Raw genomic sequence first — 142859 nt, forward strand, 5'->3', positions numbered from 1 at the left:
CTTGGCAAAAACATTCATGTGTCCAGTTTTCTGTGGGTTAGAACAATATTCCATGAACCATTCACAGACAATGGTTGCCATGTTCGCAGAACATAAGATATTAATGTTCTAGACATGTTTCATGGGAATGTTGCAAGAACATTTAGAAAAACGTATTGCACGTCAAGTCTTGTTGCCGAGCCACTGATTGGTGAACCACTAATCTATTCATAGCTCTTTGTCTGTTGGCAAGGTTAGGGATAAATCATACACACAGTGATTTTAACACAGTGTTTTCAATTTACATCTTTGACATACATGATTATATTGTGCATGTTAATTTCTACAGTAATCATTATTCAACATGTCCTCACCTGGGATTTGAACTCTCTTGGTTCACGGTACTCTGATCTTCCTGCAACGCCACCATGTCCGTGTCAGATATCCATTAATCTGACTATTCTCATCATTGATTTTATTTACTTATTTCAGCAATTAAAGTGCTTTCTGTATAGTTGTCGAATGTTGCTGGGGCATATTAATCTGTTTTAATGATATTCCTGAATCACTATGATCAATAAAATATTTTCTTGAATGTACTTTTAAAAGAGCTGAAATTTACTTCAAAGTGCATTCACCATATTGCTTACACCTATCAAGTTGTTTCAGACCTACACAAGTGCCTAGGGAGGATGGTTTAGGGTTTCTTCTGGACAGGGATTAACTACTGTATTCTGGCCAAATAAGCACAAACCCTATAGATATCCCTTATTTGGGCAGTGGTTAGGCTGTATGTCATTGGTGCTGATGGCCTGGGTTTGAGCCGCTGGGGAGTCACCCTACTCTATATATGTTGATGTCATTATTGCTGTTTAGAATTGCATTTATCAGACATTTTGATTGTTTATGGAAATGTCTCTACCAAAATGCATGAACACCCTCAAATACCTGTCAAAATAATATATATATAACTTTACTAAAACAGTATCATTTGTCATCGAATGAGGTAATCTCACCATTAATGACACAACAAATACTAACAATAACCATCTGTCATGACTTCTGCCGAAGTCGATGCCTCTCCTTGTTCGGGCGGTGTTCGGAGGTCGAAGTCGCCGGTCTTCTAGCCATCGCCGATCCATTTTCCATTTTCTATTTGTTTTGTCTTGTTTTCCCACACACCTGGTTTTCATTTCCCTCATTATGTGTTGTGTATTTAACCCTCTGTTCCCCCCATGTCTTTGTGTGGTATTGTTTATTGTAAGTGCATGTGCACATGTGTTTGACTGGTGCGTGTCGGGTTATGCTCTCCTGCCTCTGACTTCCCTGCCACCAGTTATGCACCCCTTACACCATCAATAGACCATGTTTTTCAATACAGTAAAAAATATTAAATAGTACAAGGTGGTAATTAAACATTTTATAGAAGTGAACTGTATTCTTGTTTTCTGAATAGTGATATATACTAAAGAATTTTACTAAAAGGTGTAAACATTTAATTTGCTACAGTTTGGAATTGCAGAAAGGTTCCATTTGTATTTTGTAATACTGTAAATGTTTACAATACAGTGAATAAACAAATGTAAATCAAGTCCAACAAAAGTATTCAAAACCAAGCTGGTAGTTACGGTACTACACAAACCAAACAGGTTACTGGTAGTTAGGCAGTTAGGCCTACTGCTGCAAGGCTAGACTTGGCTAACAAAACCTTCCACAACATGATGGGGCCTCTGAGAATGCAGCATGGAATGATATCAGTGGAGGCTCCTCAGAGGAGGAAGGGGAGGACCATCGTCCTCAGTGAATTTCACGAAAAATGTAAATTGTAAAACATTGAAAAAATTGTCCTTTTTAGATAAAACTATACTAAATATATTCACGTCAACAAATTATTTATTAAAACACACTGTTTTGTAATAAAGGTCTACAGAAGCCTCAACAGCACTCTGAAGGGCAGCACCATGATGTAGCCGGAGGACAGCTAGCTTCCGGACTCCTTTTGGTACATTGACTTCAATACAAAACCTAGAAGGCTCTTGGTTCTCGCCCCCTTCCATAGACTTACAGAGTAATTATGATAACTTCCAGAGGATGTCCTCCAACCTACCAGAGCTCTTGCAGCATGAACTGACATGTTGTCCACCCAATCAAAGGATGAGAGAATGAATCTAGTACTGGAAGCATAAGCTACAGCTTGGCGAGTAGTTGACTCAAAGAGAAAGACTAGTTGAACAGTTTTCAACAAATTCATTTCTTCAAAAATGAAGGAGAGGCGAGAGAGAGAGTGTAATTTTTTCACTTTCAGTTTCACTTACTTAGCTAGCAAATGCAGCTGGTTAGTTTAGTTACTCAAACAGAGGGATACTATGTTAGCTAGCTGGCTATGACTATCCAACACAACACTGGAACTCTTCCAAATCAAGTTAAGCTTTTGGTTTTATTAATTTATTGCCACTGGGGCCCGCTGGTTTAACTGCTTACTGACCATACACTGTAATGTTACTACAAGATTGTAGCAGGTTTACTAACACATTAGTTCTACTGGCTATGTTGACTAGGATGTTACTTTAGCTAATATGGGGACAATGATGTACGCTGTGTGTAGCGGTTATGACATGGTTTGGCTTGGAACGTTTTTTTTGCCTGGTCACATAAAGCTGAGGTGTTGTTCATTGAAGTCCACAAACGAAGGGAAAAGGTGAAAGGAGAAGAGTGCATAGAGGCTAGAATGAATACAACGTGGCTGCTATGAAAGTGAACTGTGTTTATGCGTGATCAGGGGTGTATTCATTCCGCCGATTCTGTTGAAAAACCTTTCTTAAACGGAAGCAAACTAAACGGGTATAAAAAATAGCTCCATTTGTCCAATAGAAATGCTCGTTTGCAACTGTTGGATTAATTATTACACCCTAGATAGGATTTGAGTATCATGTAGTAGCCTAAACCTATCGATGTTACATTGAACTGGGTGAATGGAATATGAATGACAGTCATCCAACATGCTGTACTAGAAATAAGGCCATGCTCATGAAAAAAAAAAGTGTCCTCCAACATCATAAACGGCACTGACCGCCACTGGTATACAACTATGCATTTTTCTGCCAAAGTATTTTGGAAAACGTGTTGGTTGGAAATTTCACATCACTGATATGAAAAAGCTAACTTTGAAATGAATCACCACATTTTTTTGTTGACTGGTTTTGATGATACTGTTTTGTATTTGTTTTTATTCTAACGTTGAATGTGGTGTTTGTTTCTTTATTTCTTTATTAATTCACTGTCAGGTGAACAGGTATTGTTGCCAAATTAACATTCTGTGTTTGTAGTGCTGATGACACACGTTGACCTTGAAAAGCATTTTTAGAAGCAAGGTGAACTGTGCTTGCTTGCTATCTACCAAGAAGAAACGCGGTTTGCTTTTCTATTATGTCCCTTGTGCTTACCGTAGTAATGTTGCCAGGGCAACAGGGAATGGGAACGAGGAAGACGCGTAATCTTTGGCTGGCCATCTTGTCTGGAGAAGATTAGTAATAGTGATTCAGCTACCTGTTGTTCTAATATCATGGCTTCAATGTTGGATGTTCTTTGGGAGGATAGAGATGTTAGATTCGATATAACCGCACAGTAAGTTATTTAATTGCTCACCAGTAATGTTAAGTTAGTATAAAGATATGCAGCAGCAGAGTGCAAAGAAAAGGGGGACCTAGCCGTAGCCGTTTGATAGCTGGCTAGATTGCTGCTTTTCAACGCGGGTGTATTTACATACGCTAGCGTTTATTTCTATTCTATTGGGCTGCACAAAAATAGTCCGCGGGAAGCCAGAAGTTAAACGAAATGTACATTTACTGTGCCGGTGGGCAGGACAGTTAGTTATGATGACGGGGGGATTTGAGACAAAATATCTAAAGGAAAATATTATCATATCGGAAGAGGCGAAGCAATAGTTTTTACTCTGCCCAAAATCTGTCCACGAAAATAAACCCACGAAATTAGGAATTTTTGGATGGGAGGTCATTGATAGACTGTCGAATTTGGTCAACAACAAAATGTAATTGATAATTTTCTACATGAGGCTTATTTGACCAATTAACGTTATACGTGTCATAATGGTTACGTTGTTAGGAATGGACTGATATAACTGGGTGCACGTGCCGTTTCGGCAAATTACCTCTAAATTACTTTATATCGGAGTTGTGCCTGTTGTCATATGTTAGTAGATGGAGGACTCATGGCTATAACACGTTTTAGCATGGACATCGCTATTGAGGGCATCCACCATTTTTTAAATAATCGACTGGGTGGGTATTCCTATGAGTTGGAAGCAATCAGCCAATGAGGAAGAAGAAAATGTACTACTTTAAAATGGAGATACAAAGATGAGTCCTCTTATCTATATTTATGGCCTGTTGTTCACACGTGTATCTGCTCTCATTGACTTCAATGGCCCCACCTGCCTGGCTTTCATCATTGAGGACATGTATTTCCATTGTTAGAGCAGTCATGCTAATATCTTAATATAAAAGAGAATCTTTAGTATTATTAAACATACTTCCCAAACGTGCTGTAGACCCACTTCCTCTCTGCTTACCTCATGTGAAAATAAGTCCCGTACAAGTTATTCCTTTTTTTGTCCACGTAGGGCACATGGGGCGGCAGGTAGCCTAGTGGTTAGAGTGTTGGGCCAGTGACTAGATCGAATCCCCAAGCTGACAAGGTAAAAATCTGTCGTTCTGCCCCTGAACAAGGCAGTTAACCCACTGTTCCTAGGCCGTCATTGTAAATAAGAATTTGTTCTTAACTGACTTGCCTAGTTAAATAAAGAAAATGTGCAGCAATAACCTATTTTGACGAGGGAAGCAGAGAGGAAGTGGATCTATAACAGACCCACGTTTGGGAAGTCTGCTTAATAATATGTTCCTTTAGATATTTTGTCTCGAATTACCCTCGTCATAATGACCAACTTATTGTGCCCACTGGCACAATAAGTTGAAATTGAAGGTTATTTAACTTCTGGCTTCCCGCTGAGTGTTTTTGTACAGCCAAATACAATGGGGAGCAACGCTAGTATATGTAAATACACTCACATTTTTACATTTTAGTCATTTAGCAGGCACTCTTATCCAGAGCAACTTACAGTAGTGAATGCATACATTTCATACATTTTTTCCCCCGTACTGGTCCCCCGTGGGTATCGAACCCACAACGCTGGTGTTGCAAACACCATGCTCTACCAACTGAGCCACAAGCCACATCATCTGACTGATCTTACTAAAAGCAGCTACTGGCTAGAATGAATCTAGCTGGCTAGCTAGTTACATAGGAAAACACTGACTAGCTACAACTGTTTTTATTTACAGGCAAATGAAAACGCGACCTGGCGAGGTCTTGATAGACTGCCTTGATTCCATTGAAGACACCAAAGGAAACAATGGGGATCGAGGTAAAGTAAATGTAGCAGGTCTATCCCACTACTGACCCCAATGTAGCAATTAAGGGGGAGAGGTAAACAGCCAGACTATGTGGGACTGGAACCAGCAACCATGTGGTTATGGGCATTTGCACTAATTATACAATACTTCCTCCTTACTTGCAGGGAGGCTTCTGGTAACAAATCTGAGGATCATCTGGCATTCTTTGGCTCTGCCAAGAGTCAATTTGTGTGAGTACACCTAGACCTAGCTAGCTATGTACATTTATTTATCTTTCCTTGACATTGCTAGAGGAGCAACCACTCTGCAAAGGGAAAACATTATTATTCTCATCTCAATTCATTTAGCCTGCTTTTGGATTATGATGGTACTACAGTGGGCCACAAAGATTCCGTGCCTTTTGAGAAGTATAACTTGGTCATCTCAAGAGGTTTTAAATACAATTACTTTAGTAAGTGCCAAATAAAGTAACAGGGTTGACCGTAACAGGGTTGAGGATTTCTTCTTAAATGAGACAAATCCCCTTCTGACAGGGGGAATGGAAGCTTGTAGGGTGCAACGGAGTGGCAATTTAATACAAGCTTAACAAAACATGTTTTATAGTTTAAACATTTCTAGCCTGTCTATCTATGGGTAACAGGGTTGACGTATTATGCCCGACCCACTCATATTCCACCAGAAAATAGCCAAAAAGAGTAGAACCAGCTTACCGCTTTTACAATATCATTTGACTATTACAGTTGAAGTCAGAAGTTTACATACACTTAGGATGGAGTCATTAAAACTAGTTTTTCAACCACTCCACAAATATCTTGTTAACAAACTATTGTTTTGGCAAGTCGGTTAGGACATCTACTTTGTGCATGACACAAGTAATTTTTCCAACAATTGTTTACAGACAGATTATTTCACTTATAATTCACTGTATCACAATTCCAGTGGGTCAGAAGTTTACATACACTAAATTGACTGTGCCTTTAAACAGCTGGGAAAATTCAAGAAAATGATGTCATGGCTTTAGAAGCTTCTGATAGGCTAATTGACATAATTTGAGTCAATTGGAAGTGTATTTGTTAATGTATTTTAAGGCCTACCTTCAAACTCAGTGCCTCTTTGCTTGACATCATGGAAAAATCTAAAGAAATCAGCTAAGACCTCAGAAAAACAATTGTTGACCTCCACAAGTCTGGTTCATCCTTGGGAGCAATTTCCAAACGCCTGAAGGTACCACGTTCATCTGTACAAACAATAGTACGCAAGTATAAACACCATGGGACCATGCAGCCCGTCATACCGCTCAGGAAGGAGACGAGTTCTGTCTCCTAGAGATTAACGTACTTTGGTGCGAAAGGTGCAAATCAATCCCAGAACAACAGCAAAGGACCTTGTGAAGATGCTGGAGGAAACGGGTACAAAGTATCTATATCCACAGTAAAACGAGCCCTATATCGACATAACTTGAAAGGCCGCTCAGCAAGAAAGAAGCCACTGCTCCAAAACTGACATAAAAAAGCCAGACTACGGTTTGCAACTGCACATGGGGACAAAGATCGTACTTTTCGGAGAAATGTCCTCTGGTCTGATGAAACAAAAATAGAACTGCCATAATGACCATCGTTATGTTTGGTGGAAAAGGGGGGATGCTTGCAAGCCAAAGAACACCTTCCCAACCGTGAAGCACGTGGGTGGCAGCAGCATCATATTGTGGGGGTGCTTTGCGGCACGAGGGACTGGTGCACTTCACAAAATAGATGGCATCATGAGGCAGGAAAATTATGTGGATATATTGAAGCAATCTCTCATGACATCACTCAGGAAGTTAAAGCTTGGTCGCAAATGGGTCTTCCAAATGGACAATAACCCCAAAATGGCTTAAGGACAACAAAGTCAAGGTATTGGAGTGGCCATCACAAAGCCCTGTCCTCAATCCTATAGAAAATGTGTGTGCAGAACTGAAAAAGCGTGTGCGAGCAAGAAGGCCTACAAACCTGACTCAGTTACACGAGCTCTGTCAGGAGGAATGGGCCAAAATTCACCCAACTTATTGTGGGAAGCTTGTGGAAGGCAACCCGAAACGTTTGACCCAAATTAAACAATTTAAAGGCAATGCTACCAAATACTCATTGAGTGTATGTAAACTTCTGACCCACTGGGAATGTGATGAAAGAAATAAAAGCTGAAATTAATCATTCGCTTTACTATTATTCTGACATTTCACATTCTTAAAATAAAGTGGTGATCCTAACTGACCTAAGACAGGGAATCTTTACTAGGATTAAATGTCAGGAATTGTGAAAAACTGAGTTTAAATGTATTTGGCTAAGGTGTATGTAAACTTCCGACTTTAACTGTAGCTGTCCAATGTTTCTTTAGGAAAACATTTTTTTTAGGGAATAGTTTCACCGTATTAAAACGAGAGTTCAGGTCATGTAGCAGGGTTGACCGTAATTAAAATGAGAGACCGATGTAAATTAATCACATTAAATCAGTAATAATCTTCAGAAATGACATTGTCAAGGCAACAAAAATAACTAGGGTATTACTGTGATGGTAGAAATGTTGAGGTTAAGTGGGCTAAAATCTTCCTAGAAGTCGCAGAGGGTGCACCGTGTACGGAGGGACATGTCAAAATGCTGAATTTTGGCACTTTAGCAAGTCTCCGATTTATTGAAATCTACATATGGTCTATATTAAAGGGCACTTCATTTAATATAACAGGCTTTTAAAATTCTATATTGGTGCACAATTTCAACTTAAAATATCAAAACATAAAAGGCACTCATTTTGTGGAACAACCCAGCTAGTATGGTTTCTCTAAAAAAAAAATGGAGTGACATTTATGTTCTTTGTTTCACAGCTGTTGGATACAATTCCATTATTAACATCACAACAAGGACAGCTAACTCTGTAAGTATACTGTATAGGACTGTCTATCAATTTACTTTATGGGTAGACTTGCCTAGATGTCACCACCATTTATACTAAGAATGTTCTTTTTCAGAAATTGAGAGGCCAGACTGAAGCACTGTATATCTTGACAAAGTCTAACAATACAAGATTTGAGTTCATTTTCACCAATGTGGTTCCAGGGAGTCCAAGACTATTTACATCTGTCATTGCTGTTCACAGGTATTTGTACCTAGAAAACAAGAAATTACCCTTGTGGAAGTTGTTACACTTTTCCAGATTATGTTATGTGATATGATTCAGTCAAGTCACTGCTGAGTTGAGTGTCTCGTCAACTAATTGTCCATATCCCTCTGCTATAGGGCTTATGAGACCTCTAAAATGTACCGTGACCTGAAGCTGAGAGGAGCTCTTATTCAAAATAAACAACTGAGGCTTTTGCCTCGAGAGGAAGTGTATGACAAAATCAACGGGGTGTGGAATTTATCCAGTGACCAGGTACACATCAACTAGCTAATCCTTCAGGAAGTATTTCAAATCAAAAGGTGTTTCATGCTCTTTCAATAAAACGTACTGATCTGAATTGTATATTGTAGGGTAATCTAGGGACCTTTTTCATCACTAATGTTCGGATCGTGTGGCATGCCAATATGAACGAGAGCTTCAACGTCAGCATTCCCTATCTTCAAATTGTAAGTGCCGTAAACAAAATAATAAAAAATCTGCTGTCATGTCCAGCCTAACAAATTTACAACACCTTTTAGGGTATTGAAAGTGATCATCTATTTTCCTTATTGTCACCTCTCTTCCCCGTAGCGTTCCATCAGAATAAGAGACTCAAAGTTTGGCCTAGCTTTGGTGATAGAAAGCTCTCAGCAGGTAATTGTGATCATTATTGTCACTTTCTTTCCCAAAGTGTTCCATCAGAGTAAGAGACTCAAAGTTTGGTCTGGCTTTGGTGATAGAAAGCTTTCATCAGGTAATTGTGATCATTTGAGATGTATCCAATGTAGTATTTGACGTATTGTGTACCATAGAATTACATATAGAACTAGTCGTTTAATAGGATATGTAGAATATCTGTGTTGTAGTATCAGCTTTAAAACATGACATAAAATACGGAGTGAAGAACTTGTCTCTTGCGTGCCATTGACATACTCCTGAGTACATACGTCTTTTTTGTTTGTAGACTGGAGGATATGTGCTTGGATTTAAGATCGACCCAATGGATAAGCTTCAAGATGCAGTTAAAGAGATCAACTCGCTGCACAAAGTCTACTCTGCCAACCCCATCTTTGGAGTGGACTATGAGATGGAGGAAAAGGTACTCCTACATTATACAAGTGACCACACATCGATGAAAATATCACAATGAATGCAGTTAGATGTGTAATGGCTTTGCCATGTTTCAACAATAAGTATTCTCTCTCCCAACAATGATTCCAGCCTCAGCCACTGGAGGAGCTGACAGTGGACCAGCCCCCTGATGATGTGGAAATTGAGCCCGATGAGCAGACTGATGCTTTCACTGTGAGTGTGCTTAGCCAAACTGTCAACTCCCCCTGGGAGTCTGATTTGTTTTCACAATCTGAAAATAACAGGTTGCTAAATTAATGTTACACAACGTACTGCAAACATGGCTTTGGTGTTGCCTAGTGCTATCATGTTTATACAGACTGAGGTATACTTTGTAAGATGGTTTAAACACTTAACCTCCTATTTAATGCCATTGTGATAACTGATTTCTATTTGTTTGCTTCTAAGGCATACTTTGCTGATGGCAATAAGCAACAAGACCGGGAACCTATGTTTTCTGAGGAGCTGGGAATTGCAGTTGAAAAGTTGAAGGAGGGGTTCACACTTCAAGGACTCTGGGAAGTCATGGGCTGAAGCATGATCACTGATAGGCGAGTTAGATGAACCTAGGTCCTGAAATCCTCCCTTTCAAATGGCACAATTGACACACTACTGTTTTTTAGAACCATTTGTAAATGTACAACGTATTTTGTCTATTGATAGGTCTTGATGTATATAATAAAGATGTAGACCTGGTCCGTGTATGAGTGACGTGAATTTTAAGAATGATTTGTAAATAAAAACAATTCTATATAACAGTGTAGTTTTGGTGTTAATGTTTATATGTACAATTTAAATAGATATTGCAAATGTTAATCATTGAATTTTGAATTGTATTTTTTAGATTGAAGAAATAAAGTATTTCAGTATATAATACATTTGGTCTGACCTTTCTTAGTTGTGACAGTCTTCTTAAATGTGTTTTTGAAATGAGTAATTTTGTTTTGTGTACAATGATCTGCAGTCTATTTACAAGTGTGCCAGAGGAGCTTTAGTATTTTACAAATGGTTCATGAGGACAGACTGTCCCGGTTGTACCTGCAGCTGCTCATTGACCCTTCCTACGAGGAAGGTCAGTCCCTTTGAAATTTACTCACATTTAAATATAAAACATGCTCAATGAGTCAGGACTAAAAGGGATCATATTCATTTCTATCGAAGATGTGATTACAGCGTCAGAGGACTTTAAAGTCCACTTCATCTTTATTTTCAGTCTTACATACTTTTAATGACATAACAACTGATTATACATCAAGGATTTGTAGTAAGTGATAAAAGGGCGAACCCTTGTGATCTAGGATGTTCTTTCCTAAAACGTGACTGAATATGAGGATGTTTTCTCATCACTACGCAAAACTGCACCAGTCACTGTTACAAATGTTGTGTGTAGTCCTATAACATTACTATAACAGCTAACTATCACAGTGACAAAAGTGCACAGTTGTTTCTTTCACTCTGTGACAGCTGTGTGAAGCAGACTGCTTTCCGATTTGGCCAACCTGAATGCTACCTGAAAGGGGTGGTTGGCTATATTTAGAGGGCCAAAGTTATATTGAAGGGTCTTCCGATCTGGGGCTCAATACTGCTTAGTCCAGCTGGTACAGTGTGCTGAGAGTTGCATCCACATCCTTTGTCAAGTCACGTTTCTTACAGCATGGATCCGAAAGCCGTGAGGGAAGATCTGCGCCTGTTTCAGAGCACCCTGCTCCAGGATGGCCTGAAAGAGCTTCTGAACGAGAACAAGCTTATTGACTGCATTCTGAAAGTAGGAGACAGAAGCTTGCCCCGTCATAGACTCATTTTGACAGCCTGTAGTCCTTATTTCCGAGAGCTTTACTTCTCAGGCGACGCTAAGGAAATGGATAAGGAGGTTGTTCTGGAGAATGTATTCAGCAGAGATTGACATCACAGACGACAATGTGCAGAATATCTTTGCTGTGGCAAACCGTTTCCAGATCCCCTTAGTGTTCACTGTGTGTGCAAATTTCCTACAGAAGAGACTGTCCCCGGGTAACTGTATAGCCATATTCAGAATGGCACTGGTGCTCAACTGTCCTAGACTGGCATTGGCAAGTCGAGACTACATTGCAGATGGTTTTGAAACCCTGGCCAATGAGTATGAATTCTTAGAGCTTGCCTCATGAACTTTTTGCTGTCATCGGAGCGGACTCTCTCAATGTAGAAAAGGAGGAGGTGGTGTTTGAATCCCTGATGAAATGGATTCGAAAAGACAAGGAGAACCGTGTCAAGACTCTGGATGAGGCCTTTGACTGCGTCCGTTTCCGTTTACTCCCAGAGAAGTACTTCAATGAGAAAGTGGAAATGGATGACATCATCAAGTCTGACCCTGAACTCCTAAAAAAAAATCTAAGTAATCAAAGGATGCAGTTAATGGTGAAGTAGAAGAGGATAACAGGTTACCTGGTTACCTGAATGATATCAAGAGAGTTGGTATGTATTCCAAGGATCTTGTGTTGATGATCAACTACACTGCTGCAGAGGCCTATGATGGTGTTGAGAACAAATGCTTCCTTGCTGCATTGACTGAGCAGATACCACACAACCATGTCAGCCTGACATCAGAGAAGAATGATCTCTTCATCCTGGGAGGATTGTTTGTCGATGAAGAGGATAAAGAAGCTCCATTACAGTGCTACTTTTATCAGGTAATAAGCCATGTTTTTTCACTTCCTAAGGACATTCACTACCAAATGAATGAATTAATATGAATGACATTTTATTTTCGTGTCAAATCGCCAACCCATCCCCTATGAGGTTAATTGACACATAAACAAACATTACAATAATTCACTGTGATAATTCAGTGATATTTCTTCCGTTCTGTGCAGTACACACCACATAAGGAGTGAAAAATAAATCAATACATAATAGTAAATAAGGTTATCAAAGCAATAACTATAACCCTAGAGCAGTAAAATAATACAAATATACAGATAAATAAATACAGAAAAATTAAACGGAAGGCATTTGAACCCAGTCAAGCACAAAGAGAAGATTCAAGTGGGAGACAGGCCTACACACAATCTATATACTGTACATGCGTGCCATTTGCTGTTTAGAAGCTAAATATTTTTATACCAATGATATACGTTTAAACTAGCACCATGTGTAATGCTATGAGCAAGGAACGTTCTCTGACCATCAGAAATTGAAAACCATCCATAGATGGCTTCATGACCGGAACATTCTAATATCAGGGTCTTTTTTCAGCTGGACATCCTTGCTGCTGATTGGATAGCTCTGCCCCCTATGCCCTCTCCCAGATGTCTGTTCAGTATGGGAGAATTTGGCAATAAAAAAAAATTCTGTAGCTGGTAAAGATCTACAGTCCAGCATGTCTCTTGACTATGTAATGCGCTATGATGTTGAGTAAGTATTAACCACTTGGCTGAGTTCATATATTCCCACACTTAAAACCTTAAGTGTACCAGGGGTCAGTGTGCTGCTAACAATTTAGCTTCCTCCCCTGTCCGACTGCCCCATACTGGGCTCGAACCAGTGATCCTCTGCTTCGCAACACAAGTGACCGCACTCCTTGACCACGTTCCAACGGGTTGTGCCACCCAAAAATGACCGATTGTATAGCTCCATCCACGACATTTCAAGCTGACTAGTGTAGCTAATGGCACGTTCTTAACTTCGTTACAAAAGGTTTAAAATAGTAGATGCTTGATGTAAAACAAATTAGTTTGTGTCGTTTTATAATCCTCATTGAGACGATGGTTTATCCCTGTGTTCCTAAATGTGATTTCCCATCCTTTTTTTTATAAAAGCAAAGCAACCAATAAGATGTTTGCATACAGAATGGAAGGAGCTGCCTGCTATGAAAATGGCAAGATCCATGTTTGGGGCAGTCATTCACAATGGGAAGATTGTGGTGACTGGAGGGGTCAATGAAGATGGTCTCACCGCTGCATCTGAAGCATATGACTTTGGAACCAACAAGTATGTGCCTTGACGTTGTAGTCTGTAGGCTATGATTAGCAACAATCTAACAACAGAGCCATTCAGTTAACAATGATCCCCTTTCCAGGTGGGTGCCCTTCACAGATTTCCCCCAGGAGAGGAGCTCAGTGAACCTGGTCAGTAGTGGAGGATTGCTGTATGCCGTTGGCGGCTTTACTATTGTGGCGACGGAGGACGACAAAGTTGCCCCTACGGAAATCATTGACTTCTGGCAGTAAGTGATTAACTAGTACCCAAATTTCATCCAATCCCATATACAGTATATTCAGAAAGTATTCAGACCCCTTGAATTTTTCACAATTTTGTTACATTACAACCTTATTCTAAAAGAAATTAAAACAAAAAATTCCCTGATCAATCTACACGCAATGCCCCATAATGACAAAGCAAAAACAGGTTTTTAGACATTTTTGCACATGTATAAAAAAAAAAACTGAAATATCACATTTACATACTATAAGTATTGAGACCCTTTACTAAGTACTTTGTTGAAGCACCTTTGGCAGTGATTACAGCCTCAACTCTTCTTGGGTATGATGCTACAAGCTTGCCACATCTGTATTTGGGCAGTTTCTCCCATTCTTCTCTGCAGATCCTCTCAGCCTCTGTCAGGTTGGATGGGAGCGTCGCTGCACAGCTATTTTCAGGTCTCCAGAGATGTAAGCTTGCAAAAAAACACTTCTTAAATATTTGATAATTTTACTAATACAGTATGCCGGTATAGGTGTAGCAGGGGTCAGTGTGCTGCTAACAATTTAGTTTCCTCCACTGTCCGACTGCCCCATACTGGGCTCGAACCTGTATCTGGTTCAAGTCCGGGCTCTGGCTGGGTCACAAGCACATTCAGAGACTTGTCCCGAAATCATGCCTGCGTTGTCTTGGCCGTGTGCTTAGGGTCATTGTCCTGTTGGAAGGTGAACCTTCGACCCAGTCTGAGATCCTGAGCACTCTGGAGCAGGTTTTCAAGGATCAAGGATCTCTCTGTACTTTGCTCCGTTCATCTTTCCCTCGATCCTGACTCGTCTCCCAGTCCCTGCTGCATGATGCTGCCACCATCATGCTTCACCGTAAGAATGGTGCCAGGTTTCCTCCAGATGTGACAGGCTGTCATGTGCCTTTTACTGAGGAGTGGCTTCTGTCTGGCCACTCTACCATAAAGGCCTGATTGGTGGAGTGCTGCAGAGATGGTTGTCCTTCTGGAAGGTTCTTCCATCTACATAAGACCATAAGGTTCTTGGTCACCTCCCTGACTAAGGCCCTTCTCCCCCGATTGGATCAGTTTGGCTGAGCGGCCAGCTTTAGGAAGAGTCTAGGTGGTTCCAAACTTCTTCCATTTAAGAATGATGGAGGCCACTGTGTTCTTGGGAACCTTCAATGCTTCAAAGCAATATGGGAAACCTTCCCCAGATCTGTGCCTCGACACAATCCTGTCTCAGAGCTCTCCGGACAATTTCTTCGACCTCATGGCTTTTCCTCTGACATGCACTTTCAACTGTGTGTGCCTTTCCAAAGTATGTCCAATCAATTGAATTTACCACAGGTGGACTCCAAGTTGTAGATACATCTCAAGGATGATCAATGGAAACAGGATGCACCTGAGCTCAATTTCGAGTCTCATAGAAAAGGGTCTGAATACTTATGTAAATAAGGTATTTGCTTTTTAATTGTAATACTTTTGCAAAAAAAAGTAAAACCTGTTTTCGCTTTGTCATTATGGGGTATTGTGTGTAGATTTAGAAAAAATATATATTTAATACGTTTTAGAATAAGGCTTTAATGTAACAAAATGTGGAAAAGGAAAGGGGTCTGAATACTTTCCGAATGCACTGTACTCTGCCATCTTTAGTGATGCTCTATATTAAAATATCCTCGATAAGTTGATCATTTCTGATGTTCAAATGGTTTCACTGCCACTTATTGTATGCTCGGTACCAAAGGTATAACCAGGGTTGCCAGGTCTACCTACTATTTCTAGACCAATGACCTCTGAAAACCCGCTCCCCCCAAAACATTTGCAGCGAGAGAGGACATTCCACATATAAACCAATTAACCCTTTTCCCATAACATTATTAAGCAAATTAAGAAAGAATATTGATGTCATTAACATAGGCTAAGAAGCAAAATTCGGTTTTCCATCAAAATTATAATTATTGCGAGGTTTAGAATATATGGCAAGAAAAAAGATAAATTGTCTTTATTAAACTCTCCAGATCATTTTCCATCAATGAATGTCGATTTAACTAGTTTTGAGTGCTATGATTAAGCAACAAGGCCCGAAGAGGTGTGGTATATGGCCAATATACCACGGCTAAGGGCTGTTCTTAGGACATAGCCCTTAGTCATGTAGAGCCACCTTATCAGCCATTACAGATGCAAGTCTCTTGGGGTATGTCTCTGTAAGCTTGGCACATCCAGCCACTGGGATTTTTGGCCATTCTTCAAGGCAAAACTGCTCCAGCTCCTTCAAGTTGGATGGGTTCCGCTGGTTTACAGCAATCTTTAAGTCATACCACAGATTCTCAATTGGATTGAGGTCTGGGCTTTGACTAGGCCATTCCAAGACATTTAAGCGTTTCCCCTTAAACCACTCGAGTGTGGTTTTAGCAGTATGCTTAGGGTCATTGTCCTGCTGGAAGGTGAACCTCCGTCCCAGTCTCAAGTCTCTGGAAGACTGAAACAGGTTTCCCTCAAGAATTTCCCTGTATTTAGCTCCATCCATCATTCCTTAAATTCTGACCAGTTTCCCAGTCCCTGCCAATGAAAAACATCCCCACAGCATGATGCTGCGACCACCATGCTTCACTGTGGGGATGATGTTCTCAGGGTGATGAGAGGTGTTGGGTTTGGCCAGACATAGCATTTTCCTTGACGGTCAAAAAGCTCAATTTTAGTCTCATCTGACAAGAGTACCTTCTTCCATATGTTTGGGGAGTCTTCCACATGCCTTTTGGCGAACACCAAACATGTTTGCCTATTTTCTTTCTTTTAGCAATGGCTTTTTTCTGGCCACTCTTCCGTAAAGCCCAGCTCTGTGGAGCGTATGGCTTAAAGTGGTCCTATGGACAGATACTCCAATCTCCGCTGTGGAGCTTTGCAGCTCCTTCAGGGTTATTTTTGGTCTCTTTGTTGCCTCTCTGATTAATGCCCTCCTTGTTTGGCCCTTTCTTGGCAGGTTTGTTGTGGTGCCATATTCTTTACATTTTTTAATAATGGATGAAATGGTGCTTCGTGGGATGTTCAACATTTCTGATATTTTTTTTTATAACCAACCCTGATCTGTACTTCTCCATAACTCTGTCCCCTGACCTGTTTGGAGAGCTCTTTGGTCCTTATGGTGCCGCTTGCTTGGTGGTGCCCCTTGCTTAGTGGTGTTGCAGACTCTGGGGCCTTTCATATACTGAGATCATGTGACAGATCATGTGACACTTAGATTGCACACAGGTGGACATTATTTAACTAATTATGTGACTTCTGAAGGTAATTGGTTGCACCAGATCTTATTTAGGGGCTTCATATCAAAGGTGGTGAATACATATGCATGCACCACTTTTCCATTTTGAATTTTTTAAAACAAGTAATTTTTTTCATTTCACTTCACAAATTAGGACTATTTTGTGTATGTCCATTACATGAAATCCAAATAAAAATACATTTAAATTATAGGTTCTAATGCAACAAAATAGGAAAAACACCAAGGGGGATGAATAATTTTGCAAGGCACTGTATAAACTGGTTACCAACATAATTACATCTGTAAAAAGTATGTTTTTGTAATTGCTGTGGTACACATCTGATATACCATGGCTTTCAACCAATCAGCATTCAGGGCTCAAACCACCCAGTTTATAATTGTCAATAAATCCTCTTTGCACTAATGCATAACTATAGATAAATTCGACAGGACAGTTTGAGTGATGAAAGTTGAACAGAGGATCTCGAAATCTTTGTGCAAGAAATACTTGGACAAACTTTAAAAAAAAACGAATGTTAGGCTATTTTCTGGCAATGGTGCCGTTATTATGTGCCAGTTGTTAAGACTACAAACCCCTATAAATGGCCTATTTGTGAGATTGACTTATTTCAATACACATAGGCTACTGACTAAAATCTGGCTTTATAATTGCAATTCAATTTTGCCATGGTTTGCTGAGCTAGATGCAGGTAGCCTATAGCCCCTGATAGGTTAACATCTAATTTCAGGGAAAAGTCCACAATGATACTGACATTAAATGTGGAGAATGATACATTTGCATAATAACACAAGACTACAACCACAAACTGAGTTATATGCTATTTATTCAATCCGTTTTCCAGCTCCAGGTAGGCTACACAAGTGGCACAAAATGATTAGCAATGACTCCAGTGATTTCGTCATTTCAATATATATTTATTGTATGAAATGGTAGCCTGCAATGGCATATAAATTAATAGCCTACTTAATGGTTAACAAATGCAGCACATCATTCTCCATATTTAATGTAATTTTCATTGTGGACTTTTTCCCGTAACACAAGCGAGTTCCATAACTTCCATTTCAATTTTCCACTCGTGCAGCTCTCCAGACCCTAGAACTGAGCATGATAAAACTCTTAGCTTGATACTGTTATCCATAAGGAAAGTCGACATTAGAATGCAGTTTACTTTAAACCACCTTGTGAGCGAATTTTTCTAAAGAGCGCTAGTGTGCGTTAATGTTTTATGGAAAAAGGGTGTCTCCAAAAGGACATATCTAAATAGCCTACATGCAACTGGTAAAAGTGCGTGTTTGCTGCTGTCTCCGTGACTCAGCTCTCTCTACTGCAGCACTCCCCCCTCCCCCCATTCACTCACTCAATAACAGACTGCTCACTGCCTGATAATCAGCAGCAGCAAGTCACAGTGAAACATATATATATATATATATATATATACACACACACACACACAGTACCAGTCCAAAGTTTGGACACACCTTATCATTCCAGGGTTTTTCTTTATTTTTCTACACAGGGTTGGGTAGGTTACTTTATAAATGTAATACATTAGTTATTAGTTACCTGTCCAAAATTGTAATCAGTAATGTAACTTTTGGAATACCCAAACTCAGTAAGGTAATCTGATTACATTCAGTTACTTTTAGATTACTCAACCCTTAAGAGGCATTAGAAGACAAACATGTATGTGCCAAGCGGTCATCAAGGCAAAGGGTGGCTACTTTGAAGAATCTCAAAAATAAAATATATTTTGATTTGTTTAACCCTTTTTTTTGGTTACTACATGATTCCATGTGTTATTTCATAGTTTTGATGTCATCACTATTATTCTACAATGTAGAAAACAGTAAAAATAAAAACCCTTGAATGACTAGGTGTGTCCCAACCTTAGACTGGTACTGTATATTTAAGAGAAATGCCATGATGGTAGTAGCCCAAAACCCACCACCCATACATTTTCACCCACGACATCGTTTCCAAAGTATCCCAATTTAGCAGAAAAAACACAAACATAGCAACACTGGGTATAACATCTAACTTCTCTTTTCTCCTGTGGCACGTATGAGGAGGATAAAAGTGAGTGGACCGGAATGCTCAAAGAGCTGCGTTATGTCGCAGGGGCCTCCTGTGTGTCTATGCGCCTCAATGCAGCCAAAATGCCCAAATTGTGAACAAGAACACAATATGTACTGTCTAGATGTAACATGGAGGACTGCGAAAACTATTTATTTAAAGTGACTTTCATCCAGATCCTTCAGGATTGTAACCCACCCTAATGTTGTATTGTATTCTGTTGCCCGTCTTTGTAAAGTTTATTGAACCTTTATTTAACTAGGCAAGTCAGTTAATAATTTGTTCTTATCTACAATGACGGCCTACCAAAAGGCTAAAGACCTCCTGGAGGGACGGGGGCTGCAGCAAAAATAAAAATAGGACAAAACGCACATCACGACAAGAGAGACAGCACTACATAAAGAGAGATCTAAGACAACATAGCATGGCAGCAACACATGGCAACACAACATGACAACAGCACAAAACAGGCTACAAACAAGGGCAAGAAAGTCAAGTTTGTACTTTAAAAGTTTGTCTATATACATGTCTTCCTGCTCAATGTATTATATTTATGTGGAACAGATTCATTGGAGGAATCAAAACCACAAAAACAAAGCATTTGTTTTATTTATTACATACAATTATTATTTGACAAATGCTACAGTTCATATAAAAAGCCTAATACAATGTTTCTTGGCAGGAGGTGAGGTAGCTCCATGTCCACTTTAGGCTTTGGAGTAGGCAATAAGGAGCACTTGATAAACATCTGATGCTTAAAAACAATTGACAATGACCTGCCTGCAAATTTCATTTCTAAAAGGCAGACCTTTTCTCTCACAGTTCATTGCATTTGCTACTATAACACATGTCCTCCATTCAACATCTAGGTGCTTCGGGAAGCCCAGTAAATATCTTCTTCCTAAGGTATTCCTTCCATGCATCCTGTGTGGAAAGCTCCATAGAGTTCCATTCAAAATGAGGAATCTGTTTAAATGGCATTACCATTAATCAGTGATTTACAATTTTATATACACAGTAATACCACTTAAAAGGACAGACATGATATTTCACACACATACCTGGACAACATGATATCCCAGAATCTCCAGATGTCTCTTTCTCATCATGGCTTCCCCTTTCATGTGACGAGAGTTTTTGCAGAAGGATTTGGAATCCAAGAAGTCCACAGCAACACTGAGTATGTGAAAAAGGAAAAACGTCAGTACCTATGAAATCCCTTTCAATGTGTTTACCCATGATGACAGTACATCAGCAAAATGTTTTTTTTTTCAACCAAAAGTTCTGAAATCTACCAACAAGGTTTCCTACCGTTGTGCCCCTGGAGGGACCTCGCTCCGATCCTTCCCTACAGAGTCAGAACCCCAGCGGACCTTCCCATCTTCAGATATCTGCAGCTGACTTTGCTCACTGTAGGCCACCGCCTGGTGGTGTCTGTCCAGAACACATTCAAAGTCTAGGGGGATAAGATGAAATATAGATCACACCTAGAACAGGTGACAGACATTTGATTAACTTCTTAGTGTAATACCAATCTACTAACATAACACATGGTCAGGACTCAGCCCTTACAACAACAAAAAGATTGCCAGTTTGAAACTGCAGTAAAAGTGCAGAAACTGCAGTCGACTGTGGTATTTTGGACGCAATGACTGCAGAATAAAATTAAATGTACTGTAGTTGAACTGCACTATAACTACAGTTACACTGCAACAAATGTTTATTTTTTATTTTGGACGCAGTATTTGCAGCATACTGTAGTTATACTGCACCCTGGCTGCAATCTTTTTTTGTAAAGGAGGAGCCAACTGCTGTCAAACATGCTACAATCCAATCCTGTGTATTACCCACCTACTGTGTAGAAATAAGTAGTGAGCAATGCCACTCTGGCACAATTAATCCCTCCAAGAACTTCCCCAAGCATTTTGTGGATTTGTTGTTGGACAGGACTGATGGAACCATTCCCTGACAAAAGAAAGCGTGAAATTAGACCCTCAACATTTGTGAAGTAGGAACTGGGGCAATCCACAAATATGAATACATCAGTATTGGCTCACCTTTCTTCTGTAACTGTAGGCAGTAACGCTCGTGGAACCAGGGAACCTGGGACTCTGGACACTCTAGACACACAGCCCGATTTAGCTCCATGAGACGCAGGCGGATGCGCTTGTTGAGGGCGTCAGGCAGGGCTACCACAAAAGAGACTTTAGCTTATCCCACCAGCCTTATCTCATAATATTCAACCTTTTTAATACTACACACCAGTTTATTAGGTACACCACCCCGTTCGCAAAAATTGTTCGCTCCTACAAACAGTGAGTCATGTGGCCATCGCTTGCTATATAAAGCAGGCAGACAGGCATCGAGGCATTGAATGTTAGAATGGGCAAAACTGTGAGCGTGGTCTGATCGCCGGAGCCAGGCGCGCAGGTTCCAGTATCTCAGAAACGGCCGACCTCCTGGGCTTTACACGCACGGCAGTGTTAAGTTCATGTTTTAAGTATCCCTAAATTTCTATTACGGTGCCATCACTCTGTTATTAGTGTGCCTGCTCAGGAGTCTCGTTGTTGATGAACCTGGCCTGAGTGCAATGGCAACCATGTATTGTGCCAATACGACTGAGTAAACGTTGTTAAACTAGATCCTTGTTGTGGTGTAATTGAGTTAACAGACAGTGTCTGGGGTTTGCCGAGAATGACGCGACAAACAAAAAACATCCAGTCAGCAGCAGTCCTGTTGGCGAAAACAGCTCGATGAGAGGTCGAAGGAGAATGGCAAGAATCGTGCAAGCTAACAGGCAGGCAACAAACAGGCAAATAACGGCGCAGTACAACGGTGTGCAGAACGGCATCTCGGAACGCACAACTCGTCAGTCCTTGTCATGAATGGGCTATTGCAGCACACTGGGTTCCACTCCTCTGAGATAAAAACAAGAATAAGCGGCTGCAGTGAGCACGCGATCCCCAACACTGCACAACTGAGGAGTGGAAAAGGATTGCCTGGTCCGACGAATCCTGGTTCCTGTTGCGTCATACTGATGGCAGAGTCAGGATTTGGCGTAAGTAGCACGAGTCCATGGCTCCATCCTGCCTGGTGTCAACGATACAGGCTGGTGGCAGTGGTGTAATGGTAATGGCAAAGGGGGGGTTCGACCCATTACTAGGTTGGTATACCTAATAAACTGGCCACTGAATGTATATTGTTTTGCATTTGTATACAATTCAACCTTGATTGGCTTTTTTTTTATAGTAAGGGAAACAGGATACAAGTTTATATTCATTCACGCATTTCTAATATAATTCGATAACGTACTTTCTAACTGGGAATCCAGCTTGGCAAGGAAATTCACATTGAAGATTTCTCGAACCAGGTCCTCCGGGAAGCAGTCAGCCACAGCCAGGGCATATGCAAGAAGTACAAGCAGATGGGGGTCAAAGGAACCTGGAGGAAGAACAATATATTTGGCTGGTCCTTTTGATGAGTTCCAAACACAAAAATGTAGCATAATCCACAATCACTTACTGATATGAGGTATGACGCGCTGAATGCAGATTTCAAACAGCTCATCCACCCTTGGTGGATCATAATTCAGTACAGCAAAGGGCAGCAAGGTGGCATAAGTCGCAGAGTAGTGGATCTTCAGGAAAGAGGGGGAAAAAATGTTATTAGTACGGACTTACATTCTGTCTCTACATATATACAGGCAATATAACAGTATTCCCTAATGTGAAATAAAAGATAATGTGTCATGTCTCAAAGTACCTTGTTGATATTCTCCATGGCCACGCTAGCGATGCGGTCCATTAATGGAGTACAGAGGTGATTAGTCCTGGTCAGGAAAAGGGCCATCTCAGGCACATTGGTCCAGGATATCTGGTCCTCCAACCTCTGGAGTGTAACCATGGTCTCCTCCAGCAGCATCTCCTCAAACCATTCCCCTGACATGTACTTGAGCTCCTCCAACACCAAGTCCAGGCGATCAGCCTTGCGCAGGCGCTCATGCCCGCAGCGGTTCAGTGTCTGTAGCAGACGCACATACTTGCTGGGCGTGCTGTGTCGGTAGGACGGGTCATTTCGCACCCACTTAGCGACGGCCATTGCAAAGGTGTTCAGGTCATTCAGATTACACTGGGGCAGCACTGCCTCCACCCGTGAAATGACGCCTTCGTCGAGTCGAGGTGAAGGCAGCATGGAGAGAACACGAGTCAGCATGGTCACTTCATATGGGTAGACACTGTCCAGCAAGAACCTGTGAGAAGAAGATGTATTAGCTTACTCATACTGTATAGTATGCAATAAGAGTGACCTGTCTACAAACAAAGGAGCTTAGTGGGGAAAGAATTATTTCGAATAATTACTCACTGAACCAGGATGTTCCTTAATTTAGTGAAGAGCTCTGGACTCTGGTAATGCAGCAGGATCAGGGCTTGTGTGATCCTGGCTATCTCCATGGGCTTGTAGACATGCAGGTTCTTGTGGACTACTGATGCAATCCTGTAAAGAGACAACGTTACATTATGACTATAACTACTGTTCCCTGAAGGAGGGGAAACGAGGTACAACATACTATGGAGGAGTCGCACTCTCGCAACTTCGGTTGAAGGATCTACAATCACACCTGACAAGGCCAATGTAACCGGCAACTCACTGGAAGCCCCGCCTTCCACAGGTGATAAGCGTGAGGCTCGGATTCATTCCTTCAATTTAATACCACTCCTCACCGAGCCCAGCAACAGGCGGTGCGGGACCAAACAGGTCTTGCACTACGTTTCCCTCCTTCAGGGAACGAACATTAGTTAAAGTTATATGTTCCCTTTCAGTCAGTCAACTTCAGTACAACATACTATAGGGACATATATCATGCCGCAAGCCGACCCCTACGGATACTACACTGAACAAAAATATAAAACGCAACATGTAAAGTGTTGGTCCCATGTTTAATTAGCTGAAATAGAAGATCCCAGAAATGTCTCATTTTTGGAACAAATGTGTTTACATCCCTGTTAGTGAGCATTTCTCCTTTGCATATCAAGAGGCTGATTAAACAGCATGATCATTACACAGGTGCACTTTGTGCTGGGGACAATAAAAGGCCACTAAAATGTGCAGTTGTCACACAACACAATGCTGCAGATGTCTCAAGTTTTGAGTGTGCAATTGGCATGCTGACTGCAGGAATGTCCACCAGAGCTGTCGCCAGAGAATTTAATGTTAATTTCTCTACCATAAGTCGCCTCTAACATCGTTTTTTTAGAGAATTTGGCAATACGTCCAACCGGCCTCACAACCGCAGACCAAGTGTATGTCATCGTGTGGGTGAGCGGTTTGCTGTCATTGTTGTGAACCGAGTGCCCCATGGTGGCAGTGGGGTTATGGTATGGGCAGGCATAAGCTACAGGCGACAATGAACACAATTGCATTTTATCGATGGCAATTTGAATGAACAGAGATACTGTGACGATATCCTGTTGCCCATTTTCATGCCTTTCATCCGCCGCCATCACCTCACGTTTCACCATGATAATACACGACCCCATGTTGCTATACACAATTCCTGGAAGCTGAAAATGTCCCAGTTCTTCCATGACCTGCATACTCAGAAATGTCACCCATTGAGCATGTTTGGGATGTTCCAGATTGACGTGTACGATAGCGTGTTCCAGTTCCCACCAATATCCAACAACTTCCACAGCCATTGAAGAGGAGTGGGTCAACATCCCACAATCAACAGTCTGATCAACTCTATGCGAAGGAGATGTGTCGCGTAGCATGAGACAAATGGTGGACACACCAGATACTAACTAGTTTTCTGATCCACGTCCCTACCTTTTTTGAAAGATATCTCTGACCAACAGATGCATATCTGTATTCCCAGTCATGTGAAATCAATAGATTAAGGCCTAATGAATTGATTTTAATTAACTCAGCAAAATCGTTGAAATTGTTGCATGTCACATTTATATTCTTGTTCAGTATAAATGAAACGGCCCATGGCAGACCACCCAGACCTGACCCCGCCAGATACGGCAGTCTAGATATTGTTCACACGTCACGCTGCCTAGTGACTTTTCCCTCTCCCAGCTGTAAGCACACGGTGTGCAATACTAGGAGCAGTGACATCCAGGCGATAAAATCTAACAAAAAGTGTGTGGTGATGGCCAACTCGCCGCAGCACAAATATCCCCTATAATCAACCCTTTAAACAACGCACAAGATGCTGCCAGACCCCTGGTGGAGTGGGTGCGTACACCGCTAGATAACCCTTTCCCGTTGCTGCTATATGCCAGCCTCCACAATCCAGTGGGTGATACGCTGCTTAGAGAGCGCCCTGCCCCAAGCTGGATTAGCAAAACAGACATGGTTGGTCACGTAAACAGATATCTCGGGTCCGTTCAATGTACGTGCGTAAAGCTCACACCGCACACATGGATAATAACCTCTGTTGCGCTTTAGAAGCAAAAGGAGGAGACGAAAAAGGAAATAGCTCAAAAGCTAAGGACCTCTAAGACATAGCCATGAACTTCGGGCCGAAGGAAGCATTTGGATGAAACGTCACTTTAAGAGCCGCCCCGGTCAAACGGAGTACAGGAAGGGTGTACAGATAACTTGGAGGTCACCAACACGTTCATCTGAGGCCAAAGCCATGAGCAGGGAGGTTTTGTAGGAGAGGATCTTCAGATCCACCAACTGTAGAGGCTCAAAGGGGGTCGCACACATTGCCTCCAAAACCAGCGCCAAGTCCCATGTGGGCGCAATAGGTTTAGAGACGGTCTGAAACGACGTTCACCTTTCAGGAACCACACCGCCCCTGCAGACTGAATGGTAGCAATAATTGTCCATCTTAGGGGCCAGGCCCATAGGAACCAAATCTCGGGCCTCGCTTGCCAAACCTGCCTGTGCATCTGGAACAACAAGTTCCCACGGGTCCTCGTCTACATTTACATTTAAGACATTTAGCAGACGCTCTTATCCAGAGCGAATGATCGCCAGGAACCAAGGCTGCCTGGGGAAACGAGGAGCCACAAGAATCAATGGTAAGCCCTCCCGGTGCACCCACTCCAATGTGGGCTGAATCAGAACCAGTGGTGGAACTGCGTAAAGGAGGGTACGAGGCCACTGGTGCGCCAGTTCCCAACAGGGCACTCGGGTCCCCTATCGAGAAAAATAGAAGACACTGTGCGTTTCCTCGTGATGCATAAAAATACGTCGGCCCTGACAAAAATGGCCCATACCTGGGAGAGCCTCCACTCCTGAGGGACAGGGTCCCATCTGGATAAAAGATCTGCACCTGAGTTGAAGCAACCGGGGACATGCGTTGCCCAAAGCATGTGTGCACTGCTCCCCAGCAATAGGGAGCAATCCAAGGTTAGGAGGGAGAGAGAGTCTCTCCCCATCTGTTGATGCACGCCACCACTGACATAGTCGGTTTTGACCAGCACAAGCCAGCCAGATGAAAACAGGAAGAAGCGCCAGTGCCCCCCCAGATTCTCCGGGTAATTGACATGCAGTGTGTTCTGCACCAGTGTCCATACCCCCCGAATCGATCTGCCTTCGTACAGAGCACCCCACCCTCGGAGGAATGTGTCTGTCGTAATCACCTTGCAGGATACAACTCAGCCCATGGGAGCCCCCTGACAATTGCAGAGGGTCCCACCACTTGGCCATGGCCGGGAGGCCTAACAGGGACACCCAAAGCGACTGGCTTAGGCTGCGAGACATGTCCAGGTGAGTGGCTAGCACTCAGCGCTGGAAGGGCGTTAAACGCACTGTGTGACCCAGCCAAAATGTGGCTACGCAGAGCTTGAACTCAGACACCCTCTGTGGGGATAGAAAAGCGTGATACACGAGTGAGTCTAGCTTGAGACCCAGAAACAGAATGCGCTGAGATGGAGTCAGACAGCTCTTTTTCTGGTTTCTTATGAAGCCTAGAGACTGAATACGGGACAGTAGCATGGATGTGTGTAACATTGCTTGCCCTCTAGACTCCGCCACCAGCCAATCGCTGTAATAGCCGGCAGCAAGGTGCTTGCTGAGGGCACGTAGGTCTAAAATGGGACATAATGTCCCATCCATCCCTTTTCGTAACCAGGAATACCGGCTGTACCAGCAGTCCCGGATCTTCGACATAGGAACCACTCAGATTGCCTGCGTCTGGAAGGGGAGGATATTTTGTTCCTCAAAACGGGCACGAGGCCTTGGGAACAGTCGACGAGATGATGCTGCAGAGGCGTGGGGGAGACCATTTGCATGATCACGGGTGACAATGCATATGCGCGCCATTGGTCGGAGAAGACAACGAGACTACCGGGATATGCCATCTGAAGGGGCGGAACGCCACCTTGTGGACAGGGAGAGGTTGGTTATTCCATTTCCACCACTCTTGATAACCGTGTCTCTGAACATGGAGAAGGAACACTTTTCATCGAATTCGCATACGGAAGACAAGACTTAACCCCTGTGAACTCCGGGAATTGAAAATAGCAATGGGGTTGCCATAACACTGGGGGAAAGCTAATAACTTCCAGTCAAGGGAAGTTAAGCATGCTAGCCAACGTTAGCCAGGAGGCTTTTTAGCCTATGCTTGGCTAGCTAGAATCTTTGACCGCATCATGGTCCGTTTAGAATAACCAAGTGACGTAACGCTACGTATTCTAAACAAGTGAGCTACCCCATCAATTTCACCATTGGGACAGGACACTTCATCAACAAGTCTGGGAAGAGAGGCAAGCAGTGCTTGACTGAGACAGACCCAGGCGGCAGGGGGGCAACCACCGAACCTGGCCACCCTCCCTCTTCGAATAGCCTCCTTTTGCCGGCGACAGAGCATACAGGAGACGGGTTGGGCACGGGCAACCACCGCCCAGGCAGACATTTGTACCAACCATCCAACCCAGCTCCGCTTCCTGGCATCCGTGAAAGGAAAGTAGCCATCTGTAAATCCAAGCTTCCTCAAGAATGCTACACGTCTTTCCAGGGAGCTTGTACACAGTACGTGAAAATGCGCACACGGACTGGTTCGAGTGAGGGCCGCCTGAGCGGGCTCCAAGCCGAGACAAACTACACATGGATCATGAGTATCTTTCAAAGAGATGCTATAACCGCCTGACTGGCGGCACGATCTACCCCGGCTTAGCCATTGTCGTCTTGGTCGTTTTATTAGCCATCTTACTCATTGCACCAGCAAATTGAAGAAGAACAAATTGTCTGTGATCAGAAAACGTATGATAACATGTACAGACTTCAGCACACAACATCCAGGGGGTGAGCACGCTCTACCACTATAGGACAGTTAGTAGTATGTATATACAACATAGTATGTTGTACTGAAGTTAACTGACTGAAAAGGAACTTGCCTTAGTTCTACTGTCTACATGCAACTTTCAGACATGGCTGCAGCAGAGAATGAACTTACTTTTGGATCAGATTCAGGTTTCTACACTGAATCTCCTCTAGTGTCTCTGCCACAGCTAGGGCCTGCTGGGCATTCAAATCCTCTGCCATTAGCAGTGCTGTACTCTCCAGCCTGAAAGAGAAGTGGTTAGTGCCTTCAGAAAGTATTCACACCCCTCAACTTTTTCCACATTTTGTTCTGTTTCGGCCTGTATTTTAAATGGATAAAATGTAGATGTGTCACTGATCTACGCACAATGCCCCATAAACTCAAAGGGGAATTATGTTTACAAATTAATAAAAATGAAAACCTGAAATGTCTAGATTCAACCCCTTTATTATTTCAAGACTAAATAACTTCAGGAATAAAAATGAGCTTAACAAGTCAGATAATAAGTTGCATGGACTAACTGTGTGCCATACATGGTGTTTAACATGATTTTTTAATGACTACCCCACCTCTGTACCACACATTTACAATTAATCGGTATAATCCCTCATTCGAGCAGTGAATTTCAGGCACAGATACAACAAAGACCCGGGAGGTTTTCCAATGTCATGCAAAGAAGGTCATTGACTATCCCTTTGAGCATGGTGAAGTTATTACACTTTGGATGGTGTATCAATACACCCAGTCAATACAAAGACACAGGTGTCCTTTTAACTCAGTTGACGGAGAGGAAGGAAACCGCTCAGGAATTTCACCGTGAGGCCAATGGCGATTTTAAACCATTTACAGAGTTAAATGGCTGTGATAGAAAACGGAGGATGAATCAACAACATTGTAGTTACTCGACAATACTAACCCAAATGACAGCTAAAGTAATACGGCAAAACATGCGGCAAAGAAATGTTTTGTCCTGAATACAAAGTATTATGTTTGGGGCAAATCTAACAACACTGAGTACCACTCTTCTTATTTTCAAAAATGGTGGTGTCTGCATCATGTTATGTGTATGCTTGTCATCGACAAGGACTAGGGAGTTTTTTTTGTAGGATATAAAAAAAAGAAATAGAGCTAAGCGGAGGCAAATTCCTAGAGGAAAACCTGGTTCACTCTGCTTTCCAACAGACACTGGGAGACAAATCCACCTTTCAGCAGGACAATAACCTAAAATACAAGGCCAAATATACACTGGAGTTACTTACCAAGACGACATTGAATATTCCCGAGTGGCCTAGTTACAGTTTTGACTTCAATCAGCTTGGAAATCTATGGTAAGACTTAAATGTCTGTCAAGCAATGATCAGCAACCAACTTGACAGAGCTTGAATAACTTTTAAAAGAAAACAGGCAAATATTGTACAATCCAGGTTTGCAAAGCTCTTAGAGATGAACCCAGAAAGACTCACAAATGTAGTCGCTGCCAAAGGTGATTCTAACATGTATTGACTCAGGGGGTTGAATACATATCTAAATCAAAATATGAGTGTTTTATTTGCCATTAATAAAAATAAATTGAATTTGTTCCACTTCGACAGCGTATTTTGTGTAGATCGTTGACAAAAAACTGTTTTTATCCATTTTAATTCCACTTTGTAACAGAACAAAATGTGCAAAAAGTCAAGGGGTTTGAATACTTTCTGAAGGCAATGTAAATGAGTTGAAAAATGGTCTGTGAATTGAACTTGCATCAGGATTAAAAGTTCATTAATAGTTGTAAAACTATATAGTTATTGAAACAGATTATGGTCGTGGCATACTAAAATGTTCAATCTACCTCTCTTTGGTGTCCTCCCCTGCCATAGGCCCAAGAGCAACAAACAGCTTGGTGAAGGAGAAAGGGTCTGCGCTCGAGTCCACGAGTTCCATTAGCCTCTGTTTTGCAGCCAGACGGAAGTCACAGTTGTTGAACTGCATTGACTGGTAGAGCCCCATGATGATGCTTATGTTCTCTGCATTTAGGTGGGGAACATTGCGCAGGAGAATGTGGTTGCACTTCTCCAGCAGGGGACGATAACTATACTTGATGTTGCGCAGGAACTGCACCATCCTCCTGGGGTTGTTGTAGTGTGAGGGATCCATGGTGTCAAGGAGATGATCTGCCTTATTGATGAGTTTATCCCGCAGATGAGGGGACACCAAAGACGACACGCTGACCATGAGGGTTGTCAGGACCCTGCAGAGACATGTCCAGAAATTTGAAAAATTAAGTAGTATCAAGAACTTACCAGTACTGATTATTGTTTGTTTTTTTGTACCTGGCATCATCAATTGAGGAGAGTTTCTGATCCAAAATGTCAGTGATTTGACCCATTGGAGGACTATGCTGCAGATGCTGATCACTTAGGCAGACGGCAAACTTTGACAGTGATGGCATTGGAAATCTGAAAAACAGTGAATCAACCCACATCTGTACACCAGCTCACACCACCATGTTAAAAGATAATGGTTCTGCTTTAGGTACATAGTACTCAATAACAAAATAACATGTTTTTGATTTACCTGTATAATCTGAGCCAGGCCTCTGAGACCAATTGCTGAGCCAGAGAATCATATGGTTCCACATTGAGCCTTCAAATGAGAAAATACAACATTGATGTGAAAATGTAAACAAACATTTGAAGACTAAGTATATATGCTTATCCACCATCTGTACCTGAGAACATTGTAGAGCATGTCCACCAACATGACATCATCCATGAGCTCAATTTTGTTCTCAGCCAGCACCCGGAGAGTCAGGAACTCTGGGTGGCTTTTGACGAGCTCAACCGTTCTCAGCATCTGTGGCTTCTCCTTCTGGAAATGCCAGAGCATGCCTATGGCACAGCCAACATGGTTCACAGTCAGCTTGGCCTTGTTCTTGCCGACCACCTCCAACACTTGGTCTTCACCAGAGCAGACGCCAAGCTGCTCCAGAACATGGTCCCGGTTCGCTGCTCCCCCATGCAAAAACCTGCGCAGGTAGCGGCTCCCAGTCACAGCTCGGAGCCGAAACATGGACATGGAGGACCCGGCCTAGTTCAAGTGACAATGGAAGTCCACATATTTAGAAGGTAAACTAACCAGTGCCAAGATCTGGTCCACAGAAAGCTGCCTGCATATTCCTTAAGTGAAACATCTGTAGAAGATATGAATTTATAGCAAAGATATCTCCACAAAATGAATAATGTGAAATTAAGGTACATGCTGAAACAATTAATGAATGCATCCAGTAACAACGTCAGCAACAACACATCTGACTGACACTGATGACGTCCTTTTATATTCCTAATGATATCTAACAAGCATGCCTATACAGTATAATTATATTACGAAATAATATACTTGGCATATTATTATCATAACGGGTAAAGTAGTAAGTTACTATACCTAATCATTGGAAAATCAGGGACTTGACTTTCAAGCCTTAGCAGTGACAATTACAAATATTATAAAAGCGTGTGTTACTCACGTGGGGACAGGACAGTGCCCAAGTCAATCCCGTTCCCAACACATTTAGCCGTTTAAGCGTTTACTGGTGTAAGTCTCTTTTCGTTTCAGTTATATCAAATGATGAATTACAGTGAAATCTACCTACCAAACAAACTAGTATAATTGATCTATTTTACTTCTCCAGCTAGCTAAATGGCTACATCAGTTTTTGACTTGAGTCTACTGGCTGTGTTAGGCTACCGTACTTTTTATTCTTCTTCGAAGAGGTATAAAGGCGGTTGGCATCCAATAAATGTTGCATTACCGCCACCTACTAGACTGGAGTACAACTCCCTTATACTTTGATTTTTTTTAAAGAATCTAAAAAAAAAATAAAAAAATACCCTACCATCTAACACTAGACTCAAATAATAAATACCGTACTCCACTATTTAAATATTTATTCCTACTTTAGGCCAACAGCCTGGAAGGATGAGCCACCACCACTTAACACACCCTGTAACTCTTCTGATGTCAAGTCTCGCACACTGAAATACCTCTCTGCAGCTGCCACAACAACCTCTATTTTCTGCGACTTACGTTCCATCCCTGCAGTACAGTTGATAACCATTATCAATGCCAATGCCAAAAATCCTATCTTACTTAAACATATATCACTTGTTGGCCTATCCCTCTGTACTGGTATAGATCTACTACTCCTCTCAGGATTCCCTCCCCCTTGACCCTTCTTCCTCTACTTTCTTCACTGCCTCACCATATGACAACTTCTGCACTACTCTAATTTTGGAAACCTCAACCTACCTCTCTCGCACGGGACATTTCTGATCCCCAGCCCCATGAGCAACCCTACAATTAACACATATCACTACTTTCCCCAATGCTACACACTTCTTTGTCTCATGCTCTTCTGCACACTTCTCACATCTAGGAACCTCACTCCTACACACTGCTGCCACATGCCCATAAGCTTGACACCTGTAACAACGTAATGTAGTCGGCACAAAAGCTCATACAGGATAACTTATATATCCTAACATCACTGTCGGGCAAAGACTCAACATCAAAACTCAAAAGAACAGACAATGAATCTTCTGTTTCTCCACTCACGCCACCCTGTCTGTCTGCTTTGCACCAAACAACCCCAGTAATCACTCCTTTCAATGGCACCCTTTTCTTGAGAGCAAAACAATTCACATATATTGCCCCCATTTGTTTATTTATTTAACCTTTATTTAACTAGGCAAGTCCGTTAAGATCACATTTTATTTACAATTATAGCCTTCCAAAATGGTTTAACAAGGTGCTCCCTCTGACCAGCAGAAACACATACAATTATCACAAACCACTTCTGGTTACCCTCGGCGATTCCACAACACCCAACTCTGTTTTCACGCACCCTGAAACCTCAAATGGATCAAAGGTGTCCACTTTTTCCAAAAAACTTCACTCCTACTGTCACAGACTCATCTTTATCCTGACCCTCAGTACAAGCCCCGGGCTCCGAGAACTTCACCACCCCTACCACCTCCGATACTTCGCCCTCAATCACTTCCATTTCTCCTCCTGTCTTCAACTCACTCTGTTTACAATTTTTACCATTCTTCTTTAACAAACAATCTCAATTTTCCCCGCCATTTTTAACCGACTCAAGCTCACCCTCTGCCTCTCTGTTTCCCTCCATTCCTCCTCCGTATTCCAAGTATACTTCTCCTGACATACATCTTGTTCCTGCCTTGTCAAGGGACGCCATTTAACCGGCAGTCACAAGCAGAACGAACCCCTCGGGATGTAGCGCTCAAAAGTGCATCCGACTTGTAAAGCAGCTGCTTCGTCTTGACGTTCTTTTTATTATCAATATAGTAGCTACCACGACGCTTTTCCATTTCAAACAAGTGCGCTCTCTTTCTCCCTGTTTTCTCGATTTCCTGGAGCGTGACCACTACCGTACTTTTTTTTCAATATACTGTACCTTTTACCATAATCCATGAGCAAGTCCCTAATGTAAATAACATGTAAAACCTGTGTCCCTTAGTTTATGTACTCTACACAAGCAGCGGGTAAACAATGACGGAAGACATTTTAAAAATATATAATATTTTATCAAAAATGTTGTGTTTGCATTATGAGTGATCATCGTAAGAACAGCCCAAAACCAGCCAGATGTACCAGGGACCGCACGTGTGAAAGGCCGTCTTCTGCGCGCTGACTGGCGCATCTTTTTACCCAAAATGCACTGACTTCTCCCGTCGCGCCATCTTTAGAAAACGTTGTGGAGGAAGCGCTGAATGAAACTCGATTTCACCTTGTTGAGGAGAACTACCGTGAGATATTGGCCTCAGTTGACCAACTGAGCTAATTTGTAGGTCAACTCTCTAATATTTCCGCTATTGTAAGTTATGTAAATTTGAAATAGCGGTGAATCCAAAAGAAAGACGGAGATGTTTCATTGCATTAAGTGCCTGCTAACGTTAACAGCAGCTAGTAGTTTTAGCAGCGTAGCTTCTTGCAGGCCATAATCCGCAAAACGACTAACTAGAATGAAAATGTTGTTTTAGTCTACATTGTTTCGTCTAGATATTCACGTTGATAAAGCGTGTTTTTAACTCGGCTAACCTTAACAATCTAGTCATGTTTTTGATACACCATGGCCCTAATGCCAACGAATGAATAGGCTATATTAGCCTCCGCTTGTAGTTAGAGATGGGTGTTATGTTTGTATTCGTAAACAACTAAGGTTAGTTAGCTATCGAGCTAAGTTACGCTCGCTAACTAACAGCAAAACACGTTGGTTTCAGCTACAGAAGTTTGATAATGGGAATAAAAGTCCAGCGTCCACGCTGCTTTTTTGACATTGGCATCAGTAACGTGCTGGGTAAGAATGCAAAGTTTTCCCATTTTGATCTTACCATCCAGTTAATCATATATCTGAAATGTAGAGATGCTTTACTAAAATGTACACAAACTTGATTTCTCTTGCAGTTGGCAGAGTTGTGGTAGAATTATTTTCTGATGTCTGCCCCAAAACCTGTGAGAACTTTCGATGCCTCTGCACAGGTATTTGACTTTCTCTTGTCTTGGTACACTAATTTCAGACCATCTTTAGATGATGCACATATTGTCTTCTCTGTTTTGACTAAACCTTTACTTTCTGTGTAGGCGAGAAAGGAATTGGAAAAGGTACACAAAAACCTCTACATTACAAAGGATGCCTATTCCACAGAATTGTGAAGGACTTCATGATTCAAGGAGGAGACTTCAGTGAAGGTATATGAAATACGTGTTTGCCTCAAACAACCAAAACGTAGAAATGTTTTATTTGCAGATATTCTCATGTCTATATTCCTTCTGTAAATAAGGCAATGGAAAAGGAGGGGAATCTATCTATGGAGGATTCTTTGAAGGTAGGACTCAACAGATTTTGTTTAATATTCTAATCAAAACCAGCCTCAAGGACTAACTAATGGCCTGTCTGTGTCTCAGATGAAAGCTTCTCTGTCAAACATAACAAGGAGTACCTCCTGTCAATGGCAAACAGGGGTAAAGATACCAATGGATCACAGTTTTTCATGTAAGTCTATCAATGTTTTAAGGGCCTTGCTATTATCAAATGAAACGTTATTGGTCACATACATGTGTTTAGCGGATGTTATTGCGGGTGTAGCGAAAAACTTGTGTTTCTACCTCTGACAGTGCAGTAATATCTAACTATTTCACAACAATACACACATCTAAAGGAATGGAATTAAGAATATATCAATATTTGGACGAGCAATGGTATAGACTAAAATACAGTAAAATTGAATAGAATACATTATATACATATGAGATGAGAAATGCAAAATTGATCAGTTGGTCATTCATAAATCTAGCATCTTGAGTGAATCAAAACCTAAAAAGATGTTTGACTCATTCTAATCTTCTGCTCCATTTGTTTTAATCCTGGTCTACAGAACAACAAAACCCACACCGCACTTGGATGGGTAATTATAATATTCTGACAAGCGTTGCAACTTAGTTCGGTAATCTGTATCTGATTGAATGGTCTTTTGATAATAAGAGCATGTTAGATAAATAGCGATCTGTTCTTAATTATCACTTGTTATAACTTGCTGATTTTTATTCTAGTGTCCATGTGGTTTTTGGCCAAGTGATCTCTGGCCAAGAGGTCGTTCAGACAATGGAGAGTCAAAAGACGGATACTGGCAGTAGACCATACTCTGAAGTGAAAGTTATGAACTGTGGGGAGCTCATTCCAAAATCAAAAGGTTGGTAGGATTCCAAAAAATTGGCAAGGTGTTTAAACTTGTTATTGCTTTAGATTGGAGATCATGGACTGTGTTATCGTCAGGATCATAGCTTTGGGAGGTATCCTTAGCACTTACAGTACCAGTCAAAAGTTTCTACACACCTACTCATTCAAGGGTTTTCTTTATTTTTACTATTTTCTACATTGTAGAATTACATTTTACATTTACATTTAAGTCATTTAGCAGACGCTCTTATCCAGAGCGACTTACAAATTGGTGCATTCACCTTATGATATCCAGTGGAACAACCACTTTACAATAGTGCATCTAAATCTTTTAGGGGGGGTTAGAAGGATTACTTTATCCTACAGAATAATAGTGAAGACATCAAAACAATGAAATAACACATGGAATCATGTAGTAACCAAAACAATTGTTAAACAAATTTAAGTATATTTGAAATTCTTCAAAGTAGCCACCTTTTGCATTGATGACAGCTTTGCACACTCTTGGATTTTTCTCAACCAGCTTCACCTGGAATGCTTTTCCAACAGTCTTGAAGGAGTTCCCACATATGCAGAGCACTTGTTGGCTGCTTTTCCTTCACTTTGCAGTCCAATTCATCCCAAACCATCTCAATTAGGTTGAGGTCGGGTGATTGTGGAGGCCAGGTCATCTGATGCAGCACTCATCAAATAGCCCTTACAAAGCCTGGAGGTGTGTTTGTGGTCATTGTCCTGTTGAAAAACAAATGATAGTCCCACTAAGCGCAAATCAGACAGGATGGCGTATTGCTGCAGAATGCTGTGGTAGCCATGCTGGTTAAGTGTGCCTTGAATTCTAAATAAATCACTGACAGTGTCACCAGCAAAGCACCCACTCACCATCACACCACCACCTCCATGCTTCACTGTGGGAACCTCGCATGCGGAGATCATCCGTTCACCTACTCTGTGTCTCACAAAGACATGGTGTTTGGAACCAAAAATCTCAAATTTAGACTCATCAGACCAAAGGACAGATTTCCACCGGTCTAATGTCCATTGCTTGTGTTTCTTGGCCCAAGCAAGTCTCTTCTTATTGGTGTCCTTTAGTAGTGGTTTCTTTGCAGCAATTTGACCATGAAGGCCTGATTCACACAGTCTCTTCTGAACAGTTGATGTTGAGATGTGTCTGTTACTTGAACTCGGTGAAGCATTTATTTGGGCTGCAATTTCTGAGGCTGGTAACTAATGAACTTATTCTCTGCAGCAGAGGTAACTCTGGGTCTTCCTTTCCTGTGGTGGTCCACATAAGATCCAGTTTCATAATAGCGCTTTATTGTTTTTGCGATTGCACGTGAAAAAACTTTCAAAGTTCTTATTTTTCCTCATTGACTGACCTTCATGTCTTAAAGTAACGATGGACTGTCGCTTTGCTTATTTGAGCTGTTCTTGCCGTAATATGGACTTGGTCTTTAGCCGAATAGGGCTATCTTCTGTATACCCCCTACCATGTCACAACTGATTGGCTCAAACACATTAAGAAGGAATGCAATTCCACAAATGTATTTTTATCAAGGCACACCTGTTATTTAAAATGCATTCCAGGTGACTACCTCATGAAGCTGGTTGAGAGAATGCCAAGAGCATGCAAAGCTGTCAAGGCAAAGGGTGGCTACTTTGAAGTATCTAAAATAGAAAATATATTTTGATTTGTTTAACACTTTTTTTGGTTACTACATGATTCCATGTGTTATTTCATTGTTTTGATGTCTTCACTATTATTCTACAATGTAGAAAATAGTAAAAATAAAAACCCTTGAATGAGTAGGTGTGTCCAAACTTTTGGCTGGTGCTGTATGTTAACTGTCCCCTACCATTTTACAGCAAAAAAAGAAGAGAAGAAAAGACTAAAGGCCGTCTCCAGTGGCAGCGACAGCTCAAGTGACTCTGACAGTTCTGACGACGACTCTTCTGAATCTGAGGGTGACTCTGATAAAGAGCCCAAGAAACGGAAGAAGAGGCACAAGAAGGAGTCCAAGAAAAAGAAGGACAAGAAACAAAAGAAGAAGAAGAAGAAAGATAAAAAAAAGTTTGTAGTGACTATTTTAATGTCTTTCGTAGCATGTGAACTCTAACAACCGCCTTCATTAGAGCATAGGTTTTAAGTCTGGTCTGTAATGTCTGTAGGTCTGAGGCTGGCAGTGGTGATGAGAAAGAGGAAGAGGTTACATCTACGGTACGACCAGAGGAAATCCCTGTTATCCCAGAAAATCGTTTCCTTATGAGGAGAAGTCCTCAGCAGCAAAAAGATGAGTCTGGAAAGGAGAGGGAAAAAAAGAGGGAGAGGGAAAAGCCTAGGGAGAGGTGAGTTCATGGACAAGACGGAACAACATTCCACTTCATTCTGAACCTTTACAACTGGGAACAACAGTATATTCATGTAAATGTGTTTTTGTTTTGTTGCAGAATGTTTCATTGTCAGTCAGCATATCAGAGGAGCCTTCTGATGACTAGATCAGGCAGGACGATTAAAGGCAGAGGTCCAAGAGTAAGTGCACTGTCAAGCAAGTACAGTAGTATCATCATACAGTTTCTGCAAAACAAGGGTTTAGAAAGTTAATGGTAATTGAGTCTTTCTTGCAGCGGTATCGAACTCCATCACACTCCAGGTCAAGGTCAAGGGACCGTTTCCAGCGTAGTGAGACTCCTCCACACTGGCGCCATGAGATGCAGCGTGCACAAAGGGCACCAAGAGCATCCAGCGGAGACCGTTGGATAAAGGGTGACAAGTAAGTCTTACTTTTTTAGTATTTTAACTGCCGTTGCTGGACTTATCAGGCTGTTGAAGTATAAAGCAGCTTATTATTATCTAATTAAGCAGCTTCTCAAGTATTGGCTAATTTATTTTATTATCAGAAGTTATCATCAGGCAAGGGCCAGTTATTTTAAGTTTTCTTCAGTCTTAACTTGGATTCTGCGTTTGCTGTGAGGGTGACTTTACTCTGTATTTATGTTTGTAGGGGTGACATGACAGAGGACAAGAATGAGAGTGGCATAGCTCCAAGAGGAAGAGAGAGGAAGACCTCTGAAAACAAGCATGAACACGCTGCTGAAAACCCTAGTAAAAACCGAGAGGAGAAGAAAGGTCGCTCCCATAGATCCAATAGCAAAGAAAAGGACACTTCTAAAACTGAAGACAAGCACAACAAACACAAGGCAAAGAAGGCCAAATCTCGAAGCCGCAGTGAGAGCAAAGAGAAAAGTGGTAGGTCCAAAAGCAGAGAGCGGGATCAGAAACATAGCAAAGGGGATGATAAGAGGGGCCGCCTAAGAAGCAAGGACAGAAACCTCAATAAAGAAAAAGCCACGGAGTCTGGAACTCAAGACAGTGTTAGAAGTAAAGAACACTCTAAACCCACTGAGGCTGACAAGAACCGAGAGGAGACCAAAGGAAGAAATGGTGAGAAGCTTAAGGCAAAGTCTAGAAGCAAGGAGAGGAACTCTGGAAAGGACAGAAACCGATCTCTCAGCAGAAGCAGGGACAGGGGGAGACCTGCCTCATCTCGAGACAAAGAGCAAGGACGGGACAGAGAGCGAGGTAGGGAGCGCAGTAAGAGCAATGAAAGACGGCGCCACAGAGAGAGAGAGGACAAAAGGAGAGGTAGATCCAAGAGCCGAGATCGGTCAAGGAGTCCAGACAAGATTAAGAGCAGAGACTCCCGTAGAGGCAGGCGCTCCAGGAGTAAGAGCAACAATCGAGACCATAGCAAAGACGGTTCATCTCATCAGAGGAAGAACAGAGACAGTGAAGACACTCACAGACGAAGGCGGTCCAAGAGCAGCAACTCTGAGAGTGAAGGGGAGGGCAAAGGGAAGGACAGGGGTAGAAAGAGCCCCATCTCCAAGAAGAAAAGGGAGGGAAGCCCAGAAAAGGAGTCCTCTCACAAGTCCAAAGACACAGGGAAAAGCCCTGAGCGGAATCAAAGGTCAAAGAGCCAAGAGAAGGATAAAAACCACAGCAAGAAAAAGAAGTACAGCTCAAGTTCTGATGACCGTGATTAGTCCAGTAAATGTTCACTCTTGTCCATCATCGGAATGAAAAATTCACCCGTTTATACCTAATAATGTGCGTGGGTGGTTCTGCTGTAGAACGATTTTAGACAAATACTACAACCGATCCAATTCTGGAATATTTGTACAATTTTAAGATTTCATAAGTTTTGAAAGGTAGGAGATATTTCGTTTTTTTTGGGGGGGGGGGGGTTCAGTCAGACTAATTTTACAAATGTTGGAAATGTAATGTGCATTGAGGGTTAGTGGTGAAATGACTGAACATGTGACTGTTGGAAGGAACATTTCTGACAATAAAATGTTTGTCAGGTTTAATTTTTACACATTTTTTTTGTCTGGTACTGAGGGGACATGTTATTCCAGTGTGATAATTGTAATGGAAGGGATGAGTTTGGTGTCCTGCGTTGTTCTTTCTGGGCTTAATGCCTTACTTAACTAATATTACATGGATACATCACCAGTATGACTAATCATGTGGTTATTATTATTTTTTTTTATAAGTGTTTGAATTACCAACTGTCGCATTATTTGTCACTGAACATACTGTAAGCGCTACACGTAAAACTGTCTGACTTAAGTGTACATGTCAGTAGAGAAGGCTCAATTTGATTTGAAGGGCTGATTTTGTCAAATGATTGTGGTGTTACAGATACAAAAACGTTTTAATTGTTTATTACCTGGCTGTTTCAGGGAATTCTAACTTTTTCCTGACCTCAGTCTCAAATGAATTAGAAACTGACACGTTGCTTTTTGTATTATTGTATGTGTTTTTGTTAGACGGGCTTATGTTCAGATCCCCCGTACATCTTCGAATTATAATGATTATTTTTTTAACTCGCCCTTAGGTGTAAATGCATTGCTGTGATGTTCCACCATGTTAGTTCGTACTGGCGTTACATTCCTCGCCATGACTTTCCTTTGAACTATAAATGAAAACCACTGGCTTTGTATAAACGGTCAGAATTCAATATTCCCTAATGAAACATCTTTTTTGAAATAAAAGGATATGGTTAAAATGTTTGTTTTATTGCCTATAGATTGTTTAACAGAAGAGTGACAATTGATTCAATAGATATAGAGAACATTGATGCATCACATTTTAATCTGGTGGAGTAGTTCATGGGAGAGAGGGGAAGGGGGGATGAATGAGCAAATTGGAAGCTGTATTAAAATGAAACTATACCCTGGTCCCAGATCTGTGCTTTATCCAACTCTGACTATTGTTATGCAGGTACAGATCTAGGACCAGTCTATCAGTATTGTTTCCCAATTTGTGCACAAGTTTTAATTGAACTGTGTGTATATTCAGTAGTGTAAAGTACTTAAGTCGTTTTTGGGGATATCTGTACTATTTATATTTTTGACAATTTTTGCTTTTACTCCACTACATTCCTAAAGAAAATAATGTACTTTCTACTCCAAACATTTTCCCTGACACCCAAAAGTATTCGTTACATTTTGAATGCTTAACAGGACAGGAGAATTGTTCAATTTATGCACTTAAAGAGAAAATCCCTGGTCATCCCTACTGCATCTGATCTGGTGGACTCACTAAACACAAATGCTTTGTAAATGATGTCTGAGTTTTGGAGTGTGCCCCTGGCTATCCGTGAACAAAACAAAAAACAAATCGTGCTGTCTGGTTTGCTTAATATAATGAATTTGAAATAATTGTTACTTTTGATACTTAAGTTTATTTTAGCAATTACATTTACTTTTGATACTTGGGTATATTTAAAACCAAATAATTTTTGACTTTTACTCAAGTAGTATTTTAATGGGTGACTGACTTTTACTTGAGTCCTTTTCTATTAAGGTATCTTTACTTTTACTCAAGTTTGACAATTTGTTACCTTTTCCACCACTGTGTATATTCTCAAAACGAAACAAAAAATATATAATTTCAGAGACATTGGTTACTATCACTATCTCTACATTCCCATAATTCTGAGATGAATCATCTTGGAGCACTGAAAAAGACAGCAATCATCGCACTATGTCAGTCAACAACCTGCCTATCAAGTTTCCTTTTTTGTATGTGCAGTAAATTACTAAATGGTGGTATATCATAAATGCTTGACATTTAATTTTTTTTTCTCCATTGGTTTATTTTTCTAATCATGCTTTACCTGACCATGGCTGCGTTCACACAGGCAGCCCAATTCAGTTTTTTTCTACTAATTGTTCTTTTGACCAATTACATCAGATCTTTCAGAGCTGATCTGATTGGTCAAAAGACCAATTAGTGGAAAAAAAAGACGTGTAAATGCAGCCCATGTTACTCTTTTCAACAGATCTTTACCATGTGACTTCACGTTTTTTTCTTGGATTGCTGAACATACCACGTCTCGTTCAGCGCTTTGACGTCCTGAGACATACTGCTGATGTAATTGGGCATCTGGACACCAGTGCATTCTTGAACCAAGTAACTTGGTCTCACTCCTCCAAAGATGGGGCCAGGACCACCTCCGATTCCCTCCCTGGCAGCTTTGTGGTGTATGTATTGTATGTCTTGATCACATTCTTTGCATACTGCTGGATCTGCTTCTCCTCCACAGCAATGTGCTCTGCATTTTTGGTCTCAAAATCCTGTTTTCTTATGTGCTGTTCCTTGGCATTTTCAACCTAAACAGAAATATTTCAATTGTTAAATGTAATCTTATGTAGCTCAATTATAAGTGAAACAGTTGCTGACACATCTTCTAATTTTCTGTGCCTTCAGGTGTTGTTTTTCTATAAATATTCTGTCTGCCTCTATCGTAGCGTAAAGCACAGGGCTCCCGAGTGGCGCAGTGGTCTAAGGGACTGCATCTCAGTGCAAGAGGCGTTACTACAGTCCCTGGTTCAATTCCAGGCTGTATCACATCCATCTGTGATCGGGTGTCCCGTAGGGCGGCGCGCAATTGGCCCGGCATCGTCAGGGTTTGGCCAGGGTAAGCCGTCATTATAAATAAGACTTTGTTCTTAACTGACTTATCTGTCAAGGGCTTTCTGGTTCTTTCCTTCTGCTCCTGTTCTTGTCTCTGAAATAACAAATACAGTGTCATTACGATAATGGTACATGTTGTTAGTAACTTACAGACCTATTCCTTGATAAATATTCATTCAGAGTTGAATTTGGTGAGAATAATATTTTGAGCTTCCGATTGACCCCTTGCTTGTGGTAGGGTGCACATGCCATACCATGGCTTCTCTGTGTGAGGCAACGGAGTCCAGCATAGCCATCTCCTTCTGCTGCTGTGCCATTGAGCAATAATAGCCTTGGCAATGAGCTCCTCATTGTCCATCTGCCCCTGCTGTTGTGGAGCCAATTTATTAATGATCCTCTCCCTGTGCATATGGACCTCCCTTAGGAGGGAGAAGAGGCTTCACAAATCTATGCCCATGAGACTTTCAGAATTGTAAGACAACTGTTGACTAGTGATGCCACAGATATATATTTCTTATTGTGGTACTTCAAATGTTTTCTCATGTGATTTCCTTTTTCAACCATGTTCTACTCACCTGAACATCTCTTCCTCTTTGTCTTTCCTTAACTTCACAATTTTCTGTTTTGCATTTGCAAAAAGCCTCCTGCGCTCCTCCTCCATCTCTTGCTTTTGTGCCTATATTGCTCTAATGATATCTCTGTTAGAGAGATGCTTCTTTAAATACAAATGCAGGATTCATTAATACACCTCCATGAATCTTGTGTAATATTGCTCTTACATCCTAAAACCTTAACATGTGAGCTTTCATGGTATTTATTAAGCCTTCCCTGTATCTCAGTTGGTAGAGCATGGTGTTTGCAATGCATGGTGTTTGCAATGCCAGGGTTGTGGGTTCGATTCCCACGGGGGGCCAGTATGGGAAAGAGAGAGGGAAAAAAAAGTTATGAAATGTATGCATTCACTACTGTAAGTCGCTCTGGATAAGAGCATCTGCTAAATGACATAAATGTAATTTCTCTGCTGCGCTGCTTTCTTTTGCTCCTGCATGCCTTGCTTCCACAGAAAAAGCAACTTTAGTCGCTGGAGTTCCTCTGCCTCTTTGTCTTCCAGCTTCTCTTTTTGTCTTCCAGCTTCTCCCGTTCTCTATCTATTTCATGTTCCCTCCCCCTTCTATGGGACGAGACGATTCATCATACTAAACCATTGAGAGCATTCAGTCTATTCTATTTGAACTACGTTTAAATTCATTCTACTTCATGGTAGAGTATTTGGTAGTCTATGACCTAGATATTCAATTTAATAACTGCTGCCAGGTTGTTAGGATTCAATGAGACTTACTAGAGATGGGTCGTTCGCGAACGAGTCGGCTCTAAGAGCCGGGTCTTGTAGGTGAATGTTGGGAGCCGGCTCGCATATCAAAAGAGCCGAATCTATTTATAAAAAATATTAAAGAATTAAGATATGAATAATCAAAAGATTTAAATGAATAGAATGAACAAAAAAATCAATAAAATAATATAGGCCTAAGTGCTCAAGCTCACACACATTCATTCTGACTGTCTGCTCAGACTAACAGCCTCACCTGTTGTTTCTGTCAATCAGACACGCAGTGTCAACCAATGAACCAAAGATGCATGAGGGAGGGCCGAGCCAACTCACTCAGTCACACACTTAGCAGACCCGAGGAGAGAGAGGAAGGACAGCTGTGAAAACAACAGCTGGAAAATGAGTCGGAAGCACAGTAGCATTTGGATGCATTTTAATAATGTAGACAATGTTAGAGCACAGTGTAGAATTTGCCAAAACAAAATATCATATAAAGCTGGTTCTGCACACAACCTACACCGACATATGCGAACTGTGCACCCAACTGTGAAACTAGCTGTAGCGGAGCTTTGAGAAACTAGTGGGCCTGCTAGTGATAGTGGTGGAGCCAGCACCTCCACACGTGGAGATGTATCCACTCAGTCAAGTAGGCCTACTCTGTACCCACAGCAACGCAGTCTTCTATGGACCAGTTCATGCCAAAGTCTATGTCTGTAGCAAAACAAGGCCACATTGATATTGCATTGGCTAAAATGATTGCCACCGATTTCCAGCCATTTTCGATCTTGGACGACAGAGGTTTTAGAAATTATAGCAATAGTCTAACTCCAATGTACACAACTCCAAGCAGGAAAACCTTTTCAAAATCACTTATTCCACAACTGTACGAGAGCACACAGGCTTCAGTGTGGGAAAGAGTCCAAAAAGCTACTGCAGTTTGCCTGACCACTGACTGCTGGACATCAAGGGTAACCACTTACATGTCAGTTACATGTCACTTCTTTGAAGATTGTTCGATGTCTAGCTGTCTTCTGGACTGCTTTGAGTTCAGCGACAGACACACCTCAGAGAACTTGGCAGAGGAACTGTTGAGTGGCCAGAGAATGGCAAGTAGATGGAAAAGTGGTCTGTTTTAGCGACAATGCAGCTAACATAATCAAATCCATGAACATTTTAAAATGGACCCATCATCCATGTCTTGCCCACACAATCAACCTGATTGTAAGAGATGCTCTGAAGGTGATGAAGCCCACTGGACAAAGTGAAAGCAGCTGTGGAATACTTCCACAGGAGCACAGTAGGTGTTGAAAAACGAAAGTCTACACAACGCCAGATGGGGATGCCTGAGCTGAGGCCTAAACAAGACTACACTACAAGGTGGAATTCAGCATTTTACCTTTTACCCTGCCTGGCCATTGTCCATGCACCTGTTGATGCTCTGACCCAAGAGGAATGGGAGGTGGTGGAGGTTTGCAGAGTCCTGGAACCCTTTGTGCAGGTCACTGTGGAGATCAGTGGAGAGAGGTACAGTAAGCAGTTATGACTACATCATTATTTAATCCAGTATTATAATGTATATGAGCAGTAGAGTAGAATGTAGTATCAGTAGACAAAACATGAGCCTGAACTAATAAGTTACTGTTCTCTCTTTTCAGCTATGTGACAGCCTCAAAAATGATACTCCCGTGTAAGGGTCTGCAGCGAATCACAGCCAGCCGCCAGAGAGAAGCAAATGTAACCACAGGACATGTGACAGAGTTGATGGACACCCTATGTTCATCAATGGACAGAAAGTTCCACAGAATATAATTTTTATTACATTTTTATTTTACCTTTATTTAACTAGGCGAGTCAGTTAAGATTTTTATTTTATTTTCAATGACGGCCTAGGAACAGTAATCACGCGGTATCAGAAACCGCTGCACTTGACCCCAGGTTTAAGAAGTTAGCCTTCAGTGACGCCAGAGTGATTGATGAGGCTCTTCAAAGAATAACCTCAGCAGCAGGGAGGGACAGCCCCAGCAGTCAGCTGGCTCAGGCACCAGGGCAACAGGAAGAAGAGGGATCAGATGGAGCAGAAGCACCAGCAGTAGTGCCACAAACGTCTGCTGTTTGGATGCTGTTTGACGAGACAGCAACTGGGGATGCAGCACGAAGGAATCCCTCAGCAGATGTCATAATGGAGGTCCGATCCGCTGAGCTGGTGGAAGAACAAGGCCTCTGTCTACCCGCGGCTTACTAAAGTCATGACAGGGAGACTCTGCAAAGTGGCCACATCCGTTCCCTCTGAGAGGGTCTTCTCGAAAACAAGACAAATAATTACTGCGAGAAGGAACCGCATCAGCCCCTCGAAAGTGAGGCAGCTTGCATTTCGGAATGCAAATCTCTCATATAAGCAAAATGTGGTCAGCATTGCTGTGTGCTGCTGGTTATAACATGGCAAGAGAGAGAAAAGAGGGACCAGTTTAATGTTTTAAGTGGGATGCTGCAGGTTTGCACATTGTTATTTATTTTTCTTTGATAAGGTGCAATATTCTATTATGTTGTTCAGATTGTATTCATTTTGAATTGTTGCATTTATGCTCTTTGTTTATATACATTAATAAAGTTATACTTTAAATGCACATGTATAATGGCATCCTCCTTTTTTACATTTATTTCAATTTGTGGGATGCTGCAGTTTTGCAAATTATTTATTTTTATTTGATATGGTGCAATATTCTATTATGCTGTTTCAGATTGTATTCGTTTTGAATGGTTAGATTTATATGCACTTTGTTACATACATTAAAATGTTATATTTTAAATGCAAATGTTTAATAGCATTCTTTTTCATAACAAACCAATGCATTTTTAAATACATTGTGGTTAAGGTAGAGTATGATTTAATTTAATTAGAATTGTTTTAACACCAATCATAGTCAAACTATCGCAAACTGTTTGACTTGAAAAAATACAAAATATCTTTTTTTTTTTTTAAAGAGCCGTTTGGAAGAGCCGGAATGCCCATCACTAATTCCTGTTGCTTTGTGCGGATGCAGAATAAAAAAAGGCCCGCGATGAAGACATATCAGTCCGCTAATAGTGAAATGGTTTTTAACTAAATGTATTTGGGTGTTTACCAGCATTTGTAACTTGAATCTGATAATTATGTGTACAAAAAGTTAATATTGCTTGATATGTTTTCCAGTTTCTTGAAGTACTTTCCAAATGCAGCTTATTTCGATGTGAAAACTGAAATGGTCTATTCATTCATTTTCAGTAGGCTCTTTTCCAGAGCAGCTTATAGTAATGAGTGTATACATTTTCGTACTAGTTCCCCTGAGGGAATCAAACCCACAACCCTAGTATTTCAAATGCTATGCTCTACCAACTGAGCCACATCCTCACGTCTCGGTGTACTCAATTACTGTGTTGTGCATTGTTATTCTTCATGGTGACGGAATGTCTACAGGTGACCTCAGGTGCAGAGCCTCTCATTATTTGGATGCTTCCTTTAGACTCCTTGTATTTATTCTCCTGGTTCAAACTACTTGAATTCGGAGCCATTCGGCTTTGGGAAAAATAGTGACTGGTCGAGATCTGGTGGTTGCATCTCTACATTTTTCCCATCAACTACATGCACTGGAAGAAATGAAAAACAACAGTGTTATGGTCATGGTTTAACAATGATGTTTTGCTGTGGTATGCTATGCATAGTTGTTGCTTTAATATTTGTACATTTATGTTTCTAGAGCCATACTGCAATTGCGCTTCGATTCACGTTTAGCTGGAGTATTTGGCTGTTTTGGCTTCCAGAGTCAATTCGCCATCAAACAGAACATGTAAAATCCTTGGACTTTAAGGAGTGTGCATAATTAGCCTAGTGTATAGACAATACAATTAGGTAAACTAGATATCTATTCAAGATAATACACAGATCACCTGATGCATAATGTTGCATTTTTAAAAGGGAGAAATGATAGATCAGCTAACTGCATGACCATAGTGTCACGTTCGTCGTAGGAACGGACCAAGGCGCAGCGTGAGTATCGTTCCACATCTTTTATTTTAATGTGAAACTTTGCCAGACAAACAAACTATAAACAAAACACAAACCGTGACGACAGAGGTGCTACATGCACTAACTCAAAATAATCTCCCACAAACACAGGTGGGAAAAACAACTACTTAAATATGATCCCCAATTAGAGACAACGATGACCAGCTGCCTCTAATTGGGGATCATACAAAAACCCCAACATAGAAAAACAGAAACTAGAACCAAACAACATAGGACTAAATAAACTAGATAAACCCCCCCAGTCACGCCCTGACCTACTCTACCATAGCAAATAAGAGCTCTCTATGGTCAGGACGTGACACATAGAAAGACTGGGTAAATTTAGGGGTGGAGTTTGACACTACAGCTTTAATGAACAGAGACAGGCCTGTCATGTGATAGTCAGTCTAATTGAGGTGCTTAAGTCTGTGCTTGACTTAGGAAGCCTATCACAGACTTTGAAAGCTGTCTCACTAAGTTTGAACTGATGTTCTTGAGAAATCAGCTACAAATGTTTAAGAGAGGGAGTGGCTTGCACTCAAATACACATTTTCTTTAGTTTTGAAAAATGTAATTAAAAACAATCATCAGTCTTTGAAACAGATAATCAGCAGAATTGTATTACTATTGTACAACATTGCCAGGTGATTATTGCACAGTATTTCTGGTCCAACAAGTTATAGCAAATATAATTGATGTGGTTCCAGCCAGGGGCGGTTCTGGGGGGGGGGCAGTGCCCCTGTGACAACAATTTTGGACCCCCTTGTGGCCCCCCTAAATGTGGAGTATGAAATCATTTTTACATAAATAATTTTTGCTATCGTTCTTTTTTTACATCCGTTATTAGACAGTGGCAACGCGGAACACTAATGATTATGAACATGGCATTTTGCCTGCTAATGCCTGCAATGCAGTGAAGAAAACGATATGACAACAATAACGTCTAATGTAACTGGCCCCTCTAACAGTACAACTGACCCCAGCTTGGCCCCCCCAGTTGAAATGGTCTAGAACCGCCACTGGTTCCAGCTACAGTATATATTGCCTCTCCCTGTTTCAGCATCACGTCAGAACACTGGAGATGAGAAGAGGCGGGTTTACTTTGAAAGGGGCAGTCCTTAGCTGAGTATTTTATTTTATTCAAAACCAACTGATCTGACAACTTTTCAGCGAGTCCATCAGTTTACGTAAAAGGGTTCACCCATTCAAGTGTGAAATTTTACCCAACTGTTGAGAGAACAGCAAAATGGCCCCAATATCCATCAAACGCATTTTAATCAGTGAAAGTGTTGATCCTTGTTGTAAGAAGATCCTACAAGAGAATGGAATCCAAGTTACAGAGAAGCAAAATATGAGTAAGGATGACTTGATTGCGGAGATCAAGGTAAGGGTTTACATATTTTTTCTCATTTGCATGAATTCCTCGTATGACACATTTATTAAGGCATGACGGCATTTTTGTTCCACGATGTCTTTCTAAAATGTGAAAACTTTCACAGTTGGTATCAAATGTATAATAGTTTAGTCATTGGTTGAATAACCTCATCAAAAGTCCCTCTGAAGAAAAAAAACTATGATTTCTGCGTATCAGACAACTGGATTTTATTTTGCGGATGATTTACAGCAGTTGCAGTTTAGTGGATTCTTGCATGTGCGATCTTGTCCTCCTCTCTTTGGTGCCGCGCTATAGTAGTACAGCCTTCTTGGAAATATGATGCAACAGCGCCAAGTATTTTCTGATTTCCCTCGTTTGGCCGACTATAGTCTATAAACAATAGAATTACATTTAGACTGGGGCTTTCTTCCCATTCTACCTAGTACTTTCAAAATGTAGACTATACATAGTTTGATGAATTACACCAGAGGCAACTCATCTAATATTTAGCTTGTCTTCCTCATGACACCATGTGATGCCAAATCAATAACGAATGCGTTTGATTAATGCAAAAATTCCAACTATATAAGCTCATTCCTTATCTCATCAAATTACTCCAATGAACAATAGATCATTTTGTCATGCACTGGCATCACTATGCATATCATCTTTTTTCCTTTTCAATCCACCTCCAGGACTATGATGGCCTGGTGGTTCGATCTGCAACAAAAGTGACAGCTGATGTCATCAATGCTGCTGGTAACCTCAAAATCATTGGAAGAGCTGGGACAGGCGTTGACAATGTGGATGTGGATGCTGCCACTATGAAGGGCATAATTGTCATGAAGTAAGTTTGCAAAATAATAGTGTCATTCGAAATAAGTTCTAAGTCATTGATACATCTGTGTTTCGTTTTAAGGAAACTCCTACAGTTGAAGTCGGAAGTTTACATACACCTTAGCCAAACATATTTAAACTACATTTTTCACAATTCCTGACATTTAATCCTAGTAACAATTCCCTGTCTAAGGTCAGTTAGGATCACCACTTTATTGTTGAATGTAAAATGTCAGAATAATAGTAGAGAGAATGATTTATTTCAGCATTTATTTCTTTCATCACATTCCCAGGGGGTCAGAAGTTTACATACACTCAATTAGTATTTGGTAGAATTGCCTTTAAATTGTTTAACTTGGGTCAAACATTTCGGGTAGCCTTCCACAAGCTTCCCACTGGGATTGACTTGCACTTTTTGGCACCAAAGTACGTTCATCTCTAGGAGACAGAATGCGTCTCCTTCCTGAGCGGTATGACGGCTGTGTGGTCCCATGGTGTTTATACTTGCGTACTATTGTTTGTACAGATGAATGTGGTACCTTCAGACGTTTGGAAATTGCTCCCAGGGATGAACCAGACTTGGGAGCAATTTGACTCATATTATGTCAATTGGCCTATCAGAAGCTTCTAAAGCCATGACATAATTTTCTGGAATTTTCCAAGCTTTTTATAGGCACAGTCAACTTAATGTATGTAAACTTCTGACCCACTGGAATTGTGATACAGTGAATTATAAGTGAAATAATCTGTGTGTAAACAAGTGTTGGGAAAATGACTTGTGTCATGCACAAAGTAGATGTCCTAACCTACTTGCCAAAACAATAGATTGTTAACAAGAAATTTGTGGAGTGGTTGAAAAACAAATTTTAATGACTCCAACCTAAGTGTATGTAAACTTCCGACTTCAAGTGTATGTTTAAATCAAATCACCACAGATCAGTCTTTTCCCTGAATATTAGACTATTGTATGTGTCATTACCCTCTTCTAGCACACCAAGTGGCAACACCATCAGTGCTGCAGAGCTGACATGCACCCTGTTGATGAGCCTCTCAAGGTAAGATGATACAGATGATACAGAATACCTCTCGGGCATAGTTCATGGCATTGGTTAGACATTGCTTTGCACTATACACCCCCATCTGTACTTTTCATCCTACTTTTACAGGAAAGTTTGATATAACTTCATTCAAAACCATTCTCTTCCTAGACATGTGCCCCAAGCAGCCATGTCCATGAAAGCAGGGAACTGGGATCGTAAAAAGGTAAAGAGTATTTTGGCTTCCCTTTTATTTTGACACACAGAGCAATTACTGTCACGTGGTCTGCCCCAGTGTCCATCCAATCATCAATAATTCAATCTGATTCGTAAATCTATGGTGTCTCAAACTCTTCAGGAACCTGGGTCAAAGTTGTGTTAATGATTTTTCAGTTCATGGGCGCAGAGATGTACGGCAAAATACTTGGAATAGTTGGACTTGGAAGAATTGGAAAGGAAGTCGCCAGCAGAATGCAGTCTTTTGGCATGAAGGTTGGTTCATAATCCTAGTAAAACGATCTTTAAAAGCTGCCTACTGTAGCACGATAGTGGTAACTGAATTTGCTTTCGACAGACCATCGGCTATGATCCAATCACCCCTCCTGAGGTGACTGCTACCTGGGGGGTGGAGCAGATGTCCCTGGAGCAGCTGTGGCCCAAGTGTGATTACATCACCGTCCACACTCCCCTCCTGCCTTCTACAGCTGGTGAGTTTTATAGAGGTGGCATGGTTTTGGTACTGGAGGGTAGAAAGTGATTACATCGATTATCAAACAAAAAACATTAATTTCCACTTGAGGTTCAATTGTTGTTTCTCCTAGGACTACTGAACGACACGTCATTTGCTAAGTGCAAGAAAGGTGTAAAGGTCGTGAACTGTGCACGCGGGGGCATCATCGATGAGGATGCTCTCCTCAGAGCTTTGGAGTCTAGACAGTGTGGAGGGGCTGGCCTCGATGTTTTTGTCGAGGCAAGAATACCACATCACATCACATCACATCATTTTTAAAACAAGCCATAGAAAGTTGGTTGCAGTTTAATCCACCAGAAAAGACAGAACAAATATTACAACAAATACTATAGTTAAACTGAAATATATTAATTAATAGAAAAAAAACATTTATTTTGGGAATCAAAAAAAAGGTATAATCTTTGTAAATTATATCATAAATAGGACTGGTGGAGTTATGTCACACATGCAGCTCACAAAAAATATATTGAAATGTCTGCTCTATCCAAAATTACAACCAACTAATTGGAGCATTGCCGCAAAAGTGGTAGGGGAAGAACTTGTCTGTGCATTAAAGATTTAATAACAATAATCACAAAGCAAAAACAGGTTTTTAGACATTTTTGAAAATTTATAAAAAACAACAAAACTGAAATATCACATTTTACATAAACCCTTTACTCAGTACTTTGATCAAATCCAAATCAAATTGATTGGTCACATACACATGTTTAGCAGATGTTATTGCGGGTGTAGCGAAATACTTGTGTTTCTACCTCCGACAGTGCAGTAATATCTAACAAGTAATATCTAACAATTTCACAACATATACCCAATACACACAAATCTAAGTAAAGGAATGGAATTAAGAATATATAAATATATGGACGAGCAATGTCAGAACGGCATAGACTAAGATATAATAGAATATAGTATACTGCTCAAAAAATAAAGGGAACACTAAAATAACACATCCTAGATCTGAATGAATGAAATAATCTTATTAAATACTTTTTTCTTTACATAGTTGAATGTGCTGACAACAAAATCACACAAAAATAATCAATGGAAATCCAATTTATCAACCCATGGAGGTCTGGATTTGGAGTCTCACTCAAAATTAAAGTGGAAAACCACACTACAGGCTGATCCAACTTTGATGTAATGTCCTTAAAACAAGTCAAAATGAGGCTCAGTAGTGTGTGTGGCCTCCACGTGCCTGTATGACCTCCCTACAACGCCTGGGCATGCTCCTGATGAGGTGGCGGATGGTCTCCTGAGGGATCTCCTCCCAGACCTGGACTAAAGCATCCGCTAACTCCTGGACAGTCTGTGGAGCAACGTGGCGTTGGTGGATGGAGCGAGACATGATGTCCCAGATGTGCTCAATTGGATTCAGATCTGGGGAACGGGCGGGCCAGTCCATAGCATCAATGCCTTCCTCTTGCAGGAACTGCTGACACACTCCAGCCACATGAGGTCTAGCATTGTCTTGCATTAGGAGGAACCCTGGTGCCAACCGCACCAGCATATGGTCTCACAAGGGGTCTGAGGATCTCATCTCGGTACCTAATGGCAGTCAGGCTACCTCTGGCGAGCACATGGAGGGCTGTGCGGCCCCTCAAAGAAATGCCACTCCACACCATGACTGACCCACCGCCAAACTGGTCATGCTGGAGGATGTTGCAGGCAGCAGAACGTTCTCCACGGCATCTCCAGACTCTGTCACGTCTGTCACATGTGCTCAGTGTGAACCTGCTTTCATCTGTGAAGAGCTCAGGGCGCCAGTGGCGAATTTGCCAATCTTGGTGTTTTCTGGCAAATGCCAAACGTCCTGCACGGTGTTGGGCTGTAAGCACAACCCCCACCTGTGGACGTCGGGCCCTCATACCACCCTCATGGAGTCTTTTGAGCAGACACATGCACATTTGTGGCCTGCTGGAGGTCATTTTGCAGGGCTCTGGCAGTGCTTCTCCTGCTCCTCCTTGCACAAATGCGGAGGTAGCGGTCCTGCTGCTGGGTTGTTTCCCTCCTACGGCCTCCTCCACGTCTCCTGATGTACTGGCATGTCTCTTGGTAGCGCCTCCATGCTCTTGACACTACACTGACAGACACAGCAAACCTTCTTGCCACAGCTCGCATTGATGTGCCATCCTGGATGAGCTGCACTACTTGAGCCACTTGTGTGGGTTGTAGACTCCGTCTCATGCTACCACTAGAGTGAAACCACCACCAGCATTCAAAAGTGACCAAAACATCAGCCAGGAAGCATAGGAACTGAGAAGTGGTCTGTGGTTACCACCTGCAGAACCACTCCTTTATTGGGGGTGTCTTGCTAATTGCCCATAATTTCCACCTGTTGTCTATTCCATTTGCACAACAGCATGTGAAATGTATTGTCAATCAGTGTTGCTTCCTAAGTGGACAGTTTGATTTCACAGAAGTGTGATTGACTTGGAGTTACATTGTGTTGTTTAAGTGTTCCCTTTATTTTTTTGAGCAGTGTATATACATAAGAGATGAGTAATGCAAAATATGTAAACATTATTAAAGTGACTAGTGTTCCATTTATTAAAGTGGCCAGTGATTTCAAGTCTATGTATATAGTCAGCAGCCTCTAATGTGCTAGTGATGGCTATTTAACAGTCTGATGGCCTTGAGATAGAAGCTGTTATTCAGTCTCTGTCCGATGCACCTGTACTAACCTCACCTTCTGGATGGTAGCGGGGTGAACCGGCAGTGGCTTGGGTGGTTGTTGTCCTTGATCAGCTTTTTGGCCTTCCTGCGACATCGGGTGCTGTAGGTGTCCTGGAGGGCAGGTAGTTTGCCCCCGGTGATTCATTGGGCAGACAGCACCACCCTCTGGAGAGCCATGAGGTTGTGGGCTGTGCAGTTGCCGTACCAGGTGGTGATACAGCCCGACAGGATGCTCTCAATTGTGCATCTGTAAGAGATTGTGAAGGTTTTAGGTGGCAAGCCACATTTTCTCAGCCTTCAAAGGTTGAAGAGGTGCTGTCTGTGTGGGTGGACCATTTCAGTTTGTCAGCGATGTGTACGCCGAGGAACTTGAAGCTTTCCACCTTATCCACTGTGGTACCGTCGATGTGGATAGGGGGGTGCTCCCTCTGCTGTTTCCTGTAGTCCGTGATCATCTCCTTTGTTTTTTTGACGTTGAGTGAGAGATTATTTTCCTGGCACCACACTCCCAGAGGTCTCACCTCCTTTTGTAGGCTGTCTCATCATTGTTGGTAATCAAGCCTACTACTGTTGTGTCATCTGCAAACTTGATGATTGAGCTGGAGGCGTGCTTGGCCACACAGTCATAGAAGAACAGGGCACACAGGAGGGGGCTGAGCACGCACCCTTGTGGGGCCCCAGTGTTGAGGATCAGTGAAGTGAAGGTGTGGTTTCCTACCTTCACCACCTGGGGGCGGCCCGTCAGGACCCAGTTACACAGGGCGGGGTTCAGACCTAGGGCCTCGAGCTTAATGATGAGCTTGGAAGGTACTATGGTGTTGAATGCTGAGCTATAGTCAATGAACAGCATTCTTACATAGGTATTCCTCTTGTCCAGATGGGTTGAAGCACCTTTGACAGAGATTACAGTCTCAAGTCTTCTTGGGTATGACGCTACAAGCTTGCCACATCTGTATTTAGGGAGTTTCTCCCATTCTTCTCTGCAGATCCTCTCAAGCTCTGTCAGGTTGGATGGGGAGTGTCGCTGCACAGCTATTTTCAGGTCTCTCCAGAGATGTTAGACCGGGTTCAAGTCCGGGCTCCAGCTGGGACGCTCAAGGACATTCAGAGGCTTGTCCCGAAGCCACTCCTGCATTGTCTTGGCTGTGTGCTTAGGGTCGTTGTCCTGTTGGAAGATGAACCTTCGCCCCAGTCAGAGGTTGTGAGCGCTCTTGAGCAGGTTTTCATCAAGAATCTCTCTGTTTATTTTTATTTATTTAACCTTTATTTAACTAGGCAAGTCAGTAAAGAACAAAGGCCGTCATAGTAAATACGAATTTGTGAGGATGGCGCCGACAGAGAGGGCTGCCTCGTTTCTAGTCCTTAGGAAACTTTGCAGTATTTTGTTTTTTTTACAAGCATTTTGCTACACTCGCAATAACATCTGCTAACCATGTGTATGTGACCAATAAAATTGAATTTGATTTGGCCTACACCGGCCAAACCCGGACGACGCTGGGCCAGTTGTGCACCGCCCTATGGGACTCCCAATCACGGCCGGTTGTGATACAGCCTGGATTCAAACCAGGGTGTCTGTAGTGACGCCTCTAGCACTGAGATGCAGTGCCTTAGACCGCTGCGCCACTCGGGAGCCTGTTCATCTTTCCCTCGATCCTTACTAATCTCTCATTCCCTGCTGCTGAGAAACATCCCCAGAGCATGATTCTGCAACCACCATGTTTCAACCTGGGGATGGTGTCACGTTTCCTTCAGACATAATGCTTGGCATTCAGGCCAAAGAGTTCAATATTGGTTTCATCAGACCAGAGAATCTTGTTTCTCTTCACCTCCCTGACCAAGGCCCTTCTCCCCCAATTGCACAATTTGGCCAGGCGGCCAGCTGTAGGAAGAATCTTGGTGTTCCAAACTTCTTTCATTTAAAAGTGATGGAGGCCACTGTGTTTTTGGGGACCTTCAATGCTGCAGAAATTGTTGGTACCCTTCCCCAGATCTGTGCCTTGACACAGTCCTATCTTGGAGCTCTACGGACAATTCCTTCGACCTCATGGCTTGGTTTTTGCTCTGACATGCACTGTCAACTGTGGGACCTTATATAGACAGGTGTGTGCCTTTCCAAATCATGTCCAATCAATTGAATTTACCACAGGGGGACTCCAATCAGGTTGTAGAAACATTTCAAGGATGATCAATGGAAGCAGGATGGACCTGAGCTCAATTTCGAGACTCATAGCAAAGGGTCTGAATACTTATGTAAATAAGGTATTTCTGTTTTTGTTTTTTTAAACATTTGCAAAAATGTCTTAAATTGTTTTCGCTTTGTCATAGGGTATTGTGTGTAGATTGAAGAGGGAATTTATTTAATTTAATCGATTTTAGAATAAAGCTGTAACGTAACAAAATGTGGAAACAGTTAAGGGGTCTGAATACTTTCCGAATGCACCCTATGTACAGTACCTGTCAAAAGTTTGGAAACATCTACTCATTCAAGGGGTTTTCTTTATTTTTACTGTTTTCCACATTGAAATAACACATGGAATCGTGTAGTAACCTAAATATATCACATACAGTGTCACCAGCAAAGCACCATCACACCTCCTCCTCCATGCTTCATGGTGGGAACCACACATGCAGAGATCATCCGTTCACCTACTCTGCGTCTCACAAAGACATGGCGGTTGGAACCAAGAATCTCACATTTGGACTCATCAGACCAAAGGACAGATTTCCACAGGTCTAATGTCCATTGCTCGTGTTTCTTGGCCCAAGCAAGTCTCTTTTTCTTATTGGTGTCCTTTAGTAGTGGTTTCTTTGCAGCAATTCGACCATGAAGGCCTGATTCACACAGTCTCTTCTGAACAGTTGATGTTGAGATGTGTCTGTTACTTGAACTCTGTGAAGCATTTATTTGGGATGCAATTTCTGAGGCTGGTATCCCTAATGAACTTATCCTCTGCAGCAGAGGTAACTCTGGGTCTTCCTTTCCCTGTGGCAGTCCTCATAAGAGCCAGTTTCATCATAGCGCTTGATGGTTTTCGCGACTGCACTTGAAGAAAGTTCTTGAAATTGTCCATATTGACTGACCTTAATGTCTTAAAGTAATGATGGACTGTTGTTTTTCTTTGCTTATTTGAGCTGTTCTTGCCATAATATGGACTTGGTCTTTTACCAAATAGGGCTATCTTCTGTATACCGCCCCTACCTTGTCACAACACAACTGATTGGCTCAAACGCATGCATTCCAGGTGACTACCTCATGAAGCTGGTTGAGAGAATGCCAAGAGTGTGCAAACCTGTCAAAGGCAAAGGCTGGTTACTTTGAAGAATATAAAATATATTTTGATTTGTTTAATACTTTTGGTTACTACATGATTCCATATGTGTTATTTCATAGGTTTGAAAAAAAGTCATAGTCAATTGATTTAATAACACTCAGCAAAAATTATCTTTAATTTACAATCTGTAGAAACTATGAGAACAAGATTCAGAACTTTTGTGAAACAGGAGAGTTGAACAATATGTGGCAAATAGAAATCAAACCGGATGGTCTTCAGAGATGGATGGGAATGGTTGAGGGTAGCTGAAGGATGGGACTAAAAACAAACAAGATAACTAATGCAAAATATACTGTCTGTAAAATGAATATAGTATGTATAAGCTGGAAGTAGAACCCAAAGTGTTGTTTACCATAGTTTACTCCAATTAGGGGGGAGGGTTAGGGGGAAAATAATAAATAAAAAAGATATATACACTACCGTTCAAAAGTTTGAGGTCACTTAGAAATGTCCTTGTTTTTGAAAGAAAAGCAAATTTTTTGTCCATTAAAATAACATCAAATTGATCAGAAATACAGTTTAGGCATTGTTAATTTTGTAAATGACTATTGTAGCTGGAAACGGCTGAATTTGAATGGAATATCTACATAGGCGTACAGAGGCCCATTATCAGCAACCATCACTCCTGTTACAATGGCATGTTATGTTAGCTAATCCAAGTTTATCATTTTAAAAGGCTAATTGATCATTAGAAAACCCTTTTGCAGTTATGTTAGCACAGCTGAAAATGGTTGTGCTGATTTAAAGAAGCAATACAACTGGCCTTCTATGGACTAGTTGAATATCTGGAGCATCAGCATTTGTGGGTTCGATTACAGGCTCAAAATGGCCAGAAACAAAGAACTTTCTTCTGAAACTCATCAGTCTATTCGTGTTCTGAGAAATGAAGGCTATTCCATGCGAGAAATTGCCAAGAAACTGAAGATTTCGTACAGCGCTGTGTACTACTCCCTTCACAGAACAGCGCAAACTGGCTCTAACCAGAATAGAAAGAGGAGTGGGAGGCCCCGGTGCACAACTGAACAAGAGGACAAGTACATTAAAGTGTCTAGTTTGAGAAACAGACGCCTCACAAGTCCTCAACTGGCAGCTTCATTACCCGCAAAACACCAGTCTCAACGTCAACAGTGAAGAGGCGACTCCGGGATGCTGGCCTTCTGGGCAGAGTTCCTCTGTTCAGTGTCTGTGTTCTTTTGCCTATCTTAATCTTTTCTTTTTATTGGCCAGTCTGAGATGTGGCTTTTTCTTTGCAACTCTGCCTAGAAGGCCAACATCCCGGAGTCGCATCTTCACTGTTAACAGACAAAAATGTGCTTTCTTTCGAAAACAATAATTTCTAAGTGACCCCAAACGGTAGTGTATATATTTATTTATTTACAAAATATATCCATATTTATTTACATAAATAAATGGGGGATTGGAAATTATACAGACAATTACATTGATAGAAGCCACAATATATCTGCAATATTAAAGCTGATTTACCCACTAAAAAAATAATCACTTAAACCACAAATATTTTATTAATTAATATTTTATTTTACTTGTCTTCCCTTCAGTATTGCCAGTCTCACATCATGGCGTTACATTCTTTCCCAGGAACCCCCAAAGAACCGTGCCCTGGTGAACCATCCCAATGTGATTAGCTGTCCTCACCTGGGAGCCAGTACAAAGGAGGCCCAGGCACGCTGTGGGCAGGACATTGCTCTGCAGATTGTGGACATGGTGATGGGCAAGAGCTTGGTTGGAGCAGTGAGTTCTTCTCTCCTATTACAGTCAAGCAAATGCCTATAGGTGCCCGATTCTAATAGGTTTTTTCTTTGATTGTTTCAGTGTTGCAATGGTTAGAAAAACTGTTCCCTTCAGACCTTGAAACTTTCCTGAAATGAACGTGTTAGTAACAATGTAACACAAAATGTAACCCTCAAGGTTGTTCACAAAGGATTCTAATGATACATTCTTGCAACGAAAACTATATTCAATATTGAGTCATACTTTGCAATACAATTAAGATAGTTAAAATCAAATCGCATTTTATTTGTCACATGCTTCGTAAACAGGTGTAGACTATCAGTGAAATGCTTTCTTACGGATCCTTCCCAACAATGCAGGGAGAAATAGTGGGAAATAATATAAAAATGATAACACAAGGAATAAATACATGATAAGTAACGAAAACTTGTCTATATACACGGACTGCCAGTACCAAGTATATGTGCAGGGGTACGAGGTAATTGAGGTAGATATGTACATATAGGTAGGGATAAAGTGACTAGGCAACAGGATAGATAATAAACAGTAGCAGCAGCGTATGTGATGAGTCAGAAGAGTTAGTGCAAAAGGGGTCAATGCAGATAGTCCAGGAAGGTTTGTGGTTAACTATTTAGCAGTCTTATGGCTTGGGGTTAGAACCTGTTCAGGGGACGGTTGGTTGTTTGGTTAGTTCGTTTTACACATGAAGTGTAGTAAAACCGGTTGGGCAAAAACAATGCATCTCAATCCAATAGAGCTTCTTGATACACTTTTCAGTTCCTCATTCCAAATTATAAACCGGGTGGTTCGAGCACTGAATGCTGATTGGCTGAAAGCCGTTGTATATTTAAGTGAAAATGCCCGAGAAGCCGGTGTTTGGAGGACATTGGAACAGGTGTTGTAACTACCAATTGGATACCAACATTTTTTTTTTTGTCTCGCGGGCTGGAATGAAGTGCCCGGCGGGCCGGACAACTGACTAGGTATCCCCCTTTTCCTAACTTACAGTCATGTCAAACAGTGTAGCCAGAATAACAACAAAGTAGCTGCATTTGCAGTTGTATAAGCTGTTTTCTAGTGACATTTATTTGGATACATGCATAACAATGAGCTAATGAGGAAGAGCTAGCCAATAACACATCAAACACAATCTCTCCAAACTGAAGCTGGAAAGACAGAAAACTAGCTGCACTTCATTTTACCTGTTTGGGGTGTGTGTGTGTGTGTGTGTGTGTGTGTGTGTGTGTGTGTGTGTGTGTGTGTGTGTGTGTGTGTGTGTGTGTATGTGTATGTGTGTGTATTTATATATACAGTACCAGTCAAAAGTTTGGACACACCTACTCATTCCAGGGTTTTTCTTTATTTTTACTATTTTCAAAACTTTGAAATAGCACACATTGAATCATTTAGTAACCAAAAACGTGTTTGGGATGTGTTGGACCACAGAGTGAAGGAAAAACAGCCAACAAGTGCTCAGCATATGTGGGAACTCCTTCAAGACTGTTGGAAAAGCATTCCAGGTGAAGCTGGTTGAGAGAATGCTAAAAGTGTGCAAAGCTGTCATCAAGGCAAAGGGTAGCTACTTTGAAGAATCTCAAATATATTTTGATTTGTTTAACACTTTTTAGTTTACTACATGATTTAATATGTTATTTCATAGTTTTGATGTATTCACTATTATTCTACAATGTAGAAAACGGTCAAAATAAAGAAAAACCCTTGAATGAGTAGGTGTTCTAACCAGTTTTTTTGTAAATATATATATATATATATATATATATATAACAACACACAGCCATTAATGTCTAAACCACTGGCAACAAAAGTGAGTACACCCCTAAGTGAAAATGTCCAAATTGGGCCCAAAGTGTCAATATTTTGTGTGGCCACCATCATTTTCCAGCATTGCCTTAACCCTCTTGGGCATGGAGTTCACCAGAGCTTCACAGGTTGCCACTGGAGTCCTCTTCCACTCCTCCATGATGACATCACAGAGCTGGTGGGTGTTAGAGACCTTGCACTCCTCCACCTTCCGTTTGAGGATGCCCCACAGATGCTCAATAGGGTTTAGGTCTGGAGACATGCTTGGCCAGTCCATCACCTTTACCCTCAGCTTCTTTAGCAAGGCAGTGGTCGTCTTGGAGGTGTGTTTGGGGTCGTTATCATGTTGGAAGACTGCCCTGCGGCCCAGTCTCCGAAGGGAGGGGATCATGCTCTGCTTCAGTATGTCACAGTACATGTTGGCATTCATGGTTCCCTCAATGAACTGTAGCTCCCCAGTGCCGGCAGCACTCATGCAGCCCCAGACCATGACACTCCCACCACCATGCTTGACTGTAGGCAGGACACACTTGTCTTTGTACTCCTCACCTGGTTTCCGCCACACACGCTTGACACCATCTGAACCAAATAAGTTTATCTTGGTCTCATCAGACCACAGGACATGGTTCCAGTAATCCATGTCCTTAGTCTGCTTGTCTTCAGCAAACTGTTTGCGGGCTTTCTTGTGCATCATCTTTAGAAGAGGCTTCCTTCTGGGACGACAGCCGTGCAGACCAATTTGATGCAGTGTGCGGCGTATGGTCTGAGCACTCATGCTGGCAGCACTCATACGTCTATTTCCCAAAGACAACCTCTGGATATGAAGCTGAGCACGTGCACTCAACTTCTTTGGTCGACCATGGCGAGGCCTGTTCTGAGTGGAACCTGTCCTGTTAAACCGCTGTATGGTCTTGGCCATCGTGCTGCAGCTCAGTTTCAGGGTCTTGGCAATCTTCTTATAGCCCAGGCCATCTTTATGTAGAGCAACAATTCTTTTTTTCAGATCCTCAGATAGTTCTTTGCCATGAGGTGCCATGTTGAACTTCCAGTGACCAGTCAGTATGAGGGAATGTGAGAGCGATGACACCAAATTTAACACACCTGCTCCCCATTCACACCTGAGACCCTGTAACACTAACGAGTCACATGACACCGGGGAGGGAAAATGGCTAATTGCGCCCAATTTGGACATTTTCACTTAGGGGTGTACTCACTTTTGTTGCCAGCGGTTTAGACATTAATGGCTGTGTGTTGAGTTATTTTGAGGGGACAGCAAATGTACACTGTTATACAAGCTGTACACTCACTACTTTACATTGTAGCAAAGTGTCATTTCTTCAGTGTTGTCACATGAAAAGATATAATCAAATATTTACAAAAATGTGAGGGGTGTACTCACTTTTGTGAGATACTATATATATAGTATCTCACATATATATATATACGCTGATTCATGATTTCGACTCACTGAGAAAAGCTTCCTGCCTGTCTCATCCCGACTCCCAACACGTTCATTACTATGCGACAGCTGGAGATCAAATTTGACTATTGAAATAATGTTGCAGGCTCCACCTGTTTACGAACAGTGAAAAGCTTACTTACTGACCCTTTCCAACAATGCAGAGAGAAAGAAAATAGAGAAATAATAGAAAAGTAAAACACATAATAATAAATACACAATGAGAAACAATAACTTGGCTATATACACGGGGTACCAGTACCGAGTCGATGTGCAGGGGTCCAAGGTAGATAGGTACATGTAACTAGGAATAAACAGTAGCAGCAGCGTATGTGATGAGTAAAAAAGTTTGCGCAAAAAGGGTCAATGTAGATAGTCCGGGTAGCTATATGGTTAGATATATGGGTAGATATAAGCTTTTCAGGGTCCTGTTGGTTCCAGACTTGGTGAATCGGTACCGCTTTCTGTGTGGTAGCAGAGAGAACAATCTATGACTTGGGTGGCTGGAGTCTGACCAATTTTAGGGCCTTCTTCGGACACTGCCTGGTATAGAAGACCTGGATGGCACCTGGTATAGAAGCTTCTGTAGCACCTTGTGGTCGGATGCCAAGCAGTTGTCATACCAAGCGGTGACTGTTAAAGGAATTTTATATCTTGATGATAATAATCAATAATCAATTCGCCTTGACTAATGCCCAAGGTTTGTAAGACAATGGGTTAAAATAATTAGGCAAGGACTCAGCTTTCTGCAAAAGGTTTCTGTAGCTTTATTCATGAGAACGTTCTGGCGTCAGGATAACAAAACAGTCATTATATAGTTCTTGCTTACTTACGCACATACATTTACACACAATCTGTTGGTGACCTGCAACCCCCATTGACTTCTCACGCTGTTTATCACCTTCTGGCTCAGCCTGTTCCTTTCCTTCAAGGTTAGGAACTCTTTGAAGTTTTACTCCCTTGACCATCTGCTTCTCTATCTCTCTATACTAATTGCATACACACATTTCTTTCCCTCTCCAGTGGTTCCTGGACTTTCCGGAACTAATCAGACCAATCGATCCCTACATTGATTATTACATTGATTATTCATTAACCATGCTGTATGACTAATAATTCATCATGGTTTATTGATTCATTTACCTTTATTAGATAATTCTCTTATCAGTGACGCAACCTGTCAAGATGCTCTCAATGGTGCAGATGTATTACTTTTTTTGATAGGTTACATGTTGTGCAATTTGGTGTGTGCAGGTGAATGCCCAGTTTTTGGCAAGCACATTCACCCCCGAGTCTCACCAGTGGATCAAACTTGGAGAGGCCATAGGAGCTGCGCTGAAATCATGCACCACCTCTAAACAACCCTTCAGCCAAGTCCAAATCATAACTCAAGGTAAGCGCTGCAAGGCATTAGACTGTGTCCTAATATCCTTCAGTTGCTTCATTTTCTCTGAAACTGCTGATCAGGCTTGATAGATGAAAAGATGTGTTAACATTACATGACCACTGTTCTCAGATCAGTGATCATAGGGTAAAGGAGACGATGGATGCCATTCAAGCGCACATGTATTAGTGGAAGATTTTGTTGTGCTTTGGTTTGTCTACCCCTAGTGGTATAATGGTGTAAATCACGAAAGTGTGGGCTCTGGCCATGCAAACTGAACATGGTCTGTTGTTTTTATCACAATCTAGGAGACTGCTTGAAAGATTCCTCCGCTTACATGACCTCAGCAGTAATGGTTGGATTACTTAGTGATGGGTCCCAGAGTTGCCCCAACCTGGTCAATTCACTGACCCTGGCCAAGGAATCTGGAATCACGGTAAAATGGCCCCCATTGACACTTGGCTAAAGGTCATATTTTATTAATGACCTATCTTGTGTAATATAAATAAATAATCTTATTTGAGATGGACGACGTTCTTTTTAAATCTCAGGTAACCAGAAACCACAGTGAGGGTCTAACTCAAGGTGCATGTGAGGTGGAGATCTCTGTCAACAGCTGCAGCTACAGAGCTACTGGTTCAGTCCAGGGAGGAGTACCAGTCTTGTTGGAGCTGAACCGCAGCGTGTTCCGACAGCCGGTCTCTCTCACTGGCAACCTGCTGTTCTTCAAGGCCGTGGCGTCTCCTCCGCTCCTGCCCTCTGTGACTGGTGAGAAAGCTATTTTTTTCACATTGTAACCTCACTATTGACTAATTGAGCCATTCTGTCTATTCAGCACAAGATTAGCAAGTTATACCGCCTTTTTTTGCTACTTATTTGACATAATCAAACTTGAATGATTTCTCTTTTCAGTTTGCATTCTTAACTCTTACTTTTTCGGCCTTTTCCCATCGGGATGTGTTTACACCAAGCTAGCACTTGACAGCAAGCTTCTCATGGCTGTAAATGCAAGATGACCAGAATAACTGTGGACACGTATTTTACCTTGACTGTCTCCCACTCTTTCCTCAGGTTTGCTGGCTAAGGCAGGAGTGGAAATGGAGTCATTCAGTGCCCCTGCAGCTCGTAGTGGAGATCAGTGGTACTGTGTGGGGTTATCCTCTCTCTTGGGGGACCTTGGTGCCTTAAAACTTTTAGTGAAAGCAGCAGCACAGGTCTCTGTGTAAATGGCAGTGAGAGCGCATTGTTACAATGCTGAAGGACCAGTAGAGCATTCCAATGTCTAAAAATCTAACCACTGAAGATTTGAGTAATCTAAATGGTTTCTTTTGGCCTTTTAGTGTTTCAATACTTAGTTTACAACACGTAGAAAGTATTTGTTTTATTTAACATTACACATCTAGAAAAAAATACTAAAAAGGTCATTTCTATTGTAGAGATGCTGACTGTGTAGAATTTAATAAATACCTGTTACATTATTACAATTGTTTTATATTTTCTTGTATTCTGTACTTGCCGATTTTGCGAAATTTTCTCAATGTCAACACACCAGGAGGAAGGCAGCTGAAATGGAAAACAAAAAAACAATCCATCTCATATGACCAATAAACTCATATGGATTTTGCTGTGCACCCTAGGTTTCTATGGTGACTAGCCTATTTCGAGAAAAAAATATTCCCTTGGGTGCAATAGAGATGAAATATGCTATGTTAGTTTACCAGCCTTTGATATACTGTATATTTAATAAATGTAATGTCCTGTTATTTCAACAGCGATGCCTAAAGTAAAATGTCCATCACTTAGATGATTTTACTTAGCAGTAAGCAGTGAGGTTGTGAACCACAAAGCCAGTGTTGGTCATAAGGTTTGATGCGGCGCTTGTTCATGGCACCACACTACAATCTCTCTTTAGATTATGCAATCGTAATCCTTATTAGGATTTGGCTAAAACTGCCATGGCAACGAAAGAGACTGAATGGGAAGTGGCTCTGCAGTGTGGGAATTCCTCAGTCAAATTAAAATAGGCTACCAGCCATACCGTTTTTTTGTTCACTTTGGGGTAAGATGTTCCTTGTGCGCAGCGATGCTGTCTCGACTCAACCATTGCCGTGGTTGGAGAATGTGTGTCCGGGGAATAACGGGAACGGTGATTCGCTAAAGCGGTCTATTTGGCTGGTTGTACGTAGCCTATTATCTGAGAAGCAGGCTGGAGTATATGGAGCAGGGTGACAGCCGGCGCCTCTCCAACTATACACAGATACCAAAATAGGACAGCGGTGTGCTGCAAAGGTCCTGAGAGCTAATTTGAGGTTAGTGCCTGCGAGCGCCTGTTTCAGTCCAGAAAGCGCAATTCATGCCATTATACGGTGGAAAGGTAAGCGTGAATGAGGGAATATGGATTTGAAGGTTAATGGTTGGTACAATGTTGTGAATAATTAGTAGTATAGAATCCAGTGGTTTGAGAGTAGAAACTTATTGCACTCTCAGATCGTAGCCTACTGATGTGTGTATAGATATAAATAGCCCTAATATTGTAGTAGCCTATGTTGTGGTAAAGATGGAAGCCAATATGTAAAGAACGCCGTTAAAAGCTATCCGATTTTAGTTGTTTTTAGGCCTATAGTAAATAAAATGGCACAAGAAATTAACGCCACAAATTATGAATGATATGTTCTACCTTCTCTTCATTTTCTAGCCACTATGTCAGACAAAGGAAAAGAAGGCTACATATATGACTTTTGTGACATCGCCCATCCAAATGAACTCTTGGATGCTCTGAGAGAGTTCTACCTAGGTGGCATATTCACCGACATCACCCTACAATGTGCCACAGGACAGGTATTTTACTGTCACAAGGCAGCATTGTCAGCCCGCAGCTCTTATTTCAAAGTCATGTTCACAGCCGACATGAAAGAGCGGTCAAACAACCTCATCAAACTGACGGGGATTGATTATGACGTTCTGAGTGCTTTGGTGAACTACGTATACACTTCCAGGGTGAACATCACCGAGACGAATGTACAGAGCCTGCTGGAGGCAGCAGACCTCTTACAGTTCAGCTCAGTGAAGAAGGCTTGCGAAGACTTCCTTATACGCTTCCTGGATGTGGACAACTGCCTGGGTATGCACTCTTTTGCTGAGCTGCACATCTGCCCTGAGCTGGAGCGGGAGGCACGAAGGGTAATGCTCAGCAGGTTTGAGGACCTTCTACAGCAGGAGGAATTCTTGGAGGTGGACTACGACAAGCTGAGTTCCGTCATGTCTCTTAAGAACATCAACGTATGGAAGGATGAAGTTCTCTTGGATGCTGTGGTCAAATGGGTCACCTATGACATTGTTAACCGTATTGATCACGTTCAGGGCCTACTTTGTTGTATCCATCTTGAGCTGGATGAGGGGCACTTCAAGACTGCCCTGGATGGACAGAGGCAATGCTTACTGGGCAATGAGGGAAAAGTAAGGTCATTGATTATCAACGCTTTGACGTCCAACTGCAAAGAGACTTCAGCGAGCAGGAAGAAACTGTCCTCAAGCATGTATGTTATTGGAGGGTACTACTGGCATCCGCTCTGTGAAGTCCACATATGGGATCCAATAAGCAACACATGGGTGCAAGGAAAAGATATGCCTGAACACACAAGAGAGAGCTATAGTGTATCTTTACTGGGGGCAAATATTTATGTGACTGGGGGTTATATGACTGAGACTATTGAAGCCCTGGACACAGTTTGGATTTATAATGGTGATTGTGATGAGTGGACTGAGGGATGCCCCATGATCACTGCCAGATACTACCACTGTTCTGTGGCTTTACACGGCTGTATCTATGCCATAGGAGGGTACAGAGGGGGAGCTATACAACTTGAGACTGAATTCTATGACCCCTTAAAAAAGAAATGGTTCCCTACAGCCAACATGATACAAGGTATGAAAACATAAACAGAAGCACTATACAGAGGAGTTAGTTACAATGAGAAGAGACTTTAGCAAACATGCAGGTCTGTGTTGCTCTAGTATTGCCCTTGAATTTTTCCATTTTACATGGTTGGGCCAAAAGCTATCTTGGCCACTTATTCACTATTTGATTCTCAGCCATTGACCTGTAAATAATTACGTTCAAGTTATTCTGCATATTAAAATAACATGCAAAATATTTTACTGAGTAGCACTAATGAAATCAGGATTGTTTTGGCTGTTCACTGTTTTTGATCAAATGCTTCCTCTTTCAAAGGTGTAGGAAATGCCACTGCGTGTGTCATGAATGACACAATCTATGTGACCGGTGGCCACTATGGTTCCAGAGGAAGCAGCACCTATGAAAAAATTCAGGCCTACAGGCCAAACCTCAATGAGTGGAACATTGTCACAATAAGTCCTCATCCAGGTATGACAGATTTTCGAGGGAGGTGGGCATTTATTTGAATTTGTATTCAGTAATAGTTATTAAGGAAATCATTGTATTCATGCTTTCAGAGTATGGCCTGTGCTCTGTTTCTCTGAACAACAAGCTGTACTTGGTGGGAGGACAGACTACGATCACAGACTGCTACGATCCAGAGAGAGATGAGTGGAGGCAGTTGTCAGTGATGAAGGAGAGGAGGATGGAGTGTGGTGCTGTAGTGATCAATGGCTGCATCTATGTGACCGGGGGATATTCCTATTCAAAGGGGACGTATCTGCAGAGCATTGAGAAGTATGACCCAGAGCTGGACACCTGGGAGGTTGTGGGAAACCTCCCCAGCCCAGCAAGAACACACGGATGCATTTGTATTTACAGTGTGTAGTGTCTTTTAATGTACTTTTACAACAAACATCAACTAAATCCCATGGATGCAGTTCCTTCGTGCCATACGGCCCCTGAGTGGTAGGGGCTATGTATGTGTGTGACAGGTGCTAAGAATCTTTTTACAAAAATGTACATTATTTAGAGTATCTTTTATACCCAGTTGGCCAAAAATGAATGTTCAGTGACAAATGATCACCGCTGGTTTAATATTACAAAAAGAGCACATCATTTTCAATCCACTTACATCTAACACACTGGTTCTCATGCACTTTACATTACCATTTGTGTAATTTTGGCTTAGACAGGTTAACCTGGTAGAGTTCTACATATGCACACAGTTTTTAGCCAAATCTCTATATTTGAAGCACAAATGTCATCAACCATACATCTGAATCTTAGTATGCACAAGGGGTATGCACAATTATTCAGACCACTGCCTAAACGTTGCAACAGTCTGAGGTTGATTGATTCAGTATGCACCTGATTTTACTTGATAAATGTAACTTTAAAGATGCAATATGCAGAAATTGCTCCACCATTTCCTGGTTGCTTAAATTGTAATAGTTCGCCTAATTTCAGTTTATGTGACAAAACATGGAAGTATAGTGTAGAGAATCATTGTACCATCTAAACCACTGTGAACCTTTTCAATAAACAAAAATATTGTATTTTCAGCTGTTTGAAGGTAAAATATGAGGGTGGGTGAAAACAGAGTTGGGTGCTGTGGAATCAGTGAGGGTAACCAGAAGTGGTCTTGTGAAAGTTGTTTGTGTCTCTGCTGGTCAGAGGGAGCAGGCACTCTGTGTTAAACGAATGTGGGCAAGAGATGTGAATTGTGTTGCTCTCAAGAAAAGGGTGCCATTGAAAGGAGTGATTACTGGGATAGCGGTAATTGTGAAAGCTGGCAGGTTGAGTTTTTCAGGATTAGAGTAGTGCAGAAGTTGTCATATGTTGAGGCAGTGAAGAGAGTAGAGGAAGAAGGGTCAAGGGGGAGGGAATCCTGAGAGGCGTGGTGTGAGTAGTAGATCTGTACCAGTACATAGGGATGAACCAACAAGTGATATAGGTTTCAGTAAGATTGGATTTTTGGCATTTATAGTAATGGTTATCAACTGTACTGCAGGGATGGAACATATGTCGCAGAAAATAGAGGTTGTGGTGGCAGCTGCAGAGAGGTATTTGAGTGTGCGAGACTTGACATCAGAAGAGTTACAGGGTGTGTTAAGTGGTAGTGTGCCATCATTTCAGACTGTTGGCCTGAAGTAGGACTAAATATATTTAAATAGGGGAGTATGGTATTTAAAATATATATATATTTTTTTTTAGTTTAGCGTTAGATGATAGGGTATTTGTTGTATTTCTGTATTTTAGTATTATTGAGTTATACTCCAGTCGAATAGGTGACGGTAATGCAACATTTAATGAATGCCAACCACCGTTAATCCTCATCGAAGAAGAATTTAGGCAGCGCTGTACTGTAGTCGTGCAGAACGTAAAACCACAGAACAATGAGACAGATATTTCACTGGATGTATAAATGTGAAGCATCCGCTTGGCGTTTCCACTCACTGCCAAATATAGTAGTGAGAGGAAGCCCGTGGGCGAGAGAAGATGGGACCAGATAGATTTTGGCCGACATTCTGCAAATGTTCTCATCGATGAAACAGTTGCTCTCAATACAGATTTCTGTTCCCAAAACTAAATTCTGCCATGAACAGAGTGGACTAAGTTTAGTAGACTTTACCCTACGCAAAAGTTAAAATCGCGCTGTGTAGGAGTGCAAAGGCGAATTGAGTTGTTGCACACGCGCGCTTCACAGAATAGGCGTTCCCTAACGGACATATGCAGAATTATTCTAGAACGCGCCAATAGGATCTCGCAAGCGTGTGCTTGGCTCTGCCCACTGTGACTCATTTGTTCCATTGGAAATGACAGGCAGTGGTCTTACTTGGTTTAGTTAGATATCTTTGGTAAAACAGAACACCAAGGCAGTTTTGGCCCTCGACAATCTCTGTAGCACGCAGGACAACCCACTTGCTTGCCGACGTGATTTAGCGTGTGTGGAAGAAAGCCTTCTGATCAACCTACATTTCTGCAGGTAGCAAGTCAACATATCACAGTAAGTAAATATATTACAATTAACCAGAGTTTAATCTTCCTATGCAAGTCATCTTATTTGGTATATAATTGTCCTATATTGTATTTTAGAGGCCCGTGGAGAAACAGTTGCATGCTAGCTAACTAGCAAGCTAACGTAACGAGTTAGCAGACATAGCGAGGCATTTCAAGTACGTGCTGGACACGCTGTAAACTGCCCGTTAGGCCATGTCTTCGTTTGAATTTAGAGGCTATGTTACTGTAACCACTAATGAACGAAATTAATTAACATGGGCTTTATATAGTACTAGGTAGCTTGCTAGGCTGGGTAACATGACTGTCTTCGGGCAGGAGTGAAAACGTGGGTAAGCAAATGCTTTTCCCCACGCAATCTTCCTGCGCTTGACCGTTGTGTAATTAGCTGGCACGGCTAGTGCATGTCGCTAAAGCATTTTCAATTTGGTTTGTGTTCCTTATAAATCAATAATACTGATCTGTCACATTTTGATCTAATAAATACTCCATTGACTTATTTTCAGACTCATCATGGCAGAAATTCAAGAAATGTCTGAACTTGAGAAGAAGGTGGCTCAACAGATTGAGGTATACTCTAGCTGTATATTCAAATATGGTGGTATATACTGACAACTAACCTGGATAATGCTGATCTCCCCTGATTGACACGTTTTTATTTATCTTCAAAGTACTACTTCGGTGATCACAACCTTCCAAGAGACAAGTTCCTCAAAGAACAGTTGCAGCTCGATGATGGCTGGGTGACCCTGGAAACCATGCTCAAGTTTAACAGGTTTGTGCAATTTTATTTGATCAGTTGAAGCTTTGTACTTGGTAAGGCCTACATACATGTTTATTGTTCACTATAACATAATTCCTAACTTTCCCCTCATTATTTTCAGGCTGAAATGCTTGACAACCGATCACAGTGTAATTGTTGAGTCTCTGAAGAAATCCCAGACTGGCCTTTTGGAATTGAGTGAGGATAAGACAAAAATCAGGAGAATTTCAAGCAAGCCCTTACCGGAACTGAACGACAAGTACAAAGATACCCTCAAACACAAATCTGTGTACATTGTAGGTTGAATTTTCCAATATTCGAGATGCACCTAATTACAGCTGTTTGGAGCCCTGTGTTTGTATGTTAAACATTTTCTATGATCTTCCAGAAAGGTTTCCCATTGGAGACAACCCTTGATGAAATCGAGGGTTGGCTGAAAGGGAAAGGCGCCATAGAAAACATTCAGATGAGACGCAACTTCCAAAAGAATTTCAAGGTGATTCAGATCAACTTTATTATCCCACCAGGGGGAAATGTATTTGATCATGTGCTTAAAAGACGGTACATGAAAACACAAACTAAACAATATAATTCAAAGTGCTATAGCTACACATTTTAAAGGGAATGTACAATATGCTGTATACTCGAGGGACCAACAGACTATCCATTATACTGATTGATGGCTGTTGAAATAAGAGTCCCCATATCTATCTGTTTAGATTTTCTTTTGAAGAAGTCTCATTCCCCTTGTCCGGCTGCTGCTGTGACTGAGTTTTGAGTGATGAGTACTGTCCTGTAAAATGCTTGCAAGTTTAAGGAGGATGAGTTTTGTACAGGTTGGCGATCTATACCAATTGTCCTTCCCTCCGTCTTAAGCGCTAAAGCTTGACTTGGCCTTACGCTCGCATGTTTCCAAACACTCATAAGACCAAAGGACAGCACACTCTGCAGGACAGATTTATAGAACATTTGTCAGGAGATATTTTTCCCTTTGTTATTTTTTATTTAACAAATGTGTGTAATACAAAACACTCAGCATCTCCATCCATTTTCAGGGCTCAGTATTCCTGGTTTTTGACACTGACGAAGCATCAAAGCAGTTCCTAGCACGCACAGACACCAAATCATTCAAAGAAAATGAAATGATTATACTTTCAAGGTAGGTGGAGGCTAAGCTACCGTTACCAAGTCTAATATGACCTATTGATACTGGTGAAAAGGGTATGAATATAATTAACTCTGCTCTTGTATTTTCAGAGAGGACTACCATGCAAAGAAAACAGAGGATAGAAAACTGTTAAAAGCAGAGTCAAAGGCAAAAGCTAAACAGTGAGCACATTACTGACCTTTTAATCATGTTTTTTTTTTTCCTGAAGGCTATTTTTATGGTAAAGCAAATTGTTCCAAATTACATTTGTTTTACAGTGACAAGGATGAAAAACAAAAACAAGCAGAAGAAGAGGAAATGGTAAGATCTCTGGAAGTGCTATCACATATCCTTATTGAGATTTGTTTTGAAAGGGTTGTTTTCATTATGGCTAAACATTTTGAAAGTAGTAGCACCACCACCAATTCAAGCCATTTTCCCCTTGTTTGCTTCTATTGAACAGGACCCTATTTGTATTTTTCTTCCCAAAACAGGGAGGGTTAAAGTTGTTCTAATGGTCCGCTGCTTTATTTTACACTGTAGAAATCTCTGGACGAGCAGACCGGATGCCTGTTGAAGTTCTCAGGCAATCTTGACAGTGTTTCAAGAGAGGACTTTCACGAGGTGTTCTCAGGTCATGGTCAAATCAAATGGATTGATTTCACCAGGGGTGCCAAAGAGGTAGTAATTGCAGTGTAATAAACAGTTTTAACCACCCTTCAATGACAAATGAATGTCATAGGAAATAATTATTTATCTTAAAGGGTACCATCCTCTTCAGAGTGAGTGCCAAGGAAGCTCTTGATAAGGCCAAGGAAGCAAGTGGTGGAAACTTGAAAATTAAAGGCGAAGACGTTACGTGGGAGGTGGTGGAGGGAGATGCAGAGAGGGAATCTCTGAAAAAGATAATTGAAGACCAACAGGAATCTCTCAACAGACGTCGAGGTGGTAGAGGTAACTGATTTGAAGACGTTTTTTATTTCTCTTCATAATGTCATTTCTGATCTGATGGTGCATTTCCTCCTCTTTACAGGTGGCCGAAAATCAGGTGGGAGAGGGGGGAGAGGAGGACGAAGGGACAGGGGTGGACGTGATGGCAAATCACACTACCAAGGCAGAAAGACCAAATTTGATGATAGCGATAATGATGACGGTAAGAGCAGTTATGTTAATCATGCAATATAATGATAGGATTCTGCTGAGACGTCTGTCAATGAGCAACTTTGGAACAATTGAGTATCTTATCTTTTCCTTCTAACTTCCATTTCTCCAATAGCACCTCCTAGCCCGAAGAAGCGAGCCCTGGAAGGAGTGTGCAAAGATGCTGATGCTCCAGCTGCGAAAGTTGTCAAAACTGAAAATGGCTCTTAGAAATGATGTACTAGCACGTCTCGTTGAAACATTTTATTTGAAAAGAAACCCCTTGAAAACACGACTTTATTCCATTCCAGTGGAGGCTTCATGTTGTGGAAAACCGTAGAAAGTCCACCTTGATGTCAACCTAGAAAACAATTTAGAATGTGAAAGACTGGAACGTGTTCAGCCTTATCAGTGGTGTGCATCTTACATTGTCAATACCTATCAATTTCTACCCTGAACATACTTTATGGGACTTATTTAATATGGATTATTAGTTGTGTTGACTGCGTCTAAACAAATCATTTCAGCAGGAACATATTACACCTGTTTTAGTCACCTCCATACAAAGATATGCATGTTAATAGAAACTTGTTAATCAGTGCCATTCATTTTTTTCCTCAATTGTTTTAATCAAGTGTATACGGTTGAGTCCTGAAGCATAGATCTTGTTCCTTTTTAAGTTTTGTGAATAGCCATTCAAATTTTTAGATTTTAAGTCAGATTCTCAGAAGCATATGTTCAAAACACTTGGTGAAACAATTTAGACTTGTCAATGTTTTTCTTACCGATTTCTTTTTGTGGAACTTGTAGGATGCTGGCAAGTCATATCTTAGCTCTGTCAAGGAGAGAAACACACTGTCAGGTTTGATTTCGGTGTACTTGTTCAGCACCTCCACTGCAGTGTTGTGGTTGAGTTTACGAGTCCCTCTGGCTAAGTCAGTCACCAGTGGTAGAGTTCCTATGGCTGACTATCGAGTCCTGGTCCAAGTGCTCATGTCTGAGTCACTGGGTCGGAGTTAAACAAAAAAAAAATACATGAACATTGGTTTATGTGCACAAAGTGAACGCAAAATGAATGATTTGGGGTTCTTTAGACATTTGTTAGTGCTGGTTGTTTGCTTCTACAGTAGATTATCACCTCTTTAAATGGTAGATATCTGCCCAGCAGAAACTTGGTGGGCTGACGGGAAAATTTGTGAGCATTGAAGTAACACAAAGCTTTTTCTCCTGTTACCCAATGGTGATTATTGCCTATGAAACATGCCATTCATACGCAGGCTCACACACATTTTATTTCGTGTTCAACAGTTGTCAAATCATTAATGTTTTGAAGGGATAAACTCTAGACAGTATTGGCTATTGCTCCTGTCAGATTGATAAGATTGTCAATAATAAACAGACTCGGCTCAAATTTTTTTGTATTCACCCACTTATGTAATGTGACAAATGTTTTTTTGCAGAGTGAAAAGTAAAGGGAGACTTGTCAGAACCTGGCTATGAGATGCTGTGGGGAAAGAGAGCGAGATGACAAATTCAAATGGCCTACTTTTCTATACTCATGGGGAAAGAACGACATTGCTAGACTTTTAATTTTGTAAACTGGTTAACCAGGCAAAGAAATAGTAGACTGGTGGTTACGAGGAAGCAAGAGTCGCTTGAGTGTTGTGTAGCCTATTGCTAATCGTTTGCCTATCAAGTAAGGTGAGTCAGAAGTAAAATCTAGACTCGAGTACTACAACACTACTGACTCCATTGTGACATTTCTGTTACCTGCTATTACTTCCATTTTTACTCCCCAGTCACTCGCTTTCTTCTGTATGTGCTGCAATTAGGCAAAAAGAGGAATTAGACAACACTTGACAGAAGTTGATGAAAGAGTAGTACACCATGTAGTGTTCTGACAACTTACGCCTCGTGTTGATGTTTTGTGAAGGGAATATACTGCTGTTGTTGCCATAGTTAAAGCGGTCCTCAGAAACTGCATGTCCATACCTTTATTTTTGAGAAAGCAATCAAGGTTTATAACACGTCAATTGGTTGTTTTATTACCTTAAAATGTGATCTCACCTTGGTTGTGTTTGGTACCAAATGGAGGATTCATTATCACAGTGTCAAATTTCTTGGCATATGCATGGGATCTCAGGGAGCACATGTCACACTGGATCAGGTCTACATTGGTCAGCTCAAATTCCTCAGAGTTCCTTTTGAATATCTCCAGTGCATCGGGATCAATGTCAAACCCAACACACAAACTGTAAGAGAACAAGGTGAGTGGTTAGATAAATACTCCAGTACAATAACCTTTATTCAGACAGTTGGTGTTATTTTCTTACCCTGCATCAAGCATTGCTGCACCAATGCTAAGAACGCCACATCCGCATCCCAAATCTGCAACCAATTTGCCCTCGATGTCATCAAATGTGTTGTGGATTGTATAAAGCATACATGCTGAAAAGATACATGTTTAAATTACTATAATTAGACTCAGCAATTTCAATTACAACTAAATTCAAATTGGCATGCAAACAAATTGTGAAGAGCCAGTAGGAGGTTTTGGCAGATTGTTGTAGTTGACATCTAAGCAAAAGTAGCTCCGATGTGTATGACGTGATGTCATATGGCTGGCTGTGGCTGAGTCTACCTTTAACAACAAACACACGTTTGTAATGTTATAGCTTTAGTGGGCCACCTATATTGATCATTGTGGAGTAGTCTTACCTGCAATGTGAGGGCTGGTTGGATATTGTTCAAGAAGAATCTTGGGTTCTTCAAAGGCGTCCACTTGTTGAAGACAACTTTCCAACTCTTTCAGTTTCATATTGGCTGGATAGCAAACCTTGACCTGCTACAGCTAACGTTACATACACTCAACGCCGAGAGCCCTATCCGAAAGACAACAGATATCAAGGAAGCTAGATTGTACTCGATAGCTGCTCCCTGTAAATGCAATCCAAGACTTGGTTTTATTGTTTACCTTCTGCTGGCCACATCTGAGCTAGAATATGGCATAGAAAGCTAAAACTCACAGCACACCCCTCTTCAGAGCCACGGGGAGGGTGTACAGAGTGACACTTCCGCATTAGGGGGTCTCAATGAAAACAATCCGAAGTGGAACAGATGCTAAGAAGAGTATTGCAGCTCTATGATCATGGTGTTTTTGCAATACAAAACATGCATAACATTTTCTGATTCCACTAGTTACTGCCAGCACTGGCATTATCATTCCATACTTAGGGATTAGCTAGTTTACTCTAATCGTGGGTTGTGATGGTTTGTCTATATAACTTTTGGTGTACAAAATTGCATGGTCACGGTTGATCAGCTGCCTACCGGACAGCAGTAGCCGAAACGACTACACAGCTTGATCACCTGCCAAACTGGATGTGGATTTGCAATGAAGCCAGGTCAGTGTGTTTGAACCAATGATTTATATACGTCATTGGTTTGACACAATAGACGCGGAACACAAACAGTGAACACAATATCGGATGTATCGCGAGAAATCACGAGAACGTAGCAACAGGACAACAAAAATACATTTGTGTACAAGCCAGAGTGCATGATGGCGGCGTTGCTGCTACGCCGGGACAAGAAATCTACTGCTGCTCATTTAAAGTCAGACCTTAATCGGACTGACAACAGCTCTGGTGTCCGACAACTTCAAGAGCTGCTTGATTCTGTTCTTAATCCAGAAAAGCCAGCGGCAGACACCGAGGCTCTTGACTGGTGTAAATGTCTAATAGCAGGAGGAGAAGGTTTCGAGGAGTTCTGCAAAACGGTCCGGTCCTATGACAATGCTACTCTATGCGGCTTGGTTTGGACAGCCAATTTTGTGGCATACCGCTGTCGGACTTGTGGCATTTCTCCTTGCATGTCACTCTGCGCAGAGTGTTTTAACAACGGCGATCACACAGGCCATGATTTCAATATGTTCAGGAGCCAGGCTGGTGGGGCCTGTGACTGTGGAGATAGTAATGTCATGCGAGAAACTGGGTAAGTCCTTAGCTTAAGAGCGCTAACTGGCTAATAGCTAACGTTAGCTAGCTAACGTCAACTGGCTAGCTAGATTGTAGTGACATTTTCTAATGAATTGATAATACTTAATACTTGGCATTTTTTGACAGTAACTGACATAATCAAACAATTTTTTTTAAAAACATTTATGGGGCAGGCTGTCATGATAATGCCTAGTTTGCTTACTAACAGCTAGTTCGTCATGATAATGCCTAGTTTGCTGGCTAACAGCTAGTTCGCAAAGTTTTACCTAGTTGGGAGTATACTGCCTTACTGAGTCTCGTTTTATATAGCAATAAACCATCCAACTGTACCGTTTTGACAGGTCCCCTTAGATGTACTGACATGTATGTTGTCACTGAACATGCTATTGATTGGAAAACCATTACTCTTTAGATTTAGGTATACAAAACCTAAAATTATTTTATGGGGGCACTAGTTAGCCTGCGTTTAGACAAACATCCCAATTCGGATCTTTTTTTTCACGAATTGGAGCTCTGAAAAAGCTCTGATGTGATTATTTAAAATACAAATTATTTGGAAAATAAATAAATTGGGCGTTAGCTTGCTAACAAAACACCAGAGGCTGGTTCACGTCCCTGTCATAGGACCCAACCCCAGCAATCTAGTCAAGTACACACAGCTTTGAACAATGGCTATAAACACAGCAGAGGTGTATTTATTACCTCTCGCAACAGAAACAGTTTACCTTTAAGAATCAAAATGAACAAACCTTAATACTTGCATTTTATAGGTTTGCATTTTATATTCTTAATGCAAATACTGTGCTATTGAAATGAACTAATCCTACAAGGTTTCTAGGATAATTAAAATTTTTCCCTGCAGAATGACTCGATCACTTCTTGTAACATATCAGCTCATGTTTAGATTTAAAGGGTGACTGCGTTCCTGATTTTACCTCTTTTAAAAAATATATTTTTAGATTTGGTTAATTAAGAAATGTTAGAGGCCATGGTTCAATTCAAACGTGAGTTGGTTTTGGTGTGGTTTGATGTGGGTGTGTGTTTGCAGGTGGGAAGAGTTAACCAAATTATTCTGCCAATTAGCTTCAGTCTGGTGTGCGCCCATTGCAAAGTTGGTTTGACTTTCGGTAGCCTTTCGGTAGCCTATCTCTGGGGCTAGTTAGGGACCACCAATAACAAGACAATATTTTCATTTTGTGCACCTTTTTAATTTTCTCATTAAATATTTCAATATTTGTCTATGAATTACTTTAACTCAAACCAACTATACATTAAGTCATAGACATTTGGATTATTGGAATTTTATAATTGTCCTATATACATGGTGTATTTTACAGACGGTCTGTAACTAGCCCCATAGGGATTACCAAAGTCAACCCACATTTACCACAGGCATTACGATTGGGTCTTGCAGCTGCACTCCGAAGTTATGAATACTTGTGGGCAGGATTGAAACGAACCGAACCTTCATTTGTGTTCTGACGCAGTCACGATCACCAGTCCCACAAAACTCAGTTTTGGACAACAATGACATTATGACACTATTTACACTTTAGTCAATTTTGACAGAATAAATGTTTCTGACTCATATCGATGCCACACAGGTTCTTTTCTAAATTCGAATTTGTTTTTTTTAGGGGCAGTTGCTTTGACATATCTTCTTTGCAGCTTACTCCCCACCATTCCTTTAAGTTATTAGGTTACTCTTCTGTAGTTATTTTGTCTGATGGATGACATTGCATGACATTTTATTCAAGGCAGTCAGATATACTACTAGCCTAACTTAAAATACACATCTTGCACTATCAAAGGAAGACAAAATACACTGCTAGTGTCCATTAGATAGGTTGTCCAGTAATTGTTCCCTAATACTACCACCATTTATTTTAGGTACTTCTCTTGGTTATGAAATGAACCTATATGGATGTTGTTCTGTCAGGTTTTGCAGACGGCATCGGTTAAGAACCGGGGAGAATGTTCCTTCAGTCCCCCGAGACTTAATACTGATGTCAGAGATGGTCCTACCTCGCTTCATCATCTGTATCATCCAGTACCTAAGGGATGGATACACTGAACCAGGTGGGAGAAACAGCATCACACTATGTCTACAGGATACCTTAAAATCACCTGATTGCAATTAAACAGCCCTCGGAGAACAAAACATTGTGCTGAAAGTTATTTTCCAACGATCTGACACATTTATATTTCACAACATTTATCATGCCTTGCTCTCACAGACACATCAACTGAGAGGGACCTACAGAAGGTCTTACAGCAGCTGGAGCCCCAGATCTCCTTCCTAGAAGAACTGACGAAGATGGGCGGAGCAATGAGAACTGTGCTGACAAAGATCCTAACCAATCAGCAAACATTCAAGGACCTGAGCATGGGTAAATATGTCTGTTTCCACTTACTCATAGTGCCATTGAGTGATGTGTTATTCTGACCTGAGGGGAGAGAAACTATCAAAAGGTGACATGATACTAATCAATATTGCCAAACTATAATAATTCAATGCTCCACACATGCTAATGAATGTCTGTTAGTTTAATACATATCTCATATGTAAATATGCCCTATAGGTCAAGAAGAGAATGTATTTGCAAAAAAGAACTACGAGAACTACCTGTCAGCACTGAAGAACTCAGGCCTGGTGTCTGTGGAGCAAAAGGCCCAGACTGGGGCTGCGGAGCCCACACGAGGTTCTGAGACAGGGGCTCTGGGCTTACTGGGTAAGACCTCATCCCTTCTTTAGGAGTTGGAACTCAAAATAAGAGTCCCTGATAGCATACCATTTGTTGTAGTATGGACACATAATGGAAGTAGTGTTTCTCAATGACTCATTAATCAAGGAAATAATGAATGGCTGCCATCTGTCTCTGCTCTGTTTTCCTTAGGAGCTGCAGCACCATCCAGCTCTGAGTCCAATAAAGAGGTATGTGAATACTGGATCAGAATAGTTAGTCTTTCTTCTCACTATTGAAATATAGATAGAGTAGTTATAATACTTCCCATTGTTTTTCTTAAAGGAGGATCAAGATGGGGGGCAATCTATTGGACAGAGAAAGAGGGTGAAACTTAGTAGCACAACCAAAGGTAATTTACATAACATGCATTACATTCTATGTAATGATGAATGATACACAGATTTATTTTTTATTTATTTTTTGTATGTGAAACTCAACATTGGCAGGAGTCACTAGTTTGAATAATGTATATTCTGTCCTTAGATCCATCCATTATGGACTCTCTGAAACACAAATGTTTTCTGGAGGAGTTGCTGTTTTGGACAATAAAGTACGAGTTTCCTCAGAAGATGGTTACTTTTCTACTTAACATGCTGCCAGATCAAGACTACAAGGTATGTATTTCAGGTTGTAGCTAAGTGTAGTGGCTCTGCTGCATTCTTTTTTCTTTGTTGAGAACCTGTTATTTTTTACCTTTATTTAACTAGGCAAGTCAGTTAAGAACAAATTCTTATTTTCAATGATGGCCTAGGAACAGTGGGTTCTGCCTTGTTCAGGGGCAGAAGGACAGATTTGTACCATGTCAGCTCGGGGATTCGAACTTGCAACCTTTCGGTTACTAGTCCAACGCTCTAACCACTAGGCTACCCTGCCGCCCCTTATGACAGCAGAATGTAGTCAATTATTACCCGTTTGATTGTTGTGCTTTTTTGTTGTTGTTTTGTAGATCACCTTCACGAAAACATTTGTTCAACATTATGCGTTCATCATGAAAACTCTGATGAAAAGCCAGGAGTCGGATACCATGTCCAACCGCATCGTACATATCAGTGTACAGCTGTTCAGCAATGAGGACTTAGCACGTCACGTGACGGAGGAGTGTCAACTACTGGACATCATGGTCACTGTCCTCCTCTACATGATGGAGAGTTGCCTTATCAAAAGTGAACTTCAAGGTGAGCTGTGTTTGAATGACCATACTGATGATTGTTTCACTGACTTTGTGAATCTAAACTGCTTCCCACAATACCAAGCCTCATTGTGTTCAGTCACTCTTTTTTTTCCCCCTGTTATTTTCAGATGAAGAGAACAGCCGCCACGTTGTGGTCAATTGCAGCGAGGCTCTGCTGAAGAACAACACATACTGGCCTTTAGTTAGCGACTTTATTAATATTCTCTCACACCAAAGTGTAGCGAAGAAATTCCTGGAGGACCACTCGCTGCTCATGCTGTGGATGAGCTTTGTGTCCTTCTTTCAAGGTAATTCCCTGTGGATTTAAGAATCTGAATAGCAGTGGTAGCTGGGACTGTTGAAGTGTCAGTATTTGCCTCAAGGATGACTAATCGTTATTCCCTGGTAGCGTAGCTGGTGTGATTTTAGCACGACTCCAATAGATAAAGATCAGACTATCATCTGTCTCTGTTAGAGGCCCAGTGCAGTCAAAAATGTGATTTTTCTTTGTTTTTATATATTTCTACACTGAGGTTGGAATAATACCGTGAAAACGATGATAATACAATTTTAGTGTAAGAGCTGTTTGAAAAGACCGCCAGAAATTTCAGCCTGTTTTGGTGGGATGGAGTTTTGGCCTGCCTGGTTACATCACCAGGTGGTAAATTGGTTAATAGACCAATAACAGAGTTACAAACCTCTGCCAATAATGGCTAGTTTAAAATTTTTCCCTACCCACTCAGACCACTCCTAGCAAAATTCTTGCTTAGGGAAACGGCTCTTTGCTAAGATGCTCTTTTCTTTTGTAAGGTAACCAGAAATTATTTTGATAATGAGAGAAAAATGTCTGTGTTGGCCCGTTAAGTATCTGCTTAGTCATATGAGGCAATATTAGTCCTCTTTAATTCCCTTCCATTGGTGGTAGTCACTGCTTATTTAGCTGGTCACTGTTTTCTGTAGCAGAGCAAGATGTCCAGCAAAACTGATGTTATGGCACATTGAAGGCAACTTTTTTTATTTTACTCTTCTAGGAATGTGACCTGACAAAGACAATCACGGAGCATGTTATTCCTTGGGCTCGTTCAACATTGTAGCAGACAGTGCAGGCAACTGCCGACTGACTGCGTCATAAATAACTACTCATTATTATTTGTAGATCAGTCGGTCACCATTTACCCACAATGCCTCATGGATTTGATGCTATCAAACACGGCCCTTGTCTCTATTAGAATTGTCTGTGCAGCACTCCTGCTACGTGTCCACCATAACCCTAAAAATAACCCCTAGCCGCAGATACTGTGGGCTGGAGTATCCACTTACTTAGGCAAGATGCAGAGAGCATAGTGCCACTATGTTATGCTATGAGTGTAAGCTGCCCTTATGGGATTCCCCCCATTCTTAGACTTATCTAGATGTCAATAAATATGTTTTCTGGGTTAACACTGCTTTGTCTTTGTGAATGAGACCACTGTAATGCTATCTGTTACGTAACGACTAACCCTGAAAGCTCTTGCCTGGTCCTGTAGGTATGAACTTGAATAAGCGGGAGTTGAGTGAGCACGTGGAGTTTGAGTCCCAGACGTACTATGCAGCATTTGCGGCCGAGTTGGAGGCCTGCGCACAACCCATGTGGGGTCTCCTCACACACTGCAAAGTCAAAGTGAGTCCAATATCCCTCTTAAATGTAATGCAGATCACGTTACGGCTATTTGACATTCAGGTGTTAGGCACAGGAAACCGAAAAGGATTATACCACGAATCATTGTTTATTCGCAGGAGACACAGGAATACACCAAGACGGTGGTGCGTTACTGCTTAGAGACTCTGCAGATCTGGTTTGATGCCATTGGCTTTGTGGATGAGGTAACTCTGCAAATATGCACAACAGTCAGGAAGCATTTTGTAGACCGACGTTTCCTTTAGTGTTTATCTGGTCTCTGTTTCTCTGCAGCTTGCTCCAAATCAGGTGACGTTTCACCTGCCACTGCACCGTTACTACGCCATGTTCCTAAGCAAGGTGTGGCAGATCTACAACCCTTTAAGTTCTGTTCCTGGTGCTTTAAGCCCTCTTTGTAGTGAGTTGACTGTGTCTATTGTCTCACAGGCAGTGAAGTGCCAGGGGCTTGACCTGGAGAGTCTCCTCCCAGACCAAGAGATGCTCATGAGGATCATGGTCCATCCACTCCAGATTCAGGTATTGCACCAGTACAGGACCATTACACATCCCATTTCAATGCCTTGATAATGCCTCACATAACAGAAGAAGTTGTGTGTGAATAAGGTCCCACAATGCCTGAAAAGGAAAGGCTGACTTTCCCCGTATACCCAAACAGTTGTTAGTCTCTTATATATACACTGCTCAAAAAAATAAAGGGAACACTTAAACAACACAATGTAACTCCAAGTCAATCACACGTCTGTGAAATCAAACTGTCCACTTAGGAAGCAACACTGATTGACAATACATTTCACATGCTGTTGTGCAAATGGAATAGACAACAGGTGGAAATTATAGGCAATTAGCAAGACACCCCCAATAAAGGAGTGGTTCTGCAGGTGGGGACCACAGACCACTTCTCAGTTCCTATGCTTCCTGGCTGATGTTTTGGTCACTTTTGAATGCTGGCCGTGCTTTCACTCCAGTGGTAGCATGAGACGGAGTCTACAACCCACACAAGTGGCTCAGGTAGTGCAGCTCATCCAGGATGGCACATCAATGCGAGCTGTGGCAAGAAGGTTTGCTGTATCTGTCAGCGTAGTGTCCAGAGCATGGCGGCGCTACCAGGAGACAGGCCAGCACATCAGGAGACGTGGAGGAGGGCAACAACCCAGCAGCAGGACCGCTACCTCCGCCTTTGTGCAAGGAGGAGCAGGAGGAGCACTGCCAGAGCCCTGCAAAATGACCTCCAGCAGGCCACAAATGTGCATGTGTCTGCTCAAACGGTCAGAAGCAGATTCCATGAGGGTGGTATGAGGGCCTGACGTCCACAGGTGGGGGTTGTGCTTACAGCCCAACACCGTGCAGGACGTTTGGCATTTGCCAGAGAACACCAAGATTGGCAAATTCGCCACTGGCGCCCTGTGCTCTTCACAGATGAAAGCAGGTTCACACTGAGCATGTGACAGACGTGACAGAGTCTGGAGACGCCGTGGAGAACGTTCTGCTGCCTGCAACATCCTCCAGCATGACCGGTTTGGCGGTGGGTCAGTCATGGTGTGGGGTGGCAATTCTTTGGGGGGGCCGCACAGCCCTCCATGTGCTCGCCAGAGGTAGCCTGACTGCCATTAGGTACCGAGATGAGATCCTCAGACCCCTTGTGAGACCATATGCTAGTGCGGTTGGCCCTGGGTTCCTCCTAATGCAAGACAATGCTAGACCTCATGTGGCTGGAGTGTGTCAGCAGTTCCTGCAAGAGGAAGGCATTGATGCTATGGACTGGCCCGCCCGTTCCCCAGACCTGAATCCAATTGAGCACATCTGGGACATCATGTCTCGTTCCATCCACCAACGCCACGTTGCACCACAGACTGTCCAGGAGTTGGCGGATGCTTTAGTCCAGGTCTGGGAGGAGATCCCTCAGGAGACCATCCGCCACCTCATCAGGAGCATGCCCAGGCATTGTAGGGAGGTCATACAGGCACGTGGAGGCCACAGACACTACTGAGCCTCATTTTGACTTGTTTTAAGGACATTACATCAAAGTTGGATCAGCCTGTAGTGTGGTTTTCCACTTTAATTTTGAGTGTGACTCCAAATCCAGACCTCCATGGGTTGATAAATTGGATTTCCATTGATTTATTTTTGTGTGATTTTGTTGTCAGCACATTCATGACCGCCCGCTTGGAGTTTGCCAAAAGGCAACTAAAGGGCTCTCAGACCATAATAACAAGATTCTCTGGTCTGATGAAACCAAGATTGAACTCTTTGACCTGAATGCCAAGCGCCACGTCTGGAGGAAACCTGGCAACATCCCTACGGTGAAACGTGGTGGCAGCATCATGCTGTTGGGATGTTTTTCAGCGGCAGGGACTGGGAGACTAGTCAGGATCGAGGGAGGGATGAACAGAGCAAGGCACAGAGAGATCCTTGATGAAAACCTGCTCCAGAGCGCTCAGATCCTCAGACTGGGGTGAAGGTTCACCTTCCAACAGGACAGTGATCCTAAGCACACAGCCAAAACAACGCAGGAGTGGCTGCGGGACAAGTCTCTGAATGTCCTTGAGTGGCCCAGCCAGAGCCCGGATTTGAACCCAATCAAACATATCTGGAGACACCTGAAAATAGCTGTGCAGCGACGCTCCCCATCCAACCTGACAGAGCTTGAGAGGATCTGCAGAGAAGAATGAAAGTCCCCAAATACAGGTGTGCCAAGCTTGTAGCGTCATACCCAAGAAGACCCGAAGGGTGTAATCGCTGCCGAAGGTGCTTCAACAAAGAGTAGAGGGACTTAAGTAAATGTGACTTTTATTTAAAAAAAATCTTTACCTATTTTTACTGTCATTATGGGGTATTTATTGTGTGTAGATGAGGACAAACTATTTAATAAAGTTTAGAATAAGGCTGTAACGTAACAAAATCTGGAAAAAGTTAAGGGATCTGAATACTTTCTGAGTGCACTCTATATGAGTAGGAGTCATCGACTGACTGTTTAAGGGGTTCCTGTGTGACTGTACTCTGGAGCTACCTTAATATTTGTTCATGTATACAGTTTATGTTAATGTCCCTTGTGTTTTCTTGTAGGCAAGCCTGTCGGAGATCCACAGTAACATGTGGGTCAGAAATGGTCTGCAGATCAAAGGACAGGCTATGACCTACGTGCAGTCTCACTTCTGCAACTCTATGATCGATCCAGACATCTTTCTGCTCCAGGTATATACTACTTTCTTCAAGGTGATTACAACATTAGGGATTGTTAGGTCCTAAACTCCATTCAATAATTGGGAAGAACAATCTTTCGACAGGTGTGTGCCTCAAGGCTAGATCCAGACTACTTCATCTCTTCAGTGTTCGAGAGGTACGGTCGACCCTTTTGGAAAAGTCCTTTCGACTTGTCGTTTTTTCACCGAACTTCATTGACCTTGTTTATCATCACCTGTTGAAAAATCCCGTTTTGAGTAACTAGTTGGCGAGTAGCCCGGAGGTTTTACTGGCAGTAACATGTATTTCTTATCCAGATTCAAAGTGGTGGACCTGTTGACCATGGCCTCTGTGCACCAGAATACTGTACTTGACGGTGAGCAGGAGAGGCCGATGCTGGAGGGAGCCTTGACGTTTCTCGTCATCTTGTCCAGTCTTCGCATCCACTTGGGTAAGTGCAGATGCAACAAGGGAGAAGAAAATTGTACATCAACAACAATTGGTATGTTTGTACACTAGTGTTATCCATCGATTTTTATTTTTATACATTTGTAATGAATATTTCTCCCTTTCGTTGATAGGGATGGCAGATGATGAGATTCTCAGAGCCGAGATGGTCTCCCAACTGTGCATGAACGACCGTACCCACAGTTCACTGTTGGACCTCGTATCCTCACTGTTTTATCAGCCTCACTATTCACAGTATAATTAATTGAACAGCCTTACCCGTGGTTAGTATGTTCTCACTTTGATTCTCATAATGACTTGTTGGTAGCTGGATATTTGGTCTCCAGATTTTCTGTTGTCAGTAACCTTTTTTTCTGAAGAGCTAATTTTTTTATTTTCTTGGTATCATGTGTAATTGTGTTGTCCTTGTTTTACAAAATGGGAAACCCACCAAAACACCTCGTTTTCATCAGACCTCCCCTTGTTGGTACATGTGACTTTGATTGTGACTAGTTTAATCAATGAAAAATTGCATCATTTAACACGCATCGATCTTGCCAGTTTCACTATTTGGGATCACCTTTATTATGCTGCACATTTGCCCGGGTACATACTTTCCTGAAGTGAATATTCAGATTCCTGAGAATCCTAACCCCAAGAGTGGGATCGTCCCAGGAAGTTGCAGCTTTGAGGAGATGCTGTCTGCCGTGGCTGACTTCAAAGCCCCCGTGTTTGAACTAGGGGGTTCCATGCAGCAGGGCATGTACACACCTAAAGGTAAGTTGTCTATTGTAGTTCCTGGCTTGGGATGTGTTCACTAGGTAAAGAACAGAACTAAACTGGGAGGGACCTGGATTTGTGCAATAAACTCTAGTTTTCACTTCAAAACGTTTTACAACGGTGCAAAAGTTTTTGCTACGGTGTGTGTGACTAATAAATAGATGCTGTCCAAAAGCTTTGTTGGATCAACACCAAGCATATTGTTTTCATTCAACATAATCACTGGTGCTTTTTCACCAGTCTACCTTGAGAGGGCACTCATGCACCACAATTGACTCTAGTTCAACCCATGCAGAAGCCTAGGGACTTGCACAAGTCTCAATCAAGACGAGGTCCCTCTTGAAGACTTAATTATTGTCCTGTACACGTTTGAAATTGTAATGCCCTTCAGGCAGTTACATCAATACTGTTTGTCTCCCCTATTACCTAATATAGGGCATTGCCTCAGCTGCTGAGAGCAGTGCATTTTTAAGTCCATGGCTGTTATTTTTTTTATATCAGATCAGGATTTGGCTCATTAGGTGTCCTATCCTAATGTCAGCCTTGTGATTTTGTTTTAAATTGAAATTGGCCCAATTTCCAGTCTAAATGTTTTTTTTTGTGATGGAGACCTCATACAGTCTGTAAAATGTTTTGAGGCCATTCTGTGCTGATATGATTGTTCTGGTGGTTTTATTAATCCTTATTTTACCAGGTGTGTTCTCAGTCAACTTATTCTCATTTACAGCAACGACCTGGGGAATAGTTACAGGGGGGATGAATGAGCCAATTGGAGCTGGGGATGATTAGGTGGACATGATGGTATGAGGGCCAGATTGGGAATTTAGCCAGGACACCGGGGTCAACACCCCTACTCTTACGATAAGTGCCATGGGATCTTTAGTGACCACCGTGTCAGGACACTCGTTTAACGTCCCATACAAAAGACTGATATTGTGTGGGATGGGGGGTGCATAAAGACATTGGAAAGGTTTGTGGGTAGGTGGTAACAGCCAGAACCGCATTAGGTTTGTGTCATTGGAGGTGTCAGATTGTCATTGCGACTCCACATTTCCTGTCATTGCACTTTCCACTTGGGGGCAGGCTAACTCTACTTTCTGAGGCCCCACGAGAAAAAATATATCTATCTAATATTTTTATGGCAATGTGACTTTTTAAGCAGCCGTTCCTCAAGGATTGGTCTTTCTGTTTTCCAGCGGAGGTGTGGGAGAAGGAGTTTGACCCCATCATGGTTATTCTCAGAACAGTCTATCGTCGTGATGTCCAGTCAGCAATGGACAGATACTCAGCATTGTAAGTTAAGTCACTAAGCTCATCGTCTCCAGCAAGAAATGAAGGGTTTATTTTTACAAAAAAAAACGTATGAAATAATTTTCAGGTTTTGAATGACTATGTAGGAGTACATAGTTATTTTACCAGTACATTCAGTATGTCTTGTTATGTAGTTCTGATTCGTTCTGTTTTACAGTTGGGATGGTCATGTTTGAAACCGAGCGGGTGGGTGTCATGCCCTGCATAATAATAATTCATTTAATTTATAAAGTGCTTTTCTCAGACCCAAGATGCAATTTTTTAAAATAAAAAAAATAAATAACAAACAAAGCTGTCATCAGGTCCGGAGGACATGAGAGCAGAATTAGCAGAGGTTCTTGAAAGCTTTTCTGAACAGCACGGTCTTGAGCTCTGCCTTTTTTTAAAGAAGGACCGACACTGCAGCCCTAATAGTGTCTGGAAGTATGTTCCGGAGCCGCGCAACCGAAAGCCCTCTCACCCATAGTTTTTAGTCTGTTAGAGGGCTGCTGAAGGGAGACGGACCAGGAGGAGTGAAGGGTGCGTGTAGGGCAGGAGAGTAGAATGAGGTCATACAGGTACTTGGGTCCAGAGTTGTGGTTAGCTTGGTAGATGTGAACCAGGATTTTGTAGTCGACGCGTGGGGAGCCAGTGGAGGTTGAACAGCACTGGAGTAATGTGGTTGAGGACATGTGCAGCACATTTCTGGACATTGTAGCCTGTTTAGACACTTGACAGATGCGCCAACAAAAAGGGCGTTACAGAAGTCCAGACAGGATCAAATAAAGTCATGGATGAGTCGCTCACCTGCAGGATGTGATGGCGTAGGTCGTAATGTTCTGTAGATGTAAAAATGTGACTTACTGGCTCGCTGTTCCCACCTGTCCTTGAAGAGGGGTTAGGCCAACATGGTGAAGAGGGAGGGGTTGGTTCCAATATTTTAATTGCGAGCTGTAATACAATTGAGAATCCTTCCTTGTGAGATTTAGGTTGGATGTCTCCGAAGATAAATGTGATGGTTGGGGTGGGAGAGAGAGACGGTGTTAGGTTCATTTCCTGACGATCTCTTTAAGATGTGAAGTGACTAAATATACTGAAGTGTCCTCTCCTGGCAGCCCTTCTTCATTTGAAATAGCAGTTTAAGGGCAAGGAAAGATTACATGGCTAATGGATAAAACATTTTTCTTGCTCTATGATTTCTGTAAATACCAAATGTAGGCTATATTGAACCAAGGCAATTTTAGAAATCCAAGCTATTCAATCCGTGTTGAACAAGAAATAAGAATGATTTAGATTTATTTTTGCTATTTTTAGACCGTCACATGTTGAAAAAGACGTTCTAGTACAGCGTGTAGTAACCCTGTCATGGCACCAGGTGATCATATTTCCCCCTTGAAGCATATCGAAGCTGCTATTGCCCCACCTCAAGTCTGTGATAGAAGGCTTATGTTACTCGTTCACATTGTTGGAATATGATGGATTGCCTGTCAACCAGGCCACGTTGTTATATAACCGCGATCCTTTCATCGCTAATAGCTTGAGTCTTTTCAGCCGATCGGCTGTTCTTTTGCATAGACTGGAAGGTTCCGTGTGGTAAATTCCTCAGGAGATTATTTAATGTTACATTTTTACCTATGCGTTTGTGATGTTGGATTGAGCTCTATTGATTATTGCTTGGAATTGACCTTGATTTGTTGTCGTCTCCAGCTTGAAACAGTCCGGGATGCACACGACAGGGAATCCATGGCCACCTTACAAAGAGCGGACTCCTCTGCACCCATGTTACAAAGGCCTGGACAGGCTTTTACACTGCAAGACACTGCACATTGTCATCTTCACACTGCTTTACAAGGTGACCCTCCCAACACCTCTTCACTCATATTATTAATCGCTTCATTTGTCCCTGAAAGAAACACCTGTGCATAGGAATTTCATTGTCTTTGATAAAAGCTGATGGGGAGATTGCCCTATGGTTGAATTTGGCAGAACTATAATGTAATGTTTTGTTTTAGATCTGGCTGGATCACTCCAACATGTCTGAGCACGTTCTGTGCATGGTGCTCTACCTGATTGAGCTGGGCTTGGACAACCAGGTTGAAGAGGACAAGGAGGATGAGGTTAGACCTTCAGCCACTCAAAGACGACGTCCGTTAGTTTCTTCCTACGTGCTCTTCACATTAACCCCCTTTCTCATGTTCTGTGACTAGGAGCCTTGCATTGAGGAGCACTGCCATGACAGCTGGTTCCCAGGCACCAACCTCTTGTCCAACCTGCACCATGTCATCAACTACGTGAGGGTGAGGGTGCCTGAGACTGCCCCCGAGGTGAAGAGGGAGAGAGAGCCCCCTGCCAGCACCAGCGCCGAGGCATCCAACTTCGGCCAGGTCAGTTAACACCCTGCCCGCACACTGGGTGGTACTGCCTCGACTCATGTATTCATAGTACTGTGCTCAGAATTGCTTACCTCTGGGTAGATGAGGTGTAATGCTCCTTCAATATGTTCGGTATACTGGGTATTTTTGTATTATGTAGCCTGTTATATCATCTTTTGATGTGGAGAGGTCGCTCTTTGCCAGGGTCATATGTGTTAAAAGCACTTACGTAATGTTGTTTTTGCCGTACTTCTGCTCCACAGAATTCCAGGCGCCTGACAGGGAATTGGAGAGAGGTAGCTGTTTGCATTTTGAGTGTTTGTTTGGTCTTACTAGGAAGACCTGGATGATGTCCTCGGGGCCTTGCAGTGTGTTCTCTTCTGACTGTTGTGTAAAACCTCCATGACAACGTTATTCTCTTGTTCATGTCTTATGATTTGTAGCCATATTTAGGTAGTTTTGAGTGGTGTTGTGCTCTGATGGGGTTGAAACTAAGTGTATAATGTGAGTCTGGGTAAATGCTTTTTAACTGCATGTCACCTTGATTGATGGCGCTCCGACAGGACTGTGATGTATGTATATTTAACAGTGCTCCCATCCATTGTCAGGGCAAGCCATTGCAATTGTTCCAATGTTTTTCACGTTTAAGGGGGGCGAGGTAGAATTTTCCTCTCAGAATATGAACTAGAACTCTGAGGTTTCTCTTGAGAAGTCAGCAGAATTAGGGGTATTTAATGTGACTTCGATATGTGTGCCATGCCCATCTGCTGATGGCAAGGTGGCCTCCTAATGTAGGGAGGCGGGATCCATCATGCCAAAATGCCTTTTGTGTGACGTTGTAATTTGAGCAGGCATTTGTGTCGTGCACGTAAACACTCCATTGAAAGATAGCGTTTCGAAAGGACCGGCTGAATTGGAAGGAAAGGTGGTCACATGGGTGTCTCTCTTGCTCTCCCTCTGCATGTTTTATTGAGAGGGCCATGGTTTGTGCTGCATGTTTGGAAAGCAGGTGTGGGTGTGTGTGTGTAGGAGAGATTTGACGTGTGCCTCTGCTATTGGTAGAATGTGCGGGAGGCGCAGGTGTTCAGCCTGGTGGCGGAGCGCCGGAGGAAGTTCCAGGAGATCATCAACCGCAGCAGCACAGAGGCTAGCCAGGCGGTGCGGCCCAAGAGCAGCTCCACTCGCTGGGTCCCGCCCGGCACGCCTCCCCAGCTGGTCACCGAGATCCTGGAGATCCACGAGAGCATGCTCTCCCTGCTCATCAAGCTGCACCAGAAGCTGTCGGCCAAGCAGAACTCGCTGTCGGCCACCTGGCTGGAGGACATGGACGCCAACCCAAACCGCCACGTCCACGGGGACGGCATCACCGCCATCGAGCGCATCCTCACCAAGGCGGCCACGCGTAGCCACCAGAGTAAGCGCAGCATACAGGAGATCTGTGGGAAGGTCTTTCCTCCCGTCGCTCCCAAGAAGAACAGCCCCACTGCCAAGAAGACCATGGATAAGGAGGAGAGGTTTGTTACAGGCTCCCACTCCGTTTGCAAAACCATCATCAACTTGTGTGGTGCCACTTTTTTATTTATTTTACGTCTCTTAAAATGAATCCAATAATCAACGTTAAACTGTTTCAATGTGAGGACTTTATTAGCTTTTGAATTGAGAAACACGTTTTTTTTTTTTTTTAAGTTGGTCAAAGGACATCTGCAGAGTATGAATTTGTGAAAACAAAATATATATTCAATCAGCGTAGAGCCTTGTTCTCGGGCTGTTGCCAGGGCGACTGTGGGCCAGCCAATGGCAGAGGAAGCTGAAAGGGGGTGCTTCACATTTCTCAGGCGGGCTGTCTGTGCCCCTGAAGCTGTCAGTGGGAATTACTGAGCTGTGACGCTCCTGTCACCATTTGTTTATGTCCTCTTATTAGGGGTCTCTATTTACAGTCAACCCTGCTCCCTGGAAGTCTGCACAGGATCTACCGCCAGCCACATTAGGGAAATAATCACCTTCACAGCCCGGCACCCAGTCACATACTGTAGCCTTGCTCAAAATAGGCTCTTACTTTCTAGTTTGTATGTATCAGTGTCCAATGCTACAAAGGCAATCTCGCATGATCTAGTATGCCTTTGTGGCGGCGTCTGAGGAAAAACAAGCATTGTGTAACGGGCAGACCAGTCACTGTCTGGAAATGGTAATGCACTGGTTGGTGAGTGGTGGTGATTTTTAATGGCTAGCCATTGAGAGAAGGGCTTTCAGTGCATTATTATAACTAAGCATTTCCACCTACACATGGAAACTGTTGCTATGGCGATGGGTTAACCCAATCAGTGAAGAGAATAGGCATTACTCCTGCATCAAAATAATGGAAGCCTGGGCCACATGCCTCATCACTCTATTTTAAGTACACATTTTGATTAGAATAACTGTAGGATTTTTGGTTTGTTTTATGTGTGGTGGTGTCACCACAAGTTCCCGACTATATCCAAGCGATGCAACGCTTTGACACTTATTTGAAATGGTATGACTGACTTTTTGTATTGATTGGCAGTTTTTATATGGAAGTCGTCTGTGATTTTTGAAGTTTTGTTTTCCGTTCAGGCGTCAGCGGGCTCGAGAGAGACAGCAGAAACTCCTGGCTGAGTTTGCCTCCAGACAGAAGAGTTTCATGGAAACAGCCATGGATGTTGGTAAGGCAGTGACTCATTTGGTCCAGCAGCATTTCTCATTCTCAAGGCACATTCCTATTGTTCCCCCATCTATGAGTTATTGTGAATGTTGGGCCAGTCTTATCAGAAACCTTTCCAAGCTTCTAGCTGTACTTATGTATTGACAGATTTATTCGATGGTGCAATATATGCTAGGACTTCTTGGATACGGGGCCCGGTTCGCTATAACATTGAAGTGGACTCCACGCCACTCATGCTGAGGACATTTTATGGACTCGTTCCATTATAGTCTTTGAAGGAAAGAAAGCTTAGCTTTTTTTCCCCCACTGTGGCAAGGTGACACTGGCCACAGCCCTCGGCCCTCCCATGGACTACCTACACTTGTTAGGAGCAATGAGAGGAAAGCACTCCCCTGGGGTTGGAGCTGTGCTAGTCGAGTGCACAGAGGATCAAAGCACTAATAGTGGTATGGACTCCCAGGGACGATCCTGACACAGTGTGGTTAGTGGATGAATAATGGTCTCTGTGATCAGAAGGAACACTTAGGCAGGGGTTAACAATGTAAATGGAGTTTGCCTATTTGCACAGATTTTGAAGAAACGTACTATTGTTTGAGTAGTGATTTCGCCATCTTTTTGCAGGTGTCCCTGCTGACAATGCCCTGCATTTATTGAATGGATTTAGCTCGCGTGTCCATCTCATCAGTATAAAGATTGGTCATTGGCTTCTCATGAGCTATGTTTGTTTCACAGATTGAATCAAAGGTCACAGAGGATATGAATATTTGCGCTGGGATTTTGACAAGGCAAATAGGTCCAATGGTGAAAGCATCTGTTCAAACATGAATCTCCCAGTGCACTTGGCCGCAGTGGTTATGGGCTTTGTGGAAAACTAAAGCCAAGATAAGATCGGCATCCGGGTACTATGATGTCTTGTGTTTTTATGCGCAAGGACAAAACCCCCCTTTTTGAATTCCCATTTACGCTGTTTGTTCTCGCTCCTAGCTGTGTGCCACATGAAAGATGACCATTTTGAATACGGTGAGGCTCATGCGTTTCAAGATATGATCCTATTGTTTCTGAGCATTCATGCGTTTGACTCGGGCAACAGATGTTGCGAGCATCTGCTTTTTAAATGGATTTTGTAGCATGACTTATTATGGGTTCTAAATTGGAATGTTTATGATCTCGATTTTCGTATGTAAATGACTTTGGACAGTGATTTTGTTTACGATTGAGCAGTTAAAATACCTAAAAATACCACCGCATCCTTCATTGGATGCCATCTGAAAGCATTCAATTTGTCACTACAACTATCCTCACTCAATCACGCTACAGTGTTGACTGCGAGATTTTTACACGTATGTTGTTCATGAGTCGGGAAAAATAGCATGGCAAGGCAGTCGTCCTCCATAGCAACACCGGTGTCCTTGTCTCCAGCTCGGCGTGCACTGATGGCCTGAGGCCTGAGCTGTTCCGTCTAATGCAAACTGTTTTCATTTCCCCTGGAACACACTGACCTCTCTCGAGATCAGTCCACCTGACGCAATAAATCAATTCCGACACGGGTTGACATTTCTATGCCGTATTTGCTGTTCAAATGAAAATCTTTAACATTAAAAAAAAAAAAATATATATTAATCTCTAGCACCACGCCAATCACTTGGACAGAGCAAGCAGAGAGCTGAAGTGTTGACGCCAGGCACAGTCCTTTCCAGTACAGTACAGTGAGTGGTGGACCAGTATGTCTGAACGCTACCTGTGTTTTTTGTCAATGCTTATCCTCTTTAACCACCCCTTATCTTGTCATTGAGAAAATGCAATTGTATAGGGAAAATGCATGCTATTTCACTGAAGTGGAACTGTTGAGACCCGTGTCCAACCTAATAGAACTAGTCATTGATTTTGTTCTGAATTATGAAAGAACAAAGTAATTGAGCGTGGTATTATTTCTAGGAAGGAACGCAAGCTTATCTGGCACCTCTTCAAATGGCCTTTTCTTACTGCCTGTTTTAGCCGGCCCCAAAGACAGCAGTTTCACACCACATTACCGCCAAATGTTATTATTTTTTTTTTTACACATGGCTTGCCAAGATCTTCCCCGAGCTCCAAGCACTTATTCCAATATGTTTGTCTCCTCGTTTTAATGTCAATTGCTCAGAAAATCTGTTTTTAGAATGGAAAACTGCTATCTAGCTCCAAATGGGATCTATTCTAGATGATATCTCCAGCATTTCTGATGAAGCCTTTTTAATGTGGTATTAATAAAGTGTTGAAGTGAGGAACCAAAAGTAACCCTTTCGTGTTGTCGTGTGTCTGTTAGAATCCCCGGACACTGAAGCAGCCATGGACCTGGGTGCCTCTGAAGTAAAGGAGTCTGAGGTCCTCTATGACTGTGTGATCTGTGGCCAGAGTGGCCCTTCCACTGAGGACCGGCCCACTGGCCTGGTCGTTCTCCTCCAGGCATCCTCAGGTACTACTGCACTACATCCCCCAGTAGCCCCCTCACTGTTTCACATCACTAAAATTAATGGCCTACACAATCCGCTTTTGTCGCACCACCGTCCTGATTTTGTAGTTCAATTTCAACCACCTACTAATGAAATGGCAATACGGAGTCATTTGAACAGGTAGTGTATTTCATAGATAAGAACATGCACGGCCCTTTCCGATTTAAACCAAAACAGTTATTCATGGCAGCTTGGCTCCACCATATTGGAAATCTAATTTGAATAGGTAGTTTAGCTGTTTTTAATTGGCTCATTTATCATTCACGTTGATCCCTGGCTACGTTTTCATACAGCTTCTCTCTGCTAAGAGTTAATTTCGATGCCGTCCTGCCCAGACCGAGGAGGATCATTCATTGTGGTGAAAATAAACGGCATGTTTTTATTAGTAATTAGTTGAGGTTTGGGAACACTTGCAGCCTCAAGGTCAAAAGAGCACCTCGTATGATCTGCCAACTGCTATTTCATATTACGCCTATCAAAAGACAATGTAAACGCTAAGTTAATTATCTCTGATCATTATTGCACACGGTCGTATTGTCCTTAGATTGGAAGCCATAATCATTGGAAGCGGGATGTTTTTCCAGACTGCCGCTGATTACTGAGAGGACGTGCGGGAGACTAGCTGTCATTATCGACTGATTTATCACTCACCATTCTCTGTTGCTGATGTAGAAAGGGGGAAAAAACGTCTGCTTTTGACGACAGGCATTCCTTAAACGTGACGCGTTTTCCACGCAACCGCTGCCCTTGATTGTTCTATGTAAATGTTATGCAGACTTTTATAAATGAGAATCTGAGAGCTCCTTATGCATTAGTAATACATTATCACTCACTACGAGCCCCCGTGCTCTTGACTATTTCAGTGCTGGGACACCGATGCAAGAGCGACGAAGCCAAGAAACTGCCAACCACTGACGAGGAGCGCATCTACCCAGCGGACACGTGCGGAGCGGCTCACGACGTCAGGCTCGCTCTCATGCAGAGCTTCTTCAAAGACGTAGGTGTCTGACTCACTCGCTTGGTTACTTTGCACACATTTTATAAACTGTATATCTCTCGTGTCTTTGGTTTTGATCTATCAAGTAAAAGGCTCACTGTAACACACGGGTAAGCATTCCTGTTTTTATTTTATTTTTTACATTTTTGTGTACTTTTTACCCCTTTTCCTTCCCAATTGTTGTGATCTCCAATTGGTAGTTAGTCTTGTCCCATCGCTGCAACTCCTGTACGGACTCGGGGGAGGCAAAGGTCGAGAGCCATGCGTCCTGCGAAACACGACCCATCCAAGCCGCACTGCTTCTTGACACTGCTCGCTTAACCCGGAAGCCAGCCGCACCAATGTGTCGGAGGAAACACCGTACAGCTGGTGACCGAAGTCGGCGTGCATTGCGCCCGGCTGCAACAAGGAGTCGCTAGAGCGCGGCCGGCTGCGACACAGCCCGGGATCGAACCCGGATCTGTAGTGACGCCTCTAGCACTGCAATGCAGTGCCTTAGACTGCTGCGCCACTCGGGAGGCCAGCATTCCTGTTTTTTTGAAGTCTCATGGACATGGAGTGGATTCCCATCATAGATGTTGAACCATTTCTGCCTGAGTGGGTTTCTGGTGATTCAACAGCCTCGTCCCAGCCCCCGGCCAAGTGTGCCTGCCTGTCTGTCAGTAGCCAACTCAACTCAACTAGACTGAGTCGAGCGGCTACTACTACGGGCTATTTGTGTGCTGGAATCAGTCGTTTTTTTTTTTTAACTGAAACTTCATTTTATGTCATGACCGAGCTCCAGTCGCCACTCAAATCATTCGTAAATCACGGAGTTGCGTTTAATCGGCTAGTCTGTCAGTAACTCCAGCAGCCTGAGAGCGGAGATAATGAGGCATGGAGGATTTAGACCTCCCGACAGACCTTCTCCTCCACCTTTTTTTTCCCCCTTTCTCTCTCTCTCTGACTGGGAGCACTGAGGCAGTTAGTCAGTGACTAAGAAACACTGCCACTGTCTTTTCAGTTTTAGCTGCACTGCTATTCTTTTGTTCTTTCTCCAGAGAATGTTACTGCCTTACTGGCACATAGAAATTTAAATTCAGGGTTTAAAACTGCCACTTGCATTTGCAACCCTTTTGACTTGGCAGTGCGACACACCTAAGTTGAATTGGTTGGTTGGGTGCCAGTGATTTTTATTTATTTTTTGCTGGTCACATTAGTTTTTGGTTCACAATTGGCTTTAAAAAAAAAAAAACGATCAAGATTTATTCAAACAACAATGGGTATGCAGACCATTCAAAAAGTTTGGTCTGAACTCTTTGCAATGCGCAATTGTCATCATGCTCTGTTTTTGAATTAACATTTCGAAAGACTTTCCTAACAAACCTTCCCAATAAAAAGTTGACTGCAAAGTAGGTCTACCTGGCAGACTATCACAATTTGTATCAATCGCGGGGCATTTGTTTTGCTAACTCTACCATCACATGTAGCCTATATTGACAATACAAAAACACAGCTAGTAAAACGGTCTCTTGCTAGTCGCTCAATTGACTTTTTTTTGTTTCTTTTTTTTTTAACCTCAAAAGTAGTCTACTGATGTGGTTTCAGCATTATGGACTTTTTGTAGTTTCTCTATAAAGTGTGATTTAAAAAAAATTATAATTGTGATTGAGAACCTGAAAGAAACTAAGGGAAAACTGAATTTACCTAAAGATAAAATTGATTGTATAGGGCCCTACAACTGTAGATATTTGTTTTCCCCCTCCAAACAATCAATGTAAATATATTGTCAAGTTAAAATGTAATTATTTGTGTATGGAAGGTGGGTCCTTATAGGCTACTTGCTCAGCCCGCAAATTAAAGAACATTTAAATGATGCACGCATCATCCGCTTTCCCGGGCCCAGTGTTCTTTGCATTCGGGCCAGTAGCTTTAGCACTGGCCCGGTGTGCCACTGGCAAAATTACCTGAATGTCAAGCCCTGCACGTGCATGCTAATTTAAAATATGGCTAGTCGTTTTTAACCTGGTTCTGTATAAAATGCATTATTACATTATGGGACACAGGTCAGGAAAAAATTGGAATCTATTGTAAACTCAGCAAAAAAAGAAACGTCCTCTCACTGTCAACTGCGTTTATTTTCAGCAAACGTAACATGTATGAACATAAGATTCAACAACTGAGACATAAACTGAACAAGTTCCACAGACTTGTGACTAACAAATGGAATAATATGTCCCTGTCAAAAGTAACAGTCAGTATCTGGTGTGGCCACCAGCTGAATTAAGTACTGCAGTGCATTTCCTCCTCATGGACTGCACCAGATTTGCCAGTTCTTGCTGTGAGATGTTACCCCACTCTTCCACCAAGGCACCTGCAAGTTCCCGGACATTTCTGGGGGGAATGGCCCTAGCCCTCACCCTCCGATCCAACAGGTCCCAGACGTGCTCAATGGGATTGAGATCTGGGCTCTTCGCTGGCCATGGCAGAAACACTGACATTCCTGTCTTGCAGTGAATCACGCACAGAACGAGCATTATAGCTAGTGGCATTGTCATGCTGGAGGGTCATGTCAGGATGAGCCTGCAGGAAGGGTACCACATGAGGGAGGAGGATGTCTTCCCTGTAACGCACAGCGTTGAGATTGCCTGCAATGACGACAAGCTCAGTCCGATGATGCTGTGACACACCGCCCCAGACCATGACGGACCCTCCACCTCCAAATCGATCCCGCTCCAGAGTACAGGCCTCGGTGTAATGCTCATTCCTTCGACAATAAACACGAATCCGACCATCACCCCTGGTGAGACAAAACCGCGACTCGTCAGTGAAGAGCACTTTCTGCCAGTCCTGTCTGGTCCAGCGACGTTGGGTTTGTGCCCATAGGCGATGTTGTTGCCAGTGAGGACCTGCCTTACAACAGGCCTACAAGCCCTCAGTCCAGCCTCTCTCAGCCTATTGCGGACAGTCTGAGCACTGATGGAGGGATTGTGTGTTCCTGGTGTAACTCAGGCAGTTGTTGTTGCCATCCTGTCCCGCAGGTGTGATGTTCGGATGTACCCATCCTGTGCAGGTGTTACACGTGGTCTGCCACGGCAAGGACGATCAGCTGTCTGTTCTGTCTCCCTGTAACGCTGTCTTAAGCGTCTCACAGTACGGACATTGCAATTTATTGCCCTGGCCACATCTGCAGTCCTCATGCCTCCTTGCAGCATGCCTAATGCACGTTCACGCAGATGAGCAGGGACCCTGGGCATCTTTCTTTTGGTGTTTTTCAGAGTCAGTAGAAAGGACTCTTTAGTGTGCTGAGTTTTCATAACTGTGACCTTAATTGCCTACCGTCTGTAAGCTGTTAGTGTCTTAATGACCGTTCCACAGGTGCATGTTCATTAATTGTTTATGGTTCATTGAACAAGCATGGGAAATGGTGTTTAAACCCTTTACAGTGAAGATCTGAAGTTATTTTGATTTTTACGAATTATCTTTGAAAGACAGGGTCCTGGAAAAATAGACGTTATTTTCTTTGAGTCTATATATTTCATTTCTAGTTATGGAACTTCAAAGGGAATAGACTCTTACCTGTCTTGTGCTGTTCTCTTGTCTGTTTCGCAGAGTTCCTGTCTGCAGTCAGTCTCAATAGGCTGGGATGGAGGTGTGTATGTGCAGACCTGTGGACACACCCTGCACATAGACTGCCACAAGTCCTACATGGAGTCTCTGCGGGTAAGAGAATATCTATATGAAAGTATGGATTGACATAAGATGTGGCAGTCCTACCCTGCCTCTGCTTCCTGTAATAATCCCAAGCGCATTTTTTTACACAGAATGACCAGGGGATGCAGGGCTTCTCTGTGGATAAGGGCGAGTTCACCTGCCCGCTGTGCAGACAGTTTGCTAACAGCGTGCTGCCCTGCCGCCCAGGCCGGAGCACCGAGGTGGTCAGCTGGCACATGTCCACCAACAAGAAGACCTCTGTGCTGGTGAAGGAGGTGGAGGACCTGCAAGAGCAGCTGGGACTTTTCCCAGTAAGCACCACTGTAAGGCAGAGAGATCTATACAGCTTCACCCCAGTCTGTACCCCTGATCACTCCATCTTAACGCATCACTAGCTGACAAATGAGACTGACACTAACGCAGCTTTTTTTTTGTGTTACCCCAATTTGGCCTCCGTTCATATTGAACCGGTCGTCTCCTGGCAAACCTTTGCTGTGGTTTGTTTCCCATACCATACCAATGATTTGCAAATGCATACCAGTGGGTGACCATTATGTCGAAATTACCATTGTTGTCAAACTGGAGATGCTATGAAGTCACTGTGTAACCTTTCCCGTTCAGACGGAGTCCAACCTCAGTAAGGAGATGGAGTTGGTGATCAAGGACATCAAGAACACCACCCAGAGGAAGTACATGGACTATGGCAAGAACCCTGGTTCCCCTGACAACGACTTCCTCTTCATGTACTCTGTGGCCAGGTGAGGGACACCGCAGTCTGCTCTGAGACTCTTCAAAATAATACAGTTTTAGAGACTCCATTTGTCACAGTCATACAGAGAATTCTCAATTTCAAGCTAGACTAAGTGAAAGTGCACCCTGCTGACAGGCCTTGGAAATGTGGGATAGACTGGTCACTGCAGGCTATCTTTCAGTGTTCCTGTGGCTAGTGACCCCCTACCCTTGCTCCAGTCAGACAGGGAGGTCCTCCTCCACTGCTCTTATTATGCACACCACTGACTCTTGTCTGGTGGCTGCTGGCTGCCTGTCCTGTCTGCTCCTTTGTGCTCTTAAAGCCAGCTAGCTCCCTGCCTGACATTAGCCTACAATAACTGGCCACAGAAAGAGAACTGCAACATTTCCTGGGTTTAGCCTAGTTGTATTTTTGTTTAGTTTTTTCCTTTTGAGTGCCTATCTTCGATTTGAGAAGGGCTGCTTGAAAAGGCTTTTGTACAATAACTTTGGTGTACAGTCGAAGCGTATTGAATTTTTGTCTTTGTACCTGCACCGGATATATAGAGTATTTTGAAGAAGGAAAAAAATGAAGTTGCTCGGAACCTGTGAAGGTTTTCTTGATTGCCTTTATTCAAACCTCTGATTGTACTGCAGTGTGGGACTGGAAGTGCTGCTTCTAAGCAGCTTTGTCAGTTAAGGCTGCAGTAAAATGGTATTGACCCTGGTTGGTTCCACCATCCTTTGCCTAATCTTTTATTACCTCTGACTGTATGGATTTATCACTCTGCCTCCCTTTGACTGATTTTGAAGAGCTCTTTTTCTCCTGAGTGCTTATTCACAGTTTTGTTGCGCCTTGTGTTAGAGCCCAAATCGTCATTCCTTGAACAACACGCTCCTCTGTAATATCTGGAGTTAGCAGGCGCTCTGCAGTGCTTTTATCATAACCTGAAATTGATCATGCGTTACAGCGAGTAGAGAATGCAACCGTCATTCTATTCTGTCACCAGAGTGTTGTGGGAAGGCCTTGGTCCCTGCCCGACATGTCTCCCCCTCCCCATGACACGGTCCACTCAACCGGTTCCTCACCCTGTGCCCGGCAGAAAGAAGTCCCTGCTTCCTGTGTCTGGGTTCCTGTTGGCTTTTACAAGTTCAGTGAACAGCGCAAATTGCCTGAGGAATGGACAATTCCTCTGTCACAGGGGCGCTCTTATCAGTAGCAGACAGATGGAGCTCGGTGCAGCTGCATTATCTATGTGAAATTGCTTTTTCATACAGGGAGCCCAAGGATTTGCCCCCACCTTCCCAGCCTTTGGGAGGAAACGGCCAGTGGCAGGATCAAAACAACTCCAGTTCAGTCTAATTTTAGCAACACCTACTGTATCTGCTTTTAATATCAATTTATTCTGTTACGGCTTTTATTTCATTATTTGGTGGCGAGATTTTTAATATTAAATGTTTGGATATGCATTGGGAATTCACAGCAGAGATTATACACGGAAACTGTGGATGAAATGGCTTTTATGTTAACAGCCTAGCTTGTGCAAACCCGGAACTGTTGAAATTCTGTACGTTGTTGATACGGAATAGCTAGTCCAAAACAAACACAACAACAAATGTCTGCTACATCTTATAAATCTGATGGATTTTTATAAAAATGGGGGAAAAGTCGGTCACGCATATATTGAGGATAATTTTGCTAGGTGATGTGTTTAGGTTTGGCCACTAGTCCTACTGTCTTAGGTTGCTAATAGAGCCCGCCCGACCAATATGGGGTTTTTCAGTCTGATACTGATTTTTATGGAGGCGAAAGTCACAAATATATCTGCCAATATCGTTTTATTTATTTTTTAACACATTGTGCTCCAAAGGGTTAACGTATTCTGTAAATTATGATTTCTTAACACAATATATTAAAATTAACATTATTTAAGAACATTTTATTTGTGGATTACAGGATATCCACCAAAAAGCAACTATAATTTACTGCCATATTTATACAGGATATGACTTTAGTTACTTTTTTTAGGTACAACTTAAAGTTGTCTGTGGCAGTGGATGAGAAGCATGCGAAAGTGTTTGTGCTAAACCACCACAAGGGTGGCTGGTTGAATTAAACTGTCAAGTAAATCTGAAACTGCGCTGATACAAATAAGCGTTGAAATGCAGTAACATGTCGTTTGTAATCTTACCACTAGGTGTCAGTTTCAACATTTGTCTTGAGTTGATTTACTACAGTGTTTACAACAGTCACAGATCATGTAAACAAACACGTAAATGGCAACCTTTGACAAGCAGAAGTTAGATGTTCATTACGACAATGTTTTGTTATAGAAACCATATGTACCTTACACTGTTATTAAATGGAACATGTACTGGCTATACATTTCAACTACAAATGGCATGCGCTGATGACTTTTATGCAGGCAAATCCTTGCCGCGCTGGTTTTAGTCACGTTCTAATTTAGTTAGCTTACTAACCTTAGCTACTTATCTTATCATGAATGCAACCACATGGACTGAATGATAAATCTGTGACAACGGTCTTGCTTTTTGCAGATTGCATATTTCATAAAACGAACTAAGCCTATTAGCTAACGTAATGGGTCCAGACACTATAACGGTGTTATGTTTGTGTCATGGACGAGTATTCACTAGGGCGCCAGTCCAGCGTTCGCACTAAAGTAGCACAGATTGCTAGCTAGCTAAGCAAACTACCTTGCTGGCTACCTAGCCAGCTAATGTTAACGAAGTGATAATGTGATGAGGACAAGGCTGCTTGCTTGGTGAAGTGTGTACTTGTTTATTTGACCTAGCCTATGGCTGAATGATGTTCCCTCTTCAGGCAACATTACAATTTTTTATTTTTATGTCATAAAATTAGCAGACTTGTTTATTATATGTATATAATGTCGGCGCTTTATCTGTGGGATAAAAAAAACAATACAAATATTTATGTGAAAGGCTAATATCAACCGCTAAAATCGGTCAAATGATTAATCGGTCTGCTCGAGTGGCTACTGCCATAGCCGGTAGATGACAAGAAGGAATGTTAATAATCAATTTTTTATTTTTGGTGTCCTGTTTCTGAACGGGTGAAAAACTCAAACTGCCTAAGCTAACAATGGCTGTGAAAATGCCTTAATCTTCCTCTTGTCCGTCTAAGCCCTACCAGTTGACAGTATGCTTAGTAATGGTTGTGTTTCCGTAGGACAAACCTGGAGCTGGAGCTGGTGCACCGCGGCGGTAACCTGTGTTCTGGAGGAGCCAGTGGTGCAGCCAAGCGCTCCTGTCTCAGTGAGTACACCACACCATTCTTCTGGCCTTGCTTCCCACTAGATTAACATGAGTGAACCCTCGTCCATCCATCTACTCTGTGCTATACGAAGTGTGTTGCCCCCTGCTTGACCACGTAGCTATTGTGTGCATCTGCAGTATGCCTTCGACCCATGTTTCATATCATCGCATTTAAAAAATAATAATTTTGTTAAAGAGCATTAATAAGTATTTGTCTGTTTACTTTTGTTATTTTATGATGAGGTTCATTGGTATTTAGGCTGATGAATACGGTGACGCCTTGTCTCATCGACCTTTTGTGTAATGTGTCAGAGTTGAGATTGGATTGATGTAACCGTTGGACCATTTGTAAAGATTGTCGATTAGCAGGGAAGGAGAGATGGTATCCCAGGTGAGCTGTTGCCGTTGCGTTTTCTGGACATGGATCAAGTGCTGTTGTAGTTGATTGTGTGGCAAGGGCGGCCTGCTCTGGGGGGGACTGGGAATGAAGACTGAGTGATGTTGTCCTGAGAATGGTATCCAATGGGAAGACAAAGCACAGTTGTGCTCAAAGAGATGCAGACCGTGTAAGGTTTGATTTTGGATGACTCTTTTTTTCTTTATTTTTTTTTTGATCCCCAAGGTGTTTCTCCTTTATTGTACTTTGAATTTGGCCTTTTTTAATATGTTAAACATGACTTTCTCCTAGTCAGAACTGAGCCTGTGGATGAGGGCATCCCATTTCCCTGCTCTGTTTTAATTAGTCTGTTTAGTGGTGATGCATTTTAGCCGCTCGTTGCACTAGTGAGAGGCCTGTCATCCTTGATTGGGGCAAAATACATTTCACGCTAGAGGACTGCCATTTTCTGAGCTACATTAACTTGTGTAGCTGCGCTGGCGGGCAAGTAGCAATACATTAGTGATTTGTCTTCATAGGGAATGGGATATGGAGGGGAACGTGGGACATGCGATAACAACTATAACCCAAGTGAGTTCCTAAGCCATATCCCACAAGGCACTTACTGTGGCAAGAAAAAAGTATGTGAAGCCTTTGGAATTACTTGGATTTCTGCATAAATTGGTCATCAAATGTAATCTGATCTTCATCTAGTTCACAATAACCATTGTGTGCTTAAACTAATAATACACCAATTATTGTATTTTGTCTTGTCTATATTAAATACATCATTTAAACATTCACATTGTAGGTTGGAAAAAAGTATGTGAACCCCTAGGCTAATGACTTCTCTAAAAGCTAATTGGAGTCAGGTCAGGAGTCAGCTAACCTGGAGTCCAATCAATGAGACGAGATTGGAGATGTTGGTTAGAGCTGCCTTGCCCAATAAAAAACACTCACAAAATTTGAGTTTGCTATTCACAAGAAGGATTACCTGATGTGAACCATGCCTCAAACAAAAGATATCTCAGAAGACCTAAGATTAAGGATTGTTGACTTGCAAAAAGCTGGAAAGGGTTACAAAAGTAACTCTAAAAGCCTTGATGTTCATTAGTCCATGGTATGACAAATTGTCTATAAATGGAGAAAGTTCAGCACTGTTGCTACTCTCCCTAGGGGTGGCTGTCCTGCAACGATGACTGCAAGAGCACAGCGCAGAATGCTCAATGAGGTTAAGCAGAATCCTAGAGTGTCAGCTGAAGACTTAAAGATATCTCTGGAACATGCTAACATCTCTGTTGACAAGTCTACAACACGTAAAACACTAAACAAGAATGGTGTTCATGGGAGGACACCACGGAAGAAGCCACTGCTGTCCAAAAAAAACATTGCTGAACGTCTGAAGTTTGCAAAAGAGCACCTGGATGTTCCACCGCGCTACTGGCAAAATATTCTGTGGACAGATGAAACTCAGGTTGAGTTGTTTGGAAGGAACACACAACACTATGTGTGGAGGAAAAAAAGGAACAGCACACCAACATCAACCTCATTCCAACTGTAAAGTATGGTGGAGGGAGCATCATGTTTTGTGGCTGGTTTGCTGTCTCGGGGCCTGGACAGCTTGCTATCATCAATGGAAAATGAATTCCCAACTTTATCAAGACATTTTGCAGAAGAGTGTAAGGCTATCTGTCCCCTAATTGAAGCTCATCAGAAGTTTGGTGATGCAACATTACAACGACCCAAAACACAGAAGTAAATCAACAACAGAATGGCTTCAACAGAAGTAAATACGCCTTCTGGAGTGGCCCAGTCAGAGTCCTGACCTCAACCCGATTTAGATGCTGTGGCATGACCTCGAGCAGTTCACAGCAGACATCCCAAGAATATTGCTTAACTGAAACAGTTTGGTAAAGAGGAATGGTCCAAAATTCCTCCTGACTGTTGTGTAGGTCTGATCCGCAACTACAGAAAACGTTTGGTTGAGGTTATTGCTGCCAAAGGAGGGTCAGCCAGTTATTAAATCCAGGGGTTCACATACTTTTCCCACCCTGCACTGTGAATGTTTACACGGTGTGTTCTATAAAGACATGAACACGTATAATTGTTTAAGTTTAAGCAGACTATTGTTGTGACTTAGATGAAGATCAGATCAAATTTGATGACCAATTAATGCAGAAATCCAGGTATATCCAAAGGGTTCACACACTTTTTCTTGCCACTGTATATTGTTTAGCTCATGAGGATGTCATGGGCTGGAGAGGGGAGCAGGAAATCCCTTGTGTTAAATTGACTGGAGAGTCCACCCTTCAAATAGCTCGCATCTGGTTTATCAGCCAGAAGGTTTTGAATTAGGCCAGTCTACTGATGTAGCCTGCACAGAGAAGACGGCCTCGAACGTCCAATACAATACTGTTATGGTGGGTGTCGGCCTATCACAATGAGATGATCAATTCCCATGGGCACATTTCAAAGTGTTTGTACACTGGGGGGTAAAAGTAATCTAGGCCCACCATTAGTCATGCCTGTGTGACCTATCTAGATTAGCAGCATGGCGGGGGTAAAGATCATGGCAAATAGCATGAGCAAGGCCAGATCAATATCTGAAGGCATCTCTATTGATGTTGTCAGACCGTGTGGGGGGGAGCAGAGAAGAGCAGCAGGCTGAGGGGGAAGCATGCAGATGGAAGAGGTGGTAGCCATGTGAGCTGCAATTTGAAGCCCGGTTCCCTGCCAGCTTGAAGGGCATTGGCTGGCGTTCCTTCCTCCACAGTGTCACTCCTCACATGTTGTCCTCTAGTGGAGGGACTTGAACCCCATCTGACAGACGGAGGGACTGAATCGGTGTCACTCACCTCCCTCAGCCTCTGGTTTGTATCCTGCTGCTGTCGTGTTTCAGCTGTAGAGGGCGGTGTTGTGCTATTTTGACAGCCATGTTGACAAACTCACCTGAAAGTCCATATTGCAGCAGTGGAATTCAATGTTTTGCTGCATTACAGCTGTCATAACTCTCTGGGGGGGGAAATGAAGTCAAATATTGAGCTACAGGTCTGTTGACAAGGTTGCATGTAAAAAAATAAATATTTATTTATATATATATATATATATATCACCACTTGGTGACTCTGGGTGAGAGAGAAAGTAGCCTACACGAGAGCAGGTGGTATATAGCGTTCGCCTGCTTGTAATCCGAAAAAACTGAAATTAGTTGCCTCTGGTTCATTCAGCCATTCCTATGTGGAAAGAATAGGGTTTTGGGACAAATGGGCTTTGGAGATCTTACACATTTTGTTCTGTGAGATACAGTATCAGTCAGATAACAAAACCTTTATATGCTTCAAAATTCATATCTTCTAGAACAAAACGTATAAGATCTCCTAAGCCTGTGTTTACCTTATTTTTGGCATTAATCCAAAATCTCAATTTTCCCATAGACTTTGTCCAACGAACCATGGCGCAGTTGGTGCATACAAAACGACGCCATTACAATTGCTATATCCCTTTTCGGGTACAATTTTCTGATTTCCAATACACTTTTAACTATGGCCCTAATGAACACTAACTTAGTGTGCCATTGTGTGAGGCCACTATAAGAAGTAGGTTCATTTGTTTTTGGGCCAATAAAACAAGAGGACACTTCCAGGAGGTGATACCATATATTTGTGTGTGCGTGCACCTTGGGGCGGCAGGTAGCCTAGTGGTTAGAGCGTTGGACTAGTAACCGAAATGTTACAAGATCGAATCCCCGAGCTGATGAGGTAAAAATCTGTCGTTCAAGGCAGTTAACCCACTGTTCCTAGGCTGTCATTGTAAATAAGAATTTGTTCTTAACTGACTTGCCTAGTTAAATCAAATTTTTTAAAAAGTGTGAGAAAGGTGCACGCACTCTCTATGTTCCACAGCGAACAGGTGTGACTCCTGACCAGAGGATAGCTGGGAGCAGAGTAGTGCCGTCTATCCATCTGGCCTGCTTTCTCCCAGCCAAACCATTACGCTCAGTGCAAACAAGTCAACTGTATTTGTCATTTGTTTCACTGATAGTGGGCACTGACATGGAGGTGGACAGTTTTACAGTAGCTGTCTCATTTCTGTGCCAGTGTTCTGATCTATCTCGCTGACCATTTTTTTTAAACTTCTCATCTGTCTTTCAGATCAGCTGTTCCACGTGCTTGCCATGCACATGCGTCTGTACAGCATTGATTCTGCTTACAACCCCTGGACCAGGTTGACCCAGGTGGCTCCAAGCAGAGACGAGTGAGTGACGACTACCCTGACGCTACACCACACAGACCTTTTCATCTACTTTGGCCTCTCCTCGTCCTGCAATCCCACTACACATACGGCTGTCTTATCACAAACTCCGCCACACACACTGAAACTCTCTCCCCCCCCGAATCCTGCAGCTCCACCTCACCTGATATCTCTACAGCCCTCTCCTGATCCCAGTTTATCCTAACAGCACCCTAGCACAGCCTGTAATCAGTGCCACTTTCCCCTCACGCTCAACACCACCACATCCCGCGTGCCCTGACAGCTTTTCCTCCAGACAAAGAGGAGTTAAAAACAGAGAAGGAACCATGTGTGGTTGCCATAGATGCCAATAATTGCTGCATCTGGCAAATTACCGGGTGCTCCACAGAGAGCGAAACGACCCCTTCACAGTCGCTGCGTCGAGAAACAACTGCCCCACACATCTCAGCCCTCCCCCGCCCAGCGTCATCTTTCACCGCATCGTAGAAACCGAGACATTTAACAAGGCCGTCTTCTTTACACGCTCTCGTTCTCCACACTGCTTGTTTGTGTTGCGTCAGGTGTGCTCCCGGGCGTCAGTATGCCTTCCGAAGTTTACAGCCTTGAGAGCGATCAGCATCCCACTCGTATAACACTTGGCGCTATTAGATAAGCTAACGACCTCTCTCCCGCCCAAGACGGCTTTTACACCTGTTACTATTTAAATGCTTCGAGCCATGCAGGCGTCTCGGTGGGGAAATTTCGGTGTTTAAAAAAAGACCTCGTTAGGGACTCAGAAGGCGGCTATGTCACTGACACCCTCAGCTCTCTATTTAAATGGGACGACGCTCATGCCTTCCAGACAGTTTAGTCTTTTTGCATGAGAGGGAATTAAAAGCAGATTGCTGCGTCCGTTTTTCTGTTGTACGCTACAATAAACAGTCGAGTGCCTTTTCTAAAATGGAATGCGTTATTGTGTAAGTGTGGCCCCTTTCAGTCGAAACCCCCCACCCCGGACGTCTCCTTAAGGTAGAGTGGAGATTAGAGGCTCTCTCTATGGGCAGCCAGAAGAAAACAAGCCATTTTTTAAATGGAGACAGCAACAAGAATCTTCAGTATGTGTCTCCAGCTGCATTATAGCAGTGAGTCACAGGATATAAAGGAAATATGCTTTGCTTTCCCCCCCTGCATTAAAGTGGAGGGCAATTAGAAAGTGTGTCGTCATTGTTTTAAGCAACGTTTTCAAGTGCAGCGTAATATATATTCAAGGGAGGACTTTGCTTTTTATCTTGTCAGGGCCAAGAGCAATAGGATATGTATACTGTGTACATAACCTCGCTCCAATGATGGTTTCTCTAACATTCCCCTACCAATGCCAACTTATTGGGAATAGTCAGGGGTTGAAATGGCCAGGATTGGTTTTGGGAAATTTGGTTCAACCTTTCTACAGAATCATTTGATTTGCGTTTTACCGTTCAATGTTATAAATGAGGACTTTTCCACATAATTCCTCAATACTTGCATTGCACTGCAGAACTTATCTCTCTAAGGAAAATCAATATATACAATTCATCTTGGGGATGGAACTTGATCATAACAAACACATTTTAGAGCCCACGACGGCAGTCCATTTTATGGGGGGTTTGTTTACGTAGTCTTTCTAGGGCAGACCAGGGCTTTTGGCACCTGTAGGTTGCTACACAGTAGCCGACCAGCAGAGCTAGTGACTTCACGCTCCAGACCGGACACAGGATTCACCCAGGACACGATCGTATTCAAATTGAACGTGCGTTCCTGGGACAGGCTTCTGGTGTGTTCCGGCCCATTTCCACCCCTGCGAATAATAAAACCTTTACGGGTACCCACAGTTTCTTGTTTAACCGCATACTTTACTCTTAATGAGCGTGCTGTATGTTTTTCCAACATGTCTTTTAAAAATCCTTACCGTGAGCTTGTATTGGTAAAAGGTTCCATGTGTTGTTGCCTACAGCTGCCTGGATGACGAGAGGCCGGAAGTCCCCATGCTGTTCAGAGACTGCCCATCCCTGCTGATCATCTTTGTGTTGACCATGCCACAGCCGCTACGCAAAGGTGCTGTCACTGTTCTTACTATCCTGACTGTGTTTTCCCGATCAGTCCAAAGGGACGGGAAGGGGAAGGTGGGTTAATGAGGCTACAGAGGGACGTTTTTCGGTGGCTGGGTCAGAACGGCAAACCGTAATCAGTCCTAATCATGACAATGTAGGGAGGGTTCTTATCTGTTCCCTTTTTTTTGTGTGTATTTGGCTGTGAGGAGCAGAATGACATGGATCGCTTTATGGAGGCTGCCCGCTTCACATGCCCTTCATCTCCAGCTGAGCGCTTTCCTGTTTGAGCTCCTCCAGGCTCAGCACCGTGCGCGAGGGGAGGGCCACCACATTGGAGGCCATGTTGCAGCAATCATAGGCCTACTTAATGGGTGCCGTGCCACACAAAGCTGATCATTTCAGTGATTACTGAATTGACTGAACCCATGGACACTGAGGTGGTTTGAGGCCTGAAGATCTCTCCTAGCGTTAGAACAGGGGAGAGATGATCAACTCTGTTAAACCAATATACAAGTTATAAAGAGCCATTTGGTTCTGTGAGGGGATATGTCTGTGACAGGTTTTTTTTCTCTCAAACGAAAGCCATTTCACAGCTATAAGAGCTCTCCTCCATATCGACTGAGTAACACTTCCTTACATCGCCCTAAAGAGTCTGCCGGGGAAAACGGCACTCGATGTCTTAATTAGCTTTTAGATGGACTTTATATTTTTTCAATTCCACATTGATTAAGCCAAAATAAGCATTAAGGTCCTCAGTGTGAGAATGGAGAATTGATTGTAACACATCACGATGAGAAGATGGGTGTGAATTAAGTATTTTATTAAAGTCTGGGCATGGAGAACAGGACGTGCCTGGGTTTTTGTCATGTTTAGAGTGGATAAGTGGGAGGGGCGGGGAGTTCCTAACAGCCTGTGTGTCCTTCATGGCAGTAAAGGTGTTGTCTTTTTAATGTGCCGCAACACAATGGACCCGTCACCAGCACCACTCTCCTGAGGAGGGCAAATAATGGCGCTCATTGTATTTCTGTCACTTCAAATCCAACGCCTATTTCCACCTGGCGGGCTGGGTGCCTCCTGCTAATTACAAGTCTATTTGATGAGCCTTTATAAACACGGGAGATGAGAGAGCCATTCCTCTGGAGACCAAATCCAACCTATTGACTCGTCTTCTAGCCCAATAAAAAGGCTTTTGTAGGCACCCTGATAGTCCAGCTTACAGAGCATTCTAGGCCTCTTAAGTCATTCCTTTTTATTACGGTTGATCGTGAATGAAACTGCTCTCTGTTTAACAAGCCGTTGTAAATAGTAATTGGGAAGAGAGAAAATGTTTCTGTATCAATGTGTTCCACTCAGTAAGCGGTCTATGTAGATGACACATCTAGGCTGTTGTGATTTCCTATTTTGGCCGAATGCTAGGATGATCGATTCACATCCGTAATTGTAAAAATGACGATGAAGGGCAGTATTTGCATATTCTCCCAAAACAATTGACGTTGCCGTCACACTCCTGTTTTTATGATAAGCAGACTGCCATAAATAACAGTAGTTATTCCAATGAGAATGGCAACAACTCGGTTACAAACCTGCTAGGATTCGCAAAACAATGAAACAGTCGACCGAGTGTCTGACCAAGAATATGCGTGTGCAACGCGATATGTTTGTTCCTCCAATGTTAGTGCACCTAACCTGGGATCTGTGCATCGCCTCTCTCTCTGTCCCTGTAGAACACTTCATCTGTTTGGTGAGGACGCTGTACAACCTGCAGTACACCCAGGCCCTGGCTGCTCTCTCAGCCAAGTTCAGCCCCGAGGAGAGGCAGGCCTGGAGCACGTCTGGAACTCTCAAGAAGGTAATGGAGATATCGCCCTCCTCGCCGTACTGCCGCTTTGTACTCTACCAAGGGCCTTAGGATGCACTGGCTTCACAACACATCTATTCTTTCTACTCGTTATCCCCGGGACCTGTTTACATCCGTGGCAAATGAAGGTGTGACGCAAAATGTAAATTAAGATGAAGACCTGGCCCGAGTTCCGTTAAGCCGTTTGGGCTGTAGATGTATCGATCATCGTTATCAAGGAGAGAGTGATTACCGGAGCTGGGTGACATTAATTGGCTATTCATCTTCAGTCTATTAAATCTGTATTAGCGAGTGGCTGGTTGGAATGTAAATGGGCCAACAGCAAAATGCCTCCCCTTTAGGGTGTTTCCTATCTATTGTGGCGCAGCTGAATATCTTACCCCACTTTGTCACGAACGGTGCAGCACTCGCTCACAAGCTGTCATTAAGACGGCTTGGAAATCCTCATTGTTAACACGGGCCACATTTTGGAGGGATGTCATTGTATTTAAATTGCTGTAGATAAAAAGACCGTCTCAACCGAGATCCCGAGCCCAGAGGAAGGAAATCCAAAGACATTAAATTCCCCCCGCTATAAATCTATGACAGAGAACGCCAGGCTAGATAAGGCTGGCTGCTGTTTTCTATTCCCCCCACCGTGAGCTTGATCAACACTATCAGATTATTATTTCAATCAGTTGAATTTGATCAGAACACGCATTCAGTCATTTCTTGGTGCTTATCAACGGTGCCTATTTTTTTTTTTATTGAATAAAAATTATAATTTATTATTCTGCATAAGATATTATTTTATACAGTGCACATTTTAAAGGGAGGTACGGGGGTTGGAGACACTGCAGCACACTTGACAATGGACTGCTTGAATATCATATGAAGCTGGTCCAGTGGCATGAGACTCCTGAGAGCCTAATTGTGTCATACTACTGTTGTGCTATAGTATCATGTACTCTCAATGGGTCACCTCTCCACTGCTTTTGGACTGTCTCCCACAGAATGCTTTCAATGCCGAGAAGTCCTATGAAGCTCTTCTCAGCCATGTCATCACTGAGCTGTCCATGGTGAAGACTGTGTATGACGTGAACACCGAAGAGCCATCCATGGTAAGTCATATCAAGTTCTGTAAAAAGATATTAAATCATTTCAAAGCTGCCAAGCTCCCAGTACTTGGCTAGACCCCCCCCCTCCCCCACTCAATTTTCTTTATTTTTTTACATGATAAATTGCCCATTTAACACCATCTGTGCTCTCTCTGAACGAGATCTATATCACCCCATTATCTGTTGAGAGGTTATTGATGAGGCATTACTCCTGTGCTTCCTTCCCCAGCTGAGCACCAGTGTGTGGTCCCCACAGTCCATAGAGTACAGCCTCCAGCAGTTCTGCCTGCCTTACCTCCGCCTCTCCTGTCTCCTGCAGCACCATCTTTATGGGGACAACTTGTCTGGCTGCCCAGTACGGTTACTGCTACTGTTCCACACCTCACCACCTCTCTGCCTGCCTGCCTGCCTGACTGTGTCTCTGTTCCATAGCTGCTCCAACCTCACGGCTTTAACTCATACTGACCATTTGTTCTGTTTCAGGAGGAAGAAGAGTTCTCAGGCCTGGCTGGCTGTTTAGGGCTCCTTGACCCAGCCCCTCAACCATCTAACCCCATGTACAGTGCCTCATGTCTGGACTGGACGGTCAGTGCTTTCGACCTGATGTCTCAATGGTGCTCTGAGGTCACAGGGCTCGCCGACACTCAGGCTGAGAAATCGATGGTAGGTTTGAGGCTGAGCACTTCCCTCCACCAATCGTTCTCCAGTATATCGTCTCCAAAACACCAATGGTGGCGTTATTCTTTTTCCTTGTTGTTTTGGTACTAGTGACACCATGTGTCAGCTGTGATGCTGAATATAACCCCTCTTCACCTCTGGGAGTGATGGTTTTTCACACACTACCTTTGTCATTCAGCACAGGCCTTTTCTGCCATACGTTACACAATGAAACCTCCCATCGCTTCGCACGGCCATTCTGGATGATTCCCGCATACCTTTCAACTGTGGACATTGTTTATTGTCTCACCCTGGAGCTGAAGGGCATACAGAAAATGTGGCATATAGGAACTTTTTTAAGGATTTATTCAGTAGAAGGCTTAAAACAGGCCAACTTCTATTTCCTGTATTTCTAAATCCTTTTTAGTAGCAAGTGGAGAGACTCCATGCCGAAACTGAAATGAATGTACAGTAACCTCAGTGTTTCTTGGGCTGATGCTTAGAGGAGCAGGGGGAAAAAAGTGCTGTGGTATTTTCTTCGATGTCTAAAGGCTGCTGAGCCGGGCCGATGAGTCCGCTTATTAAGAGTCTATTGACAGGAGGTTAGAGAGCGAGCGGACGAGCACATGGTTAAATGAAAGGGACTTCGGATTCAACTCTCGAGCGATTGGATTGGCTTTCTTAGGTAATGGGCGGCTGAAGTTTAGGCCTACCATGGACACAGCACAATAGAGAGCCAGATAAAGCCCCCAGCTCCCATTTGTCTAAAACGCCCGCACAATGCGGTCCAAGCTGTTACAAAGGATTGCCTAGGGCACAAAGTTGGGGTTCAGAATTGGAATAATGTTGTGACTGACATGGTTCATTTCCCTCCATCCAGACTTTGCTTGTCCAGGATCTGCAGTGGGCATCCCCCCACCTACTCCACTTACCTGACAACTACAACACCATCTTCCAGTACTACCACAAGAAGGCCTGCACTGCCTGCAAAAAAGTGCCAAAGGACCCGGCGCTTTGCCTCATCTGTGGCACCTTCGTCTGCCTCAAAGGGCTGTGCTGCAAGCAGCAAGGGATCTGTGAATGCGTTTGGGTGAGTGGCCCTGCTTTTCAAAGGCCATATTAGACTATATCTGAAAACACAGCATGGTTTTTATGTTGTCTTTTTAAAAATGTCTTATTCAGCGAGTGGCTTAATTTTTAGGTCATTGATGGATATTATTACTCTATTGTACAAAATAAGAACTTGCATGCTTGGGTGGCGCTGCTGGGTGCAGATGACAATGTGATTTGGTGAAGAGGTTGTACGTGTCTGTCTTTAGCACTCTCAACACTGTGGCGCCGCCACGGGCATCTTCCTATTGATCAACGCCTCGGTCGTCATCATCATCCGAGGGCATCGCTTCTGCCTGTGGGGCTCCGTTTACCTGGATGCCCATGGAGAGGAGGACCGCGATCTACGGTACGAATACACGCCATAGACCCTTTACATTACACTTCAGTTTCATATCTCACACAATCATCTTGTCAGGTTCTCACTAGAATGATTGTGGGGGGGGACGATGCTGAAAACTAAGAAAACATCATTGTTTGAAATCACATTTTCTATTCTTTCTTACAGCCGTGGAAAGCCCCTGTTTCTATGTGTGGAGAGGTATAGAGTGCTGGAGCAACAGTGGGTCTCGCACACCTTCGATCACATCAACAAGCGCTGGGGGCCTCACTACAATGGACTGTAAGGTCACCTGAACCCACAACCTGATAGGAAAGAATCTCTTTGGCTTATGTGTCTGCCTCTGTAAAACATATGGGAATCTAATCATGTGATATAAACAAACATGCAGTGAGGGTGTTACTGCCACAGCCTTGGTTTATGTGAAGTTTTGTGTACAATCATGCCTAAAGACTAACAGTGTGTGTTTTTTTTTATTTAAGTGATTTACTGTGTGGATTTTAACTGGGAGAAAGCACAACTTTGCCCAGTAACAGATTGGTTCTGAAGTGGTTTAGAAGCCAGAAATATTTTTTGGGGGGGCTCAGTCTGGTGAGTATTTGTACACTGATTGGCTAACAGTATGAGCTCGAGCTACTGGCTATTTCTTAGATATACATATAGACAAATTTGCCCCTGGTAATGTTAATGATAAGCATATTGTCACAATGTATGGGTTGGTGCATATCCCTCATTTTTCAGACTTTGTACTGCTGGCATGGGTTTCAAGCTCTTGATAAGTATAGCGACGTTATTGCAAATTGTGTGCTCGGTGTGTTTGTTGGGACATTATGGTAGGCGACAAGTCCACTCAGAGTTTATTGCGGTCAAGCACAGGCTCTTCTTTTTTACAGTGTAGTTGCAATTCATCCTCAGGTAATTTTTTGTTGTTGCTGTAGTTTAGAATACAACATTTTAAATATTTAAATAAATGCTGGTGCTCATTGTTCAAATAAGTAATTTTACTTTTTGTAAAGATTTTTATTTTCTAAAGAAATAAATGCTTTACCTTTATGGTAGATGACTGGCAACCATGGTCGTCATCGCTATTGGTCTTTGCAGTCCTGCCTTTACTTAGGCTCCGGCCAGGTCCCTGAGGAAACTCAATGACCACTCACCAGTCTGGCCACAGTAGAGTACATAAGACTGGTGTGGAGTATCTGTCTACTGTCATTGGCATGCTCTTTTTCCAAAACTTCCATTGCTCAGAATCATTTCAAGTGCATTGGGATTTTGCTATAGTTGAAATATTTGAATTTGGGGACTCAATGCATAAGTTATTCTACTGATATGGCGTTCTGTAAGGGAATGGTTGTAGTTTCATCCTTTTATGCTGATGAAGACTTTTGCAGTTTTAGATAGTACAGTTGAATAATTTTTTGTTAGTACTTGGGCAATACTGTTTTGGCCTTTCACATTTCCTTTGAGTTGCTCTGTGAAGTTATAGTAAATGTATATGAGGGCATAATGCAAAACCCTATCTTTGAATAACTAAAGGAAATGGTTGAAGATGGCTTTTGGTCTCTTCAAATTGTTATCTTTGAAACTCCATAAGATGTCATTTAGTTGGTTTTGAGAAGTGTAATAGTGTTAACCTTAACATAACAAATGGATTTCATTCACCTAATCCACACTTGTGGTACAATATAGCATTTTTTTATACTGTCAAATAACCCATCTGTTTATTTGCTTTTGGTTGCCAAAGGTTATAATTAAAGTAGCTATATTTACAGTGCCTTCGGAAAGTATTCAGACCCCTTGACTTTTTCCACATTTTAAGTTACAGGCTTATTCTGAAATTGATTAAATTGTTTTTTGCCCTCAATTTACACACAATACCCCATAATGATAAAGCAAAAAAAAAAAAAAAACTGAAATATCACATTTACATAAGTATTCAGACCCTTTACTCAGTACTTTGTTGAAGCACCTTTGGCAGCAATTACAGCATCGAGTCTTCTTGGGTATGACGTTACAAGCTTGCCTCACCTGTATTTGAGGAGTTTCTCCCATTCTTCTCTGCAGATCCTCTCAAGCTCTGTCAGGTTGGATGGGGAGTGTTGCTGCACAGCTATTTTCAGGTCTCTCCAGAGATGTTCGATCGGTTTCAAGTCTGGGCTCTGGCTGGGCCACTCAAGGACATGTGTGCTTAGTTGTTGTCCTGTTGGAACGTGAACCTTCCCCCCCAGGTCCTGAGCTCTCTGGAGCTTGTTTTCAAGGATCTCTGTTCTTTGCCCTGTTCATCTTGCCTCGATCCTGACTAGTCTCCCAGTCCCTGATAAACCTCCCCACAGGATGATGCTGCCACCACTATGCTTCACCGTGATGGTGCCAGGTTTTCTCCAGAGGTGATGCTTGGCATTCAGGCCAAAGAGTTCAATCTTGGTTTCATCAGACCAGAAAATCTTGTTTCTCATGGTCTGAGTCTTTAGGTGCCTTTTGACAAACTCCAAGCGGGCTGTCGAGCCTTCAGTTTGGCCAGGCGGCCAGCTCTAGGAAGTCTTGGTGGTTCCAAACTTCCGTTTAAGAATGATGGATGCCACTGTGTTCTTGGGGACCTGCAGAAATGTTTTGGTACCCTTCCCCAAATCTGTGCCTCGACACAATCCTGTCTCGGCGCTCTACAGACAATTCCTTTGACCTCATGGCTTGGTTTTTGCTCTGACATGTACTGTCAACTGTGGGACCTTGTATAGACAGGTGTGTGCCTTTCCAAATCATGTCCAATCAATTGAATTTACCACAGATGGACTCCAAGTAGTAGCAACATCAAGGATGATCAATGGAAACAGGATGCACATGAGCTCAATTTCGAGTCTCATAGCAAAGGGTCTGAATACTTATGTAAATAAGGTATTTCTGTTTTATTTTTAATAAATTTGCGAACATTTTTAAACCGGTTTTTGCTTTGTCGTTATGGGTTATTGTGTGTAGATTGCTGAGGATTTTTTAAATCCATTTTAGAATAAGGTTGTAACCGAACAAATTGTGGAACAAGTCAAGGGGTCTGAATACTTTCCGAAGGCATTGTATAAGGAAGACATTCCCCTATGCCTACATTTCTCCATGTTTAAATTAAGATATTTCCTTGGGTCATAGATGCATTCCAACATAAGACATCAGACTTCAATACCCATAATATACAATGGTCATGAGATTGTTTTAATCACAGTTTTTGAGTTTGGTGTCTTAAATGCTTAGTTTCAATTACCATGTCTCCAACCGGAAGAGTAGATAATTCTCAAGTTGTGCCTGAAAGAGTAATATTACGTTGTTTAGTGAAAAACACATTCAAATCCCTGGGTCATTTATTCTGGTGAAAAGATTTGGTGAATTGCTGGTCCACATCGTGCTCAAAGGAGGAATATTTTAAGGGAAAAAAAAACACGCATGCAGCTTATGTGTACTGTTTCCTTTCCCTTTTATTTTATTTTTATTTTTTTTGCAGTCCCCACTTTGTACATGACTGCAACAGAAAATCCGATGATTGATGAGTGTACATGCTAATTGAAAGCTTTTTGTGTGTTCACCTGTATGAATGAAAATAAGAAAACACAGTACATTACTGTAGGTGCTGATTCAGACTTTCTGAGTTGGATCAGAAAGTGTGACTTAGACATTTATTGCAAAATGTAACATATGTGAATAAAATATAAACAAACTCTGACTCGTTTATTTTCATTGTCCATGCTAACGTATTTCAGATTTCCCTATGGACCAAATTATTTTCAGCTGGGTTTTTTTCCCTGTCCCATTCAGTGCAGTTAATTAACATAATTGGCCTGCGGCAAAGCCCCTTGTGCTTCCTGTGTCTACTCTGGCTATGATTTCTCAGGACATCAAGTCAAAATTGAGGTTAGCTCCATGGTAACCCTTAATAGTAGGTCTCTTAGCACTAACATGTACATCCTGTTCTTACAGTCAACTGTTCAGTCCAGTTGGGAAAATAAGAAACTGAATGGTTCAAATGGAAAATAATTATACACAAATATTCAGCCACAAGTTACAGGTAACCACCCTCCCCACATATAGTTTCTCCCAGACACTTGGTCAACATTCTGCTCTCAGCTCTGGTCATATGGGAAAAGCCCATCTCCCTTTCTACACCACCATTCTAAGCAGCCTCTCTTCTGTGCTCTTGACAAATTTGTATTATTGCATATAGGAAATGTATTGGTACAGTGCTTACATCATGAGAAGCCCCCCCCCCCCAAAAAAAATACATACTATAATTGAAAAAACACAATTACATAATTGATTCAGGTTGATCAACTTGTTGCAGCTAGAGGGTCTCAGGGCATTGTTGCAGAAATGTGCAGATAGAACTGATCATTGCTCTGGGACTGGGAGCGCTATGGATCATTTACTCATTGGCTGCTTGGACTGAACATAGGAGCCAGATGTAATCTACAGTCTGAAATCATTTTACAGATTGTACATTTTACAGGAAGAGCTATCATTTCAACTTTAGCACATACCTTCGGTGGCTTTGTCTTTGTAGTTAGGAATAAAGGATGCTGTGCAATTTGGTTGAGTTCAATTCAAACATTTTAAAGGAGAAACATTTTGTCAGATAGGCCAATCACAATGCGTTGTTGCAGGGCAATAAGGGCATCTCATGCCAACTATGACAGCAACAGATTTCTGCACTGAAGTAAAATTGAGTTGAAGTTGCAAAGACGAAAGGCCTCTCCAACGTAATGACCAATACCTGACAAAGCCTCTATGTCATGGCATCATCTCCAGTTAGTGAAATTTGTCAGACATCCAGAAGATACCAGCAGGGAATCCTAATAGTTTCAACATTGATGAAATAGTTAGCTAGGCCAAAGTCTTATTCTGAGATGGACGCACGCGCTTATCACACGAGCACGGAAATATCCGCCATAGGTATCATCCCTACATTTAAGGGATTTGTTGGTTTCGTGCTTTGGTAAAAAACATAATTTAAAAATTTTAACTATTTGTAAGACCTTATATGCTATGTTCTATATTATATTATCCTAAATAAGAAATATAGAGTGCAGCTGTAGCCTGAAGAGCAACTATCGTAGGGTATGTTACATCCTCTCAATTGCTTATCAAGTTCCTCTTATTAATAATTAAATCCTTGACGGGTTAGTGACGGTCACTGCTATTGGGAATCCTCGGGACGCCCCTACCATAAACACTAATCCCTATTTACCTAACCTTAATACTTACCTTAACTATTGTACATATCAACTTCAATGGGGTAGGGATAGCAAAGACAAGTTGGTGACCGTGGTTAGTGAGAAAACCGAGAAAATCAGTTTGGAAATGTCGCTATGGAAGGTAAGATACATTAAAAAAATGTAGCCTATTAATTGGATGATACAGCATGTCTGCATTATGCTAAAAACTTTAGTCATGGTATGGTTACAAACGTCGGAATTTCGTTCATTGTCTCCACATTCCTTAGATAGAAACTTGTGAACTGGCCGTGTCATGTAGCGAAAATGATTACATTGAAAGGAACATTTGTTATTCGGTTGTTACTTATGCCACTGACAAGATGTTTGATAAATTCTCATTTGTGTCTTTTCTATCATTTAAATCATTTAACGTTACAGGGTTCAGGTTCACAAATGGAAATGCAGAAGCAGCAAAGGATAGGGTAAGGGATTAATTAACAAAAAATATATTCAACATACATTTTTTTTTTGTTTAACCTTTATTTAACTAGGAAAGTCAGTTAAGAACAAATTCTTATTTACAATGACGGCCTACCGGGAACAGTTGGTTAACTGCCTTGTTCAGGGGCAGAACGACAGATTTTTACCTTGTCAGCTCAGGGATTCGATCCAGCAGCACAACGCTCTAACTACTAGGCTACCTGCTGATAATTGTAATACATGATCACAATAGTCTGAAATTTAATTTAAGTAGTTTGAAAGGAAATTAAGTTGTTATATATTTTTCGTTGTTATTTTATCACTTAAAAATAGATATCTATGGTGAGGGCAACAGTACCAAAAATGAACCTATGCCTACAGTACCTTAGAAAGAGTGATTGAATACTGTAGGCTGACATGAAGCTCACATAAAGGCTTTGAGAAAATATTAGATGAAACTCATGGCCGAATATGAATGGTCCCTATCACTCAATACCAAGCCACTTGCATTCACACAGGCCTCTTGTATACGCTTGGCTACTGTATGCATTGGCACAACCTTTTACAAACTAATATCAACCTAAATGCAAGTTTTGGTCACAGTCATTTCTCTATTGCACTTGTATGATAAAATACAGTGCACATTGGATACATGTATAGTATTGACGATAGGGTGTTGTTTTTACTCAATGCTCAGGGGACATGATAACATGAGGAAAATCACCTCAATGCCAAATACAGTACCAGTCAAATGTTTGGACACACCTACTCAATCAAGGGTTTTTCTTTATTTTTACTATTTTCTACATTGTAGAATAACAGTGAAGACATCAAAACTATGAAATGACACATATGGAATCATGTAGTAACCAAAAAAGTGTTAAACAAATCAAAATATATTTTATATATTGATGACAGCTTTGCACACTCTTGGCATTCTCTGAACCAGCTTCATGAATGCCTGATTCACATAGTCTCCTCTGAACAGTTGATGTTGAGATGTGTCTGTTACTTGAACTCTGTGAAGCATTTATTTGGGCTGCAATCTGAGGTGCAGATAACTCTAATAAACATATCCTCTGCAGCAGAGGTAACTCTGGGTCTTCCTTTCCTGTGGTGGTCCTCATAAGAGCCAGTTTCATCATAGTGCTTGAAGGTTTTTGCGACTCCACTTGAAGAAACTTTCAAAGTTCTTGAAATTCTCCGGATTGCACTGACCTTCATGTCTTAAAGTAATGATGGACTGTTGTTTCTCTTTGCTTATTTGAGCTGTTCTTGCCATAATATGGACTTGGTCTTTTACCAAATAGGACTAACTTCTGTATACCACCCCTACCTTGTCATAACACAACTGATTGGCTTAAACACATTAAGAAGGAAAAAAATTCCACAAATGAACTTTTAACAAGGCACACCTGTTAATTGAAATGCATTCCAGCTGACTGCCTCGTGAATCTGGTTGAGAGAATGCCAAGAGTGTGGAAAGCTGTCATCAAGGCAAAGGGTGGCTACTTTGAAGAATCTCAAATATGAAATATATTTTGATTTGTTTAACACTTTTTTTGGTTACTACATGATTCCATGGCACCTGAATATTTAGAACTAGATCGCATTGCTGATTACCACTGCATTTATAACTTATCACGGCTGATTAGCATGATTTGGTCAGGGACATGTTGCTAGGATAGACACAGAGATGCACTTAGCAGAATGTGATGGGGAATCAACTGTTACAAACAAGGTACAAGGTATGCAAGAATCTCAAATATAACATGTATTTTGATTTGTTTAACACTTTTTTTGGTTACTACATGATTCCATGTGTGTTATTTCATAGTTTTGATGTATTCACTATTATTCTACAATGTAGAAAATAGTACAAATAAAGAAAAAGCCTTGAATGAGTAGGTGTGTTCAAAGTTTTGACTGGTACTATATACACTACTCAAAAAAATAAAGGGAACACTTAAACAACACAATGTAACTCCAAGTCAATCACACTTCTGTGAAATCAAACTGTCCACTTAGGAAGCAACACTGATTGACAATACATTTCACATGCTGTTGTGCAAATGGAATAGACAATAGGTGGAAATTATAGGCAATTAGCAAGACACCCCCAATAAAGGAGTGGTTCTGCAGGTGGGGACCACAGACCACTTCTCAGTTCCTATGCTTCCTGCCTGATGTTTTGGTCACTTTTGAATGCTGGCGGTGCTTTCACTCTAGTGGTAGCATGAGACGGAGTCTACAACCCACACAAGTGGCTCAGGCAGTGCAGCTCATCCAGGATAGCACATCAATGCGAGCTGTGGCAAGAAGGTTTGCTGTGTCTGTCAGCGTAGTGTCCAGAGCATGGAGGCGCTACCAGGAGACAGGCCAGTACATCAGGAGACGTGGAGGAGGCCGTAGGAGGGCAACAACCCAGCAGCAGGATCGCTACCTCCGCCTTTGTGCAAGGAGGAGCAGGAGAAGCACTGCCAGAGCCCTGCAAAATGACCTCCAGCAGGCCACAAATGTGCATGTGTCTGCTCAAACGGTCAGAAACAGATTCCATGAGGGTGGTATGAGGGCCCGACGTCCACATGTGGGGGTTGTGCTTACAGCCCAACACCGTGCAGGGCGTTTGGCATTTGCCAGAAAACACCAAGATTGGCAAATTCGCCACTGGCGCCCTGTGCTCTTCACAGATGAAAGCAGGTTCACACTGAGCACGTGACAGACGTGACAGAGTCTGGAGACGCCGTGGAGAACGTTCTGCTGCCTGCAACATTCTCCAGCATGACCGGTTTGGTGGTGGGTCAGTCATGGTGTGGGGTGGCATTTCTTTGGGGGGGCCGCACAGCCCTCCATGTGCTCGCCAGAGGTAGCCTGACTGCCATTAGGTAGCGAGATGAGATCCTCAGACCCCTTGTGAGACCATATGCTGGTGCAGTTGGCCCTGGGTTCCTCCTAATGCAAGACAATGCTAGACCTCGTGGCTGGAGTGTGTCAGCAGTTCCTGCAAGAGGAAGGCATTGATGCTATGGACTGGCCCGCCCGTTCCCCAGACCTGAATCCAATTGAGCACATCTGGGACATCATGTCTCGCTCCATCCACCAATGCCACGTTGCACCACAGACTGTCCAGGAGTTGGCGGATGCTTTAGTCCTGGTCTGGGAGGAGATCCCTCCAGGAGACCATCCGCCACCTCATCAGGAGCATGCCCAGGCGTTGTAGGGAGGTCATACAGGCACGTGGAGGCCACACACACTACTGAGCCTCATTTTGACTTGTTTTAAGGACATTACATCAAAGTTGGATCAGCCTGTAGTGTGGTTTTCCACTTTAATTTTGAGTGTGACTCCAAATCCAGACCTCCATGGGTTGATAAATTGGATTTCCATTGATTATTTTTGTGTGATTTTGTTGTCAGCACATTCAACTATGTAAAGAAAAAAGTATTTAATAAGATTATTTATTTCATTCAGATCTAGGATGTGTTGTTTAAAGTGTTCCCTTTATTTTTTTGAGCAGTATATATTTATATTTTAGCCATCAATTGAGTACTTTCCTGAGAGCAATACCAGCTGGACTGGCAATATCCTACTAATTCAGATCAGAGGCTTGAGCACCAGGAGAAAGTTGATATTGTAGAGTGGGTGTCTGATGCTGCCAGCCACTTTGGCCACACAGCTGCTCCGTAGCAATATGAACCTACTGTCGTTACAATAGCCTGGCATAGATGTCTGGGCAACAGGAGAATCAACATGTATGCAATGCACTGAGTAGACTCACAGATTCTTAGAAACAAAATAGTTCCATTCGTTGAGAGTAATCAATGGCTCCAAAAAAGCGTTTTCACCTTATTGATGCACGAGGCATGTGTGATTTACTGTATTTGAACGGGACTGAGCTGGTAGATTAATTTCCAGTTGATAAATGATGATAGCGTTGTCTTTTATCTGAAGTCTTACAGAGAGGAAAATGATTGGGCGGTCTCGTCTAGTGTTACACGTGCAGACTTTCAAAGAAGGCTATTCTCTCCCCCTTGTCCCACGTTATGTTTGCTTTCTTTGAGGAAGGACACATTGAAGGACATCAGTCACCACTTTGCGCTGCAGGTTTCAGATCAGTTATATCCATCTAGTGTCAAGCCATCACTCACCCTGCTCCTACGCCAATTCATAAATCTATCCACGCTGGTGCAGTGACAGAGAGAGACCTGGTGGTCCAAATATCGTTTACGTTTTTTCACGTCAACCGTTGCTCAAAATAAACGCTCCCCCATCTCCCACAGGGTCAGTCAACCTCTGTGATACATTGCACTTATGTGACAAACTGAAGAGATGAGAGAATTGAACTCCTCTCGTTGAGAATATTAATCATTCAGAGAATATGGAGTACATACATATGTAAAAGTTTTTTCGGATCCATCACATCGCACTACTATTCACTCAGGTGTATGTTTAGGCACCTCTTACTTTGCACCTTTGAACCAGCATGTTTATGGCCTCACTTTATACAGACTGATTTTTTACAGGCCTAACCCATCTGCTTTGATGATAGTGATCTATCCTTAATTTATGATACTATGGGGCAGTTTCCCGGACACAGATTAAGCCTATTCCTGGACTAAAAAGCAAACTCAATGGAGAATTACCATTGAAAAGGCTGAATCTGTGTCCAAGAAACCACCCCTCATTATGTGATTACTTAATATGACTTAATATCCCTCTTGTCATTGGATAAAGACACCAAAGTCAGATCGAAAATTATATTTTAAAAAAATCAGGAATTGTATTAGTAAACTCTTTCAGTTTGATTTGTGTGGAGCCTGGGGTTGGGGTAGAGAGAAGCACCAGTCAAGGTAATCTCAGGCCAATCCAGTTGATGCTGAAGACATTGAAGTGTTGTTAGTGGTGTCTCGCTGGACATCCACAGGGTCCCTGTGGTGCGTGCTAATCCAGATTCCCAGTGCAATGCTACTGGTTACATGTCCCCTCGGGGATAAGCAAGCGTCATCTGTGTGGGTCTTGTTTTACTATGAGACATTTTAGTCGTTTGTCTGCACTGTCCAAGGCTTAATGAGTCACAGAATAACACTCCCGATGTAAGTATCGGCGTTTGGTTTGAATTTAGCTTTCTCTTCGGCTGCTTTAAACCTGTTAAGTGCCTCCCTTGGCCAAATAGATGTGTCATTGGGCTCAATTAGTGGTTTAGTGGTCTACTGTATAACATAATATATACCAAGCTGTTAATATCTTTAGTGTTGATATAGCGGTAATGAGAAAGTGTGTTTTGGTGAAGCATTGCATGTAGCTCAGTGTCAAAGCCATATGCAGGATGTTTTGAAGCTAAGCTAATACTGACACGTTGCCTGTTATCTTTTCTTGATTAGCAAAGCTTCCCGAGAGAGGAGAAAGTGTTGGCAGGGATACACATTTAATTTAGTTCCAACATGTGTGTACATGAATGAAGCATTTCACTTGGAGCTCTATAATTCAATGTAGGAGGTTGCTGTATGGTCTGGAGAGCCTGGCGGATCCATTGGCTGACTGCAGGGACCATTGGTAAAGGAACCTGTGGAAAAGTCTAGAGTGAACAACAGGAAGGATGGGAGTCAGGCATCAGTCAAAGTCCTGCACCCAATTAATGTAAGTTAAACATGATTGGGAGTCCCATAGGGCGGTGCACAATTGGCCTAGCGTCGTTAGGGTTTGGCCGGGGTAGGCCGTCATTGTAAATAAGAATTTGTTCTTAACTGACTTGCCTAGTTAAATAAAGGTTAAATTAAAATGAAATAAAAATGCAAAAGACACACAATCAATTGATATGTCTCTTTAGAAAGTTTAGGTGCTCTTCCTCATTTTCGCCAGTAATGTCAAACCTTACCAGTGATAACGCTAAACCAAACAAATTAATAAACGAAATCATCTCTGTTTTTCTTGACTATTGTTTGCCTTGTCTCAATATACGAAGCTTACAAACAGAATAAGTTCCTTCGCTTATTTCCGTATACCTGCCTCCCCAATAAATCAAATGAAATTGTATTTGTCACATGCTCCGAAAACAACAGGTGTGGACCTTACCGTGAAATGCTTACTTTCAAGCCCTTAAACAACAATGCAGTTCAAGAAAGAGTGAAGGAAATATTTACTGAATAAACTAAAAGTAAAAAATAATAAAAAGTACCACAATAAAATAACAATAACGAGGCTATATACAGGGGGTACCGGTACCGAGTCAATGTGTGGGGGTACAGGTTAGTCAAGGTAATTTTTACATTTAGGTATGGGTAAAGTGACTATGAATAGATAATAGTCAGCGCGTAGCAGCAGTGTAAAAACAAATGGAGGGGGTGGTGTCAATGTAAATAGTCCGGGTGGCCATTTGATGAATTGTTCAGCAGTCCTATGGCTTGGAGGTAGAAGCTGTTATGGAGCCTTTTGGTCCTAGACTTGGCGCTCCGGTACCACTTGCCGTGCGGTTGCTGAGAGAACAGTCTAAGAATTGGTGACTGGAGTCTTTGACAATTTTTTGGGCCTTCCTCTGACACCGCCTAATATATAGGTCCTGGATGGCAGGAAGCTTGGCCCCAGTGATGTACTGGGCCGTACTCGCTACCCTCTGTAGCACCTTACGGTCAGATGCCGAGCAGTTGCCATACCAGGCGGTGATGCAACCGCTCAGGATGCTCTTGATGGTGCAGCTGTAGAACTTTTTGAGGATCTGGGGACCCATGCCAAATCTTTTCAGTCTCCTGAGGGGGAAAAGGTGTTGTCGTGCCCTCTTCACGACTGTCTTGTGGTGTTTGGGACCATGATAGTTTGTTGGTGATGTGGACCCGCTCCACCACAGTCCCTTCGATGTTAATGGGGGCCTGTTTGGCCTGCCTTTTCCTGTAGTCCACGATCAGCTCCTTTGTCTTGCTGATATTGAGGGAGAGGTTGTTGTCCTGGCATCACACTGCCAGGTCTCTGACCTCCTCCCTATAGTCTGTCTCATCGTTGTCGGTGATCAGGCCTACCACTGTTGTGTCGTCATCAAACTTAATGATGGTGTTGGAGTCGTGTTTGGCCACGCAGTCGTGGGTGAGGGGACTAAGCATGCAGATGTGTTGTTGCCTACCCTTACTACCTGGGATTGGCCCGTCAGGAAGTCCAGGATCCAGTTGCAGAGGGAGGTGTTTAGTCCCAGGGTCCTTAGCTTAGTGATGAGCTTTGTGGGCACTATGGTGTTGAACGCTGAGGTGTAGTCAATGAACAGCATTCTCACGCAGGTGTTCCTTTTGTCCAGGTGGCAAAGGGCAGTGTGGAGTGCGATTGAGATTGCTTCGTCTGTGGATCTGTTGGAGCGGTATGTAAATTGGAGTGGGTCTAGTGATGATGGTGTTGATGTAAGCCAGGACCTGCCTTTCAAAGCACTTCATGGCTACTGACGTGAGTGGTACGGGGCGGTAATCTTTTAGGCAGGTTACCTTCGCTTCCTTGGGCACAGGGACAATGGTGGTCTGCTTGAAACATGTAGGTATTACAGACTCTGTCAGGGAGAGGTTGAAAATGTCAGGGAAGACACTTGCCAGTTGGTCCGTGCATGCTTTGAGTACACGTCCTGGTAATCCGTCTGGCCCTGCGGCTTTGTGAATGTTGACCTGTTTAAAGGTCTTACTCACATCGGCTACCGAAAGCGTGATCACACAGTCGTCCGGAACATCTGGTACTCTCATGCATGCTTCAGTGTTGCTTGCCTCGAAGCGAGCATAAAAGGCATTTAGCTCATCTGGTAGGCTCGCGTCACTGGGCAGCTCACGGCTGGGTTTCCCTTTGTAGTCCGTAATCGTTTTCAAGCCCTGCTACATCCGACGAGCATCAGAGCCGGTGTAGTAGGATTCAATCTTAATCCTGTATTGACGCTTTGCCTGTTTGATAGTTCGTCTGAGGGTGCATTCGGATTAGTGTCCCGCTCCTTGAAAGCAGCAGCTCTAGCCTTTAGCTCGATGCGGATGTTGCCTGTAATCAATGGCTTCTTGTTGGGATATGTATGTACGGTCACTGTGGGGATGACGTCATCGTTGCACTTATTGATGAAGCCGATAACTGAGGTGGTATACTCCTCAATGCCATTGGATGAATCCCGGAAGATTTTCCAGTCTGTGCTAGCAGAACAGTCCTGTAGTGTAGCATCCGCGTCATCTGACCACTTCCATATTGAGCAAGTCACTGGTACTCCCATGTACCTGTCCCGTATTTACTGTTCCCAAGTAGATTCACTACCTGTCTCCTTTTCATCCATTTCCACTCCATTTCTACACCCACTCTCCACAGTCGTCCTTACCATCTCCCTCCGCCTTTATCTATGTCACGACCTTAGTGATGTGCAGCTAGCTGCCAGACCTGTCTGTGGCACTGAGGCCAGGGGGGCCTTCAGTGGTGCCATGTTGTGTTTGTGAGATTCAAGCTGAGTGCTTGCCTGTGATTGTCAGTGCTTCAATCCCTCTTGCGCCTCTCGCTAGCCCCCTGCTGCAGCTCCCCTGCTGGGTATGAAGATGTAGCTGCTTCCCTGCTCATCCCTCTCCTTGATTAGACCGCTGACAGTATCGTTCACGTATCCAGGAAGAGGAATTCTGCCTCTGTGATGCTTTCTCTTCACTTCCACTGAGATTTAAACTGATATAGAAGAAGCTTCATTGGTACTTCTAACCAAGAGTTAGTTTCCCTGTGTTTAATGGTTCTGGGCTCTGATTGAGGGGGTTTTAGTTCCCTTCAATTTTATTTCAACATCCATCTTTTTTTAGAAATGTAAGTAGTTGTCGACACGTTGTTTTGTCTTCTGGTGTGTTGGTGTTCAGTCAACATGTTGTGTGACTGATGTTAATGTGTCCTCCTTGTCAAAGGATGTTGATGAGGAGCTTGAGGCTGAGTACCCTGAGGACCCTGTCCAATCCCCCCAACGTGGTCAAGTTCTACGGCATGTTCTACAAGTCAGACGACCTCTCAGGCGGACACCTCTGGATGGTTCTAGAAGTGAGATCCCCTGGGTTTTTCTGTCTCGCTTAATAAAGTCGGACTTTGCCCAGCTTTACAATCCAGTCAAATATTATATACTGTATCTACTGTACATCTTCAGTACAACATGCAGTTAATCATTTAAGGGCTCATACAGTAGCACTTTGTCATTTGAGGCAATATAACCCAGTGGTGTGAGCTTGTTAAACAAGACAGTGTCTGATTGTGCTCAGTATAGGTAGCTGCACTTTATCTCCTGTGTTACATTTCCACCAATACGATCGACACAGTCTTACAGTAGACTACAGCCCATCTTTGTTGTTCTCTGTTTGAGCAGTAGAAAGATCACAAACAGTAGATTTACTTTAAATGATGGGAGTGAAATCCATCGCCGAGCTGAGAGGAGGTCACCCTCCTCCACTGGGAAAAATCTCAAGTTTAAAAGCTCTGGAAGGAGTTGTGACTCCAGTCTAGTTGTATGTGTGGGAGGGGTGGCTCTTGTAATTAATCATAATCTAGAGTGGTGAGTATTGGAGGAGCCACTGCTCTCTCTCACACACACACACACACACACACACACACACACACACACACACACACACACACACACACACACACACACACACACACACACACACAGCTGTGCAACGGGGGGCTCAGTCACAGATCTCATCAAAGGCCTGCTCATGCAAGGCCAGCAACTGCTGGAGCCCGTTATCGCATACATTTTATACGGCGCCCTCTTGGTGAGATGGCCAACTGCTAAATGCCTAATGACAGAAGGGTGTGGCATCCACGCACAGTGGGCAGGGGATTGACTCAGGAGGTGGCAGGGTGTGGGAGTAATACACATGGCGGTAGACAGCTTTATTATTAACAAACAGTTAATAATGGCATTACTGACGCTTATTAAGCCCCTCCTCCCGCCTGCCAGGGTCTCCAGCATTTACACAACAACCAGATTATCCATTGTGACGTCAAAGGAAACAACATGCTTCTGACCACCGAGGGAGGAGTCAAGCTTGTCGACTTTGGTAATGGCTTTGATTTCCTGTTGTGGAGGCACTTCACTTCTGTCTGGGCCTTCATTTAAAGGTCCAATGCAGTTTTTTTAAATCTCATTATCAAATCATTTCTGGGATTGTTTTAAATTAAAATGGTCAAAAATAAACAAAAATATCTTCTTAGCAAAGAACAAGATCTCAAGTAAGACTTTTGCTAGGAATGTCTGGGAGTGGTCAGAGTGGGAAGGGGTAAACTGAAAACTAGCAGAGAGGTTTGGAAATCTCTTTCTTATTGGTTTATTAACTCATTTACCACCTGGTGATGAAATCAGGCAGGCCAAAACTCCATCCCACCAAAACGGGCTGAAATTTCTGGGGGACTTTTCAAAACAACTCTTACACTTAAAGCGCATTATCATAATTTTCACAATTTCACATTATTATTCCAACCTCGTAGTGTGGAAATATACACTGAACGGCCAGTTTAATAGGTACACCCATCTGGTACCGTCGTACCCCCTTTTGCCTCCAGAACAGACTGAATTCTTTGGGGCATTCTATAAGGTGTCAGTAATGTTCCACAAGGATGTTGGTCCATGCTGATGCAATGGCATCACGAGATACTGGATCCAGTGTGCCTGGCACCGATGATAATACCACTCTCAAAGTCGCTTAAGTCACTCGTTTTGCCCATTCTAACGTTTAATCGAACAGTAACTGAATGCCTCGATGCCTGTCTACCTGCTTTATATAGAAAGCCACATGACTCACAGTTTGTAGGAGCGATCCATTTGGTGTACATAATAAACTTGCCGGTGAGTGATATAAAACACAGGACTATCACATTTTTGAGCGCATTGGGCCTTTGACAGATAACTCATCATTGATAGTTCACGGTTAATGCATTTTTTTTATTTCTCCACATAAAAGCCTGTGATATTATTGGTAAATGCTAACATATGGGCATCAATGCTGTGATGCAGTCCTCTTTCCATGTCTTTGTTACCGACCCTATGTAACATCTTTGTATTTCATGGACCATAGCTTAACCTAAGGCTATTATTGCCAATTTAAATTGCATTATTTGATCCTTTGCATATAAAAAGAAAGCTGTTCTGGCAAATGACTTTGAGTTGCCCCAGGCATGTTTATGTCCTCTGTGTGCTGAGAATGAAGTGGAATCCTGCTGATAAAAATCTGTCCCACTTAATTAGAAATGATTATGGTGGTATGGCAGGTTAGCACACCAAGTGATATGCCATATCGCTATTGATTGATTCACACATCGACACTTTCCCTCTGTTTATGTAATTCAATATGCACACAAATATACAGTACCAGTCAAAAGTTTGGACACACCTACTCATTCAAAAGTTTTTCTTTATTTGTACTATTTTCTACATTGTAGAATAATAGTGAAGACATCAAAACTATTAAATAACAAATATGGAATCATGTAGTGAACAAAACACTATTAAACAAATATTTTAGATTTTAGATTCTTTAATGTAGCCACCTTTGCCTTGATGACAGCTTTGCACACTCTTGGCATTCTCTCAAACAGCTTCATGAGGAATGCTTTTCCAACAGTCTTGAAGGAGTTCCCACATATGCTGAGCACTTGTTGGCTGCTTTTCCTTCACTCTGCAGTCCAAATCATCCCAAACCATCTCAATTTGGTTGAGGTCGGGTGATTGTGGAGGCCAGGTCATCTGATGAAATGTTTTGATGTCCCCACAAAATCTCTGAAGCTGGAGTCTTTTATTTCCCTCTCTAACTTTAAGCATAAGCTGTCAGAGTAGCTTACCGATCACTGTACCTGTACACAGCCAATCTGTAAATAGCACACCCGACTACCTCATCCCCATATTATTACTTACCCTCTTGCTCTTTTGCACCCCAGTATCTCTACTTGCACATCATCATCTGCACATATATCACTCCAGTATTAATGCTAAGTTGTAATTATTTTCACCTCTATGGACAATTTATTGCCTACCTCCCTACTCTTCTACATTTGCACACACTGTACATAGATTCTTTCTATTTTTATTTTATTTTGTGTTATTAACTGTATGTTTGTTTATGTGTAACTCTGTGTTGTTGTTTTTGTCGCACTGCTATGCTTTACCTTGGCCAGGTCACAGTTGTAAATGAGAACTTGTTCTCAACTGGCCTACCTGGTTAAATAAAGGTGAAATAAAATAAAATAAAAAATAAATGCAGCACCATCACTCTCCTTCTTGGTAAAATAGCCCTTACATAGCCTGGAAGTGTATTTGGGGTCATTGTCATGTTGAAAAGCAAATGATAGTCCCACTGCTTTTTTCAGCTTTTTTCTAAAGTATTTTTCTTTACCTCTGAACCGGAATCTCCCAACAGAAGCTAGCCAGCTAACTAGCTAGTAGTCAGCTAACCACTGCTAGCGGCCATCAGCTACCTTTAGCTCGGAAAGCTCTTGCCAGTTTGTACAACGCGATTCAAAGCAGAGCATACCGGACCTATTTTCTCTCCATATCCCCGGATTCCGACCCGCAAGCTCTGAACCTTCTCACCTGGATCATCGCAGCTAGCTAGCTGCAATCCGAGTGACTACTAGTGGCTAACGTCTCTGTCCCGAAGCAAGCACCAATTAGCCTGGAGATAGCCCAAGCTAGGCCCATCTCCAGGCTAGCTGAATAGGTCCATCAGCCATTCCTGGGCTACAATACTTATTTTGCCAAATGGCCTGGACCCCTTTTACTGCCGGTACGGGGTACGGAACCCTGCCGATCCATCACGACTGGACTACCGACGTAATCTGCTCGAGGGGGTTACTCAACTGGTTCCTACGTCGCAACGTCCCCGGCATGCCCATCTGCTAGCCTGCTTGCCGCGGCCCGCTAGCTGTCTAGAGCATATCGGACTGTTAGCTGAATAGATCCATTTGCCAATTGGACTGGACCCTTCTGCTACAAGGAACCCTACTAATCCATCACGACTGGTCTATCGACGGAACCGCATAAGGAGGCTAAAACAGACTTTCCTCCGTCGCGACGTCCCCCTAAGGCCCTTCTGCTAGCTTGCTAGCCCCGGCCTGCTAACTGTCTGAATCGCCATGTCTCCAGCCAGCCCAAACACTCACTGGACACCTATGATCACTCGGCTACGCATGCCTCTCCCTAATGTCAATATGCCTTGTCCATTACTTTTCTGGTTAGTGATTATTGTTTTATTTCACTGTAGAGCCTCTAGCCCTGCTCAATATGCCTTAACCAACCATTTAGTTCCACCTCCCACATATGCGATGACATCACCTGGTTTAAATGTTTCTAGAGACAATATCTCTCTCATCATCACACAATGCCTAGGTTTACCTCCAATGTACTCACATCCTACCATACCTTTGTCTGTACATTATGCCTTGAATCTATTCTATCGCGCCCAGAAGCCTGATCCTTTTACTCTCTGTTCCGAATGTACTAGACGACCAGTTCATATAGCCTTTAGCCGTACCTTTATTCTACTCCTCCTCTGTTCCTCTGGTGATGTAGAGGTTAATCCAGGACCTGCAGTGCCTAGCTCCACTTCTATTCCCCAGGTGCTCTCATTTGTTGACTTCTATAACCGTAAGAGCCTTGGTTTCATGCATGTTAACATTAGAAGCCTCCTCCCTAAGTTTGTTTTATTCACTGCTTTAGCACACTCTGCCAACCCGGATGTCTTAGCCGTGTCTGAATCCTGGCTTAGGAAGACCACCAAAAAATCCTGAAATTTCCATCCCTAACTATAACATTTTCCGCCAAGACAGAACTGCCAAAGGGGGCAGAGTTGCAATCTACTGCAGATATAGCCTGCAGAGTTCTGTCTTACTATCCAGGTCTGTACCCAAACAATTACAGCTTCTACTTTTAAAAATCCACCTTTCCAGAAACAAGTCTCTCACCGTTGCCGCTTGGTATAGACCACCCTCTGCCCCCAGCTGTGCCCTGGGCACTTGATTGCCCCCCATCTATCTTCAGTGCTCGTGCTGCTAGGTGACCTAAACTGGGACATGCTTAACACCCTGGCCATCCTACAATCTAAGCTTGATCCCCTCAATCTCACACAAATTATCAATGAACCTACCAGGTACAACCCCAAATCCTTAAACACGGGCACCCTCATAAATATCATCCTAACCAACTTGCCCTCCAAATACAGCTCTGCTGTTTTCAACAAAGATCTCAGCGATCACTGCCTCATTGCCTGCATTCGTAATGGGTCTGCGGTCAAACGACCACCCCTCATCACTGTCAAACACTCCCTAAAACACTTCAGCGAGCAGGCCTTTCTAATCGATCTGGCCGGGGTATCCTGGAATGATATTGACCTCATCCCGTCAGTAGAGGATGCCTGGTTATTCTGTAAAAGTGCCTTCCTCACCATCTTAAATAAGCATGCTCCAGGATGCAATGTAGAAAATTGCATCCAGTAGCAGAAACTCAAAAAAAGTTCTGGGACACTGTAAAGTCCATGGAGAATAAGAGCACCTCCTCCCAGCTGCCCACTGCACTGAGGCTAGGAAACACTGTCAACACCGATAAATCCACTATAATTGAGAATTTCAATAAGCATTTTTCTACCTGGCTACCCCTACCCCGGTCAACTGCCCGGCACCCTCCACAGCAACTCACCCAAGCATTCCCCATTTCTCCTTCACACAAATCCAGATAGCTGATGTTCTGAAAGAGCTGCAAAATCTGGACCCCTACAAATCAGCTGGGCTAGACAATCTGGACCCCCGAAATTGTTGCAACCCCTATTACTAGCCTGTTCAACCTCTCTTTCGTATCATCTGAGATTCCCAAAGATTGGAAAGCTGCCGCAATCATCCCCCTCTTCAAAGGGGGAGACACTCTAGACCCAAACTGCTACAGACCTATATCTATCCTACCCTGCCTTTCTAAGGTCTTCGAAAGCCAAGTTAACAAACAGATTACCAACCATTTCGAATCCCACCGTACCTTCTCCACTATGCAATCTACTTTCAGAGCTGGTCATGGGTGCACCTCAGCCACGCTCAAGGTCCTAAACAATATCATAACCGCCATCGATAAGAGACAATACTGTGCAGCCGTATTCATCGACCTGGCCAAGGCTTTCGACTCTGTCAATCACCACATTCTTATTGGCAGACTAAACAGCCTTGGTATCTCAAATGATTGCCTTGGCTGGTTCGCCAACTACTTCTCTGATAGAGTTCAGTGTGTCAAATTGGAGGGCCTGTTGTCTGGACCTCTGGCAGTTTCTATGGGGGTGCCAGCAGGGTTCAATTATCGGGCCGACTCTCTTCTCTGTATACATCATTGATGTCGGTCTTGCTGCTGGTGATTCTCTGATCCATCTCTACGCAGACGACACCATTCTGTATACTTCTGGCCCTTCTTTGGACAGTGTGTTAACTAACCTCCAGACGAGCTTCAATGCCATACAACTCTCCTTCCGTTGCCTCCAAATGCTCTTAAATGCAAGTAAAACTAAATGCATGCTCTTCAACCGATCGCTGCCCGCACCTGCCCGCCCGTCCAGCATCACTGCTCTGGACGGTTCTGACTTAGAATATGTGGACAACTACAAATACCTAGGTGTCTAGTTAGACTGTAAACTCTCCTTCCAGACTCACATTAAGCACCTCCAATCCAAAATTAAATCTAGAATCGGCTTCCTATTTCGCAACAAAGCATCCTTCACTCATGCTGCCAAACATACCCTCGTAAAACTGACTATCCTACCGATCCTCGACATCGGCGATGTCATTTACAAAATAGCCACCAACACTCTACTCAACAAATTGGATGCAGTCTATCACAGTGCCATCTGTTTTGTCAACAAAGCCCCATATACAGCGAGGGAAAAAAAGTATTTGATCCCCTGCTGATTTTGTACGTTTGCCCACTGACAAAGAAATGATCAGTCTATACTTTTAATGGTATGTTTAATTTTAACAATGAGCGACAGAATAACAACAAAAAAATCCAGAAAAAGGCATGTCAAAAACGTTATAAATTGATTTGCATTTTAATGAGGGAAATAAGTATTTGACCCCTCTGCAAAACCTGACTTAGTACTTGGTGGCAAAACCCTTGTCGGCAATCACAGAGGTCAGACGTTTCTTGTAGTTGCCCACCAGGTTTGCACACATCTCAGGAGGGATTTTGTCCCACTCCTCTTTGCAGATCTTCTCCAAGTCATTAAGGTTTCGAGGCTGACGTTTGGCAACTCGAACCTTCAGCTCCCTCCACAGATTTTCTATGGGATTAAGGTCTGGAGACTGGCTAGGCCACTCCAGGACCTTAATGTGCTTCTTCTTGAGCCACTCCTTTCTTGTCTTGGCTGTGTATTTTGGGTCATTGTTATGATGGAATACACATTTTCAATGCCCTGGCTGAGGGAAGGAGGTTCTCACCCAAGATTTGACAGTACATTGCCCCGTCCATCGTCCCTTTGATGCGGTGAAGTTGTCCTGTCCCCTTAGCAGAAAAACACCCCCAAAGCATAATGTTTCCACCTCCATGTTTGACGGTGGGGATGGTGTTCTTGGGGTCATAGGCAGCATTCCTCCTCCTCCAAACACGGCGAGTTGAGTTGATGCCAAAAAGCTCAATTTTGGTCTCATCTGACCACAACACTTTCACCCAGTTGTCCTCTGAATCATTCAGATGTTCATTGGCAAACTTCAGACGGGCATGTATATGTGCTTTCTTGAGCAGGGGGACCTTGCGGGCACTGCAGGATTTCAGTCCTTCACGGCGTAGTGTGTTACCAATTGTTTTCTTGGTGACTATGGTCCCAGCTGCCTTGAGATCATTGACAAGATCCTCCCGTGTAGTTCTGGGCTGATTCCTCACCGTTCTCATGATCATTGCAACTCCACGAGGTGAGATCTTGCATGGAGCCCCAGGCCGAGGGAGATTGACAGTTCTTTTGTGTTTCTTCCATTTGCGAATAATCGCACCAACTGTTGTCATCTTCTCACCAAGCTGCTTGGCGATGGTCTTGTAGCCCATTCCAGCCTTGTGTAGGTCTACAATCTTGTCCCTGACATCCTTGGAGAGCTCTTTGGTCTTGGCCATGGTGGAGAGTTTGGAATCTGATTGATTGATTGCTTCTGTGGACAGATGTCTTTTATACAGGTAACAAACTGAGATTAGGAGCACTCCCTTTAAGAGTGTGCTCCTAATCTCAGCTCGTTACCTGTATAAAAGACACCTGGGAGCCAGAAATCTTTCTGATTTAGTGGGGGTCAAATACTTATTTCCCTCATTAAAATGCAAATCAATTTATAACATTTTTGACATGCGTTTTTCTGGATTCTTTTGTTGTTATTCTGTCGCTCACTGTTCAAATAAACATACCATTAAAATTATAGACTGATCATTTCTTTGTCAGTGGGCAAACGTACAAAATCAGCAGGGGATCAAATACTTTTTTCCCTCGCTGTATATGGGGCTTTGTTGACAAAACGGATGGCACTGTGATAGACTGCATCCAATTTGTTGAGTAGAGTGTTGGAGGCTATTTTGTAAATGACATCGCCGATGTCGAGGATCGGTAATACTTTTTCCCCTCACTGTTCTACCCACCATTGCAACCTGTACGCTCTCGTTGGCTGGCCTTCACTTCATACTCGTCGACAAACCCACTGGCTCCAGGTCATCTACAAGTCTCTGCTAGGTAAAGCCCCGCCTTATCTCAGCTCACTGGTCACCATAGCAGCACCCACCCGTAGCATGCGCTCCAGCAGGTATATCTTACTAGTCAACCCCAAAGCCAATTCCTACTTTGGCCGCCTTTCCTTCCAGTTATCTGCTGCCAATGACTGGAATGAACTGCAAAAATCACTGAAGCTGGAGACTCATATCTCCCTCACTAGCTTTAAGCACCAGCTGTCAGAGCAGCTCACAGATCACTGCACCTGTACATAGCCCATCCAACTACCTCATCCCCATTTATTTATTTATCTTGCTCCTTTGCACCCCAGCATCTCCACTTGCACATTCATCTTCTGCACATCAATCACTCCAGTGTTTAATTGGTATATTGTAATTACTTCACCACCATGGCCTATTTATTGCCTTACCTCCCTTATCTTACCTCATTTGCACACACTGTATATAGACATTTTCTACTGTATTATTGACTGTATGTTTGTTTATTCCATGTGTAACTCTGTGTTGTTGTATGTGTCGAACTGCTTTGCTTTATTCTTGGCCAGGTCGCAGTTGTAAATGTGAACTTGTTCTCAACTAACCTACCTGGTTAAATAAAGGTTAAATAAATAAAAAATATATCTTTTTTTAACTAAGCGCAAACCAGATGGGACGGCGTATTGCTGCAAAATGCTGTGGTAGCCATGCTGGTTAAGTGTGCCTTGAATTCTAAATAAATCACTGACAGTGTCACTAGCAAAGCACCCCCACACCATCACACCTCCTCCTCCATGCTTCACGGTGGGAACCACACATGCGGAGGTCATCTGTTCACCTATTCTGCTTCTCACAAAGACATTGCGGTTGGAACCAAAAATCTGACCAAAGCACAGATTTCCACCAGTCAAATGTCCATTGCTCATGTTTCTTGGCACAAGCAAGTTTCTTCTTCTTTTGGTGTCCTTTAATAGTGGTTTCTTTGCAGTAATTGGACTATGAAGGCCCAGTCACACAGTCTCCTGCGTGTTGAGATGTGTCTGTTACTTGAACTCTGTGAAGCATTTATTTGGGCTGCAATTTCTGAGGCTGGTAACTCTAATGAATTTATCCTTTGCAAAAAAGCTAACTCTGGGTCTTCCTTTCCTGTGGCGTTCCTCATGAGAGCCAGTTTCATCATAGCGCTTGATGGTTTTTGCGACGGCACTTGAAGAAACTTTCAAAGTTCTTGAAATGTTCCGCATTGACTGACCTTCATGTCTTA

At 42.5% G+C, this 142859-nt stretch overlaps 9 protein-coding genes and 1 pseudogene across 18 annotated transcripts; 8 read left to right on the forward strand and 2 right to left on the reverse strand.

The window, feature by feature from the left end:
* The first annotated feature begins 3400 nt into the window (after window positions 1-3400).
* On the forward strand, window positions 3401-10547 carry bbs5 (Bardet-Biedl syndrome 5). 2 transcript variants are annotated; one of them, XM_014163951.2, is made up of 11 exons: window positions 3401-3603; window positions 5337-5419; window positions 5573-5638; window positions 8266-8315; window positions 8410-8537; window positions 8678-8813; window positions 8912-9007; window positions 9232-9294; window positions 9505-9639; window positions 9762-9845; window positions 10080-10547. In XM_014163951.2, the coding sequence occupies exons 1-11, from the start codon at window positions 3542-3544 to the stop codon at window positions 10203-10205; spliced, it is 1029 nt and encodes a 342-aa protein (XP_014019426.1). In that variant the 5' UTR covers window positions 3401-3541; the 3' UTR covers window positions 10206-10547. The 2 variants fall into 2 exon arrangements, with proteins under 2 accessions (XP_014019426.1, NP_001134089.1); NM_001140617.1 differs by lacking the exon at window positions 9232-9294 and adding an exon at window positions 9132-9194 and having other exon boundaries at window positions 3473-3603; window positions 10080-10543.
* A 778-nt stretch (window positions 10548-11325) lies between these two features.
* klhl41a (kelch-like family member 41a) lies at window positions 11326-19303 on the forward strand. Its single transcript, XM_045704474.1, is given in 10 exon segments — window positions 11326-11552; window positions 11554-11808; window positions 11810-12029; window positions 12032-12337; window positions 12903-12986; window positions 12988-13061; window positions 13409-13492; window positions 13494-13637; window positions 13726-13872; window positions 19192-19303. Coding segments are annotated over 10 exon segments (1653 nt in total).
* A 491-nt stretch (window positions 19304-19794) lies between these two features.
* Window positions 19795-34119, reverse strand: fastkd1 (FAST kinase domains 1). 3 transcript variants are annotated; one of them, NM_001165313.1, is given in 15 exon segments: window positions 19795-20171; window positions 20267-20381; window positions 20517-20661; window positions 21057-21170; window positions 21263-21394; window positions 22518-22646; window positions 22728-22842; window positions 22968-23454; window positions 23568-23699; window positions 28618-28728; window positions 30317-30715; window positions 30798-30923; window positions 31042-31110; window positions 31196-31554; window positions 31991-32200. In NM_001165313.1, coding segments are annotated over 14 exon segments (2529 nt in total). In that variant the 5' UTR covers window positions 31543-31554; window positions 31991-32200; the 3' UTR covers window positions 19795-20063.
* Window positions 34120-34175: 56 nt separating this feature from the next.
* On the forward strand, window positions 34176-41289 carry LOC106581779 (peptidyl-prolyl cis-trans isomerase G). Its single transcript, XM_014164072.2, has 13 exons — window positions 34176-34330; window positions 34767-34843; window positions 34951-35025; window positions 35128-35235; window positions 35328-35372; window positions 35452-35539; window positions 35922-35951; window positions 36097-36236; window positions 38087-38291; window positions 38390-38566; window positions 38669-38750; window positions 38846-38991; window positions 39223-41289. The coding sequence occupies exons 2-13, from the start codon at window positions 34783-34785 to the stop codon at window positions 40262-40264; spliced, it is 2199 nt and encodes a 732-aa protein (XP_014019547.1). The 5' UTR covers window positions 34176-34330; window positions 34767-34782; the 3' UTR covers window positions 40265-41289.
* Window positions 41290-49681: 8392 nt separating this feature from the next.
* LOC106581777 (D-3-phosphoglycerate dehydrogenase) lies at window positions 49682-66473 on the forward strand. Its single transcript, XM_014164071.2, has 12 exons — window positions 49682-49955; window positions 50642-50793; window positions 51773-51838; window positions 51992-52046; window positions 52214-52312; window positions 52395-52527; window positions 52642-52790; window positions 60179-60331; window positions 64866-65004; window positions 65304-65431; window positions 65547-65763; window positions 66067-66473. Exons 1-12 carry the CDS (start codon window positions 49818-49820, stop codon window positions 66219-66221), a joined length of 1584 nt encoding a protein of 527 aa, XP_014019546.1. The 5' UTR covers window positions 49682-49817; the 3' UTR covers window positions 66222-66473.
* A 394-nt stretch (window positions 66474-66867) lies between these two features.
* Window positions 66868-70430, forward strand: klhl23 (kelch-like family member 23). Of its 3 annotated transcripts, none has more exons than XM_014164070.2 (4): window positions 66868-67369; window positions 67691-68920; window positions 69227-69379; window positions 69504-69761. In XM_014164070.2, the coding sequence occupies exons 2-4, from the start codon at window positions 67696-67698 to the stop codon at window positions 69560-69562; spliced, it is 1437 nt and encodes a 478-aa protein (XP_014019545.2). In that variant the 5' UTR covers window positions 66868-67369; window positions 67691-67695; the 3' UTR covers window positions 69563-69761. The 3 variants fall into 3 exon arrangements, with proteins under 3 accessions (XP_014019545.2, XP_014019544.2, XP_014019543.2); XM_014164069.2 differs by having other exon boundaries at window positions 66871-67304; window positions 69469-70430; XM_014164068.2 differs by having other exon boundaries at window positions 66873-67369; window positions 69469-70430.
* Window positions 70431-71810: 1380 nt separating this feature from the next.
* lab (Lupus La protein homolog B) lies at window positions 71811-76372 on the forward strand. The gene is given in 12 exon segments (NM_001173766.1): window positions 71811-71900; window positions 72418-72481; window positions 72583-72686; window positions 72796-72970; window positions 73063-73170; window positions 73730-73833; window positions 73932-74003; window positions 74100-74142; window positions 74365-74502; window positions 74586-74775; window positions 74855-74974; window positions 75098-76372. Coding segments are annotated over 11 exon segments (1206 nt in total). The 5' UTR covers window positions 71811-71900; window positions 72418-72424; the 3' UTR covers window positions 75193-76372.
* Window positions 75211-78050, reverse strand: mettl5 (methyltransferase 5, N6-adenosine). Of its 2 annotated transcripts, NM_001140912.2 has the most exon segments (7): window positions 75214-75322; window positions 75747-75796; window positions 76732-76783; window positions 76871-76953; window positions 77029-77213; window positions 77295-77409; window positions 77680-78016. In NM_001140912.2, coding segments are annotated over 7 exon segments (627 nt in total). In that variant the 5' UTR covers window positions 77780-78016; the 3' UTR covers window positions 75214-75280.
* Window positions 78051-78081: 31 nt separating this feature from the next.
* LOC106581775 (ubiquitin protein ligase E3 component n-recognin 3) lies at window positions 78082-120038 on the forward strand. Of its 4 annotated transcripts, none has more exons than XM_014164064.2 (40): window positions 78082-78954; window positions 80899-81038; window positions 81197-81349; window positions 81542-81691; window positions 81857-81894; window positions 81989-82055; window positions 82190-82320; window positions 82653-82881; window positions 83006-83185; window positions 84404-84537; window positions 84654-84740; window positions 84829-84894; window positions 84982-85071; window positions 87619-87747; window positions 87840-87892; window positions 88053-88186; window positions 88317-88402; window positions 88818-88959; window positions 90159-90255; window positions 91960-92104; window positions 92265-92369; window positions 92460-92636; window positions 92888-92920; window positions 93687-94138; window positions 95217-95305; window positions 97607-97756; window positions 98657-98790; window positions 102382-102492; window positions 102594-102806; window positions 103105-103241; window positions 106424-106509; window positions 111037-111139; window positions 113106-113206; window positions 114927-115051; window positions 116053-116160; window positions 116387-116512; window positions 116641-116820; window positions 117695-117904; window positions 118134-118273; window positions 118433-120038. In XM_014164064.2, exons 1-40 carry the CDS (start codon window positions 78521-78523, stop codon window positions 118548-118550), a joined length of 5583 nt encoding a protein of 1860 aa, XP_014019539.1. In that variant the 5' UTR covers window positions 78082-78520; the 3' UTR covers window positions 118551-120038. The 4 variants fall into 4 exon arrangements, with proteins under 4 accessions (XP_014019539.1, XP_014019540.1, XP_014019541.1 ...); XM_014164065.2 differs by having other exon boundaries at window positions 102594-102794; XM_014164066.2 differs by lacking the exon at window positions 92888-92920 and having other exon boundaries at window positions 78083-78954.
* A 9402-nt stretch (window positions 120039-129440) lies between these two features.
* Window positions 129441-142859, forward strand: part of LOC123723873 (myosin-IIIb-like) — a 14846-nt pseudogene continuing 1427 nt past the window's right edge.

Source organism: Salmo salar, chromosome ssa21 (genome assembly GCF_905237065.1).
Source record: "Salmo salar chromosome ssa21, Ssal_v3.1, whole genome shotgun sequence".
Taxonomy (NCBI): domain Eukaryota; kingdom Metazoa; phylum Chordata; class Actinopteri; order Salmoniformes; family Salmonidae; genus Salmo; species Salmo salar.

Coding starts and splice junctions, on each gene's coding strand:
- mettl5 (XM_014163952.2), bottom strand. CDS start 77,779: ATGAAACTGAAAGAGTTGGAAAGTTGTCTTCAACAAGTGGACGCCTTT. Junction 76,954..77,028: donor TGGTACCAAACACAACCAAG/GTGAGATCACAT, acceptor TCAAAAATAAAG/GTATGGACATGCAGTTTCTG. Junction 76,784..76,870: donor ACAAAACATCAACACGAGGC/GTAAGTTGTCAG, acceptor GCCTAATTGCAG/CACATACAGAAGAAAGCGAG.
- fastkd1 (XM_045704350.1), bottom strand. CDS start 31,542: ATGTCCATGTTTCGGCTCCGAGCTGTGACTGGGAGCCGCTACCTGCGC. Junction 22,843..22,967: donor CCATGGAGAATATCAACAAG/GTACTTTGAGAC, acceptor TCTTTCCTGAAG/ATCCACTACTCTGCGACTTA. Junction 22,647..22,727: donor GCGCGTCATACCTCATATCA/GTAAGTGATTGT, acceptor TTCTTCCTCCAG/GTTCCTTTGACCCCCATCTG.
- LOC106581779 (XM_014164072.2), top strand. CDS start 34,783: ATGGGAATAAAAGTCCAGCGTCCACGCTGCTTTTTTGACATTGGCATC. Junction 35,952..36,096: donor CCCACACCGCACTTGGATGG/GTAATTATAATA, acceptor TTTTTATTCTAG/TGTCCATGTGGTTTTTGGCC. Junction 38,567..38,668: donor AGGGAAAAGCCTAGGGAGAG/GTGAGTTCATGG, acceptor GTTTTGTTGCAG/AATGTTTCATTGTCAGTCAG.
- klhl23 (XM_014164069.2), top strand. CDS start 67,696: ATGTCAGACAAAGGAAAAGAAGGCTACATATATGACTTTTGTGACATC. Junction 68,921..69,226: donor TACAGCCAACATGATACAAG/GTATGAAAACAT, acceptor CCTCTTTCAAAG/GTGTAGGAAATGCCACTGCG. Junction 69,380..69,468: donor CACAATAAGTCCTCATCCAG/GTATGACAGATT, acceptor TCATGCTTTCAG/AGTATGGCCTGTGCTCTGTT.
- LOC106581775 (XM_014164064.2), top strand. CDS start 78,521: ATGATGGCGGCGTTGCTGCTACGCCGGGACAAGAAATCTACTGCTGCT. Junction 111,140..113,105: donor GTGGCTCCAAGCAGAGACGA/GTGAGTGACGAC, acceptor TGTTGCCTACAG/CTGCCTGGATGACGAGAGGC. Junction 113,207..114,926: donor GCCACAGCCGCTACGCAAAG/GTGCTGTCACTG, acceptor CTGTCCCTGTAG/AACACTTCATCTGTTTGGTG.
- LOC106581777 (XM_014164071.2), top strand. CDS start 49,818: ATGGCCCCAATATCCATCAAACGCATTTTAATCAGTGAAAGTGTTGAT. Junction 51,839..51,991: donor CTGTTGATGAGCCTCTCAAG/GTAAGATGATAC, acceptor TTCTCTTCCTAG/ACATGTGCCCCAAGCAGCCA. Junction 65,432..65,546: donor CCAAGGAATCTGGAATCACG/GTAAAATGGCCC, acceptor TTTAAATCTCAG/GTAACCAGAAACCACAGTGA.
- bbs5 (XM_014163951.2), top strand. CDS start 3,542: ATGGCTTCAATGTTGGATGTTCTTTGGGAGGATAGAGATGTTAGATTC. Junction 9,295..9,504: donor TGATAGAAAGCTTTCATCAG/GTAATTGTGATC, acceptor TTTTGTTTGTAG/ACTGGAGGATATGTGCTTGG. Junction 9,640..9,761: donor ACTATGAGATGGAGGAAAAG/GTACTCCTACAT, acceptor CAATGATTCCAG/CCTCAGCCACTGGAGGAGCT.